Source organism: Mixophyes fleayi, chromosome 1 (assembly GCF_038048845.1).
Source record: "Mixophyes fleayi isolate aMixFle1 chromosome 1, aMixFle1.hap1, whole genome shotgun sequence".
NCBI lineage: Eukaryota > Metazoa > Chordata > Amphibia > Anura > Limnodynastidae > Mixophyes > Mixophyes fleayi.
The window spans coordinates 101,536,011-101,670,125 of record NC_134402.1 but is presented as its reverse complement, the minus strand read 5'-3'; the positions used below and the strand labels follow the sequence as shown (position 1 = coordinate 101,670,125).

Genomic DNA, 134,115 nt, shown 5'->3' with positions numbered 1-134,115 from the left:
TGTAAGACCATAATATGTCAGCCAATAGCTGAGGGGCAGAAAACATAAAAGACAGGTCTGTGCATGTGCAGACCCGAACCCAAAATGGTGGCTGCCACAGCTGTACAGCAGAGTTCAGTGCCGACGATGAGGAGAGCAGTGATGGACAACTAAGTGCGCCGGACCCTAACCGAGTGGTCCGTGTGTCCAGTGCGTAACAAGGTGTGTATATTGGTGGTACTGCGGACCATAATAAAGTGAGAAGGTGGCAAATTAAATTATTATTTGTTTGTGGGGAGGGAGGGGATTTCTTTGGGAATATAATGATGTCTGAAAGGGGACAATGTTGTGACACTGTGTCTGTGGATTTGATGAGGGTGTCCAGGGCCAGAGTACTATATTCATGCTTATGTGTGTTTGGGGAGGAGGGCATAAGTGTGCTCAATCTGAAGGACTATATGTATATAAGTATATTTGTGTCAAAATGTTAACTATGAGGAGGAAAAATGAGAAATAATGTTGGGGGCACATATAAGGTAAATAAAGAGTGGTATAGTGGAAAGGTGTTGAGGAGTGCCATGAGGCATTTTGCTATGGATGGATCAGGGTGTGTGAGAGAGGGTTAAAACAGTATCTTTCTATGGCCCAATGGGGTATTTCTTTGGCTCTGCCTGTCTGGCACTAACATATGGATCTTGTATACACACAGAGTGATCAATATAAAACAAATTTTTATTTACTAACTTGTCAGTCAGTAATAATGACTGTTATATAACACAATACATAACATCACCCATATCTCACTAAGATTATTTACCATCATTACACCTCCTATTTTGCCTGCTTTTCAAACTTTTGCTTATATATGTTCATAAAGTTGATTTGAAATTTTGTAACTGATTTACCATTGGGCTTCATGTTGCAGAACTTGTAAAAACTTTATTTAAAACAAAAAATACATGGTAATAATATTTAATTCTGATTTTTGTAACTTGTGAGATGAAGCTTGATATATTTCCGTTTACAGCATGGAGGTACCAAGAACAGCCATTACCAACACCCGTCTGGTTACAGCACTGCAAAACAAACACACATTATAAACAAAAGTAGTTCACTACATTGCACAAGGCTTAGATTTCACAATGTCTTGCAGTGTTTGGCCACTTTTATAGATGTCACAGAATGTTAAAATATCAGTAAGACCAAGCAAAATATTTCATCCAAAAGACTGATGTCTTTTGATTTGTTCTTATTCTGTGTTTGATTAGTCTGTTTATTTTTACAACATGTGTACCCATAGTAAAAAAACTGTGATTATTAGGGTGTTCTTTTGCATTTAGCTAATCCAAATTCCAGGAGGTGCTAGAATAATCTTTCAGTGACACATCACCACCACAGCAATAAACAATTACTGTGATTGGTGACATTTCCCAGCTGGATCAACAGGATACTCTATAGACACAACAAACACTGTACATGTTATCCCGACTTCTGCAATATAAAGTGATAATAGGGCCTGCTCTAACATTAAGTGACCCTAAGCATTTGCCTTGAGCACCAATGGATAGGGGGGCGCCTAAAACACTAAATGGGTGACATGTCACTCATCTAATTAAAATTCCCCTGTGTCAGATGGGCCACTGGCCACTGACACGAAAGAAAAGTAGCCTTTAACTTACATGTGAAGCGGTTGGTTACTGCTCCTCCATGTGATAGGCTGGGAGTGTGACACTAGGCTATGATGTCACAGCAAAGCGTTACATTATTCCAGGAAGAGAGGATGTTGCTCCCACCTCAGGTAAGGTAAACAGTAGGGGTGGCAGTCTAAAGCGGGGGTGGGGGCTGGCACCTCTCACATGTGGGGTGGTCAGTATCTAGAGCGCCCCACGGCTTGCTGGGTGGTAAGCTGTTATGTTACCAATTAATGCTTCCATACCGATCAATTACTAACATTGCACTTAGTATAAGACTGTCCCCCAGGAAATAAAGGAAACACAAATATAAAAAAGTGAAACATAAGTAGATTTTAATTAAAATAGACTTGTTTGCTTTATTGTATAAAATTAATTTCATTTATAAACACAAAGTTATTGTTTCTCTTTAAAGTAGCTAGAAAAGGTTTTATAAGGGCTTCCTTGTAATAGACAACATCAAGACCTGCCTGAATTCCTAGTGTGTATAACACCAATGCCTATCACTCAGGACAGGAATACTAATCTAAAATGCTAAATCTGACAGCGTGTCAGATTCAAAGAAAAGAATTGTGTTTCCGACTCATTTGCACATTTAATATTGGCAAAAGAGAACATATATCTAGGATTAGAACAACAGGTTTAGATGACAGCTTGATACTCATAGTAATAACTGTCACGGGCACTAGGAGTCTTTACCCAGGGATCACCAGGTGATAGGCTTACCAGAGCAGTATAGGTGGTAATATGGTACTCTGGTAGCAGGGTGATCACGGAACAGGAAATAGCAGATGATGAGATGCTCAGGAAAGTCTATGACTAGCAGCACTGGCAATATGGAGGTAGTAATACACGAGGAACTGTATGGACAAAGGACACGTGAAGGTAGTCAGTGGTCTGCAGTAGCAAGTTGTACCACTGCTATAGTGAGGAGGAATGTCCAACAGAAACGAGGAGGTGATGAGAGTCAGCGGTCTGCGGATAGCAAGTTGTACCGCTGTCTGAGTGAAGGAATGGAATCCAAGTGGAGGTATCCGGGGAGTCAGTGGTCTGCGTTAGCAAGTTGTACCACTGCTATGTGAGAGGATACTGGAGCAGGTGAAACTGGAAACAGGGGTCAGTGGTCTGCCACTAGCAAGTTGTACCACTGAATATATATGTGAGGAGGTGCACGGGGAGAGACTGCAACACAATATATACACGGGCACCTTGACTTTGATCCACAGTAATATGCACAATATAAATGTATAAATGACTGAACAACACTGCCAATATAGAAAGTCTCTTGAAGTAATCCAGCATGAGATAACACAGTCAATGATGGCAATAGACTCAGCGGATAGTACACTCCAGAGGAGAACCAACACAGTCCAGCAAGGTATGCAATACACAGCACAGTCAATGGGAAGTATGCATACCGTGGTTCAGGAGAAGGCAGTCAGACAGAAGTGCAGAGATACCTGAACGGCAGGAGGCCGGCAGGATGCAAAGTCCCTGGATGGGTGAAGCGGTGGTCTAGCAGGTGCAGCGCACAGGTAGGTAGACCAGCAGGGAACCCAGGAAGGCGTGGAGAGCCGATCAGCAGTAGATGGATGCGTAGCGCTGAGAAGTAACAGCAGCGGGTCTCTGCGGGAACACGGAGGTAGCCAATAGCAACCAGCAGGTGCAGTAACGATGGGACACCAGAGCAGAGTTGAACTGGAACAGTTGATCACGGAGAGTAGCGGGTAGCAATAGTGGCAGCAGACTCAAGGAAACACGGGAGAGTTGACAAGGGCTGAAGACTGAAGCGCACAGAGGCGGCGGATAGGAATCAGCTAAACAGTCACGATGAAACACAGACGGGTTGCAGGTTGAAGACTGTAGTGCACGGAGGCAGCGGATAGGAATCAGCTAGCAGTCACGATGATGAAACACAGACGAGTTGCAGGTTGAAGACTGTAGTGCACGGAGGCAGCGGATAGGCATCAGCTAACAGTCCCAATGATACAAGGTAGAGTTGAAGTGGTTAGAAGACTGTAGTGCACGGAGGCAGCGGATAGGAATCAGCTCACAGTCACGATGATACAGTAGATGGTAGAAGTGGTATGGGGACCACAGTAGTAGAAGTGGTTTGGAAACCACAGAGGTAGAAGTGGTTTGGAAACCACAGGAATCAGCTGGGCTGAATAAACGAGGAAACACAGGAACACCTTCAGAGACTCATGGGGAATGAGACTCCAAGATCAGGCAACGTGGTGTTGAACACAGGTGCTTAATATAGGGAGGTTGCCTGATCTGCCAATTAAGTTAAAGGAACATACACTGAAGGTTTAGAAAGGGCTGCGCATGCGCAGTCCCTCAGGATGGAGGACGGCCACGGTTCCTAAATGTCCGGGAAGAAGCACTCACAGTCCGGTGAGTGACAATAACATGATGCAGATGTTTTGCAGGCTGACTCTACGGTTTGTGTTACATTTGGATGAAATATGATTTTAAAGTATTGTTCATAAACTATAGCAAACAGAAACATATATGATCACGTTTTAAACTGATTGTCCATGTCTTTTATAGGGTTGGTCATTATTGTGTTATAAATAAATATTCACAGAACAGATTATATGGGATAAAATGAGGTTATGCAATGGATATACTTGAGGACGTTATGGCCAAGGAACCGTTCTGCATCCTCAGTCCTCACTTTTGCACACCTGACATCAGGAGGACTGGCAAAGTTTAGCCCAGGGGGAAAGACTCGACTCAGCAGCTTATTGAGAACATTTTAAAGGGAAAAAATGCTGGCGGCCCAGTGACCCAGCCCAAGGTAGCCCACTATGGGACCAGCCTGGGGGGCAGATGCCACTCTGCCCCTAGCTTAACCTACCCAAGCCTGACATGTTTAGTGAGCATGCAAGGAAGTAAATAGTGTCATCCAGGCAAGTCTTTCAACACTGAATTATGAGGTCTCCCTACAGTACCCCATGTATGTAGAGTGTTCCCTCTCAACCTACTTAAAATAATTGTGTTTGTCTGGTTTCCCTTTTGCCTCAGCACCAAGGAGTGGATGTGAGCAGTTGCAAGGCGGTGTTCTCATGTCACTGCAATCTCGCACACCAACCCACAGGGACAACCTGCATTGTTGGCACCTGCAGGCTGAGAAGCAGAGGTAGACTTCATATGAAACATTATATGTTATCTCTCATAAAATGTCACCTGAAAGTACAGACTTTTCCTGCTGCAATTTCAGCACGGCTCTGCTCAGCACCATCTCTTTAACCCAAAGACTCAAGTGAAAAATTTGTTGTACTAACAATGTGACATCTCAAATAGAGAAGGCATATAGGGGCATATTCAATTGTCCTGTTTACGCGGTGCGTTAAAACTATTACCGTTATTACGGCTCAGGGAGCTGCAAGTTCAAATCCAGCAAGAAAACTACCGTAATAATGGTTTTTCCACGCACTATTACCGTAATAACGGTAATAATGCACGGACCGCGAGATTTTCTCCGTTTCCGCCGACAATTGAACATGCCACATAGAGTTTTATTGTGAGTCATTCACAGTTACCAGGGGCATTTTGAAGCTAGGCAGCGTATCATACACATTGGGCCTGATTCATTAAGGAAAGGAAAGCAAAAATAAAAATGAGTAACTTTGATCGTTGGCAAAACCATTTTACAATGCAAGAGGTGCAAGTGAATTTTCTATTTTGCACATAAGTTAAATACTGTCTCTTTTTCGTGTAGCACACAAATACTTGACAGCTTATTTTTACACTGACATTTGAAGTTGATCTAGGACATGCCCTACCCAATTATAAATCTGTCCCCACATTTTAAATTTATTTCCCCCTCCAATGCAACATGGTTTTGCCCAGGTGAAAAGTTACTCATTTTTTTTGCTTTAATTTCCTTAACGAATCAGGACCTGAAACAGTAAGCTGTAAATTTACATAGATTATTACACCCTTCAACATAACAATACCATGATCATACAATCATATTGTAATTTAAATATTTCTCTTTTAGATAAATGATAACGTATAGAGCTGAACCTAGGGATGTCATCCTGCAGACAGTTATTGTGATAGGCTGGAAATTCTAGGAACACATTTTTAGGACATTTTTAGGACTATCTTGTGCATCAGCTTCAGGCGACCTTCATCTTCTAACACTTACAAATAATTTTTTTCATAATACTACCTTAGCTAAACACAGAGGTCTGTTCAACACATTAGTCAACTGCTCCTATAGTGAATTGATTTTAGTGAATATAACTATGCTAGAACAGGCTACAGATCTGTTTTGGAGAGATTTAGAGCATTAAATCATCATAAAAACTGTCTACATCTCCCACTGCATATGATGTATAGCTGATCAGACCGTTTTTGTTTGTGATAATACCAGACATATATTCTCTGAATACAAGCTTTTCTGGCTAGTGTTGAAAATCAAGCCTAAACATTGCATGCATTGTAGACAGTGTGTTCTTATTGGCATTTCTCCCTAGTCCACAGACAGCACCACAATGCTAATGGAAGGATGCTATATAGGATGCAATTGACTCTGCGCCAGCCTGTGCTCCAGCAATCTTTATAAAATAATTGCCTAGCAACAGGGGTGCACTCTAGATGGAGGGATTGATTTTGTCCTTAATGAATCCCATGGAGAAGGCAGGAGGTTTGCAAATTGGCTGGAAATACGATGTGGGTGCCAGTCTCTCTTGCTGCTGTTTTTCAGACACATAATAAGGACTTGTCTAATATGATATGTGTGTTCTAAAGTAGTGTAACAATGCTGAGCAAGAAATAATCTGTTCACAAGAATCATTCATTAATAAAAAATGGAAAATGTGGACAGATAATAATAATTCAAAATATTAATTATCATCAATCCTCATCCAATAACAACGGTAATAGAAGAAATCTAAATCTAATTTCTAGGCATAAGTAAGTTTTCATCAAAAGGTACAGGTAACATTGAAACAGTTCTATCAATGAGTTAGAGTATATGTGAAGAACATACAGGACTATGTAAGCTACAACTATAACCATAGCTCCCCATGTTACTGCTATAAGGACCAGCAACATAAGGGCCAAGTAACCAGGGAAGACTTTAAGGGGTAGAGTTATCAAACCTTCTAAACAGGAGAAGTGGAGGTGTTGCCCATAGCAACGACCAGATTTTAGCTATCTATTATATAGAATGTACTAGATAAGTTAAAGCTAGAATCTTAATCTTATATGTAACACCTCCACTTATCCTAAGGGTCAGGCTAGGCAACAATACATTTTTGACAAATAATGAGGATATGCAGTATCGGTGGTAGTTAGTTTAACGATGCTGTAAACACAGACAGTGTTTACAGCGACATAAATAATCCGAATCATAACACACCGACGTGAAAATCATAGACTTACGTATACACAGACACTGGACAATGCCGATGTGAGGAAAGCCAGACACTTTAAAATTACGTCACTTTGAACCGCGACTTGCATATTTAAAGCAGCAATGCAACGGACTCGGTGTAGGATCATGTAACAAAGAAGGGGACACAGAAGGGGTAGCACGGTTCTTGGCAGTCTCTAGTGCAGTTGGGCAGCGTCATAGGTAGAAAAGAAAGAGGAGGGTAATGTCTGTGCCTCTACTGACTGTGGCTTTACAATGATACAAATGGCTAGACAACTGTTCCCAGGATTTGGGTAAAAATAATTCCATACATAAGAGGTGGATTATTTGGTCTTATGCCCAGGCATGACAATGGCCTTCTTCTTATCACTGGCAAGAACTGCTTCCACTGGTGCATGACTTGCCACAGTAGAGTTTATTAACAGCACTGTTTGCTTAGGTGCCTTAAGCCCATTGTTAGCTTGTTTTGTGGGGGTCAAAACAAACCACTTCAGCCACAAAAGTGGCACTGTTTGTCACTGGAGTGCTTCCTTTGTTAAACTGTATATGTCCTTTTCAATATCTTACATAGGACAATTCCATCTTTCACCACTTTTCTTTTCTGCCACTGCTGTGTGGCAATGTTTCCTAGATGTGCTATGAACTGCCGTGTGTTTGTGTCATTGCTCTGTCGCTTAGCATCCAGCCAGGTCGCTGCAGTCTTTGTTTGAAAGTGTATGAAAATAATATTGTGACCTGTGAGGTGGTCAAAATTGACTGCAAATGACTTGAAATTAGTGTTATTGAGGTTAATAATAATGTAGGGGAAAAAAAGATCAAAATTCTGTGATTTTACCAACACAAAATAGGGCTTTTAGAAAAAAATATGGATCCAAAACCAAAACACGCAAGGGCAGTTTTGCCAAAACCAGGGGCAGGCTGGGCAGGGGGGCATGTGCCCCCCGGGCCGGTCTCCCACAGTACATGTTGCTGTAGAACACAGGGAACAAGAGGAGCTGACACAGACGAAATAAGGAACAAGTGACAGAAAGAAGGAAAAAAGAAGCTCAGGTAATTAAATTAAGGGGGGATGGTGAGAGGGGGACTGGATACAAAAGTAGGCTGATGAGAAGGGGGGGGGCCGAAGACATTAGGAGGCTGATGAGAAGGGGGAGCTGGATACAAGAGGAGGCTGATGAGAAGAGGGGGCTGGAGACAAGAGGGGGCTGATGAGAAGGGGGAATGGATACAAGCGGGGGCTGATGAGAAGGGGGAGCTGGATAGAAGAGGGGACTGATGAGAAGGGGGTATGGATACAAGAGGGGGCTGATGAGAAGGGGGAATGGATACAAGAGGGGGCTGATGAGATGTGGGTAATGGATACAAGAGGGGACTGATAAGAAGAGGGGCCTGGAGACAAGAGGAGGCTGATGAGAAGGGATAATGGATACAAGAGGGGACAGATGAGAAGGGGGAGCTGGAGAAAAGAGAGGGCTGATGAGAAGGGGGGGTTGGATACAAGAGGAGGCTGATGAGAAGGATTGCTAGAGACAAGAAGGGGCTGATGAGAAGGAGGGGCTGGATATAAGAGGGAGCTGATGAGAATGGGGGCTGGAGAGAAGGGGGGATTTTTTATAGTATGCACTATAAAAACATAAGTAACAAAAAATGTGAGGAAAGTTGTAACCCATAATTTGATTGTGGGGCTGGTGTGGAAATACACATTTGTATAACATGGGGATGTTAACAATTTAATGTCGGGACTGGTGAGGGGTGAAACTGATCTGTTTGTTAAATGTGGAGGTTATTAAATTAATGTCTGGGCTGAAGGGGGGTATGTTTGTTTATTAAATGGGAATGTTATTAAATGTTATTAATTTATTGTAGGGGATTGGTTGGGAAGAAGGAGGCTTTTAATTTAATATCGGGCTGGTTAGGGGGAAGGAGGCTTAATTATTAAACGTGGGTGCTATTAATTTGATGTCGGGACTATATAGAGGAAAATAGACATTACACTTAAATACTATTAATTCAATTCAGGGGGTAAATGTATCAAAGTCCGTTTTTTTTTATCTCGCGGGAGATCGGCGTCTTTGCAGCTAAAATTTAACGGGGCGATGGCTTGTTAAGGCAAACTTGCCTTTACAAGCCATCGCCCCTTTAAATTTTAGCTGCAAAGACGCCGATCTCCTGCAAGATTAAAAAAACGGACTTTGATACATTTACCCCCTGGAGTTGATTGGGTGGAAGTAGGCCTGTTTATTAAATAGAAAAAGCTACTGATTTAATGTCCGTCTGGTTGTGGGGAGAGAGGCTTAGATTCTTCACTTACTGCTCAACTTTTCAGAAGGTGAATAATAACTATCTCTTTTCCAAACAGGACCCCAACATTCCAGAATTCAGCCAAGCAGCAACGGAGCATAAGACCAGCAGGCAGAAGACACCGGCGATACGTAACCACTGAGAGGCAGCATCTACTCCCACAAACGTAAGTTGTGGAGGGAGGGAACTAGGTGGTCCAGTGGTGAATGCGGTGTAGACAGCATATGCAGTCCGCGCATAGTAGGCAGCATCTCATACTACTTGATACGGCCGTGTCATTCATTGATAGAATATTGGTACTACAGCTTGTACAATATTCTATCAATGGATGATGCTGCCGAAACCAGTAGTATGTGATGGCTGCTTTTGTGCGGACTGCATAGATTGCTTGCACCACGTTTCTCTAATAACAGTGCTGCAGGGCGCCTCCTTTAGACTACGGGAGCCTTGTAGCCAGAGGACTATGTGTAAGTGCGATCACCACAGTATCGATGGGCCATGGTGTCAGATTATAATCAAACAGGTATGCAAAAAAGGGAAGGAACATATAAAATAAAATGCAATATAAAGGCAGGTTTGTTTTTTTGTTACATAGCTTATTTTCATTATTTAAGATTTACATTTATAATAATAAAAGTACTGCCGGATTAAGCAATACTAAAATAACCTCGTATTTATATTGATTATATATTGAGATATATATATATATATATATATATATATATATATATATATATATATATATATATATATATATTTACACATACATATATACATTTATATATATGTATATACATTGTACCGCTAACAACCCCTTAAGGATAGGTTGCTACTTATGGGCCAGTGCTGTGTGCTTGCCCCCTGGGATGAAGTCTAGCAGCCAGCCCCTGGCCAAAACCAAAACCAAAACACGAAGTTAATCCAGATTCAAAACCAAAACCAGAACACGGGGGTCAGTGAACATCTCTAATTTCTAGGCAGCAGCTGCTCCTGAGATGTGAGAACTGAGAAGAGGTCTCCACTCGAATTTAGGGATGCAGGAATGGGCCCCCTTATAGGCAGCACATGCACCTCCACTGACAAGATGACGGGCCTCATGACTGCAGCTGTTTGCTCCAGTTCCAACCCCCCAGGAGCACATCTTCCCGAATGATAGGTGCCCGTTCCTGGACAGAGAGCTGCACAGAGGCAGAGAGGTTCCCTGCAGCATAGGTAACGTCATGTATTTAATAACATCACAACGCTGTCAATGGATAGGAGCCACAAGAAGACAGCAAGATGAAGAAGAGAGGTATAGAAACTACTGCAGATAAAAATCAGGGGACGGGGGGGGGGGGGGGGGGGGTGACTGAAGAAAATGAGGGGGAAGGTAAATATTGGGTAGAGGATAATTTAAAAATGGGGATGGGGTGAGAGAAGCCCTGTCTGTTACGTTTGTACTGTGTCCTGCAATTTCTGGTGGCTGCCCTGCCAATAAACCTAGCTTATTAATTTTGTTATATACACTGCTAACCTACTTCTAACAAGCTAGCAAAATGTGGATTTGGCAACATACAAGGAGAGTATCACAGATTTGATCTCTAGTGACCAAAGGCAATATGAAACAGCAATTATAACAGTAGAAATTGTCACTTACAATTGGTTATATATACATATTTAGTTATATGTTGGTGATGTTTCTGATGAAGAAACTGGGGGTAGTGGGATGAAGTTTTAGTTTACTTCTAGAATTACCATGGTTGTACCCACACAGCTTTTATTTTAAGAACACCTTAATCTCTGGTCAATTTGACAGCAGTTTCCAACTGGTTTGATCACTGAAATCTTTCTTCGGACAGAGCCACCATGTGGTGGTAAGGTGTAACTGTGTCTTACCTTGTGTGAAATGTTTTTCTTCTTCCAGTACAGACAAGCGGCTGCCTGCAAAAAAAGAGGATAGGAACAGCTATGAACTTGTATATGATATATTAAAAATATAAAGTGATGAGAACACCATTGAAATAATTTGCAGAAACAAATCACTCTCACTTTATTTATGCTATTCTTACTGGATTTTAGTATAAAAATGCTTAACCAAAATGATGCTGACAATTATAACTATTGATATTGACAGGATAAACTAGCCGTTTACAAGAGTTAATTCTCAAACTTTAAGTGAGTTCATAAGCTATTTCTGCATTTGACAGAATGAACACATTCTGCTGCGAAATTAGTGGCGCTATATAAATAGCTGCTGCTGATACTTATTTGCTACAATTATATGGTGTAATATGGGGCAATTAATGACATATCCCAACACATGCATAAAATAAAATGCTTGAAGTGATGAGAGAGTTATTTTTTATCTGTATGAATACATAAGACCTGATTCATTATGGAACGCAAAGTGAATGCAATTTGCGTTTTTTTAAACAGACACAAAATGCAAGCAGGTACGTACATATTCAACAAGAAGGGGATCTGAGGAAATGTTTCTAGTTGAATAAAGTCCATTCTGCTTATATGGCACTTGCCATATACAGACAGACACAATAAACTGCTGAATACGCACAATGCATATGTTTTTATAAAGTCAAATCAGAATGCACAGATATAAAAAAAATATTAAAGACATTAACACATGTGAATAATATACTTATCAATAAAAAAAAAATACTTAAAAAAAAAGTTTAGCTTTTCCCCCATGAAATACATTAAAGCAGGGTTGTCCAACCCGTGGCCCAGCTCGCCTATAAATGTGGCCCAGGGAAGCTAAAAGGTTGGACACCCCTGCATTAAAGCCTACTGTACATAAAATGTATTTTTACAGTTGCTCTTGATCTAGCGTGCTAATTTACGCTGTTCAAACACCAGAATCAAAATGTTTTTTTCTCATTAGCAATTCCATTATTGCACTAGATCAGTGCGTAATCTCACAGTGCAGCACCAGTCATGCGGTTAGCATTTTTTTTAAAAAAAGGTACTATGGTATGGTGTGCGGTGATCAGCAATTTGAGATATTGCTCTATATCACTCTTTAGTAAAAGTAGGCATTCAATGGCAAATTTAAGGTTATGAATCATCACATTTTAGCAACATTACTGATAGATTAATACTGGACAAGATCAACAAGCAAAATATGATCCCACAGCAAAGCAAATCAAGTGCGGCATAACATGTTATCCTATTATTTAATAACGCACGGTTATAAGTCCCTGGAGAGATAAGTGATATAAAAGCATGCCGTAAAGAGGCAATTCTAGAAACTATGTATCTATGGGAGTCAGCTTGAGTCGATAACCAGAGCTTTATGGCAGCAAAGAGAAAATAGTTGTAATACATACCTCCATTCTTCATATAGCTCATCCATTTGTCAAGATCATCCATCTCGATTTCCATTACCGATGGAGTATCCTCTTCAAATATAGGACTGAAAAAGAAACAGAAGGAGAAAACGTGCACTCTCAGTAATGCGTAGCATTGAATGGAGGTATAGAAACATGCAGTGAAAATGTCATATCTGTAGAGGCTGTTAATCAAAAACTATATAAGAAGTACTGCAAGCAGGGCCAATCACTGAATAATTCAACTGAAAGGAAGGAACCTTATTTGCTACACAATTATCACCTTGAGAGTAAATGACAGGACAAATAGGGTCAGGTGATTCTCATAGTACAATCCAATGAAACATTACCTGTTTTTAATTTATGGTAAAACAATGAAAAATAAAGAAAATTGAATAAAAACTGCTCCCTACTATAGACACTATTATACACACTATTACTTAATAGCAACTCTAACAAGCAATAAATAAAGCAGTGTATGTATGTTCCTAAAGTGATTACACAGCACAAATTATATTATGCTATTGTCTGCTAATGGAGAAAACCAAAAGGCTGCAGTGAAAGGGATAGTCTCAGGTGTAGTAAATCTACATTACAAATGGCACAACCAGCTGTTCAACTGCAAGCAGTTCCATGTCACATATACAGTATGTACTGATGCCCAGTGTCAGAACTAGTGCCGTTGCAGGGGATGTAGCAGCTACAGGGCCTGAAGGTGAGGGGGAACCTGTAGCTGCCACACATCCTACAACAGTGCCACTAACTATAATCTATTAAAATCACAGAACAAAGAACACGAAAGCTGAAACAAGGATTTACAGCACATGTGCAGGCTTCCGCACATGCTCAGAGGAGCAGGGGCTGCATGAGGATCCACTGCATTGCTGTGCTCCCACCCGAAAAATGTTGTGACTCCTGCTGGAGGCAGTGGCAGAACTACTAATGTTACATTGAAGATGTGATCAGGGGCGGATTGGCCATAGGCCTTACCGGGAATGTTCCACAAGCCCGTCCGTAGGCCTCCTGATGTGTTGTTTTTTTTTTCATTACATTTTGTGTGTGTGTCATTTTTTTTTTAAATTCACTTCAGTGCCGAATCGGGGGGGCACATGCCCCGGGCCCACCTCTTTCAGGAGGCCCCCTGGACCAGGGATGCCAGCTGCGGGGACAGCGTGGTGATGGGTGGGTGGCCCCTTCCACAGGACCAGCCACTTTCCTTCTAGAGGCCGCAAGTCCGTAACCCCCCCCACACCCTTATGTATGGCCTTGTCCTATCATAACAGGAACAGAGGTGCACCACGTAACAGGTGCCATCCCATGTGTGCAGTAAAGGAAGCGTGGCTACAACAAGGTAAGTGTGAGGGCATGGTAGCAATGTAATGTATGTCTGAGGGCAGGAGGGACTAATAGCAGCAATGTGTGTGGGAGAGAAGGGAGGCTTAGGCCAATGTAATGTGTTTGTAAGGTAGGTGATGGCTAATTAATGGGTGCTATTTTAATTGTGGAGTGATAAAGGTACCTATTAATTTAGGATGGGGTGATTTGGGGGCTATTAATTTAATGTGTGAGTGAGTTTGGGGAGAATGAGGTCTATTTGTTAAATGTGAATATTAATTATTTAATGGCAGTGGTGGTTTTGGGAAATAGGTATATTTATTAAACATGACAAAAAGACAGTTGTCAGTGTTTATCCTTTACACTGCATATCTGTGTGTGTCTAGCAAAATGAAAACATGAGGTATTAGTTCATATTTTGATCAAAACATTTAAGCCTGCATCCCAGCATCAAGGGCACCTCATTATATGCAGGTCCTACACTGACATATATGCTTTAAAAACCATTAAAATGCAGTTAAAATCAGATGCACTCACCTCCCAGGTATAGGGGTTTACATCTAGCAAGGGCTGGCTTGTGAGCCACACCCAAATGTGCCTTAAATAGGCTTAATGGACAGCTGCTATGACAAAAAGGCAATATTTTGAAACAAAACCAGAGAAAAAGAGAAAAATTAAACATAAATGCTATTAATTTATTGCCATTGTGGGAGGTGGTCTCTACTGTAATTTGGGTGGGAGGTAGGCTATTAATTTAATGGTGGACTACAGGTTGGAGACAATTATTTAATGGTGCTATTAATTTGTTTGTGGGATAATGGTGGTGCTATTTAATTTAATAGTGGGGCCTATTAATTTAAGGTTAGGTGATGGGACCTTTATTTTGGTGCTGAGTTTGGGGAGGAGAACATTTATTATTATTTATTAAATTTAAATATGAATTATTTAATGTCGGAGATGGTTGTGGGAAATGGTTATATTAATTAAACGTAAATGCTATTAATTATTGCTGGGACTGTTTGGAGGGAGGGAAATAGGTTAATTTATTAAAAGGGAATACAATTAATGTCAAGGCTGGTTGAAGAGAAATATTATTATTATCCTTTATTTATTAGGCACCACAAGAGTTCTGCAGCGCCGTACACAGCACAAACAGTAGACTATACAGGGTGAAACATTACTGAACAATAAACAAAAAATACCAAAACTTCAGAAACTCCAGCCAGGCTAATGCAGTAAGGATGGAGCAGAAGAACAGGTATGGAGACAGGAGGGAAGAGGGTCCTGCTCAAACAAGCTTACATCCTAAGGGAGGGTAAACAAAACTCAAGCACAAAGGGAGCCAGTTGAATTATGTGGGGAGAGAACAGAGGGCCCGGGAGGAGAGAGGGGAGAATGAGCGGAGGAGATGATGGGGTTAGGTGGAAGGTTGGTAGGCTTTGAGGAACAGGTGAGTTTTAAGTGCCCGTTTGAAGGAGCATAGATTTGGAGCAAGACAGATGGAGCGAGGGAGGTCGTTCCAGTGAAGGGGGGCTGCACGGGAGAAGTCTTGTATTCTGGAGTGGGAAGAGGTGATCAGAGTGGAGAAGAGGCGACGGTCATTGACCGAGCGCAGGGAGAGGGCAGGAGTGTGAATGGAGAGGAGGTTAGAGATATAGGGGGCAGACGACTGGGAGAGAGCCTTGTAAGTGAGGGTCAGGAGTTTGAAAAGGATTCTCTAGAAAAAGATATAATTATCAAATGTGAATACTATTATTTTAATGTTGGGGATGGAGGGATGCTTAATTATTAAATGTGGTGCATTTGATTAAATGCCAGAGCTCGAATTTTCTACATTTCATGAACCCATTTTTTTTCCAAATAGGGCCCCCAACATTCCAGGATGCAGACAAGCGGCAACTGAGCAAAAGACACCAGCAGCCACAGGTAGGGAAAGTGACATGAACAAGTAGGAGAGAGCAGTACAGTCAGCCAACTGTATTTTTCTATACTGGCAGTTTCTCTGCACCATCTTATTAATGAGTACAAATATGTATATTGTTACAGATTTGCTACTGCTAAATTTAGTTGTTTACTTTGCCCTACTTTCTATGTATTAATGAAAGTGTACCAATCACTCGTATGCAGAGGAGGCATCCATTATGTGGGTGAACCAATATTCTACCTCCCAACTGTCCCAATTTCAGGGGCTCTGTCCCACCCGGGGCCATGTTTGTCCCATGGGTGGGACTGTTGTGGGAAGGGTGGTATGTATTGGGCAGTCTAGCACTTTACAGTGCTAGGCAGCGCTCTGGGGGCATAGTCAACTTTGTACTAATCCCACCTCCTTTTATGTTGGCCTTGCCCACAGATGATTTGGTGCCACCCACATGAGACCACTTCCAGAATTATTTCCAGGGCCACTTAAAGTTCCCAATCCGCCCCTGATTGTGACTATGAAACCAGGATGTGAGCGGGGTCCGGCCGTGTCACTCTTCCCATTAATGTACACAGAAGGCAAATATTTTAGTTACAGAACTGAAGGCCAAATAGGGTTTCACTGCACAGGCCCATGTGTATACTAGGAAAAGCATCACAGACCCAACCCCAAACTTTGCTATGGGGCCCATTGTTGCAGTGTTAGCCCAATGACTGAGATGTCAGGGACGTAGAAGCCACACATCCCTGACGTGTGCACATGCAGTGAATCTCAAGACAGGCAAGTGAAATAAAGACATTGTGGTCACTCATTTCCCAGAGTCAGTCACCAGAAGCATTGATGCTAATGCTGCCATAACATCTTATATTTTCTGCATTTACAATTCATGTATCATTAATGGCAGATTACCAAATGCGCTCAGGTTTTCCATTAAGTATTACATTGTACTGGAGATGTATGGTAAATGTTCCATCAAGAAGAGCAAAGGAAAGCTGGAGGGAGAGCAAGGAGATTATATTGGATACATATGTGCACTGCAACCTGACACAAAACCTCTGGGCAAAGGAAAAATTCCTCCTCTGTCATGTAGAATACAAAAGGCTGTGGGACATAATGCTGTAGTGCAGAAATCAATATACATAAACATTATACCAAACAAATTACCTTTTTACATCCTCACTTGTTGGCACATCTGAAAATAAAAAATAAACTTTTTATTTATAATCAGAAAAAGGGAATTCTTAAGATTTTGCAATAACCTGTAGCTAGGTGCTCTAAGTCAGAACTATAACCAGACCTAGGGTATAACAATAGCGGGTACAGCGGTTACAGGACCTAGAGGTGAGGGTGCCCAGCAATGCTGGATTCTGCCCCCCTTCGAGGGCCCTACTCTGTTTACAAAAGAGTGGAGACATCTTCAGACCGCACAAGCTCAAAAGAAGCCGGTAGGTGTGAATGGTATCACAAGGACCCTACCCAAATTGCTTCAAGGGGGTAGTCCATCACTGTTAATTATGGAGCAGTGCATCACTGTTAATAAATTAATGATATTTCATCCTCCAAGGTCATGCACCTTTAACCTACAGCTTCTTGGATATGAGTGCAAGAATATAAATATAAAATAAAAGGGAAAAAGTAAATATAAATGAACACTCTGAACAGTGTGTCCTCATACATGTACCTTGATGTTCTGTGCAGTCCTGAATGTCACAGTCTGTAAGAAGTAAAGTGATAACATGAAATATAAAGTAGCATACAATATTATAATTTCATTTTATTTTTTTAAAATGTCTTTTTATTGTGTTAGATCAAAGCAATAATACCGTTGACATAGGATACAAAGAGAAAGAAAAAATAAAGACATAAATATAATAAAATATAACATGGATAATCGCTAACATTAGATTACTCAATGATTTAATGATTTAATCAAAGTGATAATAGTCCCATATCTGATAATGTCACTGCCTCTGCTTTCCACCTACACCAGGGGTAGGCAACCTGTGGCTCTCCAGGTGTTGTGAAACTACAAATCCCAGCATGCCTTGCCACCTATCTGCTAGTTATCTACTGGCAAAGCATTCTGGGACTTGTAGTTTCACAACACCTGGAGAGCCGCAGGTTGCCTACCCCTGACCTACACTATATGGATAAGAGTATCTGGCCACACCTGTTACATATTGAATTGAGGCGTCTCAATCAGACCCGTTGCCAGAGGTGTATAAAATCAAGCACCTAGTCATGCAGTCTCCATTTACGAATATTTGTGATACAAAATGGGTCGTTCTGAAGAGCTCAGTGACTTCAAGCAATAAGATGGTTCGTGAAATTTCATCCCTGCTGAATATTCCACGGTCAACTGTAAGTGATATTATTAGAAAGTGGAAGCATTTAGGAACAACTGCAACTCAGTCACGAAGCAGAAGGCCATGTAAAATCACAGAGCAGGGTCAACGGCTGCCAAGGCGCATGGTTCATAAAAGTCGCCAACGCTCTGCTGATTCCATAGATGAAGAGTTCCGAACTTCCACTGGTATTAATGTAAGCACAAAAACTGTGCAGAGGGAGCTTAATGGAATGGGTTTCCATGGCCGAGCATCTGCATACAAGCCTCACATCACCAAGATCAATGCCAAGCGTCAGATGAAGTCTGAGTGTGGCAGGTGTGACAAAATGCCCGCTGAAACCACATTTTGTTGTTTTATACTTTCATGTGTGTAGTACTTTAAATGCTTTTAGTAAACATGGCAGAGTCAAGGCAATGCCAATATATCTTGCCAGGGTGTTGTCTCAGTGCCTCACTGCGCAGATAATCTCCTAGTCAATGGTAAGTGAAATATAAAAAGCAAAAGTAAAAAGCAGTTGTGTGTCAAATGTACATCCACAACTAACCAAAAATATTTAGAATGTGTGTGTGCCCACAGAGGAGAGCAATAATTATATCCAGTCCATAATTCCTGTGGCCCAATATAGACATATCTCTGTAGATATTGGGAAATATCCCCCATATAGTGACACAATATCGTTTTAATGCATAAACACAGTTCTGGATAAAACTGCGGCTGTGGTGCCAGACCTCAAAAACTTAATCAAATAGAAATATGTAGGGACTAGAAAAAAAAAAAAAGAGAAAGGGAGTGTTATATGATTCAACAAGGACCCTATTAAGAAAATGGGGAACAATAAGTCACCATATCTACTGTTGGAGTACAGAACATATGTGCTAAATCAATCACAAGCTTCATGACCTAGTTCCGTGAGAGTATATAGGATCTGTAATGGGAGGTTTTCGAATGTGTAATTCTCCAATAAAGTATGCTGGGAGATACAGAGAGTGAGTAGCTATTAATTAAAGCTATTATTAGAATTCCTAAATGATTCATCTCCATGAATTGAACATATGCACTGATATTACTATGATGATCCTTCAAATAGCGACTAGAACGGATGATACTATAAATCTCTCTTGCCCAACAATGCTTCTTCATTCTGAGTTTGTCTAAATCCTTGGAGACCATCTCCTCATAGACCTGTATCTGTGGGCAAATGGTATCAACAGGGGAGAACTTAGATTTGAGTTTACAGATAACTCTAGATTGGGCTTCATCTTCACCACTCAATCCTGTTTGTTCAGTAAGGAGTTCCTGCAAGGTCTGCAGGGCCTCTCTATCCTCTGTATATTCCAGAGATGTAGGCCGACTGGAAGAAATATCTCCCACTTCCTTATCAAAGTGAATGGTGAGCCTGAGTTTCCTTGTAAAGGGGATAAAGGTCCCTCTTCCATCCAAAATGATCATAGTTTTTTGGGAGAAAAGGACAATCCTTGCGTAAGTAGTTTAATATGAGTTTCCGTTAAATTTTGACGGAAAGATTGAGGATTTGTAATAAATCTTTCCTATCTACTTTCTTTGCCCCTGATGTTTGTGATACTCCCCTGGTTTGTTTCCAATCCCATAGATCTCTGTTCCATAACGTTCTTGCCTCCCCTTCTGATATGTTTGGAATGTTTTCCCCTCTCGCCCCCGCAGGACTTAGGCAGTCTCCTAAAAAGTTTCCTGATTGCGTCTAAGATTGGTTTTACCTTTGTACAAAGGGTAGGATTTGATGTCTCTTTCATTATCTGTTGAATCTAAATCAGATAATTCAATATCGGTTCCATTGGCTCTAACATTTCCTTGCCTGAACTGTCTGTCTACTTTTCCATCTGAGAATAGTGCCATCATTTTAGTCTCATGTATTTGGTGCGTTTCTTATTCATAATTTCACTTTCGAAAGTCTCTAAATCCTTCTTGTTGTTCTCATACATCCTCACAAAGGCAGAATCATTTTCAAATTGCTTCAATTTGAGACTCAAGATTTCAATCTCTTTAGTGTAAGTATCATATAAAATAGTATCATGTTTGTGTTAGGCTGCTTGCCTGATCACCAACCCAAAGAACTAGATGACGGAGATCTTCGCCTATAGCAGCCGCCTTTCCCTTAGAGCTCACCAGTACTCGGATGCCCCCAGGACTTAGCTCCAAGTGTAGTGTGGGTTGCTAATGCAGGACCACAGCGGCGGGCCAGGAGACTGGTAGGAGGCAGCGGGTAGTCAAAACAATAGCTACGGTCAAGGGTCACAGGCAAGACGGGTAATCGATAAACACGCCAGCGGTTGGGGTCACAGGCACGGTAGCAAAGTCCAAAGTACAGGCAAGAAGTGTTAGGGTCATGGGCAAAACAGGCAGAGTCCCAAAATAATCCAAGCAGGAGTCATACACGGGAGGTCAAACAGAGTATCCACAGGACAGGGCAAGGAAGACAGGAGCAGGTCAGCAGACGAGGATAGACACGCTATAACCGGAAGTGAGGCTCAGACCTCACTGCCTTAAGTACTCCTGGTAGCCAATCAGAGCCTAGCTCTGCAATCGCTCACAGCCCCCCTGCTAATTAGTAAATGATATTAATCAGCCCACAGGCGAACCTATGAGACATGCGTCCGGCTATTCAGCTTGCCGGAGCGCCTGCAGCCTGTTTTCGGCGTCCGGCCGTTGCCCTGGCAATGATCGGCCCGAAATACCGGAAGTGACGTCCCGGTCGTCATAGCGACGGTCGGGACGCCAGGCGGAGCTACAGTGAGTCGCGGCGGTGCCCGCGGCCGCCCGACTGTCTAACAGTTTGAGAACTATTTTAGTAAGTTCTCTTGCACATTTCAGCAACGCATTATCCCAATCCTTCAATTCCTCTGTAGCTAGTTCATAGGAGGGATGAAGACGTGGGCGCAATCCCTGCCGAGTTGCTGATATAACTTTGGGTGGTGGACATATCCCACCATACTTTACACTGTTTGCGAAGTAATGTTCTCAGACTAGATAAATCCTCATCCCAATTTGCACTACTGCCAAGTGTATTTTGTGAAACACCTTAGGAAAGTACTGCATTCATTTGTTCCTGCCATCTATCCTGATGTTTTTGTAGCTCGGCACTGAGGTTAAAAGAAGACATATGTCAGGATTCACTAGGATGAGTAGGATCCTTCTGTTCTGCCTGGGATTGATGGTACTTCACCCAGAGGCGCGGAATCTAACAGAGTGGAAGGTTTTCAGCAGAGGTTCCGGCAAGGGAATTTGGGCTTGGCAGCTTCCACCCTGCAGGTCGCGGCCCTCTAGGAGAGTTCCCAGTGAGTGGTGATAGAGAACCTAGTACAGAGGAGAATGTAGGCACTAGATAGCTACAAATGAGTAGGATTACTGAGTGATGCTCAGTGATAGTCCACAGAGAGATAGTAGGTGATATGCAGCAGCACACTTGGAAACATGGTAGCAATGATCTGCAGTAGTTACCACTAACGAGTGGAGCAGGTAATCGGTGATTGCTGCAGCAGCAGCGTGCATGAGCTGCTTCCAGGCCAGGAGTCTGACGAGAAGAACCAGCACTGAGAGGTGCTGGGAGGAGCCTTATAAATGAGAGGTAACCAATGGATGAGCAGGACAGGTGAACACAGGTGAGATGATTACCTGCGCATGTGCAGAGCTGATTCCTGGCCTGACAGCCGGGGAAGAAGCAGGGAATGAGGAATGAATGATATTCAGATTACCAGGTGGCAGCCGTGGGTGAGCGGCGTGTGACAACATACTTGTTGCTTAACAACCCCAGGTGAATAGTATAGAAAATCAATTTGCTCTTTGGGGGTACAGCGTTAGCTCGGGTTGGTGTCTGTCCACATGGCCTATAACTCTTCTCACACATCCCTGACGCCAGATTACGGGAGCCACTCAAAGGGGGAGAATCAATTGATTGTGAAGTGCTGCATAAGCACTATGAGGCATGATCGCATGAGGCTCCTGCAGCACTTCACGATTAATTGATTCCCACTCAGTTAATGAGTACCAACCCCTACTTAATCAGTTGTATAATAAATTTATGTATTATTTTAAGTTGTGCTAGAAGGGAAACATTGTGTGAAAATATAGCTTTGTTTTGGTAATAAGATAATCTTACATTATGATATTTAATCATAATGTCTTAAACTTTGCTAGTATCTTATGTGGCAATAGGGGCAGTTTGCCACATACTATTAAAGAGGAGACTGGGAATCTGCAGTTCAGGCTACAGAGTTAAGTCTGCACATACTTCCACACACACACAGCACAGGAACATAGATGGAGCACCTGGGTATATTTAATTAAGGGGACAGCTAGTGCAGTGCTTGGGAGGAAGCTTAAATAGCTGGACTTGTGCTGTGTGAGTGGTGCGACTGATGCCAGTGAGTTGGTGTCCAGCTAGGGGACTATCTGTCTAGTTAGTGTTAGGGTCGAATGACTTTGTAAATATTTTTGGTGTTTACTGAAGCTACTACAGCTGTTTATTCCATCCTGACAAGCCTGAATACAAAAGCAAACTGGTTCAGCAGCATTTGTTTGCGTGCTTCTGAAACTTAGGGGTATATTTACTAAACTGCGGGTTTGAAAAAGTGGAGATGTTGCCTATAGCAACCAATCAGATTCTAGCTTTCATTTATTTAGTGCATGCTACAAAATGACCTTAATTAGTATCCGTAATTAGAGAAATGGGCCAATCAATTTGTAGGTCATTCTTTGGTTTTAGTATTATTGTTATTAAAGTTTCTCTCATTGAAGGGGCAAAATATCTCTCTGAAAAGAATTGTTATACATATTTAACAGTCAGATGGGTGGGCAATAGCTCTATTTCCAAAGTAAAGGTTTCACTGCAGACAAACCATCATTGTCCAGTGACTTGTCACAATATAGCTGTAATATCCAATTTTAACTGTTCAAATGGATAATACTGAAGGGCTATAGGTATTTAGTGAAATTGCAATCATCTTACCAGCATTATTGCCAGGTTCAAACACAGGCTGAAATGTGTAAAATACATTTGTGTTGCTAGTTTCAAAAATAATGTATAACTGCTTATTTATCTGTCCGGATGCAGATAGCTGCCTGTGGGAGTAGTGTAACTATGCTCTGCCCATAACTTCACTCTGCCCATGCCCACAAACAAACCTGCAAGTACCTATGCAGACTTACATGCATTCACCCTTGAGCCTATTTGTGCCTGAAAAGGTGTGACAGGTGAGGGAAGGGGCATTATAACTTAGGCTGGGTATAGAAAGGGCGTGTTCATGGAATTGTGAGCTGGTGCAGACGTGAATGTAGACGCAGATACGCTTTTTAAGAGCTCTATTAATATTTGCAACAGCCTAGTGGTTGGTGCAAATACACCCTAATGATGAAATTTTTTTTTACTTTCCTCTGTATGTGAGAAGGAATGTTATATCTGCTGTATTACATGAAGACTGATAACAAATGCATTTTTTCCCTATAAAAACAAAAATATTTACAATGTTTTATTACCTATTTCTGTGTATGTGAGTATAAGTACGCTTGTTGTAGACCTAGCACATATGCTACAGACCAGAATACATCTTGATATTGGCTGAAATACGTTATTTTTAAGCCAGCAAGTAAGGAATTGTTTTCCATGTTTAGTTTAGTATTATTTTTAATAAAAATCAATTCTGCTCACAGAAAGAGATGGCAATGAAAACTAAATTGTCTGAGGTGGTGGTTTGGTAAGGCAAACCTGATTGTAATATGACAATGCTTTGTTTCTTATTTTCACAGATACAGCAACAGGCCTGGCCAGACTTTTGGATACAACTCGCCTGTGGCATTTCCCAGCATTCTCTTTGCTGCAGCATGTCACAAGTGATTTTATTTTAGTATCTATGCAGGCGTACTACATGTCTAATCTGCCATCATAAAGCCATAACAATATGTAAGCAAGTAAGTATAAATCTTACCTTCTTTATCCTTTTTCCGTCTCTTGGATTTTCTAACAAGGAATATAATTAACGGTATTAGCAGGACTAATATGATGGCTGGGGCAGCATATGTCAGTATAGTGGTTACGTCAGATTGAGGAACTTCAGGTGTCGCTGTCACTTCTATATCTGAGTCAGTCCAACCCCCATATGTGGTAGGCAATAGAGTTTGGTCTGCATTAGGTGTAGAGGGTATGGAAGGTATGTGCTGTTCAGTTGTAATGTGAAGGTTGTCTGTGTCATCTGATTGCTCATCTTCTGCATCTGGTGACATTAATGCACCTGTGAAGTATATGGAAACAAGGTAAACATTTCTATTTTATACATTTTACAAAAGCGATTCTCAACATAAATAACCTATAAAGTGGCATTTGCAGCATACACTTTATTTTCTACATTTGTACTTGGGTGCCTCTGTACTCAATAATTGGTTGTTAGGCATTGAAAAGTTAGCATCGATCCCGTAATCTAGGGCCATCAGATGAGTGGATACAAATGGTTAAATCAAAAAAAGTTAAAATACACACTATTAGGGTACCTGCGACAGCAAAATTTTATTGCAAATTGCACCCCACTATTCTAGTCGCTGTGAATGGTATCACTCAATGTAAATTATTACAAAATATCAAATGAATTGGGAAAATCGGACCAGAAGATTTTCATACGGTTGATTTGTTGAATCATATGCAGATGATGGGTAGTCTAATTGTTCTGAGCCATGTTTCCACCATGTAAAAATATTTTCCTTCAAATATCTCTCTTAATTAACTTTCCAAGTGATCCAGGAAAACAAAACCTTTACAATAATTAATAAATTCAGCTCAGTTTCAATTGGAAAATCAATAGCAAAAACAGTAGAATTTTATCACATGGTTGACATTTATCATGTTGGCTTTTCTGATATTGTCTATTTAATAATGCAATATTTTAATACTGCAATGATTTATTGCATGCTGTATTTTAGTCTCCATCTCTTTTGTATAATATCATAATATAAGGATCTGCCTCGCTTCCTCTGAAGCTTCATGTCAGGATGCTGCTTTATCTCGGCAGCTCCTGCCTCTGGGATTGGATTGGACTGTATTATTGTGATTCTCTGAATGTATTATCCGGAGTACCTCTGATCCACCAGAGGTGCTGTTATTGTGCTTTGCTTCTCTGTCTTTTAGGAGTTAACTTTGCTGCACCAGTTATCTCCTGTACCTGGGTGTTCCCTATTTATACCTGCCTCTCTCCCTTTCCTGTGCTGGTCATTGTTGTTGCTGTTCCATGTTGCTCTGCTGTTTCCTGCTGTGCTCCTGGTTCACCTATTCCCATTCCTATTTACCTGCATCAGCCGTGTTCCTGGTATTTGCTTTTTGCATCTCCCTGTAATCCTCATTCTATACCTACACCATCCAGTTTGTACCATCCTGCAATAAACATTGTGTGTTTCAACAATATTCTGGGCTCCTTAGCTGTGATTTTTGCATTAAAGTGTGACATATAATCTGTTTGGTTTTCTGGTTTTGACCCTGTTTCTGGCTTTACGAATACCAATGATCTCTGCCTGCCCTGGCCATTGCCTGGAATATTGATCCTTCTTTGACCTTGACTCTGGATTCTTCAGCCTGATCTGACCAATGCTCTGGGCATAGCAACTCACTCTTTCTCGTGGCTTACATTTTGCAACAGGACCACCTCTGTGATTTACATCTAGGTATCCTTTATTGTGGGAGTCCCTCCATTTGTTCTCCAGCATTATTCCTCATTGTGGTCTTATACCTTTTCTGCTAGAGTTAAAGCATGGAATAAACACCTACTACTGCGTGCTTTGTCCTGGGGACAAATGACTATCGGTGAACATCTTCCACTCTATAGGTAAAGGGCTGCTAAAGGTGAAAATCGTGACTAGCGGGTTCTAGGGGTCATATTCAAGGCATCTCAATGTCTGGACTTACATGGACTGAATAGGCTACAGACTTTGCCAGTCCTGCATCCTGTCCATTTCATTGTTCTGATTTAGGCTGCTGATGAAACACTCCAACAAGATAAAGACTAGGGCCAATAAAGGGCTGTTTGCTGCCTACTACAAATAGGATCCTCCTTTGAAGTAGCCTAATCTCTTTTAGACTGTTACCACACAGAACATAGGGGTAACCCCACAGTAAAAATAAGGTGAAGCAAAGGAAGTGGGGGTTAGTTTGTAAAATGTTCCACAAAGAAAAGGTACAATTAATATTTAAAGCCAATTGAAACCTGGGTCCAAGGATGTTTCTAACGAGAAAGTTAGTCTACATCAGGCATTGGCTTGTTGCTAACATGATGAACAGAAGTAGTTGACCAAGCATTAAAGAGCCACAGATTACCATCTTGTATTTTATTTAGATACCTGCACTTGTGTTCAGGTTCTGCAATTAGGAAGACAAGAAAGGATAAACAGCAGTGTGTTATGATAATGTTAGCCAAATCACCGATCAGTGCTCTGGGATGTGTTGCAACTGAGCTAAACATTATCCCAACTTAAACCAAATCAAAGAAGGAGAAAAAAAACACTATTAACCAGAAGCATTTGAGAACCCTATCCGAGAGAAACATTGTTGAAAAGTTATTGCTCAGAAAGTAATAAAAAATGTAACAATAAAGTGGTCACACTGTAACACTGTCTAAAAATGTAGATCAGCATTTCTCATTCTTCTCCTCTAGTGTCCACTATATGTTTTCAGGATTCTCTCATATGTAGTTGACTTAGGGTGGTGTCACATGAGAGCTTTTCACTAAGCAAAAAATATTTAAAGAAAGACACTGTTCAACATTTCAGGAGAGCATGAGAAACTCTATATAATATCTAAGCAGCTTTCAGCAGCTGTTTAATCAATGGAGTGACAGGTGCAGTAGACATAACATAGACTTCTATAAAACACTTATTTCCTTCAGCTGCTCCCCTGCTGACCTTAATCATCGCTTCAGGCAAATCTTTTTCCTTTCTATAGGACAGCATCTTGAAATTGGGCCTATTATATTCTGCACGCTGGAGCTGTGGCTCAGACCAAATATATATATATACAGCGGGTGAAATAAGTATTAAACACATCAACATTTTTCTCAGTAAATATATATTTAATGTTGTTATTGTGGTGGAATTTACACCAAATGTCAGCAACAACCCTTGCAATCCACACATGCACAGAATCAAACAATAGATGTCCATAAATGAAGCTTTGTGTAATGTGAAATGACACAGGGAAAATGTATACATGAAGAAAGGGAGGTGCAAAAAGGCATGAAAACCCACGACACCAGCTGAAATCTATCAGTAATTAGAAAGCAATCCTGTCAGCTGGTTCAGCCACAACTGATGGCCTATAAAAAAGTGTCTCATTGCGAAGGTGTCACACACGAAACATCTCATGATAGGTAAAGGCAAAGAGCTCTCTCAAGACCTTCGCTACCTTATTGTTGCAAAACATACTGATGGCATTGGTTACAGAAGGATCTCTAAACTACTGAATGCACTAACACTGTTTCTTTTAAGAACAGGTCCAGCTACAGAGTGACAGTGCGGATGATGAGCAATCCCCTATGACAGTGAGACAAGAGGACAAGAATTAATTCAACACTTCCACATCAGAAGGGAGACGGTGTAGGGACCCGGCAACATGGGAAGAGTTTCCTACCAAGGCTTTCACAGGTCAGTGTAGCGCAGTTTCGTTATGCAAAAGCATGTTGCCTTCTATTTTTTTTTAAGATTCATAATGGACCACTCTGCTGCCTTTCTGGTTGTAAAGACGTTCGGGAAAAAGCATGAAAAAAATTAAGAAGTGCTATAAACAATAACAGGGCAATAACAAGGTTTGTATTCACATTATAATTTAGAAACTAATATTTTGTTTGGATTTTTGAACTAGAAGTTTTACAAAACCTTTTCACTTAAAAGAGGATACTCTGGTCTTCCTAGGACACTAGGGAACTAGGATAAAAGCCCTTAGGGCCTCTTCAATCCTTCATTAACATTACCCTGCAAAACCACATCATATATGGTATTAGAGAGAGTCCCTGCAGTGCTTAATCAACATTAGGCTGCTGGTGAAGGAGTTTTTAGCTACTTTAGGAGGGGAGGGGAGGGGGGGGGGCATGGCTTCATAAATTACAGTGGTAGTACATATTGTATTGCTGCGGTAATGTCATGTACCGGACCCTCTGGCTCACTTAGCAGGGTCAGGTGTGTTGACCTGCTCTCCTCTGTCGGGCCTCCTCCTCCCACTGACTACTCCGCCGGTGTCCAATGGCAACCGCTATTTGGATGCACAGACCTGTCTTTTATAATTTGTATAATTTGTATTGTAGAATCACAGCAACAGGAAAGCATAAACACAAAGTAATGCAGGAAACAATACTTGCCACAATGACATGCAGGAGTTAAACAGTCTTTTGTTGCATCATTGAAATAAACAATATCTGAAATACTGGAGCAGTTTTCCAGTCTAAACAAGGCAAGATAATAAGTGTCCCTTGAAGTTAACCTAAAGTAAATTATACAGTCTTTAAGCAAGGCAAAATAATGCAGACTGTCTCTTGAAACAATGTTGATGCAAATTGACACACGTCCAGTAATCAGCAAACCCCCTCCTTTTGTAATACTGAAATAATTGGCAATGCAAGATAATGCAGAATATCTCTTGAAGAAAGACTGGTGCAGATTAACACAGAGCCCAGTAATCACTGCAAAGACCCTCTAGAGAGCAAAGGATTCTGAGTAAAGTTAAGTTGAGCTATATGTGATAAGCTTGTGGATGCAAACCAGTAGACAGAAGCCAGGAGACAAGCAGAAATAAACTTGAATGTTGCCACCAGATATCATTAGTCCATTATGTACACAGCCAGAACAAGCAGATATGTATGATGCACTCCATACATCAGAATACAAATAATACAAAACCAGGAACAGGTGTAAAGTTAAGAACATCTTGGACAAGATAAACTAGACAAGATGCAGGAGTCAAAAAAAATGCGTATCCAAAGCTATCCAACTCTGTCACTGGCAAGGCATGAGAGGTCTTTAAATAGTGCACCTCACCAATCAGCTATTTAGGGAAGGTACACCTGCACTGCAGCTTAGACTTGATTGAAAGCAAGATGCAGGGAACAATCAGATGAACCCTAACACTGCTAGTATTTCTACGCCTGTTCTTGGACTATTATTCTCAATATCTAGAACTACTTTCAATTACTGTTACTGTATTTATCTGATTTCTACAACATAGATTGTTTCCATGTAATACTGCTCTTTCCTCTGGTCATTTGGGTCTCCACCTCATTATTTAAAATGTGTGTGTCAATATGTTGATAAAGATTGTTGCATTTAATCATCTCCTGAACTCATGACACAGCAGAAACACACATAATCATAACAACGCCTTTTGTCTGGGAACTGATCGAAATTCTGTAATTTTAGAGTTCCCCTTTGCCAACTGGCTTGCTGCAATTTTTTCATGTAAGCTGTTTAGTAAAAATTTGCTGCAAAGCACAAGAGATCGGTATCAGATGTTCATTAGGATGGACGATAAATGCGGTCACACAATGATTTTATACAGCCCCGTTATGGTGCCCTCTTATATACAACTATATGGCCCAAGTGGTGAACAGCAGGTCAGATTTGGCAAGACGTGTATATATGTATATAGAGAGAGTATATATGTGTATGTAAGAGAGTTCCCAGAGTGTCAGCAGCCGCGGCGGTGCCCGTGGCCGCCGCGGCTGCTGACACTCTGGGAACTCTCTTCCTCCCTGTTCTGATGTCCCCGGCCGTCGCCATGGCGACCGGGGCGTCACTTCCGGTTTCGCGGCCCCGACCGTTGCCAAGGCAACGTCCGGACACCGAAAACATCTAAACAGCTTGCCCCGGCATTTCTGAGCAGGCGGGCGCATGCACTGCAGCTAATACAGTCTGTGGGCTGATTAATCTAGTTAATTAGGGCATTACCTACCCCTGTGTTCTGTTACAGAGCAAAGCCCTGATTGGTCAATGGCACTATTTAAGGCAGGGAGGGCTTAGCCTCCCTGCCGGTTATAGCGTCTTAGTTTGGTACTTGTGCTGACCTGCTCTGATATACTGCTGGATATCTGTTGTGACCTTTTGCCTGTTTTGTGGACCTTGCCTAATTTCCTGTGACCATGACCTTTTGGCCTGTACCTTGGATTCTGCTGATCTACTCGTGACCCTGACCCTTGGCGTGTTTTCTGACTATTCTACTCTGCAAGTAACCCCTGACCTTGGCTTTCGTCTGACCATCCATTACCATCTGTACTGTCTCCAGGCCTGCGCTGCGGTTAGTATAACAAACCTACACTACATTGGAGTTAAGTCCTGGGGGCATCCGAGTACCTGTAAGCGTGTCTAGCTCTACAGGAAAGGAGGCTGCTATAGGTGAAGACCTCCGCCTATCGGTTCTGCAGGTTCGTTATCTGATCACTAGCAGCCTAACACTGAGTGACCAAATTACTGGGTGTATGGTCAACTTTAGAAGTACCTTAACCACAAGATAACCAAAATAAGCAGTGACAAATTATCCATCTACTTATCATTCAGCTTTCCTTTCAAACTGTAACCAAACTTGGCTGATGTTCTTTCTGTCCTATGATGCTGCATGCCACTTGTGACATTTAGTTGTCTTTTAAAATGGATACAAATCGGCTTCCTTTAAGCTCTGCTTTTTATTGTCCCATTTTTCATCTGGATAGTTAAAAAATCAGCCTTTACTATAGCTTCTATCATCACCCTTCCTCAGTTACTAATTTAATATTTTCCCCAGCCTTCTAACTATCTTCTCTCTGTCTTTCACATGTAGAACATGGGCTGGTAGTTATTTCATTAAATTCACCTTATAATTTCTTGGTTTACACTTTAAGCCTAATTTTCTGAAATTGTATTTGAGAGTTGTACATTTACTTTGTTATTGTTAATACTGGCCCTCCCATAAATCTATCAACCCAATCTACAACATATTGAACCCGTGCACCCATTAGACAGCTTGGGGATGGCTTTACCAATCATGAAACACATATGTATGCTAAAATGACAGCACTGATTATTTACTTACAACTAATTCAAGGGCAATGCCCTCTCTCCTAGTTTGTTATATTAGGTGCTTATAAGTGCTTATAATTGCACAATAACCTGATTCTTTTCTTTTTCTATCTCTGACAGTACCGTTTGTACCCGTTACTGAGGAAATGTAATTTACATCGCTCCTCCACACTCGTGTCCAGTTTTTTATTAAATCACTGGGTGGTGCAGTGATCTTTGCAAATGACACTGCGGCACAGCACGCTGACAGCTGCATGGCCCGCAAAACACAGCAAAATGACTAATGATGCATTTGGCATCAGGCCTTCGTATTACGGATAGCGTCTATTGTTATAAGCTTGTAGAGCAGGAAACAGAGGTCTTCACCTATAGTAACTGCCTTTCCCGTAACGTAGAGCTTGACACACTCATAGGTACTAGGATGCCTCCAGGTCTTAAGCTCTTCCGTAGTGGAAACTTATAATCAATACTTCAGCACGTGGATAGGAGGCGGTGGCCAAGATAGGAGTGGATTTCTGAAACAGGTCGGGGTCAGGGGTCTGTAGTTAGGGACAGGGAAGAGGATTAGGGCTGGCAGCAAGCTGGGATATCCAGTTACAAGCCAGAGATCAGGGCAATCAGAGTTCAAGCAGGGTCCACAAAGCCAAAGGTCACAACGGAGAATCAGGTCAAAGAATAACAGAGTATCCACAGGAATAACTGGAACAGGTCAGCAAGTGCACAACATACACGCTATAACCAGCAGGGAGGCTAAGCCTTCCCTGCCTTAAATACTGATGATAGCCAATCACAAGTGCATACAGGAACTCTACCCATTGCCCTAGGAGACTGATGATTAATTGTGCAGCATGCCTCAATGGCCCATGAGACAGATAAAAAACGAAGTGTTCTGCGCACGCGCCCAGCTCTCCCTACATACCAGGACGCGGCGCTGATTAAGATAGCATCCCCAGGTTACCAGGGCAACGGCCGGAACTGGGAATGCGGATGTGCCGTCCCGGTCATCATGGTGATGGCCCGGGCAAAGCCTGGCATTCAGTACTGAGTCGTGGCGGCTCGGGCACCGCCGTGACTCGTAACACTTCGGAGTAGCGTGATAGAATGCGGGCAGCATGTTTGAATTCTCCCGGGCCCAAAAAGATTATAGTTACAGTAGAAGCTGAGGCACCTTGCCACGGGCCGACCAATATGTCCTTTCTGTCCTCCCCTATGTGAGGTCCTGATTGTTACTACCACAGTGCATTAAACACTTAAGAGAGAGATTAAAACATGTATGGTTTAAAAATACAGTGTGCAAAGAGCCCTTGTAACATTGCCTTTGAGAAATCAGACATGTAATCTTAGTAAATTTCTCCAAAATAACGTGTTTACAAAACATGGGCCTAGTTTCCAAATCAGATACAATTCTGATGAAAAGACATATTAAGGGTACATAGAACCAGGATCATGATCAAAAATAGCTAGATATAAAAATTAGTTATACCTAATGTTTCATTTGCAATTGAAATGCATTTCATATTATCCCCATTGCATATCTCAAGCTTATTTTAGGAGTTTTCCCATGTTACCCATGAACTCTTGTGACATATTCAGCCCATATTCAGGTATCATGACACACGTCTCCTGACACAGGTTAAGAAAATGATTTTACCCCTCCCTAATGCCAGTGCTTCAGTGCCTGGTGTCTTGGCATGGTGGTGTGCTATTGTAAAATGCCACACAAATACAGTTCCACAACAGTTCAGAAAATGTGACTTCTGCCTGGGCACAGGGAATCTTCTAACAATAATTCTACAAGTGAATGCACAGCCTGAAAATCTAATCACATTCTACTTAAACAATCTGCCAATTCCCACAGGTTAAGGTGTACACAATGAGACAAGCACTTACGATCATTGTAAAATCCAACAGAAAATAAGAGGGCAAAGGAAAGGCTGCAAATGTTTGTCTGCATATCACTGTCCTGTCTTGATCTCTGATCCCCTCTACTTCTTTCTTTTATTTCATCTGCAACTCTTTCTCAAAGGAACTTCAACATTTCCTGTTTCCTTTCAATTTATCTGTGAAGTTTTTCACATTTAAGGAGATATATTCAAGTGTGTGTTTAGGAAGTGATGTAACTCAGTCAGGGCTTGTTGAAACAGCTATATGCACAAGAAAAAATAGTTTCGTAGCAGCACCTGGAGCACTCACTGGTTATAAATACTTGTGGATTTGTCTGTATCATTTTTCCTTTTGTCTTATACACATTCTAAAATTCTTAGCATTACCAAGCATACTGCATGCCCGGCTGCTGCTATATACACTGGGCACATTCATCAATATACCTAAACTCTATTGTATTATACTAAATTAAGTATATTCTCTACATTCTTGTGCCATATTATATAATGTATGCAACTGAAAATAAAACTTTGTTTTATTGATAATAAACTTAGTACAAACCAAGAAATTACAAATAGAAATTGTTTTATTATGCAGCATATTTTTGCGTTTCTATTTTAATTTTCAATCCCTTAAAAAACTTGCACTGTTCTTGGATTGATGGAAAGATTTTTCATAACACCAATGGGAAGATTCAAATGACCTTTATAGGTCTGTTTTCCTAGATTGTTCATTAGAATTGGAAGAGCACATTTACTCTTTAATTTTATTAATCCTTAGGTTCGGTGGCACTTATTAATGTGGTTTAGGCTAGACAACATTTATGCTTATATCTGTAGGAGGTATTATAGTTGTAAAATGTAGCTAATTTCCAAAAGTCCCTATTTTCAATATTATAATGAGAATTCTGTTCTCTAAAGTCTGCTGAGACAGTTTTGCATGTGTGATGTGCTTAGATGCACCAATGTTGACAACTATGGGACATATCGTATCTATCGCCGACAGCTTATTCGGAGCATCCCCGCTGCTTCGCAATGGGGACACGAGGTGAACGTTGGTGCGCATGTGCACAGAAGGAAAAGAGGCAGATGGCCACCCTCAGGCAGAGAGAAGACTGCGGGCACGGCGCTTGATAACACTGCTTTTATATCACTGAAAGACTTGTGCTAGTATACTAGTCTATTTTGCAACTATTTATTGCCTTCTGTTCAACAATTTTAGTACTGGATATTATAAACTTTATAACATTCTTTTGAAACATAGCAGAGATATGACAATAACTCCACTAAATCTGGTATGATTTTCTGAACAAATGCATAGGAAACATGATTATGGTATATGGATTACTTGTGGAAGACACATTGAGCCTGATTAATTTTTTTAAGTAAATCCCGATGCATACCGTATCTTGCTTGAAACTGCTTTGCACATGCTCAGAAATAGACTTAATGCCAGTGAATGCAATTGCATGCAATTCAAGTCCAAAAACAATTAACACTTCCGACTGCATACAACTTGTCGGATGAAACGGGGTAGGGAAGGTGCGGACGCACATAGGCAATGTACAGTGAGGGCATACGAAGTCGAGCGCATACACATTTATCCGGTTCAAGCTCTGGGCATCTCTGAGTTACGTGTTTTTTTTAACCATAGCACTTGCACCAGCACAGGGCAGGCATAAATGCAGACTGATAGTGTTGACTGAAGTGTATGCATGCCAGAGCATGTGTTTGCAAGTAAGAGAAACTGTAAAAATGCATTTTATGTACAGTACACCATAAGAACAGGTTGTAGAAGGTTTGGACAGTCTACGCTTGTGGTAGGGTATGTTGTTGATTGTTGTCTACTGAGAAGGTAAGAGTTCCTGGTCCTTTTGATTAGCGACAGCGAAGGGTTCCATGGCGCAGTGGTTTTTTCAGCTTGTTCTGTGGAGAAGAGAAGAAGGGGAGGTGTTCGAATGGTAAAAAGGCTTACCTTTAAGTTGTATTATACCTGAAATACTTACATTTTCTTTGGTGGTTGTGTCAAGTGGGATGGGAACTTCAGTGGTATGTGCAGTTTATGTGAGTGTTGTGAGTGTATCAATTGTCCTTGTAGGTATCTATCAGTCCTCCTTGTAGTCTGTTTTCCTTCAAGTCTTTTCTATTTCGGCTTCTTTTCTCTTCTTGGAAGCTAATCTGTGCCTTCTATCCTGCAGAAGGGTTATAAGAAACAATAAAAAGGGGGGAGAGAGAGAGGGTGTATGGGGGGGGGGGGGGATAGGAAGTGGTAAAGAGTGTTTGGAGCAATAGGGGGACAGTGGGAAAAGGGTGGTAGAGCTGCAGTAGTGATATACAGAGATCAAAAGGATGGGGGAAAAAAGTAATAGGGGTGAGAGTGGAGTGGGTGGGAAAGGAGAGAAAGATGCAGGACAAGTTCAAGGTGGTGTGAAAGAAGGAGGTAGTGGATAAGGTGATGGAGGGATGGATGTGTTAATGTGGTGAAGGGAGTATTAGTGGGGTTGGTGTTCAATGGTTAAAGCTCAGGAAATATTTAATAGCTGTGCTTTAAGTTTTGATTAAAGCTCAGTGTTAGTTTATAGCTTTTGTAATGTGTTTATAGCTGTGGTAAGTAATAAGCTCAGAAATGTAATATAGCAGCGTATTTTAGCTCCTGTGTAGAAAGAGGGGGTAGAGAGGAAAGTGTTTAAGCCCCATGAAGTGGTGTAGGGTGTCCTTGCCAAGTTTGTGCTGACAGAATGGGATTGCCCAGCACTTTTGTTTCAGGTGTGGTGAGAGCAGAATGTTTATTAAGCTTTGTCCTTAGAAGAGCAGTTGGTTTTGTATTCAATGCGTCTGCAGTAGCGCTGAAGGGCAGGGTAAAGAAAACACTAAAGCTCCGGGATCCAAAATGGCTGCTTTGATGCAAATGCAACTTTCATTGATATAAGCGGCGTGCATCCTTCCCAAATCAGCCCCCAACAGTACCGTGGCAGGCAGATTATCTAGTACTCAATGGTCTTGTATTCCTCTGCCAGATCCACAATCTAGGTACACTCTGGCTAGGGGTACTACAGAATGTAGGCCCCCCACTCCTCACACAGCAATAGTTTTCCCGGGAATAATGTTCTCTGGGCTCACTAGAGCTGGATGTACAAGAGTCAGGTCTGCGCCAGAGTCTAACAACCCAAGTGCGACTTGGTGTCCTACCTTAACCACTTGCATATTGTCTCTGGGGCGTTCTTGTGGTCCTCCTGCACACAGGACAGCCGACACTGCCTTCCTGCCGGGCCTCCCACAGGAGAAGTTGTTTTCTTCTTTTGGGGCAATTGACACTGATGTGCCCCACTTCATCACATGTAAATCACCTGTGGCCAGTTGCCAAAACAGGTTTTTCCCCTGCCTGCCCCCCAAAAGGTGCAGCAACAGCTGGTTTGGTTGACGGGGAACTCAGGGGTGATGCTCCAGTTTGCTTCTCTTTTCACGTAGTTTGCACTGGCGTTCCCCAACTCTTCTTCATTACAGGAACCCTGGTAACTGTGTACTTATCGGCCAAGCTAACAGCCGCTTGCGCTGTCTTAGGGTCACGATCCACAACCCATTACCTCACCTCAGCTGGGCACAGTGTGAGGAACAGCTCCTGGAGAATAAGATCATTTAACTTATCATAGTCCAGTACCCTATCCAATCCCTCAATTCATTGAGGCATCATGGATGGTAATTGCGTTAATAGTCCGGCATAAGTATCAAATGGACTGCGCCGTGAGTGTCGAAATTCCTGCCGGTAAGCCTCAGTAGTTATGTTGAAACAAAGTAAGAAAGCTTTCTTATTTGCAACATAATCGTCGTCCAGTTCCAGTACGCTTCCAGAGCTTTCCCTCTCATTCCAGGGATTAAATAGCTGGCCCACTCACTGGTGTCCAGTTCAAACGGTCGGCAACTCCTTTCAAATCCCCTCAGGAATGCATCAAGGTCGCCATCCTTTTCCAACACAGGAAATTGGTTGTGCCTGGGTTTTTTCCTACCAGGACCTCAGGCTGCGGACTGGCTGTTGAACCTAGCTAGTTTCAGTTGGTGTTCGCGTTCTGCTTGACGCTTTGCAGTGGCAGCCTCCCTGTCTGCAGCAGTGCGGCGTTCAGCAGCCTCCCTGTCTGCACGGCATTCAGCAGCCTCTTGGAGTTGCTTGATCAGCTGCAGCGATGTTGCAGGATCAGCATGCTTCAGCTGTTTGAGAGCAGTGTGAAGGTAACTGTCCAGGATAGACTCCTCACTTGATTCAACAGAGGTATTTGTGGTAATGTCCAGTGGTGACTGCTCTCCTGAAGCAGAGAGGTTTTCTTCACTGCCACCTCCAATCCTTAGTTTCTGATCAGCCTCCATAAGCGCTTGAATCAGTTGCTCTTGCTTCCTGCTGGGGATGACAACAATTCCTCTTTCAACACACAAAGCCAAAAGCTCATCCGTTTTCATCTGCTTATAGTGAGGGGCAATCCTGGACCTCACACTAAAAAAGAAAACAAGAAAATGGGGGGAAACATAAATTATATGTGCAGTATGACCTTTAAAATAATGCAAGCCTTGAGCATAATATGTGGTCAAGTAGGATGCTGACTCTCTCTAGAATCACACATGATATGATGAAAAATATTATCGATCCCACCAAGCTGCCAACCAGTTTGTCACGAACGCCCAGCCTGTCCCAGATACAGAAATCTGAACAGCTGCCCATGACTGACGTCACATTAGTCACTTAGCAATGAATACACCTTTTCTGCCACCAAAAAAGGATTAATTATGGCATCCTTATTTACACCAAAACCACTTTTTAAGTGTGAAACATTAATTCACATACACATGTAGCACAAGCTTCCCTGGCCTTCGTAACTTTACAAAAAATCACAGAGAATACGTTAAATAAAATTAATGTAATCTGAAAAATGTTTTCAAGCCTTAGTTACAAAACGTTAACAAAAAAACATACAATATGTTGCACACATAAGTTTTAGAAAATAAAATAGGAAATAAAACCAGTCACTACTTACTTAGTTAAGACTTGGTGTGTGAAGGAACACAATTGAGAAATATTGGACATTTCAGTCTTGATAGACCCCCTCATTTAAATGCACTCTGTAACTTCTAAAACAGAAGATTTTAAACCTTTCTGCACATAGCTCTTACCCCCCCACCTTTGGAGTTTAGCTTTCAATAAGGACAGATTGATCTCCCAAATGTCACAGAGCTTTCAAAGTGAGCTAGGAATGTCCTGAGATCTGGAATGTTCACAGGACCTGAATTCTCACCTTTGCTCGTTCGGCTTGGCTGGTCAGGTCCATATCCTCTGCATACAAAAAAAACTCCTCAGAGATGCTTATCTATATCTGGATAATTTCAAAAGATTATTGACACTTGCATAGGTTCAAACTCATGCCATTAAGAAAAGCACATGCTGAGATTACATTACAAGGTTACATAAAATATTCACATAGTCATACATGAATTCAAACAGTAAATAACGGTCATTAGATATACTACATAATCGTCACAGACAGAGACAGGGTTGGAGTTAGGGATAATACTGTCTACATTTGAATTGTCAATCTAAAAAATACTGTCTACATGGCAATTGATGTCCTAATAATACCGTTGATGTCATTATATTGTCGACTTTATAACTTTTCTACTCTGCTGCCCATCAATCATATTATGTCAATCCAACTCAAGGGAGGGTGGGAGTTATTTTCTGCCACTGCTGTGTGGCATTGTTTCCTAAATGTCCTATAAACTGCCGTGTGTTTGTGCCGTTACTAATCGACAGAGCAACAAGGCAGCTCGCTAAAGTCTTGGAGTTCATTGACAGCTCTGTTAGCTTAGCTGTCTTAAGCCCATTGCTAGCTTGTTTTGTGGGGGCCCAAACAAACCAAGCACTTTGGCCACAAATGTGGCACTCCTTGTCGCTGCAGTGGTTGTTTTGTTAAACTGTACATGTCCTTTTTAATAGCCAGCATAAGGGTGGGTGGGAGGTTCCAAGGACAATTCCATCTTGCACCACTTTTCTGCCACTGCTGTGTGGTAATGTTACCTAGATGTGCTATAAACTGCCATGTGTTTGTGCTGTTGCTTTGTCGCTTAGTATCCAGCCAGCTCGCTGCAGTCTTTGGCTGAAAGTGAATGAAAACAATATTGTGAGCTTTGAGGTGGTCAAAACTGACTGCAAATGACTGGAAATTAGTGTTATTGAGGTTAATAATAATGTAGGAACCAAAAAAATAGCAAAATTATGTGATTTTAGCATATTTTAGCAATTTATCAAAAAAATACAGATCAAAACCCAAAACCAAAACACGTGAGGGTAGTTTTGCCAAAACCAAAACACGAAGTAAATTCGGATCCAAAACACAGGAGTCAGTGAACATCTCTAATATAAATAGGTACAGATAATGTATTTGAGAATACAACAAGGATTACCTGGAGCACAGCAACACTTATTGTTACACTTGTTAACAGCATGTAGCAATGCATCAAATTAGAGATGGCTACTACACTGAGAGTTCTTGCTTAACAATAATTAAAAAATTGTTAGACTCACAGACCCAGAATGGTAATCTGATGTCAGGACACAAAGGAACGGATGACCAATCTGTAATGGAGTACAGGACCAACACTACGATGGTATGAACAGCAAACAACCAGGTAGTAGAAGCAGGTCAGACACTCGCCCCTCATAGAAGACAGCTGGCAACATGTTCTGTTGCTAACAGTAAGTCCGAACACAGAGGAGCAAAGCCAAGTTAGTAATGATTACAGTGCTGGTTCAGTAGTGTATAGTGACAGGTGCTCATGTAATAAAAATGGGTTTAGTGTCTGCTCGTCTGAAACATTAGCAGTAACAAAGTTCCTTTAGCAAATATTCAGCACACTAATAGACAAAGTGTAACAACAGGTGTCTGAATGATAAAAACATTTTGATTGTTTGTTCTGCAGAAATGACGAGCAGCACTAAAAGTCTACGAACAGTTGCCAAGTAAACAATCCAGGAGCAAAGAAGCAAACAGGGGTCAATAAAAATTTCAGGATCAGAATGGCAGGCAGCTTGCAGCGGTGGTCAGTACATTGCGAGATGAATTCACAGAGAAACAAGTTAACAGGATTGTTGGACACTGGTCAAGGAGACTCAATAAACTGGCAAGATATTCTAACACTGGCACTTTCCTAATAATAAATGTCCCTCTAGACCTCTGACCCGCAGGTGCCATCATGGCTGAACTACTTGTACCGCACCAAATTAAATCCCTTTGTCCCTTTGTGTGTACATATAGTCCCAGGGATGAAACAAATAAATTATATAAGTTTATCACCAAGGGGCGTTGCTCCCACATGTGGAATATTAGACTCAACAGCGGAAAAAAAGGAACAGAAATGTGTATATTGGGGCACTCCAGGAACTTGTTATTTCTGTTATGTCAATAAAGAAAATCTGTAATACAGTAATAAAATAAATTAATATATATAAGAAAAACAAATCCCGGAGTGCCCCAATATACACATTTCAGTTTATTTTTTCCGCTGTTGACCCACCATGGCTGAAACAGTTTGTATGGGCATGTAACAAATGGTGCATGCTGTAGAAGGCTCTTTTGAGAGCAAAGCTGGGATTCTGGCTGGCTAGGGTACCATTGCCAGGCATAAACCTAAATCTTGGTACGGCCGACAATGCACTGTTCTGCCTCTGTGTATAAGAATTGTGGAAAATGTAAATATTTATCAAAACAAATGTACAAAATTGGTAAGAGGGCATTTTCAGAAGTTATTCCACTTTTTCCTCTCAACAAAATATTTAACTCATTTATATGCATCTTGAACAAATTCTAAATACAATACATGATGTAGCAATCCTTATATAAACATCACTAGCTACAAATCACACTTCACTGCAAACCGGTCACCGTCTGCGATAGACTTGTGCGAAGTAGTTATTAATATTATACCCAGTACATGTGGTATAAAGCGGGGATTTCGCACACCTGTGATCCTACCCTGTGCTTACCTATATGTAGCCCCTTCCCTTACTCACACAGCTCTTTCTGTAGTGAAGATACAAACATGCCAGAATACTAAAACACCCCAAAACTGATAACCAACTGATAAGTCAGCCAAACAATATATCCTCCAACCAGCAGAGGGCAGGCATCCGTACGGACTAGCCTGACGCGCCGCCATATTGGTAGAGGAAGACACGCTTGAACATTCAACATTATTCCGGATCATAGATGTGCCAGCTGTCGCAAGAGTGAGCAAGAGAGTGGCTCCACTTCCGGGTGCTCTTAGGATTGTCTATACGGGGGTCGGGTCTTTCACCTGGCTGGAGACACACAGCGGGTGGTGAAGAGACCGGTGTATGTGACGTAGGGGAAGGAGCCGTCATTAGCAGGTGAGGGGAGCAGTGGTACATCTGCCCTGTACATTAGAAAGTATATCTGCAAATTGCTGCAACAGGTAGGCGGGTATACAGCTAGTTGTATATGCACCTGTGTGCTGGGGGACGCTTGTACCTGTAGTAATGCTGCAGTGTTTGATGCAACAGGTGAGACTTCCAGCACTCCCTGTGTAGTGTCTTATACTGTCTTTCTTGCACAGAAGTGTCATTACCCCATAGTGTGTCCATGTGAGCCGGGGACAACCTAAATATAACATTTAAACGATATGCCTGCTGAAATGTTATTACTCCACGATGTGTCCCTGTGTGTGAGCACAGTGCTGTATAGACCTGTGTCTAAGAGAAAGTGTAAACCTAGTAAAGTAACTCCATACTATATTGTTACATATGTGATGTGCAATGTCCATGGTATCTAACTGTATTGAGAAGAAAATGATGTACAACCATTAAACAGGTATTGGTTTTATATACTTTTGTGGGAAAATAGAAATATATTTTATAATTAACATGATAGATTACATTCTAATGAATATTTTATTTATGATATATGTTGGTAAAACTGAGGAGCTACTTTGAATGAATCAAAGAGCAGTCACTTTGAATCATGAAACACATTAAATTGGCTCAATTAAAAACTTTCATTTAGTATTGACATCTTCCCTTAACATATCCAGTTTATCACATCCTCTGAAATTTGCATTTAAAACCATAGAGCAGTGTCTTTTTTTCCACACAAGCATTTATGGTACTACGATTATCTCAATCCTTGTTCCTTTAGAACATCACAGTGATTTATGCTATGTGAAGTGTGATTTTGTTTGTCCATCTAAAACAAATAATTGTGACAACGATAGTACTTTCGTTTATATACTGATTTTCTTAGCAGTATGTTCCCATGGATGTATGCTAAGTACATAGCAAAGCATCAAAATATATTGATATGCAAATAGGCTTCCCCATATGGTGAAGTAATTAAACACTTGTTTGCTTTGTTAAATGAGTGTATTTGCTATGGTAGTTAGGTAGAACTAGGAGATTATGCACCAGATAGAAGTTAAGTCTATCTATTAGGAAAATGGGAGGGTTCTTATTATGTGTATTTAAAAGCCTGAATTGTGGTTTGAGGTTTTTAGATGAAAGGAACCAACTATTAAGTTGGTAAGGTTTTCTCAAGGGTTTCTGGTTTGTGTGCAGATCATAGTTCGCTTAGATATGTTTTAGGATTTAATTGTGGTTATACTATAAAGTTCTTTTTTTAATTTTTACATGAAAACAGTGGTTTATGGATGTAGTTTTAATTGATGATTATATCCGTTTTATGACTCCTGTTTTGCAGTACAGATAAGGAAAAAGGAAGTGATGGAAAGAACCAGGATCTACATAGTTTAGACAAACACAGTTGTTCTGCTGCTCTCCACTATGAAATCATTGGCACATCAATCTATAAGCTATTTTGTCTTCTTTAATTAAATGGTACTATTTGTTCAAATATTGTGTAGCTTGTAAAACGTATTCTGTTGATTCACTTTTAAATAGAGCTAGAAAATGTAGAATCTGCGTTATTTTATTAAGAGTTCCATTTTTACCTATTAATTAGAGTATGAAACTGACCATTATATGTCACTAAATTGAGAAAAGAGAATATCAGAATATTTAACATTAAGTAATATTTAGTATGACTTTGCCAGGAAATATGCCTATGTTTATTCATTAGCTGTAAACATCATGGCAGCTGTGTTCTGTAGAATATATTACCAAAGTTAGTCTCCGATGGACCAAATCTTAAGCAACATTTGTCTATTATGACTCCTGCTGCACATACAATTTGTTCTTCTATAGAACTTTGTGTCTATAATCCTTTTTTTTTCCATTTTAAATTACCCCTTTTTGTCTGTAAAGAAATACCATAATTTTGATCTTTTACTTTACAACAAAAGAGGCCAAAGTAATTATTGACGTACTAGATCTTGGGAATCTCTTACCTGAGGTACTGTAAATCAGCAATTTAGATGAATGACAATTGACATTAATGACATGACCTTAATGATATTAATATCATCAATGTATGTGACAGTGAAGTAATTTTGATATTTTTATATATTTATCTTAGTTTACTCTTCTCATTCAAAAAAATTATTTTTTGCAATTTCTGATCATTGTGTTGTGATTTGAAAATATTTACTGTGTGTTGCATAACATATATCTGTAAATGAGATATATTTCTTGCTGGATAATATACTCTAAACGCCAGCGTGGCACCTCTAAACCGCAACAGGGATTGTACACAGCTCCATTTTCCAGATAACACAAAATATCTTACTAAAAAGAGATTTGAGGTTTTGATGCCGTACAATATTATGTGGCAGTTAGTAACCAATCACACTATTCAAGGATGGGGGTATTTCACAATGTTGCCCCAAAAAGTTTGTAGCTGTAAAACTAAATTATGGGCATTGGTATATATGGTGGCCCATGTGTTCCAGTGCAGTGCCAAGTAGAAGATGTATTGAAAAAATTCTCAGATTTTCTTTTTTTCTTTCTTTTTTGTTACCTGTTAATGTGTATTTTTATTAAATTGAATGAGGCTTACACCAGTGGATCCCAAACTCTGTGCCGCAGCTCCCTGGGGTGCCATGGCGATCACACAGGGGTGCCACGGCAAGTGCCGCTGGTAAGCAAGGCGGGGTGACTACTTGGTAATTATTTTGCCTTAGGGGTGCCTTGAAAAAATTATGGAGACCCTTAGAGTGCCTCGAACTGAGAAAGCTTAGGATCCACTGGATGACACAATTTTGCTGGCAATGGGAAAGGAGTTGAGTGTGTTATTGTCCGTTAGACCAAATTGACCACCATTGTAAAGTATGATCTAGTGACCAAATTGTTGTATGTGTGTGGGGTGTCTTTGGAGGACAGTTGACTGGTATTTCATTTAAAGCATAAACAGTATTTGGCTGCTAATAAAGTATATGAGCAGAAATGTCACTCAATTTTCACAAAAACTGTTTTGTTGTAGAATATGGTAATTTGAATGTAAATTTTAAGATCATAGTAGACAAAAACCTCGCAGGGTTTATTAAGTATGTGCGAAATATCTAATAAATTGCTAGCACTAAAAGCTAGTTTCTGACCGAGAAGCATAGTATTGTATAGCTGTGTGGTTAATTAATGATAAACCTACTCGCTCATTGAATTATAGATAAAGTGAAGTTTGGTAAGATCCTAGTTTCTGGCTTCCACTAATTCAGCTTTTATTCTAATGGTAAAGCAATACATGAATACCTATTAACATGTAAGCATATGTGTAAACTTAAAATTAGAGAAAGCAATTTCCTCTTTTATTTTGTTTTATTTTTAAATATTTTTATCATAATTTTATAGGGAATGTCCTTTAATCTTTATACGAGTCTCCCATCTAGTGCTATTTGCAATGAACATAAAAAAATGGCATTGTCTGCATGATGCAGTGCTTGGTTAATATATGCTTTGGCAGCCTGGTCGGGATAGCAGTATCCAATTCTGACAGTCGTGGCAGTGCTTCCGCAGACATGTTGGCAGGGAAACGGATGCAATAGCATCTTGTTTACAAAATGCCTTTTGAACTTTGAGTACCTTCCAAGACATCTCTTTAGGAAGTTTTACATGTCATTTAAATGTAATTCTCCATTTATAGTTCTCTTAAAAAGCTATGCCTTCTGTAAGCTGTCTGAGGCACTATAGTACATCTGGCTACATACACATATATTTTTATATTTTTGTTTACTCCAAACAAACCATTTCTGTACACTTACAGTTTTCAACAGACAAATTTAAAAAATGACTGAAGTTGGTGTAACAGAAGTCCTACAAATGGGTTAAAGCACAGAGGTGGATCAAAACTGTTTTCTGTCAAGCAATTGTTTTTTTTATTAATGTATGTATGATTAGCATGGCATTTTAGATACAGGTCATATACTTTGACAAAGTTTTCTGTATTTAGTTAACAAATATTTTTAACTGGTATAGATATAGATTTGGAGTTTTCAGAATCCTATTATAAATGTATAACTATGCATGTCTCTTTTTGAATACACATATGGTGTGTTGGTATTTGGCCTCTCTTGTGCAGTTTAGTCATTTATAGCATTTCCTTGCACCAGCATGCAGTGTGTATCCGGCATTGCACACTATGAAGGAGTGTGAGGCAGGCAGCTGGCTGAGATGTGGAGCTTACTGACACATCTGCAGCTACATCATCACTGCTGTATACGTGTCCAGCACACCCTTCCCAGGCATAGGAGTGTCTGTGGGAGGAGGATGGGGAAGACGTGTTAGGGGAGGGAGTCTGACTCGAGGCATGCAGGAGACAAGCTACTGAACGAAGCTGAAATAATCAGAATTTACTTTTAGTTGTATTTTGTGTTATGTAGAAATGAATAACAAGTTAAAAAAAATAAAAAAGATCTGTCAAACCTCTAAAGGTAACAGGAAAAAAACAAGGCACTATGTATTTTCTCTTTAGTGCCTTTGCAATTCAACAACAACTGGGAAAAAAAAAAAAAAAAGTCCTGATCAGCATGCTGATTCATGTGTACACACTATACATGTTTTAAAAGATTTACCCTCAGATCTGTGCTCTTCATCTGTCATAACCGTCAGCTGAAAAGATCATGACTGTAAACTCTGTGGGGATCCTGAGCGTGAGTGCATACACACTGCAGGATTGGAAGAATGTTTTTCCATAGCTGAATAAGATTTATAGTTCTGCTGAACAGCCAAGTGAAACAAGGTTTGGTTCTTTGGAACTACTGTTGTTAATCGTGTAAGTATACACACTAATGCAATATTGGGCCGAACGATCGTTTATCGGTTGTTTGGCCCGATATTTGGCTGAAAAACCTGTAGTGTGTACCCAGCCTTAAGCTGGGTACACACTACAGAAATTTCAACCAACTTTTTATGCCAAGCGATTTTACATGCGATCGGTGGTCCGATCGCTCGGTCCATGGACTGCATACACACTAGCCTTGTTTAGGACGATAAAGGGAAGAGCGGACGTCCCTTTAGCGACTTTTTACAGCCATGTTGTCGTGAGCAATGACTGTAATTTCATACTCACTGTTGTGGATCGGTCGGAAGTTTATACACACTACACAACAGAAACGAGATTGGAACGAAAATATTAAACGGTACGACCAACCAAATAAGGCGACAATCGTCCATTTGGGCAGACTTTCGACCATCGTGTCACTACACACACTGACCCAACTTTTGAACGAGCGGTCGTATGTCTGCTAATTTAGCCGATTATTGGACGAAAACAGTGTAGTGTGTACCCGGCTTTACAGTGAATCAGCTTGACACAGTGTGTTATCTAATTATGTTTTAAACTTTATCCTAAGGACAGCTATGTTGAACTTTTTTTGAGCAATAGCTGCCCTTATTTTAATATAGGACACTACATATTTTCAACAGTTGCTGCATTGTTGTCTCAAGTTTGTACCACCACATTGAGTTATGTACTAGCATTGCAAATTTTGGTAGTTCATAGCAACCAATCATTAATTAGTTAGATCTACTAGAAGGCTGATTTGTCAGTTTGTTATACCGTGTTTGTAACATTTGTTTAAAATGACTGCTGATTTGTTATTACAGATGTCTATTTCTTTGTTTAAATATATTTAAGTTATTACTGACATTATGGGTAATCTACAGCCCTTTGAAATTTTAGAGGGATGCCCATGTGGCCCCTGAAGTGTATCAGATTGTCTATCACTGAGGTAGACAGTATAGGTAAATATCAGGTTGGTTGCTTTGGTTTTCTTTGCTTTTGCTCTTTTCCATGCATTCATAATCTCTCACATTGACTACTGTAATTCTGCGTCTTCCCCTAACCAGACCTACATCCTAACTTGAATGCAGTGGCACAACTTGATTTCTTTGCAAAATAGTCTTCTACTGGTGCCCCACTCCATCCTCTCTGCCAAAGATCTGCGCCTCTTATCCACACTCATTGCTGCTCCCATTCCTGATTAATTGCCACTTATCCTCATGTATCAAAACTCCTATTTCCCTATAGATTGTAAGCTGCATGCAGGAACCTCTTGCTGCTTTGACTGTCTGTTAATACCCAGGCCTGTCTTATTACTGTGTTTGTCCCCAATTTTAAATTGCTAAGAAGTGTTAGTAATAATAATTTGTTAATAACACTTAAATTGGTACAACTTTGGGTTTGTATTTAGCTTTTTGTTCTAATGCTGATGTGAGGTGTTGATGGAAGTAACTTGGTTGAGCGTCAGAGTAATGTGTTCAGCCAACCACTACTGACTTCATATTATCTTCTATTGATAGGTGGTTATGTCAGGAGCTTATGGGTGGTAACTGTTAGAGCAACTGGCTAGACAGGAAAACCTGCATCTCTCTTTTTTTTTTTTTTTTTTTTCTTAAGGGACAAGTTCACTGGGATGATGGTTAAATAGTTGGTTATTTTTGGTCAGTGGTCTGAAAATGAATTCGTAGAAAGGCATCATAAGAGAAATGACAACGGAAATGGAATTAATGTAATACCACTCTGAAGCGCCTCCATTAAGCAGCTTAAATGTGTCCATGTATGAAGCTACAGTGGGGATTTTCCCATTTCCAGATTAAATGCGGGCATGCGTTATTCATTAGCTAATGAATAATGCGTTTGTACTTTGCCGTGGTAATATTATTTTTATTCTGTATGATTTAAACCTTGTACATGTGTGGTATATATTGGAACTTCTGATAAGCTGACCCCTTTGTTATTAAACCCATTTTAATGTGTCTCCATAGAAATACCTCTATTTCCTTAAAATGTACATAAATTACAGGGTAAGTCCACTCTCATTAAAATCTATCTGGATAAAATGCTTATACTCAGTTTTCCTGTCTCCTTTACTTGCACTCTCCGTTAGAGTGCATCTAATGGCTATTGGCTGCTTACAGATCCTCTGATTTCCAAGGGAAAACATTCCAGATACAAGGGTATATTGCCCACCATCTTCTGTGCTGGTTGTTTGAAGTACGAGTGACTTTGAGTAAATGATATGGAGATTAAGACTGTCTGTATATTACATTTCTCAGCAGTTCACTGTTGTTTCTCTTCTCTTCTGTTGCATACTAAAAAATAAGAGATGTGAGGAGAGAAGGGGCAGAGATTTGTTACCGTATTTGCTGGCATTTGCGTCTAGTGCTTGTTGCTTATATTACGCTGTTTTCTGGTAGAAGGATTATTGGAGGATGTTGTGTTTTTGTTTTAACATGTACACAAAACATTACATTTGGAACTTAGCAGGCATTTCCTTTTAGGCTTCTAATTCTGAAAAGCAAGATAGATGATTTAATAGCCACTAGTAATTCTGAAAGGAGTGAAACAAAACCTGGAGTAAAGGCTGGCTTCAACATGGACAAAGCAGTTTAATGATCGTTAATGGCATATGTGCACAAGTATGGAACAGCGTGAATTTCTTGCCGTTAGGAATTTGCCAGCCGGGGTGGTTGTTTATTTCAAAACGCCAAACTAGAAGGTTATTTGGTGGTACTTTATTATTATTGCAGCTTGTTATTTTTAGAAGCTGTGCTGTAACAAGCATGAATCCTGCAACAATGACACTTAAGCAGTTTTTTCTTATATGTTTTTTCCTGACATGCCTGAAAATTAACCATTCAGACAAATACAGTGCATCAGAGCAACCAAATTTGCATTAAAGGTTTATTTTAACAAACCGGTCATACTCACGGCACTAGTCGCCTGAACTTTACATGTGCTTCAATTTCACATTGCACTTTGGATACCAATTTTGCTTAACAGCATTGTAGAAGTATTGTGTTGTTAAGTTGATTACTTGCAATAGGGAAGTTTACTGCATGCCTACATTCCAGACTTTAAATACAAAATTACATTATTGCAGGGCACAAGTTTCGAGCCAGAAAGATTGTTGTAGCATAGTGGCAGTATATGAACACTAATAAGCTAATAAAAGTAGCATGCAATCTTGGTAATCGCAATTTCTTCTACTATTGTCAGTATGCCATATAAAGTTTGCTGCTCCATTTATCATTAAAGTAGCACTATCACTTATTAAAAGGTGGTAGTAATAGGGCCTTTATTTTCCAGCTGGAGCCCTGAGGTTCCTCTTATAGCTTTGGAAGAATGAGATTGGTCCTCCCACTCACACTCCATTCCTAATTTGCTGGTTTTGTGTTAAGGATGGGGGGAGCACCTCAGTACCACTATTTCCTCGGTGTGAGTTATGAATCCTAAATAAGTGTTAAACAGGTTTCCTGTTTCTACACAAGAAATATATGTACATTCGAAAAATGCACCTTATAGTTTGCAATGCAACTTTAAATTAAGAGGGTAGTTTAAAATTAATGTTCATTCCTTGTTTATTATGCCTTTATGTTCACTAACAATATACATTATTACTTGGAATTCATCAGGTAATTTCTTAAACTAGGTGTACACTACAGAAATATTCTCCAGATGCCATATCGTTAACAATCTTACCAACGATCATCATGCAGATTCATGCGTACACGTTAGACATTTGATACGATTTACTGTATAATCTCTGATTTTCGTCTCATAACCATCGTCTCAAATGGTTGTGACTCCGTACAGATATCTGCCGTCCCAGCAGCAGTATGCTAAATTAATTTAAATAAAAGGCTGAACCTCAGTACGCAAAAAACCCACAAACATACTTCCAGAAACAAGAAGTGCCATCATTACCATTCATTCCTTTGTTTAGCTTTGTGTATAGTGTACAATCGGCAACTCCATTCACAACTGTACACTGTTTTTTTGTAATATAAAGCCCACTTCAAATAAATGAAAAGATTGTGCTTTGTTGCTTCACTCCTTGGTAAGAACAATGCAAACACTGAACCGGAAAAGTTAAAGTATGTAGTTGTATCATAGTAATTAGTATATCATCCTGTTCTGTAGTGTGAGGAATTCCTATTTCACTCCCACTTACTATAAATCTTTATTATGTTGGAAAATAAAGGATTTTGTAAGCAGCATTCTGGTTTCTTTGGTGAACTGAAATATATATATATATTATAAATGCTTAGTGGCGTGTGTTAGTCTGTCTGTGTGTAGAAAAAAAACACCAAGCTGCAGCGCCACCTGCTGGGCGGAGTTATACACTGACCTATATATTTCTTGAAGGAGAAGTGACAGTTGGGAGTGGTTGGTGGTTGCCGGGGGTGACAGTGGGGAGTTTTTAACAGCTTGAGTAGCTTGATTTGACTAGAATGCATGAGTATCATGAACGGGTTAACTGACCTACTAAATTCTTAGTGTGTGTGGGAAAAAAAAACCTCAAAAAGGGCTGAAATTTGGTATACTGACATTATTGATGAGTTGAGGGGTCAAACTCATTTTCGTGAGGGAATTTTACCTCATGAACACACATGTGTACAGTGGCGGATCCAGGGGGGTGCGATCGGGGCAATGGCCCCCCCCTAGCAGGGGTTTGCTGCCGACGGCTGCACAGTATGTGCAGGTCCGTTTGGCAGTGACAGTGTGCTGCCCGGCTGCTCTGATTGTGTTTTAAACACACTGTCCCTGCCTGTCACTGCCGAGCAGACCTGCACATACTGTGCAGCCCCCAACAGCCTCAGAAGACGGAAAGGGGGCGGGGCCTAAATCGCCCCGCCCTAACATCCCCCGGGGAACAAACATTTTCTAGATCCGCCCCTGCATGTGTAGCGGAGTGTGTGTGTGTGTATATATATATATATATATATATATGTGTATATATATATATATATATATATATATATCTCTATCTATCTCTAGGTACTGAGCAAAAGTTTTGGGCAGGTGTGGAAAAAGTTCTGCAAAGTAAGAATGCTTTCAAATATAGACGTGTTAATAGTTTCTTTTTATCAATTAACAAAAGGCAAAGTGAATAGTAGAGGAATCTAAATCAAATCAATATTTGTTGTGACCACTCTTTGCCTTCAAAACGGCATCAATTCTAGGTACACTTGCAATAAGTAAGGGATTTTGTAGGATTATAGTCAAGTGTATGACTAATAAATCATATCAAATAGGTGATAATGATCATCATGTTCATATGTAGGTTGAAATGCATTCACTAACTGAAACAGAAACAGCTGTGTAGGAGGTTTAAAACTGGGTGAGGAACAGCCAAACTCTGCTGTAAAAAAATTTAAATATATACACAATGAAGGAAATGGACGCGCAACATGAGTATATAAATGAGACTTTATTGAGAATATGTATTGTCACAGGTGACACAATTCATGTTGTATACACTTGCATGCAGCAACACACCCAGAGCAAGTAAAAAGGTTTATTATTGATTCGCTATGAAAAGATTACTATTTCAATGTCATCATGTTTAAACTATGTACCACGTAGAAGATGTAAGAGACAACATCATTATTTTATGCACCCCGAAAAGCGTCACTGTTGGGGGAACTATGACAGAGTTGTCGGACAGATGGTCATGAGTTCATACACTCTGGAGAATTGGCAGAGAGATTATACAGTAAATCGTATCAAACATCTAGTGTGTACGCATGAATCTGCATGATGATTGTTGGTAAAATCGTTACAATATCGCATCTGGAGAATATTTCTGTAGTGTGTATCTAGCTTAAGAAATTATTTGATGAATCATTCCATCATTTATAGAGATTTTTAGTCCGGTTAGAAAGTCCTATGATACAATGTGCTTTAGGGCGATAAAACATGGTATTTGGAATGTGCACACGATTGTGATATTCTACATAACTTTTGTTTATCGCGTGATTGACATGATAATTGGGGGGGAAAACCTGTAGTGTCTACCTAGCTTTTGTAGTAGTATCTTGGCAATTTATTGATAAACACTGTATTCTGCTTTCTCAGGAAACAAAAATGAACCAAATTATATTCTAATTATATAAATATTTAGGACAGGATATTATTATGTGTGACTTTATACAAATAAAGATAATAGCATGAATGGCATATTTAGCTTCTTTTAAAGGTCATCTCTACTTTAAATATATTTTTCACTTAGCCAAAGCCAGAACCTTATTGCTGTAGACTCTGCAATAATGTAGTTAATGCTGGATTGTGGTTATAAGGGAAGCATGACTGGCCACTAATAATGAAACTACATGCTTTCTAAAGGGATAGATCATTGGAAAAAATGACTCTTTCAAGCAATTGCTAAATTCTCTAGTCTGTGCTCCTATACCAGAGCTGTATTGGAGCACAGACTAGGGAGGATTGGGGAAGTCCTTACAATTCCAGCTATAAATTTGTTATGACATTAAGATCTCCAGAGTGACAAGGTTGCACAGATTTTTCGATTTGCTGCTATCCAAAACTTCAAAATCCTCTTTATTCCACTATGATGATACAGATGTTCAACATGAAGTTGTCCAATTGAAAAGTTAGGAGTACTTGTGGGAACGGGCTGTGTACAATTATCACTAGTTGTATTTTACTTTATTTTAGCATAACATTCCACTTTATTCTAATGTGGGAAGTGTTTTATTTATTGTTTAACCCCTTTGCCACAGAGGCAATTCTCACTCCTGTACTGAGCACTTATCAGCTCATTGCATATTTATTTAATGCCTGTTGATCAAAAGTAATCAGCAAGTATTATTCATCATTTGAAAGAGGGGACTTTTTCAAACATGGGTACCCCGTCTTTCTAAGTGCTTAGGCGATAGAGGCTCGCCCTAACCCTGGCATTTCCCATAGACTTTAATGGACTTTGAGTGTGCTGTGGTGCACGCATGTCTCTAATGGAGTTAAGGTTCCTTTCCTTCGGTAGCATCCGAAAACCCACAGAACATTGGGGATCTGATCCATCTATCTTCTTATCCCCTTAAATGCAGAGGACAAGTGGGGCTCTTCCTTAGCAATTTATGGGGTCATGTAGAGGAAAAATCCCACTCGCCGTTGGCACTTAAGGGTCAAACTGCTGGTATTTTATTAAATGTGTTTACCAGCTATATAAATGAACACATTCTGCTTAAATTAGCAGCTGAAGGCTACTTCTGAATTTGTTTTGAAATACATGAGCAGACTTAGTTTGGCAAACTTGTAATAACAGGATGTTGAGAAAAAATTTAAATGTACCTTAAATTATGTTTTAATTTAGAAGCTTGTTTAGTAGTATTTAATGTAATTTGAAGTGATTATTCATAGAAGGGGAAAGAAAGTACTTAATTGCTTCATATACAAATTTCCTGTCCCATTTCTCTGACACTGTTTGTTTATAACTTACCGCATTTTCTGTAAAGTTGTTTCTTACTTTTTTTATTCCAATATTGGTCATTATAAAATATTTTCTTTTTTGTCACTTAGTTATGTACCAAAGCGGTTATATAAAAATTGTTGGCACAGCATATTTTTCCTAACTCTTATAGAAAATGCAGATTGGGTCCTGCCAGGTTTAAATCAAATTCTAACAGTTGACCTCTGCTTAGATGTCATGCTCTGTTATATACCTTGCTGCAACTACTGTTTCTTATACTATAATTGGCCTAATATTCCCCTGCAGGACACTTTAAGCACTGTTTGATTTCCCCTTTGGGTCAATCCACATCAAATCAACACAGGGTTTCAACCTGACAGTTTCAGATTGTAATGACATTTGGTATAATAGATGCTGTCATGGATGTAAAAAAAAAATCCCCAAATCTTAGGCTGATATATGCACAATTTGAGATGTTTTTTCCCAAATGTAAAAATATGGCTTTTTGAGAAAATCAAAATTTGTTTTTTTAAAATGTTTCATTTTTATCGAACCATAATGCTGTTATATATCACATGAAAGCCAATAAAGAGGTTTAAAATGAGACCATGTCCAACTCTCTAGCTCAGTTAGATGAGCTACAAATGCAGTTTTAAAAAAACGTTGAAAGTAAATTTTTCGCAAAAAAAAGTTGCAGCTTTAAAGCCGTATAACTTCTGAACCAATGCACATATCAGCCTAAGATTTGGGGGTTTTTCATTACACTCATTGCAGCATGTATTATACCAAATTAAATTGAAACTAGAATGTTTTCTAATATTGTGTTGATTTGTTGTGGAATGAGCCCTTTTTTTTCCCCCTAGAATGTTTACAGTGTTCAGCAAAGGATTGCAGCTTCTACAGGCTTTAATGTAATTCTAGCATTCAAAGCATTGCAGATATTGCTCATTTGCCCACACTCCTGTGCCTTTACTACCTTTTTGTTTTTGTTTTTCTACAAGTAGCTTTATCTGTGTATATTGGCCAAATGGATGTTTTTGCTGACCCACCCAGTGCAGTAAAATATTTGTATTGCCTTGCTGCATTTATTTTATTTTTATTTTTTTGTATATGAATGCTCATACACATGGGTGCTTATTCTGTGCTTGTGGCACGTTTGTGTCTTCGTGCATGCAATTGGTATTATTTATTATTCATCCCTATGGAGAACTTGCCCAAAGTACACATGAGAGGAATATAGTGGATGCATGTCTTGTGGTCACGGTTCAACCAGCGTTTATTAAGAACCTTCATGTATACAGTGAACATATTCTTCACAAGGATCTGTGATACTAATGCAAAGTGCATTGCAGGAATTTAGCTGTTCAGGATTGCATCCAACTATTTTGTGTCACTCTAACAGTTCACATGTCAGTGCTTTTGTAATGGGCTGCCCAGTGTTATAGGGAACACAAATGCTTCTGTGAACCAGGGATTGGCAATATATCAACATTATTGGCATATCATGGTAACTAAAAAAATAAATAAAGATGGCGATATGGCTATGTTTTTATTTTCTATCCCTGCTGTATTCCTATACAGAGTTAGCGCTTCCCCGGCGTAACATTATTCCTGTTTTAGAGAGGAGGTGTGTAAGGGAGAAAATGGCTTGAGAGAGAAGAAGGTGTGAGGGAAGGATGGTTTAAGTAGAGGTTGATGAGGAGAGAGAATGCTGACAGGAGGAGGTGGGGGAGACTTATGTTTGTATAATAGAGATATTGGGAATGGACTGTCTGTGCTGTGAGATTTAATTGGTTTTGTATTTGTTTGCTGCCTTACTGAGAAGATACGAGTTCCAGCCCAATGTTGTGAGTATGTGGCACAACCTGATGGTAGTGGTAGTGTGATGCTTTAGGTATTGATTATTTATGCAGTACTCGCTTTGTTACTAGTGCTTGTTGTGAGACGTTTTTCTTTTTTGGGTTTCTTCGTCTTGTTCTGTTAGGTGGAATAACAAAAAAAACAATAAAAAAATAACCCTGACTTAAGTGGTCTTTTGGGCCTTTTTTGTACATTGGTACGAAGTTATATAACAGCATGCTGATGCATTCACAGTTGTTTTTCCATGTTTTCCCTGTAAGTGCTGGTATTTTGTTGTGCCTGCCATATTTAATTTTTTATAGAATTATAAGTATTGAGGGACCTCTTCCTTCCTCAATATGTCACTCCACACAGTCTGGAAGTGATACTGGCTTCTATTCAACGTTTATAGGATTTAGATTTTGCTAATGTAATACTAGATCAGTGTTGGCTAACCTGTGTTGCTCCAGGTATTGTAAAACTACAAGTCCCAGCATGCGTTGCCAATATATAGCAGCTTATTGCTGGAAGGGTATGCTGGGACTTGTAGTTTCACAACACCTGGAGTATCACAGGTTAGCCAACACTGTAATAGATATTAGATGCAGTTTAGTAAGAGGTGCTCATCTGGTACAATGCTTCACTTTTTCAAAGCAACCAATTCAATGTCAAATCGTGTTCATGTATTTAATCCCTCAAATGTGGTGTTATGATTGCTGATAACTACAGTATGATGCATGTTTTTCTAACAGTCATTTTCTCAAACATACACGTTTAGTAATTAGTTCAGTTCTCTAGTCCTCAAACTTCACATCCTCTCCAATCTCTCTTCTACACGATTCTGCATGATCAGTTCAGACAATCTGAATGAATGACAGACCTCAATTATCACAGCTATTAAATATCTAATGCTAGAATTTAATCCTTCTCAGTGTTCTCTAATATCTACTTTTGTAACTTACCTGCCTTCTAGACGTTGCTGCAGCTGCTGGGGCAGTATAGTCACTGAAGAAGCAATTATTGATTAAGCCACCATTAGCTGACTTGTCTGGTTTAATATGCTCATAGCCTCTCCAGTATTTTACTCTGACACGTTAGTATTTTGGCAATCTAAAGCACCCATTTCAGTTGTTCTTTATTAACTATTGAGAGAATCGTGATAACAAGGGCAGATTTTGGGACACTTTTACATTAACTACCTCACACCTGTGATCAGCGGGTGTCAAAACATCTGACCAGGGTCCAGTAATTGAGTCCTCCAGTTCTGTAGCCCTTAATTACAAGAAGCACAGTACAGTAAAATGGTTTAAAGCATTTAAAATATTTTCCACTATTGTATGTTACAAGTGGACTGCAAACTTCCCTGGCACTAATTGTTTTTATTTTGAAGAATGATTTAATCTCCTTGGTTTGTTAAAAGTAAAAATCTCTAACAGATCTCTCTCTATACCAGTGGTCTTGATTATATAGGCATAATAAATTGAGATTGTGCACTGTCTGTTGTAGATGGGATTTGCAGGGTGACAGGGTTTTATCTAGATATAGAAAACACCATGTGACTTCATATAGCATCAGTTCAATATGGGTTTATATCGGATGGTGAACACAATGCATGCTGATTCTGTTTATTTTACTTTCAGATATGTCTGACAACACACGTGATACAACACCTGACCCGGAAGAGGTTGTTTCTGACCATGAGGTCTGTTGTTAAGTTAAATATAAGATAGAAATCATTAGAGATTATCTCCTCCTTGTAACATGTTCTCACTGCTGTATCGCTAGCTGGGAATTCTGAAAAATTCATAGTTATAGGGCTATTAAACAAACAATATCCTGGTTAATCCATTATGAACATAACATTTCCAAATATATATGTGAAAAATGTATAGTTAAGACAGAAGTTGGAATGATTGTTAGATAACATAAAATCTGTGCTAAGAAACCCTTCGGATGATGGTGTGTCTATATCATGGCTTCTCAGTTCTTGTCCTCAAGTGTCCCCAACCGGTCTTGTCTTCATTCATATTCCCTCTGTGGGAAAAAGTTGGAAATTTACTGATCCAATGAAAAATATTAATTCACCTGTACATTATTAAGGAGTTCCTAAAAACACAGAGTAAGGAGGGTGGGGGCATCTGGATGGTGGGGCCCCTTGCCCTCTCAGTTGATAAAGTTTTAGGTTGATGAGCAATGGATTTTCCATTTATTTGATATGTTTGTTCATAATTTACATTTTACTTGCATAACTAGTGTATGCTTTTCTTAGATAAGTACTCAATTTAGCAATTTGACTACAAATATTTTTACGATTCTTGTTTTTTTGTCCTCTTTCCTCTCTGGCTGGTAGAAAGTAAAGGGTCATGGAAATTCTACTTAGCAAGGGACTATATTAACTCATACCTGTGACGGGAGCAATGTAATAGAAGTTGTGTGGTGTTAACACTAGCCCACCCCTCCCCCCCTGAAATTTAGGTTCTGTCCTCTAGATGATCGATTTTTTATCGGATTGTGTCATGATTTTATATCCATGTGTTTTTTTGCCCCCCTGCAGAGCCCTCCATTAGCTCCCCATTCTCTCTAGAATAAAATTCAAGTTGTTTACCCACACCCTTTTTAACACCTCTTACATCTCCAACCTTTTTAAGAAATACTCCCCTATGTGCCTACTCCTTTCTGTCAGTGAGCTTTTACTTTCCGTCTCTCATCACCATCTCACACTCCTGCCTTCAAGACTTCGCCCGCAACGATCCCCAGACCAGACTCTCACTCTACCTCCAATCTTTCAAGAGGTCCCTCAAAACGCACTTTTTCGTGCCTGCCTACCCCACCTCATCCTAAGACAATTCTTCACGCTCCACTTGCCCTTTACACTACTTTCCCTTCACCTCTATGGTCAGTTTACTTTCCTGTCCTCTTCAGTGTTATCTTTCACACACTACCTCTTTACCTGTAGTAACTTTCTCTTGTATTGTTATTTTACAGATAATAAAAAAAGCAATTTGTATATTGTTCTGTTAATATTTTGTTGATTGATTAGGTGATTCTGTGTCCTTATAAATGAACTGAATATAATATATTTTATCTGTTGTTGGGGGAGGGGGGAGATTGTTGTCTGAGGAGTGCCTCTGGAACGGTCACAAGGATTTCTCCTCACACAGCATAGAGGGAAGAGGAGAATTTCATCATGTTGGGGTATACATAGTACCCGGAAATGTGTGCAGCAGTAATGTTTGGCTAAACATCGTGGCTAATTGAATTCCCCCTTGGTGTGCAGGTGGCTCCCCCAAAATGACACATTTTTACAGATGGGACATGACTTTGGGCGGTTACTATCAAGATACTTTTATTCATATAGTGTAGGTATTTGGCCATACCTGTTACATATTGAATTGAGGTGTTTCAATTAGACCCGTTGCCAGAGGTGTATAAAATCAAGCACATAGTCATGCAGTCTCCATTTGCAAACATTTGTGATACAAATTGGTTTGTTCTGAAGAGCTCGCTGACTTCAAGCGTGGTACTGTGATAGGATGCTACCTTTGCAATAAGACAGTTCGTGAAATATCATCCCTGCTGTGTATTTCACTGTCAACTGTAAGTGATATTATTAGAAAGTGGGATCGCTTAGGAACAACAGCAACTCGGCCACAAAGTGGACGACCACGTAAAATCCGAGAGAGCGGTTAACGACTGCTAAGCTGCATGGTGCATAAAAGTCACCAACATTTCTTCTGATTCCATAGCTGAAGGGTTCTGAACTTCAACTGGCATTAATGTAAGCGCAAAAGCTATGCGGCTGGAGCTTAGTGAAATTGGTTTCCATGGCCGAGCAGCTGCATGCAAACCTGACATCACCAGGACTAATGCCAAGCGTCAGATGGAGTGGTGTGAAGCACACTGACACTAGACTGTGGAGCTGTGGAAACGCTTCTCTGTTTAGGAGTGGAAGCTGTTATCGCTGCAAAAGAGAACCAACTCCATTTTAAAGTATATGTATTTGAATAAATTGTCATTACAGTCCCTGTTGGTGTAATGGTCAAGTGTCCGAATGCTTTTGTCCATATAGTGTATATGAGTGACCAACCACTTCAAGAAAAGTTTGAAAATACCTGGTTTCTCACTTCATATAGTGGTGGGATATTGTCACTTTGTGCCAAAATGTTTCATGCAGGCTTTTGTACTTTTGGGGACAATAATGAACGATACTTGATCCTCAAGAGGGGTTGATCGCCAATGTGCCCTTTAAAAAAAATAAAATATATATATATATATATATATATATATATATATATATATATATATATATATATATATATATATATATATATATATATATATATGAATTTGTGATGGTGACATTCATTCTGTGTTGTACCCAAATTTGTACTTTTCTGCTGTATATTCCTCTTTTCCAAGGTCTCGTTTGATTGCAGGCATGTGTTAAAGTTGTATATATAATAACATTTATTGTCGGCAACCTGATTTGCAATGTTATATATTATTGTTAAAACCATATTATTATTTTGAGGAATTGCTAATAAAATACTGTGAAGAGGCTAGGAACTATATCTCTTGCAAATATCTCTTCTAAGAAAGTAGATCCGTGAAGTGAATGTTGATTTATTGTGAACCATCCATGTGACCTCTGTGATGACATCATTATGTAAACACACCCACCATTGTAAAAGTTTTTAAGTTGCCTTGCAGCCAACTCGGAGCACTGTCTGCCACAAAATCATGGGTCTGCAGGCTGTATGGGAACTGAACTCTCTCTTTGGTAACTATGTAACTTAAGATCTAAAATGAAGTAAATCTCTTTTTATTGCAAAATCTACAATTGGACTGGACAATATAGATTTATTCTGAAAATGAATTCAGCACGTTACATATTTTAGACAACCAGTGATAGGGGAATGGACCTAGAAGTTCTCTATTATCACCTTACAACTTGTATAAAACCTCAAATATTTTTTAGAGGTTAATGGTGGGGGTATCCTCAGTGGCAATATGGGTGATGCATAAATGTATCATATGGGACACATTGATAAAGTGGCAGCGAGGAAGGCAAGCCTAGACTTTTTTGGACAGAACCCACAGTTTATAATGCTAACACAAATGTACACTGAGTAAAGATCACCTTGTCCAATTGAACAAACTATGATACGATTATGCTACACATACTCACAAGCGTAAGGTGCAACATTCCACGTCAGTTCACCCAGGGGTGTCCACCACCCGTCTCGGATTTGTTCGAATTTTTTTTAGTTAAGAGAGGACGTCAAAACAACTATTTCTGCCAAACATCTCGACTGTCTGACAATTAGTTGATCAAATATTGATTTTTCAATTTATTAAATTTACTAATCGTGGTTTCTTCATCCAGTATATTTGAAGTATTACGGGTGTTTATTAAGCAATCACCACAAAATTTGGACCCCTGAGGTAACTCTTCCTCCTGAATCCAAAAATCTAAACCAAATTACTTTATCTGCTTCACGTTTTGCGTTATGGCAAAAACGCACATTTTTCGAATAGAATTAAACGCGGGAGGTTCAATCAACATTAGGGTTCCCTTTTTTTTGGGGAAGGGGGGTGGGGCGGGGTGTTTAAAAAAGGTATACATTACTACCAAAAAAAAAAAATATCAACAGGGTACTCTGTTTCATAGGGGAGGGAGGGAGGGAGAGAGAGATCAAGGCGAGCTCAGGGAGGACAGAAACCTCCCGTGGAGCAGAAGGGCAAAGAGAGAGAGAGAGAGAGAATCATGGCAGCTCGTGAAAAGTGCACGTTTGGTCTTTTAAATACGGACTGCCATATTACTGTCTACTCAAAAACCATTGGATTACATAGCTGGGACAACTTGAATTGTTTTTATAGGTTACAGAGCAAATCCCTCATGTTGTGTTTAGTACATTGGAGTGTGTGTGAATCTTTCATTTTCTTTCTTGTATTTGTTACCCATGGTGTGTGTGTAAACAGGTTGAAAAGTTAATCTTGTTATTAAGTGGTGATGACTATCTTTTGATGATGATGAAGACCATAATATCAATATCACACAGGTGAACTACTGTCCACCCCCCCTCCCCCAATTGTTTGGACAACATATTTGTGTGTGAACTTCCACTTCATTTTAGTGTATAGTTGTTTATCTGCATTGGTGCAAATCCATGCAGAACATGCACCTCTGCTTTAGCAGTAACTTTTGTTTCTAAAGTTTTTCACCGTTGGGGATCTAAATTTGCTCCTGTGTAAAACAATCTACTCATAAAATGAGTCCTATCTTTGCGTACATACAGAAAAGGCTCTGTGTAGAATGTGTGTTGTGGAAACAGGGTCCATAGTTTCTCTTCTTGTTGTCCGTTGTCCTTTGTAGTCTTTTATGTAGCAGTTCTATAGCTGCTTGTAAATAAACAATGACTCATGAAATCAATGCTTTGAGATGTTCTTGCTCATTATTTTAACATTAAGCGATTAATTTCTATCACTAGTTTAGGAGCTGCAGGCCTAAACGCTGCTACTTGCAAAACGATAATTACAATGTGCATGTTTGCAATTTTTCTAAATGTGATTTAGCATTTGTTTCCTTTTGGTTTACAAACTGCAAGAAATGCCTCTTAAAGTCGATGACCGGATGAGCTGTAAAGTCCAAATAGTGAAGGATAGGACTTTTATTTCATAATCTTCACATATTCGAGAACTGCTGATTATTCTCATATTCTCGTTTCTAATACCTGGGAGACTACTGCAAGTTACGGTAATTATTTAGGGTTTCTGTTGGCAGCCTATTGCCCACCATTTATGAAGGTAGACAGCTGGAGAGAGGTTAAGATCAGGTCAAGGATGCTTATGGCAAATTAGAAATGTACAATACAAATAATAATAAAAATTTAATGGGGTTTTCTACACTTGTATTAATTTTCTGAGAACCCCACTTTCTGTATCTAATTTCTCCTCTAACTTGGGGTGGGTGTTTTTTTTTTTTGCGTATTTTTTGTATTTACATCAACCAACATTTTTAGATAATCTCCTTTTAGTATTGAAACAGCTTGTATGTTGGGTTTAGTGACCAACTTTAGGCTTGAGTACTGAGACTGGTGCTTTTTTTGGAACTTCAGCAGAAAGGATGAAACATTGTGGATCCAGATAAAATAGTAAAATGGATATATTGGACATTTTCTCAATGAGCTAGTTTTAATTTTATTCTTAAAAACACATAAAGCTTTTGACTTAAGCCTGTTGGCATCAGCACTCCCATGATTCTCCAAGGCTAACAGCCAGAAGTCTATATTGTTCATTGTGCGGTGCCATAATGGATGCTGATTGGAGAAAAGTAAGATCATGTTATGTCTAATTGTTTACATTTATTTATTTTAAAGTTTTTATTTTCTTTATAATTTGAAAAATTTCAGTTGTCTATTTTTTCCAGATAAAATATTTTGTTGATGCTATTTTATTGGTTGAGCACCTGCTTTTAAGCTGGCCATTCAGCAGGGCATTTCTACCAGACATGTGGCTGTGTGGGCTAAACACAGTCTAATTTAGATGTGATTTGATCAGGCTGTGTGGGAAAATTGTGTTTCATGAGGATTGCTGTGTGCTATCACCGGACAATATAAGTTATTCATGCTGTTACAGTTGGAGCAAAATTATTGCTTTGTGTGATTAGCTTACAACTGTTGCTTTTCTCCCTCTGTGTACACTATTTTTTTTATTTGTGTTTTTTGTTAACCTCATTTATGCACCATTTCTTGTATCTATTATCACTAAACAGCTGATCATTGTGCCTATATTGTAGCCCCTTGGCTGTAAAGTAGAGTGAATGAAGCAAGACCGATCCTCATAGGAGACCTGCTATGAAAACTCTCACTCTCTACAGTCAGTCTACACATAAAAGTAATGTTCTAATAAGTAAAACAGCCATAAAACATTGAGTGTTTTGTTTTCAACCTTGAATAAATTATAGTTAAATTATAGAACAGAAACATTTTTAAAAGTACTTTTGATTAGTGTCAGAGTACCTTTCTGTTGTCAATTTTATACACATCTATAGATCGTTTTTTGAAGTGAACAGGAAAGAACGATCTATAACCATAATGTTAACAGTAGTATTTTAGGAGACTATTGTGCTGGTTTTGTGTGGAGCAGGTGACTGTAGTGTATAGGTTGCTGTCTTGGCAAAGCCATGTTGTGAGTAGGGAAATTAAGCCAAATGGGAAGCCACAGAAGAAATGTAAGATTCTGGAAGGAGCAGGATCCTCCAACAGCACAGATTTGTGATGGTCCTGTCAAAGTGATGTGGGAACATTGTGATAAGAAATAAAGTTATTATTTTAAGCTTCTTCATTATAGTGTTCTTTAGTAAGTGGTTGGAATGGACTGAATATTCTGGTGATTGTCAGAACTACTAAGCAAATGGAGTGAACTGCCCCTTCAGAAAGTGTTTGTGTCTTTGAATGTTTTGTATCAACTTTGTGTAATTACCAAGCAAACTTTGTGTAATTACCAATGGCAGCCAGCAGATGATGCTGTTTGAATGATAAATTATCAAAGTTAGAACTAGGAACCCAAACTAATGTCTCGTTCGTGCGTTTTCGTAAAGAGTCACCACAAGTTACTAGTAATTGAAAATTAAGTTGATAATTACTTTTTTTTTTTTTTTAAGTGGTCTATACTGTATATGTAGCGAAGTAAAATATTTAATACTAGGCTTGGCAACTATTTTGTAACCTAGAAGCCAGCCTAAAAAAGTAAGCCAGGCATATTTGAAAACCTTTTTATGAGGTATCTGCTAATGACTAGAGTTTACACCCTTTCAATCCTTAACACAACCCTTCTCTAACTGCTTCTGTCTCTGTCACACTACTTATTCACTATACTAATGTCCATTTTCTATGCCCCCTCTCACTCCTCAACCCATTCACCCTCCCCTGCTCAACATTATCATTGCATACTCAATTCCCTTCTTCCCACTGCCCCCCTCATCCTCCTGATCATCGCTATTGTCATCCTGTCCCTCTCACCATTTCAAAATACCTCCCCTCATTTTTCCTTCACATTAGTCATAATAATTAATCCCTATTATCCACATAGTCATCATTAGCCACTCCTTCCTACATGATCATTAGCCATAAACATCCATCATGAACCTGTCCATTAATAATCCCTCTACAATTCATGATCTGTCTTTACTCAGAGGTGAGCTGAGCAGGCATCTGTTTCCCTCTGAGTACTAATGTGCTAATGCGGAGCCCACTTCATGAGTGGGGGGGCCTGATCTGTAATGCTATTTATCATTGTACCTTTACTATAAAGAGGGTGTCTAACAGTGGGCAGTGATGGTATGTTAAGTTACATGTATGATTTTTGTTTGATATGGCTTTCATATTGTTCAGTTTGTATTTTAGGTTTAGTGGCCTTTACAATTAATGCAAGTGTTGTAATTGCAAATTTTTGCCTTGTCCAAAAAACAGTGGCAGTAATATTTTTGCAATCTAATAGAGTGTCTCTTCTCGCCTATTTTGTGTGAACGGTTACTGCTTATATACACAAGGTGCCAGAAATGAGAGTATTGAACAACTGAGGGGAAAATAGGCAAATAACTAACCACAGGGCAGTGTAGTCTTCGTCTTGTATAATTTGTCTTATATTTTTTTCTTTTGTCTTTCTAGGAGCTCACAATGGCTCAAGACTCTCCAAGAAACACAGCCGCCGAAATACCTGTAACCAGCAATGGAGACCTTGATGAAACTGAGCACAATTTTAATTTGGTAATTACCTTGTCCCATGGATGTGCCGTTTTAACCAGCTATTAAATCTTTGCTGTGCTATTGTTCTACCTGATGTAGCGGAGTGATCTCAGACAAATCACCATGCAGTTTCTAGTCCGTTCCTTGAGGAGCTGTGATGTTGGAGAAGGGAAAGAGAGAGAGCGTTGGTCACAACCCTTCCTGTCCACCTTTCCCTAATATTTGGGCGATTCTCGCATATCTTTAACTTATCATCTTAACTTTTATTATATTACATCTGTATGTCGGGATGAGTACACATGGGCAACAGAAATATCGCATAAGCGCAGTCTGTGCTACGTTACTGCATCCGTGGTTCATCATACATTTGAAAATAGACACCAAACAGAGAGACTGCGTTCTTGTCTTGCATATGGTTCTATGAACCTTTTTGTTAACCACATGCCTTGTTATGTGTGTGAGTGACTGCAGCTGACCAAGAAGCATAGGTCAGAAAACATAAGTATGTGCACCCCTGCAAGCGCCAAGGCCACAAATGATTGTACATATATATTTTAGTTTTAAAGCATGAAAGTGTTGCTCTCCTTATCTATACTGGAGCACCTTGTATTTTTCCATATAGGTTCCTGCATATTTACATACCTTAATGCTACATGCAGATACAAGTATGTGCACACACTTGATTATATTATGAAGGCAGGAATTTTTCAATTATCTCATAAAGCTGTTTTTATAGTGGCAGCACAGTACAGTTTATTACATAAATCTATATTCAATCATTTGTGTTTTATTATATGGTCTGTTTATATTGTGTTGGGTTAATTACTTTCCATGGTTGTGAGGATTTAGTGGGAAGGAGATTTACCCTTGAATGACACATGTTCTACCATATAAATGGTTATGGTGAATATGTATACTGTGAGATTTAGGTGCTGTGTAACACCCTTTAATCCTGTGTGTGAGCCCCAACACTGTTCTTCTTTCAGACTTTCTGACTACTTCTTGAATAATTATCCACTCAGTTTTCAGTTCACTGCATAAACTGTCTGCTATCAATCACAGAGGAGGAATATAAAATCCTTCAATACAAGTCAGGTTTTTTTATATAATGAAAATGAGGCAACAGGTTTATTTTTATAGGTTGCAGGGAGAGGCTGCTGCAAAGTAGGTGCAGCAAAGTTGGCATTGATGCAATAGCTGGGACCTGTCATATTACTTAAATGCTTAATCACCCTTCAGGCTAAACCTCATTCCCCTGAATATTGTAAACCTGTATTTTGCTTATTGTAGCATAGTTTTAAAAAAAATTGTGTATGTATATGGTCAAGAGGTTCAGTAGGTAAGATCAAACACCAGAATAGGGATGAAATGTGATCTAAGTGACTCTGACCGTGATTGTTGTTGCCAGACGGGTGGTTTGAGTATCTTATAAACTGCTGATACCCCCTGTACAACAGTCTCTAGAGAATGGTACGCCAGTGAGCGTCAGTTCTGTCTTAATGAGAGAGGTCAGAGGGAAATGGCCAGACTGGATCAACCTTGCGTTATAGCAGCGGTATGCAGAAGAGCATCTCTGAACATGTCAATCACAGCACACCAAACCTTGAAGTGGATCCACACTTTTATAGTACTAGGTTGGACCCCCCTCTACTCACAGAACAGCCTGAATTTGTGCTGGAAACATTCCTTTGAAATTCTGGCCCGTGCTCTGATATGATAGAATGATGCAGTTGCTGCAGATATGTCGGCTTCACGTTCATGCTGCTAATCACTCATTCCACTGCATCCCAAATTTGCCCTATTAAGTTCTGGTGCCTGTGACATGTTTAGGGAACCAGCTTCAGATATAGTGTGCTTTGTGACATGGTGCGTTAAGTTGCTGGAAGTATCCATTAGAAGATGGACAGAATTTGGTCATAAAGGCATGCACATAGTTGGTGACAATACTCTGGTAGGCTGTGGTGTTTAAATGATGCTCAATTGGTTACTGAATGTGTAGCCTTGGCACTAGCACCAGGGATGAAGGTCCCAGCATCCCCCTTGCAGTCTGGGGAACAGGTCCATGGCCTGCTGCAGGGGCGCACGCAGGGGGGGTGTCTGGTTCTCCAGAAACCCCCCTTCCGCGAACGAACGGGCAGTACAGCAGCCGCGGCGCCGTCACAGAAGCGTCCGCGGCGATACAGCACTGCCGCTGAGCTGCTGCTGCACATGCGCAGCAGCAGCTCTCTTTATTTTTTTTTGGGGGGGAAGAAATCCTGCGTTCGCACCTGTGTTGCCAAGAGGGTCTAAGTACATCATGAGAGGGAGAATACGAGAGAGAAAAAAAACAAATTGCTTACGCGAATGTCTGCAAATATATTTTTAATGAATGCGAATGAGGTTTCATTAATGAAACACCGGTGTAGCTTCTTATCGTACAGACCATGAAAAATAACATGTTTTATATGAGGTTTGTATGTTTTATTTTGTAGCATACTATCCCAAAAATGATTCTGTTGATGTCTACAAAAAGTATAGTGGAACTGCACTACTAGTAATTTGCTACACCTTCACTAAGGACACTTCCGCTCAGACATGGCCGCACCGTCTGATTGTTGAATAATTACACAGTGCATATGGGAAATGCTCATCCCCTGTCACATGGAGTGATTGCGTTCAGAAAATGTGTATTACTAAGCTTTGCTGTTAGTGGCTCAATGCACAGATGTTCTCTCATGAGACGCACACTACTAGTTCATCTGTTAAGGGGAGAAATCAGAGCACTAGGCAGGGGGGGGGGGGGGGGGGGGTTAATACACTATTTGGTGTCTGTCCAGCTATTAAATGCAAAATGATTGCCAACTCTGAAGATCTTTAGGGGGGTCTCCAAAAATTAAATGAATGTAATTGGCTACGTTTATATTTACACTTTGTTGGATTGTGTCAGGTAATCATTTTATTGTAAACTGGTGGAGACAGATCCTTTTTAAATGATAGCAATCTGGCATTTAGTTAAGTCTGTTGTTGGCATGATATGTCAGTTAAATAAGATGCTTCACAAATTAAAGCATTCAAGCATAGTGGCGGAAAAAGCTAATTTGTCCTCAGGCTTTATTTTTAAAGATATTAGATTAGCGTATACTAAGTAATCATGTTTTGCATTTTTTATGTAGGTCAGTTAATTTTGTGAACATGTGTCTCTGACTTACGATAAGTGTGTGTGTGTGTGTAATAGGATTTTTTACTCAGTCTGTTTTTTTTCTCGAGTCCAGTGGGGGATACTGTGACCAAGGGGAAGCCATGCAACCTGTAAAATTTAGAAAAGGTCTGGACAGACGACCACCTAGCTTCCCAGCACAACTGTTCGCCCAAAACAATGTGGTGCGCCGCCCACGACACACCCACTGGTCTAGCTACCTCAATATATGCCAAACGGATAGTCACTGTTAACCAACAAGGAATAGATCATCTATTTATATAGTGCGACTAATTTCGCAGCACTGTACAGAGAACGCACTCCCTGCAGGCCAACCTTGCTTGAAAATAAAAGATATGTTTGTTTTGTGAACTGAAGCAGTATGGTCCACATAACATCTGAGGGCATGGACTACATCCAAGACATGCAAAGGTGCATCAGAAGGATAAAGACTTAGGACAAAAATGACAATCCCCTGGTTCATATGAAAACGAGATGCCACTTTAGACACAAAAGCGGGGTTCATGCAACGCACTGCCCTGTCCTGAGAACTTGGAAAAGGTGGGTAACAACTCGACGCTCGTAATTCAAGCAACTGTCACACTGCAGAGATAGCGATTAAAAATACAATCTTCCATGTATTATAACGGATATTTACTGATTCCAATTATTCAATAGGCTCTCTATTAAGAGCGCTGAGCACTAAACTAAGATTCCAGGTTCTACTGGATGTATAAAGGGGGACAATATGTAGGAGTCCCTGAAGGAACATCTGCACATCTCCAATGCCAACTTGCCCTTTATTACATTTATTTCATTTATACACAGGCATGGAATCTTGCATTTTTTCTAATGGACCTTTTCTTCCAGAAAACTGTTGAAATATTTTTGGGGGTATTCATATGTATTTCTTTTGGTTTGCAGTGGAATGAAGTCATTGATTATTCCACACTGAAATCCTTAAATGGACTGGGCAAAATTTAATGGTACCTTTTAGAAATAGTTAGAAATAATTCGATTTCAAGCAAGTGATACATCTTCACTTTGAAACTGAATGTACCTGCAATACAGCTAATTAACTGAGCTTGAATAGAAAAAGGGACTCTTTCTCTTGTTCTGTATCACTGTGTATATTGCAATGATAATGGAGAAAAGATTAAGGGTTCTGGCCGCCCTAGGCTAATACGGCCGCAGCGCCCCCCCCCCCCCCCCCCCCTCCTCCGAATATATAGGTGTATAGGAACACTCCTGAATATGAATGTTCAGGTGTATTCTCCAGCATTCAAATTTAGACAGATTGTGCCATTGTCTCTTACCTGTCCTTGCTCTTCTCTCTTGCAACTTTGTTATCCTCTCGCTGGCTTCTGGAAAGTTGGCGTCCTGTTTTGAAAATGCAAAAATGTATTATAATGCAAACCCTGAATGATTAGGCCCTTTAGTTAAAACAAAACACTCCATTATGGCCAGATAAAAGTACCCCATTGGACAGGCATATATAAGCAATATCTGAATATTTGTTGTCAATCAAATACAAACTTCTACCAGCCCCATCTCACTAATATTTAGTATTCTAGTGATTGCTGAGACCACCCATGTGACCACCACACAATCATGAGATTCTGCCCCCCAAAGCTGCTGTATTTTTTAAATACCCCCTGCAGCCATTTTCCTTAACCACAACCCCCCCACAGCCATTTTCCTTAACCCCTGCTGCAGCCATTTTCTTTACCTCCCACCCTGCATCCATCCCCCTTGCAGCTATTTTCCTTACCTCCACTCTGCTAGCTAGCTATCCCCCCCCCGTCACATCAAAACTCCCCCAGTCACATATATCAGCCCTCCTCCTCTGCCCTCCTTCATACATATCAACCTCTCTCCCTCCCTATAGATTTTCATGGCAGCCCCCCCCCCTCCCACCCTATAGATTTGTATGACAGTCCCCCTCTCCCTCCCTATACATATGCATGACAGTCCCCCCTCTCCCTCCCTATAGATATGCAGGGTAGTTCCCCCCCCCCCTATAGATATGCAGGGTAGTTCCCCCCACCTTCCTATAGATATGCAGGGCAGTTACCCCTCCCTATAGATATGCAGGGCAGTTCCCCCCCTCCTTATAGATATGCAGGGCAGTTCCCCCCCTCCTTATAGATATGCAGGGCAGTTCCCCCCCTCCTTATAGATATGCAGGGCAGTTCCCCCCCTCCTTATAGATATGCAGCGCAGTTCCCCCCCTCCCTATAGATATGCAGGGCAGTTCCCCCCCCTCCCTATAGATATGCAGGGCAGTTCCCCCCCCCCTCCCTATAGATATGCAGGGCAGTTCCCCCCCCCCCTCCCTATAGATATGCAGGGCAGTTCCCCCCCCCCCCCTCCCTATAGATATGCAGGGCAGTTCCCCCCCCCCCCCTCCCTATAGATATGCAGGGCAGTTCCCCCCCCCTCCCTATAGATATGCAGGGCAGTTCCCCCCCCCTCCCTATAGATATGCAGGGCAGTTCCCCCCCCCTATAGATATGCAGGGCAGTTCCCCCCCCTCCCTATAGATATGCAGGGTAGTTCCCCCCCCTCTCTATAGATATGCAGGGTAGTTCCCCCCCCCTCCCTATAGATATGCAGGGTAGTTCCCCCCCCTCCCTATAGATATGCAGGGTAGTTCCCCCCCTTCCTATAGATATGCAGGGCAGTTACCCCTCCCTATAGATATGCAGGGCAGTTCCCCACCCCTCCCTATAGATATGCAGGGCAGTTCCCCCCCCCCTCTCTATAGATATGCAGGGCAGTTCCCCCCCCCTCCCTATAGATATGCAGGGCAGTTCCCCCCCCTCCCTATAGATATGCAGGGCAGTTCCCCCCCCCCTCCCTATAGATATGCAGGGCAGTTCCCCCCCCCCTCCCTATAGATATGCAGGGCAGTTCCCCCCCCCCCTCCCTATAGATATGCAGGGCAGTTCCCCCCCCCCCTCCCTATAGATATGCAGGGCAGTTCCCCCCCCCTCCCTATAGATATGCAGGGCAGTTCCCCCCCCCCCTCCCTATAGATATGCAGGGCAGTTCCCCCCTTCAATTACCTGTAGTTGTGCCAGCGTCGCTCCTCTCCTCAAATCAGCAGATAGGAAGTGAAGACGTCCTGCTTCCTGTCTGCTGCACAGCAACAGGCAGCCTGGAGATTGGCTGTGTGTTGCTAACCACTGACCACCATTGCTTTTGATTGTCGAGCCCTCCACTCCCCCCCGCGGCGACCCCCCCTCCCCCACCCCGAAAAAAAAAATGAATGAAGAAAAAAAAAAAAAAAAAAATAATTTTTTTTTTTTTTTTAAAAAAAATACCCACAGGGCAGCGCCCCTCGGGACCCAGCGCCCCAGGCTGCAGCCTGGTCAGCCTAGTGGTTGATCAGGCCCTGCTTATTGGTAAATCACAGCATCCCAATGTTTACAGAAAGCAAACTAATCTTTCTAAGCAAAAGACCACACCTTCCCTACAGTCAAACATGGAGGAGGTTCAGTGATTGTTTGAGGTTGTTGTGCTGTCTCTAGTACTTGGGTGTCTTGAACATGATGTCATGAAATCTGGAACTTCCAGGTCATATTGGAGCATTATGTTGAACCCTGTGTCAAAAACTTGAGTCTTTGTGAAAGGTCATGTGACTTCCAGCAGGATACAAACACTTTTGAAAAAAGCACCCAGGAATGAGACGAGATTCTGGACTGTTCTGAAGTGGCCAGCAATAACTCCATATCTAAATACCATAGAACACTGTGGAGAGAGTAGTTGGGAGAAGTCACAATTCTGGGAGTTTGCACAAGATGAGTGGACCAAGCTGCCAGTAGGGGTACAGGAAGCTTATGGATAAAGGAAGTGGTTGATTATTATTGTGACCAAGTAATGTTACCCTTTGCTGTTTTAAACATGTTTAGTGGGCGAATATGTGTATATATATTTTTGATGGAAATAGAGTTGAAACAGTGTTATTGAGCATAATTAATCTCAAATGTTAATTCATCTTGGTGGGGTAGAAGTTGTAGATTTTTTTTTTATTATATATTATGAAAGAGGATAGTGTAGGATCATGGTTATGTCTCTTACGGAAGTTTTTCCAAAATTCTGTGTTTTTTGATCTGGTTGTTTCTGAGGTTGTTCTACCATAGTTGTTTTCCCACATGCAGCTGTTTTAGTAAACAGTGGTAGTATGGCTTTTCAGAAACTGTACTTTGAATAGCCTGTACTAACAAGCAACTGGTGTGCTCCTGGTCTCGGATACTGTTGTTGGCAGCATGCAAGTTAAACATGCTGTCTCCAATTCAATTACATAGTGATGCAAGATTGATCAGGATTGTAAAAAGTAAAGAACTACTGAAAATTAGAAGTTTCACGTATGAATCATGGAGTTCAAATACATTGTTCTGTTTTAAGCTGACTTTTCACTGCATCTATTTTAAAAAACAAATATATATATATTACCTCACCACTCCAATAAAGCTCCTCCCACAGATTTAGGTCTGTGTAGTGATGGGATCTCATACAAGTCAAAAAGCTGAGAATGCAGTCATCTGAGTTACTCTGATATCACTGAACCTGTCATTGTGAATATATCCACAGTCTGTTAAGCTGTCACTTAAACTCTTCCTGCTTAGCAGCCGCCCAATCCCCTTTACATGGCTTCTTGCTGCAAAGGAGTGAAAATAGCATGGTGGACATATTTTATTAAGCATGTACTCTCCAGTTTTAGTGTTTTTATTTAGCTTGGTAATACATACTTTGTTATGATAGTGATTTTACATGCTCTTTAACTCCCACACGCACTTGAGTCTGGCACACGATAAGCATTCTAAAAGGCATAGAGCTAATCGTGAGTGCTTTAGCAAAATACAATAACTAGTTTGCATTCTGATAAATAGACCCCTATGAATTCCTGACTGATTGTCAAAGGGAAAGTCGATAGCAACTATACATGTGGAAATGTAACTTACATTATTAAAAAAAAAAATGTGCTCAAGGTAGCATCCAGTGGGAACAGTATTACAGCATTTACATGGGAAGATTCAAGTTGTGTTAAACAGTGCAAAAGTTGAAGATTTAAAATGTATTTCTATTTATAAGTGTTTTCAAGGAGAACCATTAAATAATAAAATAAACTTCCATGCCAAGAAGAATAGCACTGTATAGTAGTAGTTACTCATAGCTATTATGATTAGAAATGTACGTCTTTAATAAACATTTGACTCTTTATTTAGAATATTGACCTTTATTTCATTATTTCTAATCTGTTGAGTGTTTTGCTCTTTCTGCCATTTGATATTTGCAATACATCTAGTTTGACTGCTGCAGTACAAAGTAGATTATTCTCAGTGTGTGCATATTAAACCAACAAACCTTAAATTGAATCTATTCTTTAGTGAAATACATTTATATTTATACATGTTTTTTGTTTGTTTGTTTTTTTGTTTTTATCATTATTTGGTTAATGTTGACCATGATAGCGACAAACTAGTGAAACAGGGATGAACAGTCTAATGTAAAAGTCAGGAATTTGGAAGTCTGGTACCACCACAAAATCTAGTACCAGCAGTATTATCAAAGACATTTTTATTTTTGTCAGTGAGTGCAAAGAAACTGCCATTTATTGGATAACATTTCTGCACACTGTTGTATAGGTAACTGTGTACACAAAATGATGTTGCATTCAGTCAGACATTTGCTATAATTTTCTAAACTGCAAGAAAAACAAATCTGATTAGACTACACAACAGTTTTTATAAGCTTCCCAAATTGTGTTTAGCCCTTTTGTCACCCATCTGCATCACCAAATCTGCTTTAAAGAAGCCCTTGTTGGTTCTTTAGCTAAAGGGTCTACTGTATACGGCTTCTGTATAATACACAAATGATGTGACTTTCTGCTATAGTGACACTTCCAGGCCTGTGCTTTTGGTGTGCAGTGTGTATGCACAGATGTTGTTACATTTATGTAATTCTCTTGTACCCCAGCTTAGTGACCTCTCTTTTGTTCTCCTGGCAAGCGAGAGAGAGAGGGCTGCAAAATGACTAATTGGCATTGCTGTGTCTGCGTATTTGTAGAAGGAAATCCATTAGACTGCTTTGTATTTTATTCTGTTAATTGCAGGTCTTAAAGTTCCCTGCATCTAAACCTTCACATCTAGTGTGGGAAAAAAACATTGCATAACCGTTTAATGCCCCTTCTCTCTCTTCCTTTCCTTGCAGTCATCCAACTAGTTCAGTGTAGTTTTTAAAAACTTTTGCACAGACGTAGACTTGATGTCATAAAATGTTCGATTCATGCAGTGCAGGTCAGATGTGGATTGATATATTGTCTGAACTGATTTATTGTCTGCTAAACTGATCACCAAGGCTGGAAATGAAATGCAAACACAATTTTTTTATTCTGCAAAAGTATATATTTTTTATTTTTATAATTAGTAGTAGTAAACTTTAATCGACCAGCCTAAGTGCAAAACATTACAATGACCCCATTGTATTCTGCATGTATATGGCTAAGATTTTGCAGTGTGTGAATGAAAAAAAAAAATAAACTAACAGCTTTACTTAAACAATATTTTTTTACTCTTGTAACTATCCCAATATCTCAAAAGGAAAGAAAATAATCTGCATTTGGTGTAAATTCCTATATTCACTGCATAACTGGCTTTACATTCTGACCAGAAATCCGACAGCAGAAAACGGTCTGGTCAGAATTGTAAATTTAGTTTATATTGTGTGTGTGTGTGTGTGTGTGTGTGTGTGTGTGTGTGTATTGGACTTTACAACCAAATGAATAATATCGTTCATATTGAGAGAATAAATAATCGCCAGTAAAAATGAATAGAATCCTGTAATTTTTCAGTTTGTGACTATAGTCCTTTCTAATGCCTGGTTCATTGAGCAGAGTGTAGTGGATCCAGGGGAGTTATATATTTTCAGCCAGAGCTCCTACATTGTATACAAGAGACAGTCTCTGAGTTTTGGAGTAATCGAACTGGATGGGACCTACAAAAAAATTAAAATCTATTCATGTTTATAAGTTGTCTGCCATGTGATTGCACCCCAATGAACACTGTATGTTATGCATATACTAACTCTACTGCAACCCTATTGGAGTTGCTGAAAAATATAAGTAATTATTATACAAGGTTAAATACTTTTATTTTATTAATATTTCCTCTCATGACCTAATATCTGTTCATTATCTTCTCCCATTCAGTATGATTTTAATTTTGTGTATATTTATGCTGCTATTTATTATGTATTGTCTAACACCACACCTATTCCTAGTGAGGAGTTGCAAAAATAAAAACAAAACCGGATGAAAAAGTGCTGATTATACCTAAACTAATTCGCTCCGATTTAAAACTGCTATAATTGATGAGTGATCGTTTAAAGCAGTTGTTAAATTACTGGTTCGATTCAAATATTTGGCATCATGTCTGTGGGTGTTGAACAAGAGAACATGATTGATTGGACATAGGTGGCTTGAGATTTGCTAGGCTTCTTAAAGCTGCACCACCACCTAGAAAAAAGTGGTCATGCACCCCCATCGCAGAAGTGGAGATCTGGGGGCTGCTACATGCTGCCTGCTGGTTCTGTAATACAAAACGGGAAAAATAAATTTTTATAAACAACCTAAAATAGCGGCAGAGGTTTATGGGGGAGGGGGGCCGTAACCGAGAGGACCAAATGAAAGCCTTCTGTTTTCGGTTGGGGATTTAAAAATAGCAGAGGAGCCCAGGGAGAAAAACGGTATCATGTACTTCTGGAGTAGGGGTGTGGTGGGTGCCCTACTAGGTGGTAGTGCAGTTTAAAACAGAATAGGACTGTTGTCAAAGACCTTAGTGATATGCATGCAGGAAAGGGTAAAATGGTCCTCATAATGTGTGGACTTGGGCTTTATGCTTTTATTGTGCTTGACAACTGCTGTGAAATGAGTTTTCCTATAGTAGGGAAGTGGTTTACCCATTGTTGGACAGTGTTATGTAATGAAAGTAACAGTTAACATAGTTTCTGTTATTAAAATGTTGTGAAGCCACTGAATTACTAAAAATACTTCAGGATGACCAACCTACATAAGAAAACCGTTTTATATAGGAAAGGTCACTGTCTCTCCATTTAGCCCCCCACCCCCTTCCCCTCCTCATGGTGTACCTGAACCAAAATATCAGATTTACTGATATACCATGCATGATTTAGTTAATAATTCTGCAACACATATATTCATTTTAAGTTCTATTCTGTTATAGTGTACATGATATAATAAAGAATGCCTGAAGTGCATTTTCATCATTTGCAGGGACAGTAAGCTGTAATAAAATTCGCAAACCCATTCGGTCAGATAAAGATGTTTACATTTATATATGAATGTCCTAGAAGCCTATTGACTTATTTCTGCCCTGCTTGTATAAGACTTTAATTTTGTCATTAGTTTTGTTGTTGATCATAAGTATAAAGCTTTTTCAGAGCTTATAATATATGCTGGTACTTAAAAACATTGAGTAGAAATTCACTAGAAGGTCATTTACTTGACATTATTTATTCTGACATAACCATAGGTTACAATGACATTACATATACGCTGTTCTAAACAAGTACAGGTTACCTCTAGCATAATGTCTAGGAGTGATATAAACTGGCTAAGCGGCTTAAACTTTGTTTTCCTCTTGTTATGAAGGACCTGAAGCGATCTGTGCCAGCAGGACTTGGACTTTCAGAAACTCACATCACTTCCCATGGTTTTGATGGCAGTAATGAAGGAATTGTAGAAGCAGGACCATTTCAGGGTAAGAAATCATAGTGTAAGCATTGAATCAACCATAGAGGCTATTGTATTGTATTATCAAACTCCCAAGTGAGATTTGCTGTCTGTATAAACTGCACTGATGGTCAATAAACAGGGAACGTAGCCCAAAACATGCTCATTAGGGACTTTTGATCACTATACACACAAGTGGTCAAAGAAGCTTGGTCAGAAGAAAATATTGCAATCTGCCTATGGCATATTTTATGTGTAACCTATGAACACCTAGATATATAGTCTGCCTGTTCTTCATAGGGTCGCCTGAGCCCTAATTTAGCTCAAATTGTACTCTTCTAACCTTTAACTTTAATCCTAATATAATTGGCTTTAGTCTTTGGTGTAGGAGTTGAATTGATTAACCAGCACTTGACAGACTTTATTTTAGTGGGTGCTGATGCTTGCAATAGCAGGTCTTTGAGAACAAATGCAACATGAAATATGTTATTACTAGAATCGTACCTAACGATACAAACTTTTATGTGTATATAATTATCCTACACTTCCAGGGTGTTTAAATGTGAATATGATGATAATTTTTAGTTATGAATCCTTTTTAATGTCTGAGCAGCTGACTTTTCCTTCCAGTAGCATGGCAAGAAGTCTTCATCTGAGAAACCTGACCTCGTTCATGCTGTAATTGATTTTTTTTTTTTTTTTTTTTTTATTTGGTTATGTTTTTAGAACAATTTGGTTTACTTTGTTAGGCCACTTTAAATGCTTATTTCCTTTAAGTTACAGAACAAAATTGTTAAAAGTGACCCCTCAACTGTTTCTCTACCTCACCTGTACTGTCGGATGGCTAGCAAGTCGATATTCTAATCCCTCCTTGTGCCCCTGCATCACATTGCTCAGGGCAGCTGGAGTTTATAGTTTATTGCTGCCAGGCTGACATAAGGATCAGCTGTGGTGTGGTCTACTGTACATTGGAAAGATGCCAAATTTCTTAACCACCATGACAGTGCAGAGCAGAGGAGATCCTAGAGGAGGAAATTACATAGTTCAAGTGAACAGGGGCTAGAGAGAGAGGTTACATTTCGCAGCTCAATGTGGAATTATTCTTTGAAAATATTAAATTTAAAGTACAAAAACACAGGTCACCGACCGATGTACCGATTCAATTCAAAGCTTTTTATTAGTGGTGTTGATGTTACCTTTTGTTTCTTCCTACATTTGTTAAAATTATCAAAACCATTACTAATTTTTTGCTTTTGATTAAATGCTTTGCTGTAGCTCAGAATAGAGGTGTTCTGAAAGGCCATATTTAGAGAACCAACATTATCTGTGCATTTAGCAGTAATGCTCTGCCAATTCTATTACATTTCTGCCATTACTACTACAATCAACAAGCGGAATAGCATTGTTAGTTGTGCAAAATCTAAAACCTGTATGTAAGGGTAAGACTACATATCACACACATTAAAATCTATTTCTTGTCTAATGAAATTAAACTCTGTATCCAGGAAGTTCTCAATGAACTTTTGTTATTAGTTTAGCAATTTTGTAATGTTCCTCCCATGTTTCCATCCTCGTAAAAAATCTTTACTTGATTGTTATTTTCTAAGACATTGCAGACATGAAGATAATTGTAGCTGACATGTATTTCTGATTTCCTCCACAAGGGTGCTTTTCATTTGTACCTTTCCTGAAACCGTTTGTGTGTGTGTATTTGAGGCTCATCCTAGGAACAGTCACATGAAGCATAGCATGTGAGGAAGGATTTATCAGCCCAGCTTTTACAGTGCAGCATGCATGTAAAACACAAGATTTATTTGAGCAGGAAAAGAGCTGTATAGGAATGGAATGATTTTCTGTTACATAATATTACAGTATGCAAATAACATTCTTTTTTATAGATAACTGTTTGTTAATGTCGTGTTGATCACAGTGTAAGAAGACGTAGTTTCCTGGTGAACATGCTAGATCAATAATCATAGAACGTTTAAAATCCACATCACTTAATGTTGTACAGATAGGCACACCCCATTTTCAGATATATATATATATATATATATATATATCAGTCTTTGTGAACATCTAATACCCCATTCATACTGCGCCAAAAACCCTGGTTTTTGCCGGGGCAAGCCCAGAAGACCTTGGTCGAGGTGCAGAATGAATGGTCCCAGATCTAATTCCCGGGAATTAGACCCGGGGCTTTTGGTGGGGTAATTCCCGGGTCTGCCCTGGGAAGCCTTCACTATGAATGGTGCGACCCAGGTTTTTCAACCCGGTCTCACCAGACACAATGTTAAAATAAAATAAAAAAAAAATAAATAAAAGACATCACGAGGAGCCAATCAGAGCTCCTCTTGTGATGTTGCCATGGAGACCCCGGGCAGACCCGTGTTCAGTATGAACGTGGCCTACCCGGGAATTTGACTCTGGGGAGCCTCTGCCCCTCTCTCTGTCCCCTGGTAATATGCTGGGTTCATATACCCGGGATATTGCCTGGGTGGCGGTATGAAAGTAGTATTAGTAAACACTCCCCCAATATAGAACAAATGATTATCTACCAAGTACTGTTGTAAAACATGCGGTTTATTATGAAGACTGCGCTGGTGGGATCTATAGTATTATGTCCCTATGCTGTTATCACCAAATAATTAAAACAACATGAATTGTCACCACTCCTTTATAGGAAAAACAACAATTTTATTATATAAATGATTTTCTTATATTCTAAAAACATTTATCATGCACACAACATAAAATTCAGTTTAAAATGCAGTTAGTATATGTAATATATATATATATATATATATATATATATATATATATATATATATATATATATATATATATATATATCTCAATGACTGCACTCTGTTAAATTAGAGAGATTAATGCATACAATTGTCCCAATCTGCATAAGAGGTTGTTCATTCAAACTGGTATTTTCAGCTGAATGGTATGTTATATGCATGCTGACTGTTATTACAGTATAGGAAAATCATTTATATAATAAAATTGTTTTTTCTATAAAGGAGTGGTGACAATTCCTGTTACTCTAATTAATTGGTGATATCATCATATCCTATTTTAGGGTCATAATATAGATCCCACCAGCATAGTCTTCATAATAAAGCACATCTTTCCACTTATGTGAGGCTATGCACTAACCTCTGAGGACAGTTGCTCATGGACATATAAGTGATATAATAATAATGATTTTTTTATTAAGCACCTAGGCGGGTTTAAGTCTACCTTTAATGCAAAGTGGATAATTCTATATTGTCCCTTAGAATTTTAGGCTGATTTATATACTGTTGTAAAACAAATGAATTACATAATTGAGTATTCACTAATCAGACAGTGATTAGATATCACTTTTAACCTCTTACAGTTTTTTACCATAATGATTGCAAATGTTTTTAAAATTTATAAATATATGTATTATTATTATTATTTATTATTATTATTATTATTATTATTATTATTATTATCTTTGACTTATAAGGCGCCACAAAGGGTCCGCAGCGCCGTACATTACATATACAGAAAACAGAACCAAGACACAACATGATACACAAATATACAAACACAGGTGCATGGGTAAAGCAAATCAGATTATATCTGACAGATAGTGAAAGGGATGGTAGAAATCAGCAGGAAGAAGGCCGAAGCTTAATAAAACAGGGCTAGGGAAGCAGGCCAAGAGGTACAGAGGGTGATGGAAGAGTAGAAGGAGCACACAAGGAAAGAGGGCTCTGCTCATGAGAGCTTACATCCTAAAGGGAAGGGGGAGACACAAACAGGGTGGTACTAACTAGGGGAGAGAGCCAGGACAAGAGAGTTAGGAGGACTGATAGACTTGAATAAAGAAATGAGTCTTAAGGACACACTTGAAGCCTTTGAGAGTAGATGCTAACCTGATGGAACGTGGAAGATCGTTCCACAGCTGGGGAGCAGCCCGGGCAAAGTCCTGAAGACGAGAGTGAGAGGAGGTGATCAGTGAAGTAGTGAGGCGGCGGTCACAGGCAGAGCGGAGGGGGCGAGTAGGAGGATATGTATGATGTGTTCTAATTTTTATTTGTGCATTACATACATTTAACATTGATCTGGCAAAGTCAGAAATACGCATCACTTTTTCTGCCACATTGTGGTCCTCTTGTGTGAAGAAGGTTGTGTGATATTTCCCCCTAATCCCCCTTCATACTCCAGAACAAACTGTGCATGGAGACAGCACTTGAAGAGTCCTGCTAAGCCTGTATTATGAGACCTATTTGTTGTGATCTGCTGGAAATGCTTTGTTACTACATGGAAGCTTTGAGCGACACTCTAAACATAAAAGAAAATATTCTATTTGTTATTCACAGCTGTCTCCTGTTAATGTAAAAGGTGGTTTAAATGATGAAATGTTGAGCTGTACACATTCGGTCCTAAAACACACGCCCAGATTAAGTCATTCTAGTATAATTACAATGGCAGGGTTAGTATGGATAAAGTTAGGGCTCATCCTGTTTGTGTGTAGAATGTTGCTTGTGATTTTCTTCTTAATAAAAACCATTAAGACTTTGTGTAGGTATTACATTAATTAAAGTTTAGAGTTCGTACATACTGTTCTCATTCACTCTAAAATATGGTGCCAGAAGATTGTTTGGGCACAGAAATCTTTTTTCATCGGATACATAATTTTTTACAAAAATATGCTGCTGATTCCCTATTTGAATTTATAAAACCCTGCCAGGGGGAAATACTATATGAGGCTTTTAGAATATCAATAAGCTTTTTTTTACAGTTTGGTATTTAAATATCTAATATAAAGTAATTTCCAATTTGTTTCTTTGTAATGTCATTTGGGGGGGGGTTACTGTTCCTCTAAATCCTATGAATGATATTTGTTTAAGTAGTCTTGTTGGCATCTATTGCCTGGTGGGATTGCAGCCTCTCTTGTTGCCTGAGGCCTCAGTGATGCTTTCTGTCCCATCTCCCCCTTTTTACTTTTTATCTACTAAAATCCTCAGACTTCCCCAGCCATTTATGAAATTAAATACTTTACCGGGCCGCCAGTCTGAGCCAAACCATTAATAAAATTGCCACCTATATTAAATCATCATGTTGTTTTTATTTTATTTTAAATGCACTTCGTCAAAATTTGTGACAGAGTGGCACCGGGCTGTTTTATTTAGATAATGCAAAGGTGAGACAAACTGTGTGAGGGCTCTTTACATCAGGAGAATGGAGCAGTAGAAATAGCTGTTGCACCACCTTCTCTATTCCCTGTTTGCCACCCTGCCTGGCAACGTGTGCTGTGCTTCTTGGCATGGGCGTTGTCATGTAAGAACATGATGTGTCTGTACTGGGACTTCTCACTGTGTATGATCTGCTCATCCAGTGCAGCACAGGAGCTGCAGATGTCGTGGTCAGACAATGCAGTCTACAGCAATAGTAGTATTAAAACTAACCACTCCACCACCACTATTATTTAATACGTTTATCAGATTGTTAATTTCCATTCTCAATCTGCCATCCTTCATCTTCTTAGAACACAACACCTGTATACCATTGAATCATAAACAAAGCTTTACCCTGATGTTTCACTGAACATTCAGGAAAATGTTTTTGAAATGATTTGATCAGTTTTGTTTGTTGCCTGGCGAGTGCTTTTGGCAGCTCGTGTCATGTAGCTATACCTGCTTGCAGAATTGCTCCCTCTCGTTGTGCAAGTACTGAATCTCTGTAGATTTAGTAACTAATCAGAAATGTGTACAGTTTTTATGAAGAGATTTAATTTCTGATGGTTGTCTATCTTTTAAGGAGATCATCATTCTACATAAAATTCTTATTGCACTTTTTTTTACATGTGAATTAAACTGTGGGTCTGCCATCTAATATCATAACTTTCTCTGAGATTATCAGACATTTTAATTTTCATCTACACAATAATCTTAAATTGTTCATATTGTTAATAGATAAATTTTAATCTTGTGCATACATGTCTTAGTTTCACCATGGCTTTTTATAGTGTCATTGTATTTTTGGGAAAAAACCCTTAATGGATTGCCAGCTGTCATGCGATGTAATAACTTTTGGGGATTTCCACACTGTACTGGCTCTCTGTCAAAAGGCTTTCAAGCTTTTTTTTTTTTCATATTCAAGTCACAGTTATTAAAGTGAAAAAGACCATTCCTGTTAATATTACACAATTAAAAGTACATAGTACATACAGAGTGTATATATACATATATATCATGCCTAGCTACGAACAAGTATAAAGAGATTAAACAGCATTTCACAAAGTGTCATTCATAGTGTAATTCTGTATCTTTGTTGGTCTCTCATACTGAGACTGTCCACAATCTTGTTCACGTATAATTTTACAGTTCCTACTTGGTTACATAAAACATTCATGAGGGGGATTCAATTCGACCTCGTTCAATGTGGCATTAATTATATATTACCGTTTATACGATCATTTTAACCCTGATTTTTGGAGCAGCGAGCAGAAGCCAGCGTTTAAAGATTACCATATTAATGGTAATTACGCACACTATTACTGAGGTAATGGTAATTACGCACACTATTACCATAGTAATGGTAATGGTACACAGGCCACGTTACATAGTTTAGAATTTCTACAGCTATCCAGTTATTAATATTTGAAACATTTAAGGCCATCCAGCTGCAGTAATCCCTAGCCTTACCTAAATACAGTAGAAACCCCTTTAATTGGAGAAACTCAGGGAATCTAGTATTACATAGGGGAGTGTCCAGATCCAACTCCACCATTCTATAGTGCAGGCCTGGCCAACCTGTGACTCTGCAGGTGTTGTGAAACTACAAGTCCCAACAACTGACTACTCTCTACTGGCAAAGCATTCTGGGGATTGTAGTTTCACCACATCTGGAGAGCCATGCGTTAGCCAGGTCTATTACATCTCAAATCCAACATTGAAATAACAGTGAAGCATAGTAGCAAAGCTTCAACTTTGGGAGCACCTTAGGGGGCTTAAGATGACTAAGCTATAACCTAGCCCTTTGCTTGAACAGAGCAGATAAGACAAATAGTGGTCCATTTTCCTAAAATCCTGATCAAGGATGTATACTGGGGCATGTTGAAGTACATATATAAATTTAGGGTCAACGCTCTTTTAATTAGATTAACTATGCCAGAAACAGTAAGAGGTAGATTATACCAAGCATGGGCCCTTGTTTTAAAAGCCTGAAGCACTGGCAATAAAGTTTCACAGTCTCTCATGCTAGGTGGAGCTGCTCAGGCATTTATGATGGTTGCACACCGCACACAAGGAATATATTAGACTTGTTTCAATTGAAGTTCCAAAAACCTCCCACAGCTCAGCAAAGTCTTGAGAGAGTTGCAGCTGTTTTCCAGAAATAGCGCATCAACCACATATAATATAATAATATCTACCCTGTGTTCCACTTCCAAACCCTTTACTCTAACTGCACAGCTAAATGCCTGTTGAGAACATAAATAACTCTGTGTGTATGGGACATCCCTGACTGCAATCAGACAACCACCCATTTACAGTTACTCTTGCTGTTGGAGTAGCATATAGCCGTTTAAAAAATAATAATAAGCACTTTAATAAAGCTATTTCCAAGTCCAAATTTGGGCATGACCCATTCTTGGTTACTGGACTTTTTACGGGCTGCACCCACTTTGTGGAATACCCTCCCTCGCACAGTAAGACTTTCCTCGAGTCTTCAAACCTTCAAGTGTTCCCTGAAAATTCACCTCTTCAGACAAGGTTATGATATTCCTCAACCACCATCTTAATCTCCCTAGGTTACCCTATTACTGCCCTCTACACAGCACACACAAGACAACCCTCTAAACATAGTTGTGTGACTGAGCATGCAGCCCACTAAATACTTTGCTAAATCATACTATATATTTGTCCAGCTAGAATGCAAAGGGTACACTTACCTTTGTGTATCAAACCATTGTCCCATAGATTGTAAGCTTGTGATCAGGGCTCTCTTACCTCTCTATATGTATTACCCAGTATTGTTGGTTGTATTACTGTTTGTTCCCAATTGTAAAGCACTACAGAATCTGCTGATATGTACTGTAGTTCATGTATGTCTGTAATGCCAAATGTGTTGTTATCCTGCCATACACTGATGCAAATGGTTGTCCTCTTGGCTACAATACTGGCAATGCCAGTTACCTCTACTGACACAGGGGAAGAGGAGCAATTGCTAAAGAGGTCAACTTTGACCATAAGTGGGCAACCCCTTTAATAAATGTATATAATAAATGTATTCACAAAATGGCTTAATTGGACTACAAACATTTTTATTTTGTGCATTTGACAGTGTCCTTTTTGCAAATAACCTGCTTGGGCTAACACATAACATTTGTGTTTTTACAAATGTGTTTATTCATTTGTTAATTTCCATGCAATGTGTACTCTTAGGTTCCCTCTCCACACCCAGGTCTCCAGTAATTTCCCCAAGCAGCACAGCAGCTAGCAGATTGGCTGGACAAGGAGATGATGTATTTGTTCCATCAGGTATTGCTGATGCTGGATAACTCTCTAGGAGCTGCTGCTGCTGCTGCACTAACCTCTCCATTTTTCTTTACTACATCCTAATTACTGCTGAATCATAATTGTGCTTTATTCTGCCCTGCTGAAAATTAATCATGTGCCAATTGATACATAAAATTGTTATTTTCACTGTAAGTGTATAAGCAACATCATCTTATCTTTAAATTGTATATGCAGTCTTTTGAGTGATATTTTTAATGTAGAATGGGGTCATGATTTGGGTATTGATTATCCCAGTGCGAGTCGTTAGCTCAAAATCCATTTTTCTGATGCTTCACCCATTCACAATGGCAGAATGCGGTGACTATAAATTTGATTAGCTTACTGCAACCATGGTAGAAATCACACTTGGGATAATAGGAAGACCACTTTAATCCCTGTTTTAAATTTTTGTTCACTTTGACTAAATTATAAACCGAGAAGTAATATGAGTAAATTATTTTTAGATTATACATTAACTTGGAAAGTCATCAATTATTGCTAATTTTTTGTCACTAATGATACTAATAATAATTTCCATGGGCTCCATTGCACTCCGCCTACTGTTTGAGGACAGGTCAGTGCCAGACATGAATGGGTGGCTGGGAATTGTGGGTGTGAAGTGATGGTAGAAGATGATGCCCTGTGAATCGGACTGCTCCGTGTTTTAATGGCTTTAAAAGTCACTGATGTAAACTGTACTATACTCATGTACAGTAATCACCTGTATAGTGGTAAAATAAATTAATTTCCTGATTGTCCACTAGTCAATATGCTACTCATTATAATTGAATATTTATTTTGTCTAACTTTAAATTATATCAGAAACATACTGGACACACAACAGTCAACATTACTTCCGAATTATATTGTTTTGTAATATTGCTGCTTAGGTTTAATGTTTACCGTGTGATACATGTAAGATTTGAGGTTGTGGATTCTTCTGTGAAAGCCAGAATTGGTGCTGATAAATTTGTTGTGTTGTAAGATGCTAATGTTTATCCAGGTTACTGTTTTTTTTACACACAAGGTAGTATTCTGCAGCCCTTTTCTATATAGGATGATGTTGTTTTACATGATACAGCTAAGATTCTATTCTGAAATAAGAGCGCTTTAATTATGTTGTTTCTTTGTGTTTGTTTTTATTGACTACTATTTTCCAAATAGATCTCTTTATTTGCTGTACCAGTCTCCTAAGGAAACACAGTGAAATTAAATGAGTTGGTCTTGAATATTATTTTAATGTCAGGGTAAATTACATCGGGGTTTATACAATATATTATATATTTTATATAATGATGCACATTTTTGACAATCTAGTGCTCTCCTTCCAGACATGTCTTTTGATTACCTGCGTGTCCAGCTTTTATATTGAAGTGCAGCTAACATGATTGAGCAGGCTGACTGTAATTATGGAGTTTTGTGAATAACTTTGTCTTTTTCTCTTTTGGTTATGTAGCAGAAAGTCAGAGAAGTGGCCCAGTTGTCCTTTCTGAAGAACCAAGAAGTACAGCTATTGAGAAACTTGAACTAGTTAGAAGATGGAGTTTAAACCAATATAAGGTGTGTATAGTTTATTTCCTTGGCCCAATAGTTTACTGTTGTAATGTGTAGACCAGTCAGAAAATCTGACAGGACATCTATTACTTTAGAATTTTAATAGATTAGCTTCAGGCTAAAAGTTGTAGAGGAACTTGTTCATTGTTCTGCTGCAGAGTCCTAATTTTAGTTACAGACCATTCTGTCTCTCAGACTTTGAGTAATTTGCAGTGTCTTGATAAAATCTTTGAACAACACCAGGTGCAGCCATATGATTCCAAAGATGTTTATATTATAGTCTGTGATGTGGATGATAAGACATAAGAGAGAGTTAAATAACATTTTTATATTGTGTTATAATAAAAATAATTTTAGTAGTAATGCACAGTATGGCAAAGCAAGGATAGTGTTTTTTGTTTTTCTTTAAATATAATGTATTGAAATGTACCAATCAAGGCACCATAAACATAGCATTTGCCATATTTACATAACTGTAAAGGAATGACTTGCATATAGCACAGTCACATTTTGAAGCTGTAAGAATGCAAACTACCCATTGAAGAACTTGGGTGGAAAGATTATAAAATGGTAATTCCTATATCCTCATTTTATTTTGTTTGTTTGTTTGTTAAATGTAGTGTTTCTAAGATCTGCACTCACTAAGGATTTTGCAGGCAGATTACATTTAGGACTGTAGATACCCGGCTAAGTGTGTTGCTATATAACAGGACCAATACAACCTGTAAGATAAGAGCCTGTATTACATCGGGTAATATCTTATTGGGTTAATGGATGTGAGACAGCAGAGAGAAGTCAGAGGATGGCTCCCCCACTGTGGCTGTAACAAGCTGTTCTCTGTCCTGTACTCTGAGGAACTGACTACCCATCCACCGCATCTAATTACCAACAAAAGCATCCTGGCAGAGGCTTGATGAAATTGCCACCAACTGGGTGATCCAACCTGTAGAATTAGCAACAGTGGAAGACATTAGAGAATGGCTCAGTTAGTGTTTGTTTGATTCACCTCAGAGCTTGGACAAATAATGGCTAGAAGTAGTACTCCACGTGACAACACAATGGACAAGTTTTGAAGCCCGTTTTGTGTGGTTCTGTAATGACAGTACTAGTTTGTGGTACAGAGATGTGATCCACCTAAGCCTGGGGTTCTTAATCATTTTCAGACAGAACCCACATTATGTATTTACATTAGTTTTGTGACCAGTGGTTTCAGTTTTTAATTAATAGTAAACTTCATTTTAACTACTGGAGAATTGCTGAGTTGTACAAAATATTATAATATGATTAACCTATTGTAAGTTTAGACCGAAACAACCTGTGGCTCCAGCTGTGGTAGAACTACAAGTCCCACTATTCATGTTGTAACTTGAAGAGCTTCAGGTTGCTATACCTGAAGAGCTATAAAACATTTCTGAGATAGGCCTCTAATTCAATGTGACATATTTATTGTAGCTTGGTTTTTTTTTCTCTTCTGTAACATGAGATTTCCACACATACAGTTGGCTTGCGTCGTCTTTTCCTTGCAGCCCATTTCTTAGGTTCATGGCACCCTTGGTGAACACAGTGACTTCTGGGTTTATCTTATTTTTTTTTAATACCCAGAAAAAAAATAACTGCTTAAGTATCAACAATGATGTTTGTTCACCCATTCTATGTTTCTGGCATACATTCAACTTTGTCTATCCTGATCTGTGACAGCGCTTTGGGTGAATAAACGCTTGCAATAAAATGTTAATAGGGTGTATCGTTCAGTGAATGAACGACTAAGGGATTTCGTTTGTTTAAGCTGATGGTGTATGTAGAAGGATACTACATAAATACAATTTTGACATATTGCCATCATCATTACTATACCTACTTTTTAAAAATTTTAAGTTTAAAGATCAAAGTAATTGTTAGAATTGTACAACCAAATAAACAGGAGAGGTGCAGAAATGACCAGTGATTGTACATACAAAGCCAACAAACAAACACACTAGTCCAGTGAATAAACTATGTGAATTACTCTAATCGAAAACAAGGGCAACAGATCAACTTGCATAAACTGTATATTCAATCGAATTTTAATGCATTGAAATTGAAAATGTTCATTCATTGGTCGATTCACCCTACTTCTGTTGCTTTTTTTACATATGACTTAGGAACATAGAGGGCACTCTATAAAAATGTGTTTGTTCTACACTGGAGACTAAAGAGTACATAAACCACCTATTAACACATTCAAAAAATAGGTGGCATTCTCAGTGGCTGATGTCCTGGGTTTATTTTTAACTATTTAGAGTAATTTGGTATATTTCATGGCTGAAAGCTCAGTGGCTCTTGCACAGGACATGTTCTTCAGAAGAGACCCAAGGAAGGAGAGTTTAGGGACAGTTTTTGCAGGGTATAGGAAGATCTTTTTGTGTGATGTGGGATGTTATTTTGCATCCATTCACAATATTAACATTCTTTGGAGCGAAGAATGGGATTGATGTGGCTTTCTGTGAGTGGGAACACCTGCTGCAGTTAATATGCACTTTTATTAATGCAGCTATAATCACAGAGATAGTGTAGTGAGCAGCTGTGTTCTTAAACTTGCCTCTAGGGACCTGAATGTGATATTTATAGCAACCACCTAACATTAATCTATCTGTACACCGTGGCATAAAGCCAACTATTGTAAAATATTTCCGGTTATAAAAAATATCATCCCAATATTTAATATACAATATACAATGTAAACTGTTAAATGTGCAAGATTGGTGATTATGTACTTTGTAAATGTGAAAAGGGACCGCAATTTTATTACACTAAAGTACCAATGTTTTATTTCTGTCCCCCATGCAGTGTACCCGACAAATCATCTCCGAGAGGCTAGGGCGCGGCTCAAGAACTGTAGACCTGGAATTGGAAGCACAGATAGAAATCCTACGAGACAACAAAAAGAAGTATGAATATATACTGAAATTGGCCCAGACGCTCTCCTCACAGCTCTATCAGATGGTGCAGACACAGAGGCAGCTGGGAGATGCTTTTGCAGACCTCAGTTTAAAATCTTTAGAGCTACATGTAAGTAAAGCATTAGCATAATACCTACAAACTGCTGCTTCTAACGCTGATCAATATATTCATATATGTGTTGCCAATTTAATGCCTCTTCTAGGGTATGTGACATCAAAGCCACAAATTATGATTGTATGTATCCGAGAGCTGACTCGGCAATTTTAAATGCATACTCTATCTAAAGTGCCGTCTTCTTATAAAACCTCTCTATCACACTCACTTATCACCAGGAATAGTCTATTCACAGAAGTACATTAAAATGTATTACATTAAACGTTACTTTTCATTGTCCACTTTAGCCTTTGTGTTAAGCCTGGGTATAATGTCTTATTTACAGTAATCCAGCAGCAGCATTGAGAATAGACTTGCATTGAGCAAGGTGAGAGTCAGGTAGGCCAGAGAGAAGAAAGTTGCAGTAATCAAGGCAAGAGATTACAAGTGAATGAATAAGAGTTTTGGTGGCCTCCGTAATAAGAGAGGGCCATGTCTTGGATATATTCCGGAGTAGCAGGATTTGTATACGAATCTCCTAAAAATGCATATAAAAGTGAATTTATTTATTTTTAAAGAAAGTGCCAAAAGCAGAAAAAAATGCACAATAATTAATTTTATTCCTAGCACATTGTAATAAACTTCATTATGAATGAGCCGTAAAGTGGGTGTATGTGTCTACGTATGTCTCTTGTTGCTGCAGATTCTGATTTTGAAATAGGATTGACATTACCATGTTAGGTAAAAACAAGTGAAACATTTCTACAACTCGGTAAAAATGAAAAACAGAAATTAAATATGAGAAATGTTAATTCCCTTTGTAATTGCCAGATTAAATTTGTCCTGCTGCAGTACTATACCTCCAAAGTCAAAGACTCCCACCTATGGAAGTAATAAATCGCCTGTTTTTTTTTAAGTACGTTTTATTAATAGTGACATCGTATCTTTAACAAAATTACAAAATTCTCAAAAGGTACATTAACAAGTACTTGTACATATATAGATAGACACAATGTACAGTTTTTTCTCACCATGCTTTTACAGTGTAAATTTGACTGCGTGTTGATCTTGTACCGTGAAGATGTTGTTTTTTTTTTTTTTTTTTAAAAACAAGACAGAAAGAAGAAATAATAAAAAGAAGAAGAGAAGGGGGTGTGAGTAAGGATGATGGGCAAGAAAGGGGGGGGGGAAAGAATTAAAGGGGTTAGGGGTAAGGAATTCACGCCTTTAACAAGAAGAAGTCAAATCCATTAATTTCAATAAGGGATTGGTCTTACTAGAATTGAAGCAGGGGCTGATTATGGTGTGAGGCCCATGGAGACCAGACTTTATGGAAAGACACGGAGGAGCCCCTCAGCACACTAGTGATGTGCTCCATTTGGTAAATATGCCAAACCCGACCACAGACCATTTGGAGAGTAGGGGGTGTGGGACTTTTCCAAGAAGCAGCTATCTGGCAAGTAGCCGCGCTGATTATGTGCCGGAGGAGCTTATGTGTAGGGATGTCCGGGAGAGGCAAGGGTAATAGTACATGCTTAGGGTCGAAGGGTATGGGAGTGTCGAGGACCGCTGTAGCTAGTGTGAGAACCGCTGTCCAGTACGAGCGTATTCTGGGACAGTCCCACCAAATATGCATAAAGGTGCCAACATGGCCACAATTTCTCCAACATGTGGGGTTCATTTGTGGATATAGAACATGGAGCCTAGCAGGTACATAGTACCATCTATGGAGCAGTTTATGGGCATTTTCTTTGATACTGACATTTATGGAACAACGCGCTGTCCACTCATAAACGTCCGACCACTCTTCTGGATCTAAGGACGTTCCCAGGTCCGCTTCCCACTGTGCTTGGAATCGGTCCTTGATCTCTGTGGAGGTGGGGAGTAATGCATTGTATAGCGTTGAAATGAGACCTTTTGAGGATGCTCCAGAAAGGCACAGATTCTCAAACGTCGTGGGAGGCCTAGAAGATAACTGAGCCTTGACCTTTTGGTGATAGTGTCTAATCTGTAAGTATTGGTGGAACTGTCCCATCACAAGCCCGCACCGGCCCGCTAAGTCTGAGAACTGAGGGAATGTTTGCGTCCTAGTGATGTGATTTAGTAGCAATATTCCACCTTCCCCTGCCCATTTTGTGTGCATAGGGCGTGCGAGACCAGGTGTAAAGGCTGGGTTTGTCCAGAGGGGTATCATTATCGAGGGTGTTGGAGACAGTCGCCATTCTATTACACCGGATCCAGATTGAGAGGGCTATTACTGGGTGAGTTCGGGCGGGGGCTGGGCGCTGAGCGGTTGGAAGCCAAAGTGCAGAGCAAATCGATGAGCCTCCCAGAGGATCCGATTCTATATCAACCCAGACCCTAGTTCCGGGCGGAGAGTGCCATTGTACACATTGAGCTAGTCTAGCCGCATAATAATAATTCCGAAAGTTAGGGATGCCGAGGCCACCTGCCATGGGAGGGCGCTGCAGAATACGAGCAGAGATCCTGGGTCTTCTGTTTGACCAGATGAATCGTCTTACAGAGGCTTGCAGTAGTTTTAGGACAGAGGGGGGGAACTTTAATAGGGAGGGTGTGAAAGAGGTAAAGCAGTCTGGGGAGCAAGTTCATCTTCACTGATGTGATCCGCCCCACCCAAGATATCATGAGTTTGTCCCAGGAGACCATATCTTTTTTGAGAGAAGCTATAAGTTGGGGATAGTTTGCCCGGTAGAGATTTTCTACCTTTCTGGTAAGTCTAATACCCAGGTATTTAATACATTCGGAACTCCAGTGAAAGGGGAAGTTTAGCTCCAGGAGCTGCTTTAGCTTAGGGGTGATATTGAGATCCAGGATATCTGTCTTAGCTGTATTGATCTTAAAATTCGATACTATGGAAAAATTGTCAAGTTCTTGGAATAAGTTGGGTAACGATGTTAGGGGATTGGTGATGGTAAGGAGGATATCATCCGCATAAAGTGCAATCTTATAAGTGCTAGATGATAGCTGTATGCCGGAGATGTTAGGGTTCTTACGTATTTTCACGGCTAGAGGTTCTATAATTAATGCAAATAAGAGGGGGAAGAGGGGGCATCCCTGTCGGGTCCCATTGCGAATCTGAAAGGCCGATGAGGAACACCCGTTCACCTGGACAGAGGCAGTCGGATTGGCATACAAGGCAGAGACTCCTTCGAGAAAACGATCTTCGAAACCATAAGCAGCGAGGGCTTTCATCATAAAGGGCCAGCCAACGCGGTCAAATGCCTTTTCGGCATCTAGGGACATGAGGAGGGAGGGCAACTTACATTCGTTAATATGTTGAATGAGGTCTATGGTCCGCCTGGTGTTGTCAGCTGCCTGCCGGCTTGGGACAAATCCTACCTGATCGGGGTGTACTAATTTCGGGAGCACAGCGTTCATCCTATTCGCAAGGACTTTGGCATATATTTTTAGGTCCACATTAAGTAATGAGATGGGGCGGAAGCTACTACAGAGGGAAGGATCTTTGCCCTCTTTCGGAAATTGCCTGTTTTTAATGCTTTTTGTAACCTACGACTTGTTAGAGACTTTCATCTTCATTTTGAAGCTTTATATTTTATTTTTTTGTAAAGAGCATTCCAAACAAATCAAAAAATACGATTATAGAGGGGCACAAATCCGCAGAAGTTTACATGACCGTTTCAAAGGCATTGTTTGTCCCTGAGCTCAATGCCATCCATTACAGAAGAGGTATGAAACTGCAGCCAGACTGTCCCTGGTTCAGGCTGGACAAGAATGCCACTTATTTGTGTGGTGAATTGTGACATTGAATGAGCAACGGAATGGAGTGGCTGCAATGATGACCTACATGGCAATTCACAAAAAGTGCTTTAACCCAGTCTACGACACCTACAATCCACACTGTACATGTCTGCAAAGCTGTCACTCAGACATGTACTGTGTGGATTGGAGAAGTGGTAGACTGGGTTAGAGCCTGTGATACCACATTAACTCAAATGCATATTTGCCCACTGTCCTGAAATGTCCGGGAGACTCCCTAATTTCGGTTAGGCCTCCTGGACCCCTGTGAGATTGTGGCATTCTCCCGCATCTGCCTTCTTCCTAGTGAAGTGTGCAGAATTTGGAGCCTCCATGACGCGATTCTAAGGCAGTCGCTGTAAAATGATGCGCTTGCATCATTGTGTCAAATGGGGCGGGGCTAAAATGATGCAATTCACCAAGATCCACCCCCACATGCCCACCTCCCCCAGATGCCCTGGAGGCCAACTTTCTAAATTTGGCAAGTATGCTCAAATGTCTTCATTCTCTACATTGTGACCTTTAGCCGATCCCATTAGCACACTCTCTTGTGTGAGGAGCTTTGGCTTTTGTAGTGGAGCAGGGAGGTAATATATAAGTTTTAACAGACCTGCAGTAGAAGGTCAGCTTAGCCCTGAACCAATGTGTTTACTGCCTTGGTTCATATCTGACATTTTAATTTTGGGGCTTAGTGGTCCTTTAATATGGAAAATATAATATAGCTGTGCATCTAACATTTTTGCACACATTGCACTTATGCTGTGTATCTTATGTTGGCTCCACTAACAGTTTTCGTTATGTAATACTACTTAATTGGCTCGAACAGTTTTTGTTACTGCTTTTTGAGATCTTTTTGTACTGTGCATTGAAACAAACTCTTGCAAACATTAATTATATAGTGAATCAGACACCATCTCTTCAAGTTTTTGTTTTTTTATTTCTGAAAGCATTTAATTTATACGTTTTTATAGCATGTCTGTTTTTTTTTCTTCACGAGAAATTTTATTATTTAACTGTTTTTGTTTAATTTTTTAACAAAAATGTATTTGCATAAGGCAACTCGGTAAGAAATGACTTGATAGGTGTGGCCTGCCCTGATTTTAAAGAGCAGCTGAAGACCCATTAGGGCATATGTATCAAGCTTTATGTATTACTTGCAATGTCTGTGTCTTATTTCTCCAAAAAGAGCGTAAGACAATCTTTTTCTAACTTACATCACTTCTGGACATTGCTTGTGTGACTAGATTCTGTGTGTCCTAGGTAACAGTAATGCTAATGACTTATGCTTATAACGGCTCTATAATTGACTGTCCTCACCTATGTTTCCACTTGTCCTGCTGTGTATGTCCTGTTTTTAATCATGCATTTCCATAGTTATGTGCATTCTATTCTTTGGTTTTATGCATTATTATTCCTGTTGTACCTGGAGCTCTTCTTATCGCTTGTTTTGCTGACCCTTCATGAGATAATTTATTTGGCATTTGAGCTCTACTTTGATCATGTAGAATGGCCTGCCATCCCACCCCTTGTTATTGTTCCCATACTATGTGTCACAGTACTGATGACATCAGTGTCTCTGATCTTGCTTTTATGCAGCAAATGGCTCTGCAAGTGCTTGATATGACTGTTATGTTCTATTTTCAGTACAAATGTTGATGGATTCAATAAATAGCAACTCTCCTTTTTGTCTTTTTATTTCCATGACAGAAATGTGTCTGTTCCTGGTAATAAGCTGTTTCTGTAAACGTTATGTTATTTTCCCTCATCTATTGAAATTTTCTAATGTTCTAGACTCAAGGCATTTATATATAATTTTTCGCCCAACTTCATCACGCAAGTTTATATGCTCTAAATTCTGGAAACAAAATATATCAAAACAAAATATATCAAAACAATATGCTTAAACTTTAAAATGAATGCGGGTTCTGAAAGTATTACAACATGGTTGTATGAAAACCTATGCAAACTAAATCACTTGTCGAACCCTTTAAAGAGCTGAACTTATCAATATACACAATAGAGGAAATCGTATTAGTCTTGCAACACCTAAAGTTGTGAATTTAATAACTTAAAAAATAAATGTAAAAAAACACCCAGGAATCTGCAAATTGTGGACTATTAATAGGACTGTACTGGTTATGCAATATGTTACACACAGCATAGAAGTCGGCAAAATAACAATTATTTATTTACAGGCCACCACAGATTATTTAGTACTGGACAGTCGTACAAATACAGATAAAACATAATACAGTAAGCAACTTCACAAATACATAAAATCAGTTGCATCTAAGTAGCATAAATGGGTGTGAGTAAAAAAACAGTGGAGCTCTCAGAGAATGTAGCTAAAGACATAATATATGATGGAGGCTGACAGTATACAGACATGAGACTGTGTGTAGAGAGGGCGATGTCCATGTGAGCTTACATTCAAGAGGGAGGGGTAGTGAGGGAAAGTAGGGGCAACTGTAATAACATGGAGACGGTGGGAAAGGAAGAGGAGGTGGAGGACAACGTAGTCAAGAGTTCGATAGGCAATCATGAAGAGATGAGTTTTGAGGAACAATTTAAACGTGAACTGAGGTTCTGTCACTAAATGTAAATTCCCAGTTACAGTATTTAAATGTAAGGTACAATATAACAAATAATAGTCAACTGTGTCACTCAAAATCTCTCTCTATATGTAGAAGTTTGTTTGTTTGTTGGCAAATATCTTCCACAGCGCTCAAGGTAAAGCTGCCAAATCTTACATAGGTATTTACTAGCGAAAAAGTAATCTATTGGATCACAAAGAAACCAATGTTGAAAAAATAATTTTTGGGTTGTAAACATGACTGCCGGAAGGAAACCTTGTGGCATAACGACAATGCAACAAATCAACAGATCATATTTTCTAAATAGCATCTTTAGTCTATTTTCCAAATAATTGGCTAATAAATAAATACTGCTACACATTACAAATCGGAACGCGCAGCGCTGGGTGACCCTGCTAGTGAACACTATTTCCCCAGTGTGACCAGCAGAGTATGAAATGCTATTGCTATATGTAGATAAACTACTGTCGATATGCATAAATAGGCCTGGAACAATAAAATACAAATTGATAAATGCTGATCTTAAGGTACATGTAATACCAGGGGACTTCCTGCAGACAGTTCAGTTAGAAACAAAATTCACATTGACACGTCACATGATAATGCAGCGCTGAATTCACGTGATGTTTTTTTATATCACACTCTGAAGTTTGCGCGCAATACAGTGCACATATCGAGCATTAACTTATGTCCTATACCAGGTACATGGGTGGGGTAAATTTGAGATCTGAAAAAAATCCTACCCATAAGTCTTTAACATCTTAATACTCTGTGCCCCATCTTCCCACTCTGTCTCTCCTGTCCGTCGCCACCTCACCTTTAGATTGTATGCTCTCTCCTCATGTCCTTCTCCTCTTGTTCCTTGTTCCTTTGCCCTCAGCCCTCCGCCTCTTCACTCCATTTTGTCACTTGACTCCTGCCCCCACCTTTATTCCTCTCCCGTGCCTCCTCTTCTCCACCTCTGCCCTGATCCTGTAAATGTTACCCACTCTACTGGGGACAGGGCACAGGCACATCCCTTTATTCACTCCTCCACCTCTCTCCTTCCTTTCCTATCTGTACACCGGGAAACACTTTTACCTCTTTGCCCTGTGCACTTCTCTCTGATAAATTGGTACTTGTTTATACATTTTGCACTTGTTTATACATCTGTCTGTGATCTGTGTTGTAGTGCATGACTTTTCTTGACACCACATAGATTTGTTTTCATATTTTCATTATTTTTGCAATTAAAATGTGTGCTATTGATATTATCATTGTATATCTAAAAGTTGCCACACATCTGCAGTATTTGAAGTTCAGCAGATCACAAAAAGGAACAGCAGGCAAAGTAGTGCATAAAGTGTGTGTGTGTGTGTGTGTGTGTGTGTGTGTGTGTGTGTCTGTGTGTATATACATGTGTTTACACTTATATAGTATATACACAATTATACTGTGCCTGGTATAACATAAAAGCATGAAGATAAGCTTGCAATCAAATGTGAAGGAGTAGAAAAATGTTTGAGAGAGGAGTTTGCGTGGAGTGGAGAAGTAATTTGGTTGTTAAATAAAGTTGTAGGATGCTGTGTGGTTGAGTAGTGATGGATATTGGAGGAGTGAATTTAAAGGAGTTTGTACTGACACAAAAGTCAAGTAAAAGGATTACATTTCATACATTTGCAGGCTCGTTAAAACTCCTTGCTATATGCAAGAAATAAATAAATTTGTCTACTGCTGAGCATGCCCACACAATCAGTAAATCCGTTATCCCGTGGCAGATATTTATCACCACCTTTGGAGGTGTGAGCAAAAATTGGCAAATTAATTATATTTTCACCCACAAAAATTATCACTGGATTTGGCATTGAAGAATTTTTTTCATGCTGACATTGTTTTTCTACAGAAAAATATTGCACTGGGTGGCAACTCATTGACCTACCCTTTCTGAATTGGTGGTAGGATTGCTATGCTAAGGAAAATAGATACTTGGGAGGGTATATTTACCAAACTGGATTTGAAAAAGTGGAGATGTTGCCTATAGCAACCAATCGGATACCAGTTATTTATTTAGTACATTCTACAAAATGGCTAGAATCTGGTTGCTATAGGCAACATCTCCACTTTTTTAAACTTGCAGTCTAATAAATATACCCCATGGTTTTTTATTGTAGATATTTATTTGTATGGTGTTCCTAATTCGAGGTATAGTACAACATAGCAGTAGTAAGCTCCAGCCACATTTTTAAAATGTATTAAATTATTATACTGCAATTTATTCATTGCATTGAGGTTTTCTTTTCATTCATTTGTATTAAATTTAGCTTTATATCTCGTATTCTAGGAGGAGTTTGGATACAATGCAGATACTCAGAAACTTCTTGCCAAGAACGGAGAAACACTTCTTGGGGCTATCAACTTTTTCATCTCTAGTGTAAATACACTTGTGAACAAGACTATTGAAGATACGCTGGTTACTGTGAAACAGTATGAAACAGCCAGGTAATAATATAGAGGGTTTTTTTTTTTTTTTGTTTTATGATAATTGGGTGGTTCCTTTCTTAAATATTGATATTCCTTGAAGTTGGATAGTAGAAGGTATGTAGATTGGGAGGTGACACTGGTATAGATAGTATAGTACTACTTATAGATCCGAGGGCTCAACTTTCAGCATAATATACTTTGTGTCCATATCTGATGCACTGAAAGATATGTAAAACTGTTTGTGACACACCACCATTCTCTTAAATGTGTCCCTTAACTGCAGTGCAAGAGAAATATGATCAATATAGTCAACCAAAAACCAGGGACAAAACAAACTGCACGCAACTAATGGTCTGCCGGTGCACAATGTTCTGAATTGTGACTAGTTACGAGACTGGAATCATTCGTATAGCCTTATCTTTACTTCAGTCCACACGTGTAACTGCACCATCAGTAGAGCTCCGTATGTGAACATGACCTTAGAAGTAGGAAGGCTGGAATTTTCCCAAAATCGGTGGTTAAAAAAGTTTTCTTTTTCACCATTTTCAGTTATTTCCTCATGTTGGAGATGTATTAATGGATGTAACTTCTATCTATAGAGACTATTATGATCTGCTGGCTTGTTTAAAACCACAATTTATTTTGCTATGCTTTTATTGTGCTTTTATTCCTAGTAATGTTGTGTACGTTTAATTGGTAAATGATATACATTATTATTGGTGGCATTGGTCCTGGTGCATATTGTGAAACTTTAGCTAGGATGAGATAATTGTTGTTGATATATTCTGCAGACGTTTCAGGATTGCACATGTCTGTTCTTGAATAATTTGGTGCATCTGATGCTTCTATTAATCCTGAGATCGTGTTTAGCAGGATGTGGAAATCTGACAGTGACATAGTCTGGCTTTACATTAATTTTGCATGGTTTAATGTATTACATTTTCAGTTAAGGAAGTAGACATAATACCAATTAAAATAGACCAATGACCTCTGCTATCCCAATTTATAGAGCTTTCCAATTAACATGACCAGAATTGTCGTTTTGGGGAAAAGCTTGTGTTTTTGTTCCATTTGCGTAATGTTCACACTTTTTTTGCACTTATCTTACACTGGAAAGTATGTGCATCAGAGCCTAGTCAGAGCTCCATCGTTCACCAGCCTGGATGAGAGACAAGTGGACAGAGTTACTTGTGGGTTAATAATGTCTGCCTAACCATTAACTTTTATTCCATACTGTTGGACAAATTAGAAATAACTTTCTCTTTAGTAGCAGTGTTTTTAGGATTCTGGTGTATTCCACAGAAGCACATTCTTATAATTGAATTATTGGCTACTGGGATGGGCATATACTCCCATGAATATTTCATACCTGTGCAAAAGTTATATTACATAATTTTTTTTTTCTTTTTCTCAAATTGTAAAAATAAAAATGTTTGCTTTTCCGCTGTATTAGGCACATCTAGGTAATGGCGAGTAATTGCCAAGTTGTTTCTACCTGAATTTGTAAGAGCAAGGTCCTTGCAAGATATCAGACATGCAGTGCGAGGATTTTGGCCAATATCGATGCAGTTATGTCCTGAAGCTGTTGCAGATGAGATGGTTGTGGATCTTTTTTCCAAACTGCTCATTCCATCTGATCCCTAGATTAGATTATTATTGTCATTGATTTGTAAGGTGCCACAGTGCTTTGCAGCGCCACCTGTGGGGAAAACAGGACATACAGGGGAGACAAAATAAATGCAGACATGAAAACAAAACTTAGGGAGGGTCCAGCTCGTGAGAGACCTGTGAACAGTGTAGTGGGAAAAGCCACAACTGAAAGGGGCAGGTAGTGCTTTTGTTTTTTTTTTGCTTTCTTCGTATTTTATTCAGTATATTGTCTAGTCCATTTATTTATATCCTGTTTCTGGTATGCATTTTAAAATACATTGTTTAGTCGTCTTGGAATTAAGTCCATTCAATTACCTCTCTGGTTGGAACCTACAGACAGGATAGTTGAGTGTGTTCTGCACAGCTCCAGTTTTAAAAACAGCCGTAGCTGGATTTAAATCAAATTGCTTAATTTCATCCTACTGTATGAATGTCAGCCATTTAGTAATTATGAGTTGTGCACTGGGTGTGAATTTTTAATAGGAGTGTTAAGACTGGGCATGTCCTCTGAATGAAAAATATTTTGCTTTTATTGGATTGTGTTCAAACTTCAGAGTAAACAGGAAGTAACCTGAGCTTGCACTCATTTGTTCCCCCTCCTCCTAACAGAAATAGATTGCGAAGGGACGACTGACGACATTGGACAGCTAGCACATCTCTCCATTTAGGTTAGAATGCTAAATAGCAGAGGTACACACCCACACTGTCTTGTCACTGAACAGCTGTTTGTGGCCAGCTTAGCATGTAAGGGAGTTGGTGTTGCGTAAATATCCTTTAAAAAAGTGCTCACACAATGTTTATAGGGATAATCTCATCAACTGGTGCTTAATGAATAAGCATTTAATAATTGTTAAATAGTGGTGATCTCCTGACCATCTGCTCCTCAGCAGTGGAGCAGTACACACTTTGAACTTAAGCAGTGGCACTTTGAGTATGCACTGATATTGCTCAGTGTTGAAGTATTCCGTATCCCTACAGCCAGAGCTTATAGATGTCATATCATACATGACTTCTCCTCCTGGAGATCTGGGGGAGAAGTCATGTCGAAATTCACGGCTTTGAATTGAAGGGGGCGGAGCTTAATGGCACGATTAAGCCCCACCCCCTCCATTCACTGACGTGAATTTCGGCAAATGCGATAGCTTTGCCTACTCTTCCTGTAGTCCGTGAGAACTTCCTGAAATTCGGGGGCCTCCCGGGAATTCCGGGAGAGTAGGCAAGTATGTGTCATATAGAAAGGTAATATCGTCATCATCATTTATATAGCGCCAACATATTCCGTAGCGCTTTACAATTGGGGACAAACACAGTAAGGTGAGGTGAGAAGAGGCCCTGCTCACAAGCTTACAATCTATTGGATAATTCCTGCCTTTCAGTTTACACCTACGTTTCCCAAAACATTTCTCTAGAAATGAGGGCAATGAATAAAAGGAGACTATACCTTCGTTAGCAAGTGCTATGTGTACAATAGAGCACTTTGCTGATAAAAATCTAGGATGTCACACATGGCAAATGGAACCTCAATACTTTTTAGTTACCCGATATCCCTACTAGTTGCATAGTAGGGTTAAACAAGTTGCTAGTACATTTACTAAACAGATATGTTGCCAGCATCAGAAATATTGTGAATTATTGTAAATGTATTTAAAGACTATTACATTCAAATAAATAATGCAAATACATTCCGTACTCTCTTCTCGGCTTGTTTTTCTATGTGCTACATGCAAATGTTTGTTTTTTTTGCTTTTGAGCTTTTACTTCCCAGCAGTACTGAAACAGTCATAAAGAGAACGTGTAAGTGTGGTTTTATCATGAAAAAGTTAAGATTGCTTTATCTAGTTGTAAGCGAATCCTTTGTAGATAAAGGGCTTTCTAATCTTCAGAGACAAATGAAAGTCCAGCGCTTACACGATAAAAATGTGTCTTTACTACAATATTTATGATCTTGGCTATAGTCAACTCTTGTTTATTGCGGCTCATACAGCACTTTCTTAACAAAATAAAAACTAATTTGAAATAATTCAGTAGTTAGTGGTTTACACTGATCCCGCTATTAGAGATTTCCTAAAAATGTGGTGAGCAATCCATATTAACTACATATTAATATAAAAATTATATTTTTCATTGTAGTATATTATATACAGTAGCTGGTGTTTAAGCTTACAACTTGATTTTACCTCATGACTAGGCATATTTTTTTAAAGTTTAATAATATTTAATAATCTAATCTGGCCATTGCTTTTATTGCCACATTATGCAGTGACATGATATACCTGTTTTGTTGCATTGGGTTACTGCAAGTTTTTCTTTTTTTTTTTTTATCATGTTAACAAACAATATTGTGATTATATATGTACAGAATTAGGATGATTGATTGTAGCGTATAAATGAATAGTTTTATAACGGATTCAACAAAATGTTCATACTAATTAACGTTGGGGTTTTGTGACAGGGTAGAGTATGATGCATACCGCACTGATTTGGAGGAGCTTAACCTAGGACCACGTGATGCCACGACCATGCCGAAGATTGAGCAATCGCAGCAGCTCTTCCAGACTCACAAGGAGAAGTATGACAAGATGAGAAATGATGTCTCGATCAAACTGAAGTTCCTGGAGGAGAACAAGGTAATAGCTCATCACAATAATATGTGGGCAATGCATTTATGTTTAACTCGCCACCAACATGGCTTTCAGGCCCCCCATGATTGGGTTGCACTGACAATGTATGTTTCCCACACAGCATTTTCTGAGCTCTCTGGTAATTATGTTTCTTGTTGGTGAGATACAGGTAAAACTCACATTGCCCATATAACATGAGTTGGCCACATGTTACCATCTGGCTGCTTAGGTTGACAGCCTGTGCTACTTGATCTCATGCAAGGTCAATTTGCATGAGATCTGACTGTTTGGCAGTCAGGCCGATCTACCAGACCCTGTAGGGCTCCATTCGTGCTGACACAATAGCAGTTAGCAGTCAACTGCATTTTTAGCCAAATGGATTTTAGTAGTTCTGTCGTCTTTGGTGGTTGGTGGAGCTCCACACACAGGAGTTTTTGTCTAAATTGGCCAAACCAACAAGCCAGTTCTGTAAAATGTTCATTGATAAAAATCTGCGATAACAGTAGAGATAAAAAGTAAAATGTAGGGAAGCACCTGAATGTTATTACAGATAAATATCATTCTGGTGCTTCCCTACAGACAAGTGTCAGCATGCAATGACTCTCATGGGCTGTCATTGTGTGCAGGCACTTGTAGTGCCACAAGAGCTTGTACTATATTTTGACGTTTTAATGCTTGTACCCATGGCCAGAGGTACCAGGAGGAGCCAAGCACTAATCAGCAATTTGGTCAGTACTCTCTAGGTGTTGAATCCTAATCATTTCTTTGCCCAAATCTCCTGAGAACCGAGCCCGATGCTGAGTCAGCTGAGCTGTTACAGAATGTAAGGTATACAACCAGATGCTTTACTTCCGGGATTACCATGCTGTTTGGCGTAAACCGCAAGTGGTTTAGGGGCCGGCAAACCTCCATAAATCAGGTGACTTATTGTGCAGTTTGGAGCTGAAAGCCACATCGGATGTGTGGCGGTTTGAAACCGCACTTTAGTTAATTTCCACCATAATATTTCCCTTTGATTTTTTTTTGCAAATTAAATTATTGGCTTGTGATTGACAGTTATGATCTGACTAGGGGAGGGCTGTGCAGATTTGTACGTGAAAGTATTTTTCCCAACCTAAATGGGAAATACACAGAAGTTGGCTGTAATAGTCGTAGAAAAGTTGTAAAAGACGCTACATAAATAAATGGAAGGTGTTGTTTAACTGTGCACCATGCAGTAGAATTCTATTTCTGTTTCCAGAACATATTAATTTTTCGTTATGAGACAGTGCTGCTAACCACTGTGTTACCATGCAAGACATATTGTTAGGCAGGTTACAGATTTCAGGCCCAACTATTTTGTAATCTGTTATCTTAGATTAGCCAGGCAAGCTCCGGTTAGGTATGAAACACCTAAGAAAGTTTGTGTTTGGGCTGTCCCTTCTCCCACGTTTTCTTTACCTGGTGACTATAATAAAGTACTTTATCTGTACAGTACCTCAGAGTGCTGACCAATCCTTCCTTATGCGGCAGTGTTTGCTCTGACATTTGGTAGAATTATCTTTACTCCAAATGAGCAAAGAATGAAGTATGTTTGCCCACCTTCATCATCATCATTTATTTATATAGCGCCACTCATTCTGCAGCGCTGTACAGAGAACCCATTCACATCAGTCCCTGCCCCACTGGAGCTTACAGTCTAAATTCCCTAACATACACACACTCACACACAGACAGACAGAGAGGAAGAAACTAGTGTAAATTTTTGATAGCAGCCAATTAACCTACCTGTATGTTTGTTTTTGGAGTGTGGGAGGAAACCCACGCAAACACAGGGAGAACATACAAACTCCACACAGATAAGGCAAGAGATTGTGCACCTTACATAGAGAAATCACTGTTGTATGTCAGCTGTATCTTATTAATATAGACCTTTATGTGAGTGCTAGGATCCTTCCTTAATATTTGATGGAGAAGTCTTCCAGTATTAAGTATGTAATGTCATCAATGTAAAGGTGGAATATATTCCAATATTCGCTCAAAGATGCTTAGGTGAAGAGCTATTTCTGGATTATGCTGCTTATGTCAACAGGCCTAAATTTACATCTACCTAATCCCTCCCTAGTGCAACTTCTTGTGCCTCCCCATATCCTTGCCACTAACTGTCTCCTATAGCTTCAGCTCTCTATAATTTAATACCCACTCCACCCCATCTATCCCATACATCTGGTATGTAAATAACTTGTAACAAAAAAAGTGATCACCCTTAGCCCAACCTGTCACCTTTCACCAAATCTAGACCTCTGTGACAGTACGGCCACTGGGGGGCGGTGTTTCTTTGAAGTTTATGGATTAGTATCTACCTCTTTGAACAATTAAAATGGTGTCTCCCACTCATGATGACAAATGATTATTCAGAAGAATAATATTCTGTGTGTCACCATAAATTTCAATGGGAAAAAATAATCTAAGCAAACCAACAATAGATTAAAGTTGTAATGCAATCTTGCTGTCTGTGTTCTATATTCCTGACATGCAAATAATCAAAGTTAACGTCTGGTTAAAGGTGTAAGTCTGCTGTGGGGGAAGATATTTACATTGTATGTTTTTGAGTTAAACCATGCAAAGCAGATGTTTCTCTGAAAATCTTAGATCTTCAAAGACAAAGATTCAGTGCCTTTGACACACCAGTGGTGAAGGATCCACAGTCATGTTTAGCTGTACTGCACAAAATAACACCTGGGTAAAAATATCTGTATGAGAGATGAATTAGACACTGGATAACTTAGACACGTGTCATAGATTTATAGAGATCATGGTAAGGTTGTAACTGGCTTTGTAAGAGCTAGTATTGTATTTGATTTTATGACAACCTGAGGTTGCTACACTGGAAATGTCTTGCTGTACAAAATTCATGCTTCCCGGCTCCAAGATAGCTTTGATTATTGCCAAACGATCTGAGCCTTGCCCTGCAACTATGCTGCTTAGTTTTCACTATCTTTTAATTGTGCATGCTTTGGGGGAGGCGGGGGGGTTCCATAGTGGGCTACCTTGGGTTGGGTCACTGGGGTATCTGCATATTTATTTTTTATTTTTAAAATGTGCCTAATGGGCTGCTGAGCTGAGTCTCACCCCTCTGGGCTAAAATTTGCCAGCCAACCCGTGATGCTTATGGAGTAGTCTCTTATTTGCTACCATCTTGACAGACATCTCATCACTTTTTTTTTTTTTTTTTTTAATACTTTAATTTAATGCAATGTCAGCATGTCCACAATATCATAAGGCAATGTGCCTTATGATATGACGTATAAAGTCACAATACGTCATAACGTGCACTTTACATTTAATGATCAGAGTAAAGAGGATCCCTGTGGATGCTGTCAGGTTTTTACATTAAAGATGACAAGGAAGGGGAGGAGTGGTTTGGGGGATGTTCAGAGGTAATTTCTGCGTCCTAGGGAGGAAAAGGTTTGATCCCAGAGGATTCCACTACGCTATTAAAGACAAGTGGTTATAGTGAGTATGTATCTATTAAAGCGTGAACAGCAACCTCACAATAAATTAAAGTTATGGTTCCAAAACCTTGCAAAAAATTGGGAGAGATTGACAATACAGGTCATATGCTCCGTCCATTATATATGCCAAAATCTTGGAGCACTGCTTGCCTAGAAGGGGCTGTAGATATCTTCCATTAGGTTGACAGGTGGCAGTAATGTGCTGCATTCATTTCTTATGAGGTAGCAGCGATCAGAAGATAGAAGAATTTTGGCAAAAGATGGTATCAACATGGATTATTGTGACTATTAAATCCTTAATGTTTATCCAACATCTGTATGAGACACCAACATCAGTCTTCTGCCGTTTCGCTGGAATTAAGTGTCACTTAAACAGCATCTTACATGTGTTTTCTTTAATTGTGTTATATATATATATATATATATATATATATATATATATATTGCTAGCTTTTTTTCTCTATCCTCTCCTCGTCATCCAAGATCTCATTACCTCAGCTTGTGTGGATCGCTCATTGCATTGGGACCGTGAGTTTGCAGTATACTGTAGAACTGTATGATGTCTAAAAGACGAATGATTTTTAAGGGAATTATGGAAGTGCAGGTCAGCGGAGAGGAGGAAGATTTGGGTACAAGTCAGATTGTTCAGCAACCCGACAGCACCTGCCAGCCTGAGTCCACAAGACAGGCCACACTGTCCAGGCCTAAATTTGGGGTTATTAAAACTTTGTATCATGGGAGAGGGGGAATGTGACCAGGTGATAAACATATTGGCATGGCTCCATACTAAAAGGGATATAGATACAACTGGGTGAACCTTCACTGACCTGGGATGGTGATGCTGCAAGAGTCAGAGGATGAAGGAGAGTGATGCCAGATTGATACATTCTGCTTCAGTATTCATGACATTGGGATACCTTGTAGTCATACTCTTCTTCGCTTCTTTTGCCCAGATGATGACGACCAGCATTAATCTGGGTAAATAGCTTGGGGAGGGGTTTTCATAAAGGGCCATGTGAAGGAAAAGTTCAATTTCTTTTATGTTTGGGAGTTAGAACACCTAAGGACAAGTAATTAATAAAAGGACGTTGTCTGCATACAAACTTATTTTGTGCTCAAAGTGTCCATCTTTGATCTTTGAAATGCATGAGTTTGAATCTATTTTGACTAGGCTCGTACCCCAGGGCAAAAATCAATGGTGAGTGGTGGCACCCTTGCCTCATGTCGATTGTGATTCCAAGTAGAGTAGATGTTACACCATTTGTGGACATTACTGCAGAGGAGGTTTATAGGCTCAAAATCCTGGTTAAGAATAGCCTGAAACCAATGGAGGACAGAACCAAAACAGGTTATACAGTTGAGCCACTTGTCAGCGAGGTGCCTTTGAAATAGAGAGGGGCATTTGTGTTCATGTATGCTATGATTTAACTGTCTGGTGTTGTCCAGGGCCTAGCAAACTGGGACAAAACTGAGGTGGTCAGGGTGGATCAAGGAGGGCAGGATAAAATGTAACTGATTCAGTAAAGCTTTTGTATAGCTTTTCAAGTCTGTATAGTTAATTTGGAGATAGGCTTATAATTATGCACAGTGAGTTAAAGCTTGCGCTAGTTTGAGCTCACTACAGTGTTAGCCAATGTAATTGCAATCTTTAGAATGTCACTGAAATATTATCACCAAAGCTGAACAGCTTTTTTTTTTTTTTTTTTTTTTTTGGGGGAGTATTTTTGTAGTATTGTGGTGTTAAATACTTTGGGCCGAGAGATAAAGAAGACCTTAAGGACTCAATAGTCTGCTACTGTAATATTGGAATATAGCATTATTATATTCTCATGGGTGCATTTTGGTAGGAAGTCTGGGTTTTCCAAGCATATACAGCCACTTTTAACTTCCATTTTCCTACTCTAGCATTTTAAGTGAACTTGGCTGGTAGTGAGCTGCTACTTTGGGCTCATCCATGCTGTACTCCATATGGAACACAAGTGAAAAAAAACACCAGCAGAATAATGTGGCATAATGTTTCCATATAACTTATGGGGCTTGGAACTCTATACCATGCTATCGCTATGTAACATTTTTTTAAATTGTAAACTTTCTGTTTGGTACACCACAGCTCAAGAAACCACTCATGTGGATAAGCCCTTACAACAGTTTATTACACTTTAGAGTCAACATTTAGTGCTGCTTTAAAACTGATGTTTCCACCATAAGACAATAGATAACTTAGTAACTGTCACTTGCACATAAGTTTGGTAACTTTCTTTTCTTTTTTCTTTCTTTTTTAAATGCAGCTTTACATTTCACAGGTGAACACTGGCAACTTTTTCTGATTTGGAATCTGCTTGTTTATGATTGTTTGTTTATGATTTAATGCTATCTATAGTATAATAACTACCAAAAATCTGCAAGACATGGAAGCATATGTGGCAGATTTAGCATTGGCATGTATTTCCGAAAGGAAGACAGTTGATGGTTGTGTGAAGTATCCAGTGGAATGGAATGCAAAGCAAATTATTCACCTACATTATGTGTGGTTGTCTGGAGATCTGTACATTCTGTGCCTGCCCTTAGGCAATGAGAGCATTTCTGTACTTTTATGTCCAAGCATAAAAGAAACTGGTTTCTCCTATGTGCCTACCTGAAAAGAGGTTACAGTTACTTTATAAATGGTGTTTTTGGGGACCACTATTCATTAGAGTATATAAACATTATGCTGTTACTGGGCAAGCATAATGGTCTCCTCTCTATGCCAGGATTACTGGACTAGCAACAGACATCAGACACTGCTGTATAAAGTATGAACACCGTATAGGACAGACAAGTGTTTGTGGCTTCACTATAACTTGGTAGGGATATACAGAAGCTGGTGTTCGGTTTGTGGTCATTAATTACTTATAAGTTTTCAGGTTTGCCAAGTCCTTAGGATCCATCCATCTAAATCCTGATTTCCTTGCAATAAATTGGTATAAATTAAAGGCTTTATGTGTATTGTATATATTATTTTGACAATACTATATTTTACTCAACAATAAAAGGGTGTATCCATAAGTATTTATAAGTGCTGGAAAGCCAGGCATGCTGCTATTTTTATTTTATTTTTTTTTGCTTTCAACAACATTTTAGTAAAGGGTATTCTACTATTTAACACATTTTGCATCCAATAGGATTATATTTTTAAATAATTTCTGCAAACAAAGAGTGAAAGTAAACGCTATATATGATGTACTGTGTACTTTCTATTTATATGCTATGGAAAATGATTTGGACACGGTGTACTAATTAAGTGGTCATTAACACTGTAAACCCACAGGTCACAGAGGGCCCATGTCTGCAACAGTCAGGACTCACTATAGGATTGGTATAATTTACAATTACATTTAACATGATCTCTGTAGGCGGAATCCTAACATTTTCTGTAGTGTTGGGATTACACAGACTAGAGTAGACTAAAGTAAACTGAATGATGTTAACAGCTTGTTACATTAGTCCCATCCTGTAGTTCTGCAATCACTGGTGTTGGAGGATGATTTGTGTAATTAACACATTTTAATGAGGTATATGCCATGTGAATAAAGGATTACATGGTTGCTACTGTGACTTACATGTAATTGGCAAATGAAGGAATTAATCCTATTTAACCATGTTATGCTTGAAAAATATTTTTTTTGTAAATACTGCAACTATGGGTAGCATTACAGCCATCGGGGGAGGTACACTAAACCATGTGTGCCTGCTCGTTCGGACAGATCTTTTATTACATCCCTTAGGATGTAAGCTCGTATGAGCAGGGCCCCTCTTCCCGCCTGTCTCCATACCTGTTCTTCCGCTCCGTCTCTACTGTATTTGCCTGCCCGGAGTTTCTGAATTATTGGTACTTTGTGTTTTATTGTTCTCAGTGGCGCACGCAGGGGGGGGGGGTTTCTGGGTCTCCAGAAACCCCCCACCGCTAAGAAGTGCCCTACATATCGGCACTGTAGTATACAGCAGCCGCGGCGCTGTCTAAGAAACTTCCGCAGCTGTGCTGTATTGTATACAGCACCGCGGCTGCTGTATACTACAGTGCAGCCAAAACGGAATTATTTTTTTTTCGGGGGCGGAGGAAACCCCCCGCCCCCCTGGAAAATCCTCCGTGCGCCCCTGGTTCTGTACTGTTTTACCCTGTATAGTCTACTGTTTGTACCATGTACGGCGCTGCGGAAACCTTGTGGCGCCTTACAAATAAACAATAATAATAATATTAAAACGCTCAGTTGACCATGTACATGTTTTTTTCTGCACCAGCTAAAACCAGACATCATATTTAAACCTTAAATGGTATTGCTTCTAGAAAAGAAATATAATATTAATCATACATGGATAGACAATGTCCAAAGATTTCAAAAATGCTTGTAACACCTCTGCTTTAAAGGGAAGGAACACCCTTTTCCAGTATTAGTAATCCAATCCAGTATTTATATGCCTTATGACATTGAAGTATAGTTGCCATACTTTGAGTTGTTTATGTATATGTAGCTACCAGCTGAAAGTCATTCGTTCGCCTTTTCTATGTCTTTCTTCTGAAAACATTTTTCCCAAAACAAGTTCTTTTATGTCATGCCGGCCTCTACGTTTTTATGGCTTCTAAATTATTCATTACTTTAGCTACCGTTCCTCATATCAATTAACAGCCAGGAAGGCTGTATTATATATTGTATGTTCTTATGTTTGGTGGGTTTGGTTTTATGTTTTTAAAACCTTGTTGTCGTCATGTTGATGTAATATTTTTTTTATCATTTATGAAATACAATATTTGAATACTGCGTCATACTAGAATAATAAAAAATAAACATATGTACATTGATATATTTTTTACAGGCTAGCAAATAAACAGACATTTAGATGGTAGTGAGTAGGTGACATCATGCTTCTCTGGTTACACAAAGGAGCAGGCACACATTGGGACAGAACAGAGAATTCTGCTGCCTGAAAAGCATTAGCGCAGAGGAACTCTCTTGTTTGAGGCCTCACTAAACTTTCTCAGCAGTTTATCAGTTAAACATGGTCGCCTCATACAGTCTAAGTTTTGTAAAAGTATTGTGTGTCTTATGCATTTAAAATTATTAAAAATTGTTATTTAAACCTCAGAGAAAAATCCCTAATGGGAGAGACAGCACTTCAGTTTATTCTGCTTGGAAGAACAGTTTTTTTTGTTTTTTTTAACTCAAAATTTTATTATATGCAAGCATAAGTGACACATACAGAAAGAGAAACAAAACTTGGCTAAAACATTCAAAATACAAGTCTCCACCAGTGTCACTTTCTATAATAGAAATATGTATTATAGTGAAACAAGGTAATAATAAACAGGGAAGAGGAGGGTAAGGTTATGGACATGGGAGGGGTGTAGGGCAGGGGGAAGGAAATGGTCGTCGTGTGAGATGAGCTAGAAGGAGTATCATCATCTCCTATAGGAGGGGACGCTGCCAGGTCTGTAAAATCACATTTAGGGAGTCAATAGGCCCAATGTTATATTAGATTATGTAAGGGGGAGATTATTTGGAGGGAGAAAAAGTGTGTGACCCCAAGAATAGAGCCAGGGGGCCCAAACCTGATGGAATTTGTCTTCTTTGTCTCGTAGTAGTGAAGTGACTTTTTCCATATTGGCGATGAACCAGACATAAGATCGTAGAGAAGAGACGTGGGGGGGCTTCGCACGCTTCCATAATTTAGCTATCGGGCATCTGGCGGCCGCCAGAACATGTGAGGCTAGTTTTGCAGAGTGAGTATCAAGGTCCTGTACAGGATAGCAGAGCAGGAAGGACCACGGATTCTTCCTAATGGGGCATTGGAGAAGGGAGGAAAGGAGACCCACAACCCTGTCCCAGAAGGAGGAAATGACCGGGCACGACCACCAGATATGCACAAGAGTGCCTCGGTGGCCACAAATTCTCCAGCAATCAGGAGAAGCCGACTGATACATCTTTGCGAGCCTATCGGGTGTAGGATACCACCTATAGTAGACTTTGTAGACGTTTTCCTTAATTAGTGTGGATATGAAACTAGAGGCTACGTTCAGTCTGATGGTCTCCCAGCAGTCCTCCTCTGGGGGTGGGCCCAGATCCCTCTCCCATTCCCTCTCATGTGTATTCCCAGAGGGCAACATCTTCTCCAGTAGGAGGTTATACAAGGAGAAAATCATACCTCGTCGCAAGGGGGAAGAAAGGCATAGAGATTCAAATGAGGAGGGAAGGTGGGATGAGCTATCCGACGAGAGACAGGAGGAAATGACGAACCTGTAGATATTGGTAAAAAGGTGGATGAAGTTAGGAACTCTGGAGCAGAGGATGTTGGAAGAACAGTTTTTATCACAGAAAAAGGTATTGAGAAGGTGCTTTTTCTTCAATCTTAAAAATCACCCTCAAAAATTATACCTGCCCATGGTATTCCCCTCCTCATTAAATTGTTTAGCTAGCAACTGTAGAAAGAAACATTTGGTGTTGACGTCTATGCATAGGACAAAAAAGCAAAAAAGCCCAGCATTGATTTGCTAGATAACTGGTTTACAGATAAGATCCCATCCATGGTGTGTATATATTATATAATATATACACTCAGGAGCTTTCAAGCATGGTCCTAATTACACTGCATGTAAAATGAAATATTTTAAATAATTCCTGAATGGTTCCAAACACCCAGGATTTAAAATGTTGTGCAAAGTTAAATGTACCTGAACTTTTGTAGTGTATTTAATTAGAAAATAAATCTTTATTATTTGTATATCCATGTCTAGTGCATCATACACTTGTAATCTGCTTTTGTCACAAGACATTTAGACAGTGGCTAGGGCTGTGGTGACTTTTGAACACTATTTGTAGCATTGATAGTACCTTTGTTTTAATCATTTAAAATATCCCTAAGAGCGTATGTATGTATGTATGTATGATTGTCCTATGTATTGAAGGTTTGAAAGGACATATGTCAAGTTCTTGTCATGACATCATAACCCACTGTGGCCATTGAACTGTTTTTCTACACACGTTCTAGAATCAGATGTGACCTGTCATATTTGTATTGAATGCGCTAGGGTTACACTTTTCAGCAAAGCACATCCGTGATAAAAGCGGCAGGGCCAAAAATCCGGTGCAGATTAATAAACACATTTTACAATTTTGGGCAAGCTGTGCCTGTTGCATCAATTTATAGGAATTGGTACTTGCCATTGTATTAGTCAAGTCAGGCAAATGTTAGCTCACAAGTGGTTCTATTAGAAGTGAGGACAACACTTATATGGTTGTAATAATATTTGTTCATTCTCTATTGATTTGTACATGTTTTTTTTCCCCTTCATTCTCAGGTAAAAGTTCTTCATAATCAGCTTGTCCTGTTCCACAATGCAATTGCTGCCTACTTTGCCGGGAACCAGAAGCAGCTTGAACAAACGTTGAAACAATTCCACGTCAAATTGAAAACCCCAGGAGTGGATGCTCCGTCCTGGCTGGAGGAACAGTAACATTACCACAAACCAAGAAGGCAATCTCTGATCAGGACCGATGCATTTAATTTGATGATACGGGCTGGGATTAAACAGTTATCTTAATGATTTATACACAGACCACTTTCATTTTCCTGTTTTTTTTTAATACTCTAACAATGAAGTGAATGAAACAAGACATTATATATGTAATCATAAATTCTGTAACTTTATTAGTGAACACTCCTATTGTCTGTATGGAGACAAGTCTGTTTCTGTAGTATGAAAAAGAAATGTACATTTGCACTGAAAAGAAAAAATAAATGATTGGCATAATTCCTGGTCTAATTAGAGACCAAGTGAGGCAATTCCAAAGGGTGTTGTTCATGATTTGTACTAGTAACAAATGATTTTATATGTAAATCTATTACACATCTTCAAAATAGTCACTTTAATGGAAAAGTTGTGTTTTAAATATAAATGCTGTTATTTACCATGTAAATATAAAGTCTTTATAGAATATCATAGTTCAGGCTGCTTAGACTGTTCATTAACTCTTCTTTTCAACATGGCCATTTCCATTGTTAATTATTGGAGGGTGAGACATTGTCACAGATAAGGACTGCTTGCTTTGTAAACTTGATCTCCATTATTATTCTTTTTATCCCATCAGTATCTGTGAGAATTATTGTAATGAGAATGAAGTTTAGCTGATTAACTTTTACTAATCCCTCAGTTAAAGGTAATAGTGATTTATTTAATGTTACAAAATTCACTCTATAGAATTAGTTGCACTGAACTAAATCGCTTCTCTTTCATAGTTTAGGGTTTCTTTTTCTTTCTCTTTATCTCCATTTCCTCTCCGTTATATATCTTTATATGTATGCTTTATAACATATTTAATTTAGGGTTGTCCATCGGTATATTACAGCGCCCATAATGCATTGTTATGGTGTGATGTACATGTGTGGAAATTGTAGTTTTACAAACAGCTAAGGTTGTCTAAGTCTTTTATATCTTAGAAAAAAGACCAACCCGTTGAAGTGGCTTATAGCTTTCTCTGATTTATCTTTTGCCTTTTTTTCTAGTCTTTTTTGTGGACTAATACCTGAAATATTCATTGCTTTAGGTACAAGCAATAGGTTTTCTAATGTGCAAGTGAAGTTCTACAAATTTCAATGCAATGAAAACTATTTACCCTTGTACAGTATAATCACACTATTTCAATATGGATACTCTGATTGTGCCTATTTTATTACAATGTATGTGAAATTATTTGATTTAACTACAGTTTGCTAAAGCACACAGTTAACATGGGAAAATATTAAAAAATGTCATCACTCCAGATCACGCTCATTGTTTATAGTTAGACTGTTGTAGTAAAGTATATAAGGATCACTGTGCCTTATGGCTCCAAACTGCACTCCTGTATCGCTCTACAGATTGGCACTGATACAACACTAGTTTCTTCTCTGCATCTGCTGCAGTCTCTGAAGATGTCTGGATAATGGGGATAGTTTTTCAGATATAACCATACTGGCCTTAAATCACAATGATGTGCCTTTTATAATTGACCAGGTTGATTTTAACTGGACTTTTTAGATGACTGACTTTTTTTCTTGTAAATTTTCTTTTTCAGTATAGACCAGTATAAAGAACACTTACTGTATGTTTCCAACTTTATTTGCTGAAATACCATAAGAAGCCAAACGATCACATTGTACCAGCCGATGCAGTTATTCAGTTATGTCATTGATTAGATTAATCTGTACTTGTCGGGTAACATGGGGTTGTTTTAAATGGACTGTTGTTTTTTTGTTTTGTCCTTTTTCTATTAACGTTTCTAAAGTTCCCATTGGATAAGCTGCATTCCTTTATTTTAATAGCCAGTTTCTCTGAAAAATATTGACTTTATTTACAGTATTTACTCAATATTTGATTCCTGTATTATATGTTTAGTAATGTTACAATGCATTAGTTTATCTGGTTCTTACATCATGTACGTGATATGTTCTGCCTGTGTCTGATTACATTCTGTTTTCTATACTTGGGTATCATTTCTTCTAATAATAGATTACTAGCATCCTTTAAATTATGGCTCCTGTGTGAACTTTGTATACTTATCTGATATATTTTGCCTATTAAAGGTGTTTGCTGCAGTGCATTTTAATTCATTTTTGTGGGTGCTTTCCACTGCAGGCTCTTTAAGGCTATCAAAAACTTTTTGGTTTACTCAGTTAGGAAGGGGGGAATAGATATAGACCAATGGTGTACATTAGTACTCTAACACTGCTTTGTTATGTGGTTTTGAATTGTAATTGTGCTAGCTTCACCTAGCAGTACATATAAATCTTGCCATTGCTAGTATAGATTTCTTCACATCAAAGTGAATCCTTCAGCATGGCACCCCCACACCAGCTACAAATCTACAAATGAAGGACCACTGGCAGCACTATTGCAGTGAAAGTAATACTTTATCAGAGCAACTCTATTGTAGCAACTCCCTTAGGACTGGTGTATCTCGTACATTCTGGCAAACCTGCTAACTACCAAATGCACACACTCAAATGACCAGTAACCAACCCCAGAATATGGGTACTAATTCACTTGTGATTATATCCCAATGAAAGTGGTACAGTACACAGAATATGAATCATTTCTGATTTTGCAAAGTTATTTAAGGATGAATGTCTAAAGATTGCTGTAAGTTTGAGAAATCTTGCCCAAAAGTATAAGGGCTTGTTCACATGACTATGGATGTGAAAACTGACTGACATTTACTACATCACTAATATAGGGATTGTGGATCCCTATAAAAACTGAGGATCTTATCACAAGAAGCGATTGCACAGCAAATATGCAAAATAATGCATGCGCCATACACTGTAACAAGCATCAAGAGAGTCAAAGTATTTGTACTTTGCCCTTCATTTTATTTACAGTGTAGACAGTAGAATGTTGTGGTCAAGAAGAGAAGGTATTAATTGCTAATGAATCTACTGCAAACAAAGATGTAACCTGTAATGTGGTGATAATTGCAAGGTGTGAAAGACCTGCATTAAAAGAAGTCCTGATGTTTTGCTGCCAATTCTTGTTTAGTTTGTTTGTATTTGGACAGTTGTCTAAAGAAATTTGTTTTATTCTTTGAGAGATGCAAATTGCCTTATGTGGAATAAACTGGCACCGCCCAGATGAAATGGTAGTTTCACCTAAAACAATTGCTTTATTTACCTGTTTGGGTGCAACAAAGTAGGCATCAATGTATACTACAACATTAATTTAAAGACCATGCAACATACAGTATTCTGCCAAATTGAAACAAGAGCTGCTGCTGCACATTGCAAAGAAAAACAATTTTAGGGTGTTTGTATATGTATAGAATATATTTTTGTAATATAGTTGCTTATGAACAATTCAATATTTTAAAATTCTGTGTTTTTGTTAGTATTTCGAAAAAGGACATTAATTCTGAAACACTGAAATACTTTTTTCTAAGATTAGTGACTGTTTCTATTGATTACTTGTGACCACAAGACAGTCGCTAGCTATTCGTCTCCTGTTTCTGTAACTGCCAGCACCCTGGAATCAGCGAATTAATGACGCTCTGCCTGACCTCAGTCAGACAGACATGATAAAGCATCTCTGCAATACTTTAAATGTTCTGGACAGTATATATTCTGTTTAGAATTGTGATTGGTTTAATTGCTTAGCTTTGCCTTCAATGAGAAATGTTTAATGAACTTAAAGCAAAATAGGCACAAAATATTTTAATATCAGATGATGTTTATATTTGGCACTACGTCCAAGAAAAATTATATTGCAGACATGACTTCATAAAGGCTGCAGGAGTCTGTCATAAAAAGGAACTTGTGAAATGAACTTTATCTACAGGCTCTGGATTCATAGGACTCCATTTTGCATGGTTTTCTCTCAGAAATGGAAATGTATGAGGTAAATGCACGGTAACGCTCTTATCAGGCAATAAAAAGAAAATGTAGGTGGCCGCTATTGCCGTGCATTGACGTCCAAATATCACTGGACCATTATTGCCTTAGACCAGCGGTTCCCAAAGAGTGCGCCGCGGCTCCCAGGCGTGCCGCGGGCCAGCCATAGAAAAAACAAACACAAAAACTTACCAATCCGCGCGGCGCCGGGACACAGCATCCTCCTCTCTCCTGCAGCTGTCACTGAATATCGACATGCTATGGCTGGCCCGCAGAGGGGAGGGGGACGGCATGAGAGGGCAGAGTGTGTGGGGGCAGAGTGTGTGGGGGAAGAGGGGGCATTTTTGCATACAACTAAATAAGTATTTCTGTCCTGACCTAAATACTTATTACAATTTTTTGACCCAACTACTTCTAAAACAGGACTGCTCAGTAATTATTTTGGAGGGGTTCTTTGAAAAAATTTGGAGACTCTAAGGGTGCCGCAAACTGCAAAAGTTTGGGAACCACTGCCTTAAGCCGGGTACACACTACACTGTTTTCGTCCAATAATCGGCTCAAACAGCCAACATACGACCGCTCGTTCAAAAGTCTGGTCAGTGTGTGTAGTCGAAAGTCTGCCCAAATGGACGATCGTCGCCTCATTTGGTTGGTCGTACTGTTTAATATTTTCGTTCCAATCTCGTTTCCGCTGTGTAGTGTGTATGAACTTCCGACCGATCCACAACAGTGAGTACGAAATTACAGTCATTGCTCACGACAACCTGGCTGTAAAAAGTCGCTAAAGGGACATCCGCTCTTCCCTTTATCGTCCTAAACAAGGCTAGTGTGTATGCAGTCCATGGACCGAGCGATCGGAACATCGATCGCATGTAAAATCGCTCTGCATAAAAAGTTGGTTGAAATTTCTGTAATGTGTACCCAGCTTAAGACAATTTGCTCTGTATTATGTGCTACTGGCAGCAAATCTGTTTGTAGTGAAATCAATGTGCCACTCAACTACAAAGTACACTTTATCACAATTTGTAGTGTAAGGTAATTAATGGTGAGGAACTGAACGGTTAAAGGATTGCTACAAATGGCTCTTGTCTGCCCTTTATACAAGGACACACTTCTAATTGGCATTGTATGAACTACATTTTATCTATAGGTATGCTGTATGATTTCTCCAGCATTGCTTGCTTGCACTGCTATAGGTAAATGGACCCCGTCTCTGTTTGCTCAGTAACACAGCATGCTTCGCATGGCGTCTTGCTATCATAAGACGTTGTTTACTTTTCTGGAAATGTTGATTGATCCGGTTAAAAAAAAATAAAAAAAATTGTGTGCTATTCATATAGGGTAAAAGGTATACAGACAAAGTAATTAGTGTCTTTTTAAAGGAACAAAAATGTCCCTTTATCACAATCCAGTTTATATAGCTTGAGTTAAATGAAAGTTGTTTAATGAATTTTGAAGCACCCTGCTTGACATTGTTTACCCAAACTGGGTGCAGTGCTTTAATCCCAACATTACATCAACACATTGGTGAACTAATTGTGCTTATGTACACAGCCTCTGTAGGTTTTGATAGGATATGTGACCTGAATTACATATAAGTATATAGCTTTGCATTGTGTCGTCTCGAATAAAGGAGTGTTTGACCAGTGTTCACAGTCATCTGGATAGTTGGTAAAGGCTTATGTGATAAGGAAAAGTATGAGAACACCATGGCCGACATACATGTCCTATGGAATAGGAAAAGCCATTGACACCATTATCCACTGCATTACACCCACTGATGTAGGCAGGCAGCCTGGTCCTACTATCAATCTTCTCTGCTAAACTACTATACGGCTTCTATATCATAGATCAGTGCTCCAACATATTGTCTCATTAAGGTGAAATGACAATTGGAGCGTTAATGTAAATTACATTGTATGGAGGGAAGTTTGGCTTAAAGCCTTTATAGAGGTCTGCATGGTCTTACCAAGCTACAGCCATATGTATTGGTCAACTCTGAATCTTGACCAAAAGCCACTTTAGTCAAGTAAGCAAATTTGCAGGCTCTCATCAGATCTCCATATTACTGGCATATTCCCCCACCAGTAGTGTCTCATGGTGTGATTATGCAGAGCACTGTGTCCAAAACAAATAACACTGCTGCAGCTTGGTACATGTCTTGGACATGCAGAGTTGTTGCAATTGGTCCCTGTAGACGGATGAAACTTGGGGAATGGAGGACTGCCGGAGGAGGCTGGCATGTGTCCCACAGTAGTTTATAAATGTCATATTCACTGGTGTTATGGTAATATGTCAATTTTCTCTGCACTGCTAGCAAGCCACACTGATAACTTGCTGGTATGCCACCTGTCTGCCCCCTAATCAGACCCATCTATGAATAATCTCAATGAAATAGTGAGTGGGGGGAATCTGGACCTTCTTTCAACCCTAGAAGACAGGAGTTATACTTGTGGCAATTACCAATGTACACCTGTTGCCTTGGTGGAGCACTGCCCTTTACATGTTGGACTTCAAAACGTGTTCATCGGCCCAGATCAATACTTGCCGCTAGTAACTTTTACACCCAGCATTGCAATCCTTCCTGATGACCCCTCTGTGTGACCAATAATTTCCCCTTTTTCCATACATTAACTCGGGTTACATTAGCCTCCATCTGGGTCAGAGATTCTTTTACACAGTCTATGGCTCTAAATGTCTTGGTTAAGCCACTAGAGTAATCTGTAAGCTTAATTGGGTCATAGATGAACCTATCCAGCCACTCAATGCCCAACCAACAGAATTAATGGTGAATTTTGATGGCTAATTTACACTAGCCAATTGCAGCAAACCATTTTTTCAGTTTACCTTATATTTTATATATTATGGAATAAAAGTTCTATTAAGTATATAATGCACATTGAGTGTGTACCCTGCATTAGGCTGGGTACACACTACAGGCTTTTCAGCCCATTATCGGGCAAATCCCATCATAAACGACTCTTTGGCCCGAAATTGCATTAGTGTGTACACTGAAACGATGAATGATAGTCGTTTTGAAGCACATCGTATCGGTTGATTTCTTTAAACTGGACTAAAAATCATTCAATGATGGAGTGCTTGCAAGAAATATTTCCTGTCATATTGCTTTGCTAGTCCTCCTGTTACCCCCTCACTATCGACCTTGGTCATACTATTGACCCCTGATACTATTATTGGACAGAGATAAAATTAAGTGAACCTGTGTGGGATATGCAACCTAGTTAAGATACACATCCCTGGATACATGTGCATATGTAGCTATGCTAATTTTTTTCATAATTAATATTACACTGTTTCATTTAACACCTGTACCAATCTCATATATGCTCTGCCATTATACTCCCTGACTCGTATAGTTGGCTGACAATGTATAATATATAGTTCACACCTATATATGAAGTGTAAAAGTGGTATTTTACTTTTTTTAAAGGCACCTTAAGAACATGAGTTTTACTGTATATGTATATTTTTTGTAGTCCACAATTCTTAAATACCATAATTACTACAATCTGACAATTCAGTTGTTCAATTTGGTCTGCCATTTAATGAGTTGACTATTGAGGATAGAGTGAGAGACTGAAATCAGCTATTGTCCTCTCTCCATCTGTGCAAGGTCTTGGCGAACACAACAGAGCTCAGTCAGTAAGATGTTTGCAGAGCAAACACTGAGATCCACAGTATAATTACTTATTACACTAATTCCCAGGAAATCCTGTGTAGTGACATAATACCAGTGACATTTGGGATGGACAAGACTCTTTATCACTTTTACAGAGGTGAAATAACCTGAATTGAAAATGGAAATGTACCCCAGAGGGAGCCTGTGCTACTAACAGTGGTTATTCAACAGAGAAAGCTACCCGCTCAACTTAAATAGTGATATAAAATGATTTCCCCCACCTTCCACCATACTACTGGTATTATTACTCTGGCCTTAGACCTGGACACAGATATGCTGAGGAAAGAACACACCGGCATATCATCAGCTACTTCTAGTTTGTTACTAACAGGAGTAGTAACAAATATTTCAAAATATGCAAAATTGCATACCTGCAGCGTGAATTATGTTGTGTTGTCATGTACCATCATAAACAAATGTGCTGATTATGTACGACACACATGATGTTTCCATATGAAAATAACAGTGTCTGCAGGAGTGCAGCACTTAGCATGTTCTGATGCAAAGAGCAATGTGGATCAGGCCATTAGAAACTAAATGTGGGCTGGGCGCTCCCATACCTCATTACACCCACATGCAAAAAATATTTTGTTTTTCCGGATAAGATATAAAAATTACATTTCATAGGTGGAGAGGGTGCATTTATAGTGGTATTGCCTAGTTTGCAGGTGAAAGGAGAGGGAAGTGGTTGCTTGGCACGCCTTCTCCATAGCTTAGTGACATATTCTGTGCACATACTGACCCACTCAGTTGGATTATCCCCTTGGGCTATACTTTGTAGCCAGCCCCTAAGAGGTGGTGTGTTTAGCGCTGCCAAAGGAGTATCTCTAGTATCCCATCATCATTTGCATATTGTCAATACAATCGCCCATATCAATATAATCACTGTTAGTGACCAAAATTAAAATTTAGAAGTGGCAGTATGGAAACTATAAGTGAATGGAATGTGATAGTTTTACAATGAAGTCAGCAGAAGTGGCGGTATGGCATACCACCATATACCAGACCACTTGCACCACTGATCAGGGCTCCATCAATCCCATATATAATCATGACCTCCGTCAATGGTTTCCCTTTTCCCACTTACCTAACCGGGCCAACTGGCCACTGCCTTTTGTTGCTCTGTGCTGCTCTACACTCTGCTCAGAGAGGAAGGGAACAAAAGAAGATTTCGGGGGCTTCAAACTCTGTGTTCATGCAGCAGGTAACTCATTAAGCTCTCTGCATACACTGCACTATTCCCAGTGGTGAAATAAGATGATCTGGGCCCTCTGCTGTACGTACACAATGGGTTCCTACAACACATACGATTCTCATCTACATGTCAATCGTACGCTATGCATTGTGCCATGCACATGGCTTGTCTAGTCGTACCTAGTCGTACCACCCACCTCTCTCCTGATCCTGAATTGCACATTATAACCCCACATCCTCTTGACACAAATTATGTCCCCAACTTTCCCTCCCATTGTCACACATGCTCCACCTCTCTCGTCACATGTAGCACCTATCCTATAAGTCCTTGTTGCATATGACCCCTCTCCTTGTCACATATGCCCCCACCCTCTCTCCGATTGCCACATATGCCTCAAACTATTCTTCCCATGTTACATATGACCTCATTCTCCCTACCATTGTCACTTATATATTACAGTTGGAGAGAGAGTGGGGATCATATGTGATAAAGGGAGAATGGTGGGACAACGAATGAGGGTAAGGCATATGTGGCATGTAGTCTTCACACTTTACCATTGTTACATATGCTCACCCCTTCATTTTTCCCTTGTCATGTAGGCCTCAAACCCTCTCTTCCCACCATCACAGATTCCTACCTGTTGTGGTGATGGTGACTAGAAAGGTAAGCTCCCACCGCTGCTGTACCATGTGGGAAGAACACTATGCAGAGTTCCAGTGCCTCCTACTGATGATGATACAGGCACACTGTACAGACCTCCCACATCATGGAGCAACAAAAGGAGTGTAGTGTTTGGACCTGACTCTCTCACCAAACATAATACTTCAGTCCTATGCAAGCCAGCTTCCTGGAAAAAGATAAAGTAACACTGGTGTCCGCAGCCACTAAGGACAGATGGGGCCAAAGCTGTGGATCTCTCATTTATTCTAGGCCCAGGGGCCCTATCAGCCCCTATTATAATCCACCACTGAAAATCGCAAAGGTGGACAGGGCCCAGAACAGCACGGCTGGCAGCTACACTGGGCCCAGCAGCTGCTAACCCTGTAGTTGCACTTACGATCCAAGTTTACATTTTGGTGAAGCAGAACTATTATGTACCATACTTTGACTATAACACAAAACACATAAGAAACCACATGCTAAATAATTCACATAAAAAGTATAGTGCAACACAGGTGTGATGTATGGACTGAATGTGGTGTCAGATAATATGTCTGATTGCTGAATTATTGTTCATGCTGAATTATATCCTGTATTTGTTTTTATCTTCTTCCTACTAGCTTATTAGTGACCTTCTCATCACCATTCCCATGACACTTTGTGTCTGGAGAATTGGGAAGTAAGGCTACTAATGAAGCATTGGTACTTTTGGGAGAATTAGTCATAGAAGGAGCGCAGCGAGTGTTTGGAAAATAAAGAATACTACCTGCTTAATTAAAGACATGACTGAAAAGTACAGAAGGAAGCCAAGGTGGAAACACCCTACTGCTATCAAACACTGATATATGATAGAGGTCCCTGAGGACTGGAGTTGGGAAACACTGCTCTAACAGTGCAGGTTTTCCAGGTCACAAGTGAAATAATTAGTACCACTTGCGGATCTTTCAAAATGTGTCAGTTAATAATGATTACAGCTGTGCTCCACACAGTGGCCTAGTGGTTAGCACTTCTGCCTCACAGCACTGGGGTCATGAGTTCAATGCACAGATAAGGCATCTGTGTGGAGTTTGTATGTTCTCCCTGTGTTTGCGAGGGTTTCCTCCGGGTGCTCCGGTTTTCTCCCACACTCTAAAAACATACTGGTAGGTTAATTGGCTGCTAACAAAATTGACCCTAGTCTCTCTGTCTCTGTCTGTCTGTCTCCCTGTCTGTCTGTGTGTGAGTGTGTGTCTATATTAGGGAATTTAGACTGTAAGCTCCAGTGGGGCAGGGACTGATGTGAATGAGTTCTCTGTACAGCGCTGCGGAATTAGTGGCGCTATATAAATAAATGATGATGATGCTCCAGCAAAGCGATATGGAAAACATGCACTGTTAGGGGTCCCTGAGGACTGGAGTTGGGAACCAGTGTGATAGAGAATGCAAGATGTCCATCACAATCAGGACAAAGGGAGATACTATGTAACAGGTGAAGAAAGCACTTTCTCCTTTACATTGTTACGAGCCGCGGCGCTGCCCAGCCGCCGCGACTCTCCTACCTCCGTCCCGGCCGTCGCTATGACGACCGGGACGTCACTTCCGGGGGCTCGCCGGCCGCTGCCATAGCAACGGCCAGACGCTCTTCTATCCAGCGCCGCGTCCCGGCATTACAGGGCAGCCGGGCGCGTGCGCAACAGCGGGGCAAGTCTGCAGGCTGATTAATTCCATAAAGGAACAACCTGTGGGCAATTAGAGTACTGGGCTCTCATTGGTCTGTTTCAGTATTTAAGGCAGGGAGGGCTTAGCCTCCCTGCCGGTTATAGCTTCCAGTTCCTGTGTTGCTGCCTGCTGTTGTACTCCTGTACCTTTGGTGATAAGCCTTTTGGATTGATTTCTGCCGTGTATGACCTCTGCCTGTTTCGTGGATTTGCCTGTGCCCTTGACCTACTGGCCAGTACCACCGTTTCTGCTGATTTGCCCGTGACCTCGACCCTTGGCTTGTTTCTTTACTATTCTTCCTAGCAAGTGACCCCTGACCTCGTCCTGACCTTTGGAACTGTTGCCTGCCATTAACCTCTGCTCCTGGGTTCCCCGCAGCTGATACATGCCACACGACCCTCTGTAGTCTGCAGCCAAGTCTGTCCCCACCACTAGGGGCCCCAGCGAACACCTGACTATCAGAGTAGACTCCGGGTGGTGTTGTATTGGTTGGAGGGGTTCCTGACATACATGTTTACTTTTAATGAGAGCATGCAATGGATTACAGATGTAGGAAAAGTGGTGCAGATGGTCTTAGAAGCAGGTAAAGGAAGGCATTATGTAAAAAGAAAAGCCACAGATGGTCACAGTCTGGTATTTGGTCATGTACCTGAGAATACTGCCAAACCTTTATGCACCGCTTTCTTAGTACTCCCAAGCTGCTGTATTGCATGTGTGTTTATGAATAATAATCATTTCTATTTTATCATCACTTGCTATTACCGATAATTTTCTCTGTCTGTTTCTGGTCTTGGTATAGCACTTAGTCCATAATAGTTTTAATATACAAAGTACAGAGCCCTTGAACTTTCTTGGTGGGGTTTTTTCTTCTAAGTGCTATAATAGCTGAGGGTGTTATAATTACAGTTGTCAATTGTACAGTTTTGGAGCTATTGAAATAGATTATGTCCATGTATAAGAATGCTTTCCCAAAATAGAATGGATTGCTATGTTTATACCTGGTAATATTGCTGTGACACAGGGTAATCTCCCTTTGTGACCTTAAAATTAAAATATGTAGTTAGCATGAGTAAAGGCTGAAAAACATGTCATGGATAATTTAAGGTATGTGGATGGCGTCGTCATTATCCAAGTAATGCCAGATTGACCAGTTTACAAAAATGGTTCTAAATTTGTGTTTAAATTTTCAATTGAGAAAATACTATTCTGTAGCCACTTCTGCAGATGATTTTTGTATTTGGGTAACAGCAAAATGAGGTGTGTTTGTTTTTTAAATAAATGTCTGTGGCAGGCTATAAGAAGAATATTGCAATTGATTATTTTCGTTGCTTTTAATGATTTATAATGTTGCACATGTCATGGACTACCATGGCAACCACAGTCACATAGCACCGGATGCAGTGAGCAAACAGACTTTTGAACTGTAAAATCCTCCCATTCCTCCTCCACTCACTGCCTTCACATGACATGCTGAGAGCTGTGAGCCTATGTTTTGTATAACCAGCAGCAATATGTTTTGCAAGCTCCAGAGGGATTTTGAAAAGGAGATAATGATTTGTAGAAGGACAGCTATGAAAAATTATTCAAATACATGCATAAGAGCTACTTTAACCTACATGAAACCTACTATGAAAAAAATGTACTATAAGTGTAAAGCTAATTGAAAAACATAATTTGGATCCCAGCCAAAAGATTAAAAAACCTATCCTAGATTGAATAACAGAAATTTCATGGTGACACAATCATTACCGTCCATCATATTTTAGATTTGGGTTTAATTTGGACGAAGATACTAACTGCATAGAATTTGATTGTTCTCCCTGTGTCTGTATAGATTTCCTCTGGTCAAAAGACATATTAGTGAATTTTATTCTGATTAAATTGACACTGACTTGTGTTTGTGGGCCTGTGGTATGAAAACTAGACTGTAAGCTCCACTGGATTAGGGACTGATAAGCCTATATAAAGTGTTCTTATTATATAGAGTTGCAGAATATGTTAGTGTTATATAAAAGATAATACAAATTAATTTAGACTATGGCAATAATACATTTTCATTTTATAAATTGATTCCCTACGTTCTCCTGGCATCACTCCTAACACTCTATTCTGTTACCAGTGCTACCAACCCTAAATCATAAAAAAGGACTAGAAAGGTTTAGTGACAATAGTTTATCTCATCATCATTGATTTATTGCAATACCATCCTTATTGATCTTCCCCAAACCAGACTTTCATCCCTACAATCTATGTTGCACTTGTCTTCCCCGGTTTTGCACGCAGCAGCTAGATTGATTTTCCATGCAAATTGTTCTTCCACTGCTGCACTGTCAGTCTTTACATTGACTGTCTGATTGTACCATCCCTTTACATAGATCCCACAAGACAACAACCTTCTGACCACCTGACCAACATTGCTGTGTGACTGGATCGTATAGCGCACTAAGCAGGGCCGTCTTTCCCATTGGGCACAATGGGCAGGTGCCTGGGGGCCCTGCAGCCCAGGGGGGCCTGTCGGAGGCAGGAAAAAAAGAAAAAAAACCTGAAAAAAAAGAAGAAAATACTTACCTTGCGGTCAGCTGGCGATCCGACTCCCTCCATGGTCTCCTCCTCCGTCGCGCTCGCAGTGCATGTCGGGCGTGACGTCATCACGCCCGCCCGACATCCATTGCGGAGCGCGACGGAGGAGGAGACCAGAGAGGGAGCCGGATCGCCAGCTGACAGCACGGTAAGTATTTTCTTATTTTTTTTCAGGGTTTTCTTTTTCCTGCCTCCGACGGGCCCCCCTGGGCTGCAGGGCCCATATATATAATATTTGTTATTTTTTTTTGTATATATAGGGGCCCCCGTGCACTGCTGTGCCTGGGGGCCCAAGATGTTCTTAAGAGGGCCCTGGCACTAAGCACTCTTTACCTTTGCAATCTGGCTGAAGTAATATATAATAAGTAGCACTTAACCTCATGTATCTAACTCCTATTATCCTACAGACTGTGAGCTTGTGAGCAGGGCCCTATTACCTCTCTGACTATCTGTAATACCCAGTCTTGTTTTATTACTGTATTTGTTTCCAATTGCAAAGTGCTACGGAATATACTGGTGCAATATGAATAAATGTTAATAATAATAATTATTATTATTTATTTGTTATTATCGTAGATTTGTAAGGTGCCACAGTGCTCCGCAGCGCTGTACAGTAGGGAAACCGGACATACATAAAACAAGGCAGACTAAATAAATGCAGACGTGAAAACAAAGTGTATGGAGGACCCTGCTCATTAGAGAGCTTACAATCTAAGTGACATTTATTAACAGACTCATAAGCACCCAGGGCCAGATCACCCACTAGGCAATCTAGGTTCTCACCTAAAGCCTTGTGGCCGCTGGCGGCCCATCTGCCACCCATATTACGTTAACTTTTTTAACTTTAATTAATAAATTACACTGAAGTCCATTCTCAGTCTGAGCAGAGGTCTGTTTTCTGAGGTGTAGGAAGAAGGGGTATTGGGGGACCCGAGGCCGTGGTATGGACAGCCTGGTATTATCTGGATTAGGCACCGTGATTGCTGTGTTTCCTGGTGCCTGGCCTCTCCCTAGGTACCAGCCATCCATGTGCTGTGCTGCGGATCAGTGATTTGCTCCTTCTCTTTCCTCCTTTCCCTTATTCTATATTGTCCTTTCTTCCCCTCTCCACTTACTTCCCTTTCTTTCTTCTGGCTGGTGCAGAGATCAAACTGGAGGCAGACAGAGGAGTCACCGACCACAGCATTCCAATATTGGTAAGTGTGGTTGGGAGAATTAATATATTGTTGCAGTATTAATGTTATGTAGGAGCTGGCGTGGAGTGGTATTAATGTTATGTGGGAGATGGTGTAAGAGGTATAGTTGTTATGTGGGCACTGGTGTGGGTATTGATATTATGTCAGGATGGGGGTATTAAGGTTATGTGGTGGATATTATTAATGTTACATGGTAGAAGCTATTATTGATATGGGGAGGCCCTTTATTAAATGTGCTGGCTGCTTACTGGTGCTATTAATGTATTGTAGAGGCAAATAAAAAATGTGGAATCTATTAAATGTGGGACTGTTAATTTAATGTTGGGGGCTTATTAGGGGAAATAGGCCTGTTTAATAAAGCTATTAATTTGATATTAGGGCTGGTTTAGGGAAAATTAGCCACATAGTAAATTAAAATGCTTTAATTTAATGACAGGGCTTGTTGGGCATCAAAATGCCTATTTATTAAACATAAATATTATTAATTTAATGTTAGGGCTCATTGGGAGCAAAAATGCATAATTATTACATGGTAACATTGTGATTACTTTTGCGTTACTGTCAGAGCTGGTAAACCCCAACTCCCCCGGGACCTGGGAGGATACCTGCTCTTTCGGGAGGCTGGGAAGACCCCCCGAAATTCAGGAGCCTCCCGAACATTCATGGAGAGTGGGCAAGTATATGTGACACTGTGTCTGTGGATTGGATGAAGGTGACATGGGACAGAAATCCATGTGCATGCCTTATGGGGTGTGGCATGAGTGTACTCAGTGCTAGCTGTCTGGAGGATTATGTGTATAGGGGCAGCATGGTGGCTAAGTGGTTAGCACTTCTGCCTCACAGCACTGGGGTCATGAGTTCAATTCCCGACCATGGTCTTATCTGTGAGGAATTTGTATGTTCTCCCTGTGTTTGCGTGGGTTTCCTCCGGGTGCTCTGGTTTCCTCCAACACTCAAAAAACTTATTGGTAGGTTAATTGGCTGCTAACAAATTGACCCGTGTGTGTGTGTATATTAAGGAATTTAGACTAAGCCCCAATGGGGCAGGGACAGAGTTCTCTGTGCAGCGCTGCAGAATTAGTGGCGCTATATAAATGATGATGATGATATAGGTATATTTGTGTCATAATGCTGCGTACTAGGAGGAGAAAAGAGTAATAATGTTTTGGGCATGCATAAGCCAAGTACTTTAAATTAATCGGTATGGTGGACATGTGTCCATACCATTACCTTGCCTAGGGTCCCATGGGGTATTAATCTGGCTTGGTTTACACTGGGGCTTAATGTATAATTTCTACACTGCCTGGGCAAGTTTGTAAATAAGCTCTTCCTGAGATAATATCGTGGCTACTGATCTTGCGGCTACTGCTTGTCATTATTCTAAAGTGGATGAATGATGGAAAGACTGAATAAAAAGAATATTTTTACACTACTCTGTTGCTGGGCATGTCTGCATTTTGGAAAGTCTTGTTGAGATTTCAACAATCACAGTTACTATAGTTCACTTGTCCACTTTTATGTTTAGATTAGTGTGCTCTATGTGCTCTATGTCAGTTGAATGCATAGAGGATATGAAAGATTGGGTGAAATGTAAATGTGAAAGCCCTTTGGTGAAAATCCTGTGCTTCCTGATTCCAAGGTCAGATTATTTTTAACTGAGTGTACTGAAAATGTGACATTTTGTATAGCCAATGAGTACATTTACTGAAGGATGACAACAAATACAGCTGCACTACAGCTTTACTGCTGCTACTGCAACTGCCAATCTGGGGGTGGCCAGGGTAATCTTTACTATATAGGCAAACTAGGCTTTACAAACCATCTATTTTCTCTTTAAGAAATATGGAGAATAACATGCTAGATAGACATGAGCATTTGGAATGCATATATTGATTTACAGTTGCCTGGGGCATCATCATTTAAGTATGGCCCTGGTGACAAGGGCATTTGGGATAGGCAAACAGCAATTGACCAAGGCTCCAAAGCGCCTGTTGACCCCCAGACTCTGTTACAATATTGCCCAATTTTTTTTTTACGATGGTTCATTTGTAGTCCTTCTTCATGCTAGAATGAGTCACAGTGTTAGGGGGGAGCCACTTGCAGTGACACCAGCTGTAACCCATTAGAAGCTGCCGCCATGTCATGTCTGATGGTCACATCATGTGTGATGGTGGATAGAGCTGCATACAGATGCCAGGAATTGTAAGAAAACCGAGAAGGAAGATGGTGGTGGTAGTGAGTAGGCAGCATATTAATGCTGGGTTAATGGTTGACTTATTGGGAATTAGTGACACTTGTGGGCATCTTAATAGATAAAACAGCTGCTGTGCCTATATGTGGCTGGCCATTAGTGCTATTGGGCATCTTAGTGGGCATTGCTTATATTGATATGAATGTTATTGGACATCACTACAACTGCTATGTATATATCTGTCCATTACTTGTACTGGCCATTGTTCTGGGCATTCTATTGGGCATCACTACTGATCGGCAGGTTATTGGGCATCACTACTGATCGGCATGCTATTGGGCATCACTACTGATAGGCATGTTATTGGGCATCACTACTGATCGGCAGGTTATTGGGCATCTCTACTGATCGGCAGGTTATTGGGCATCACTACTGATAGGCAGGTTATTGAGCATTACTACTGATCGGCAGGTTATTGGGCATCACTACTGATCGGCAGGTTATTGAGCATTACTACTGATCGGCAGGTTATTGGGCATCACTACTGATCGGCAGGTTATTGGGCATCACTACTGATCGGCAGGTTATTGGGCATCACTACTGATCAGCAGGTTATTGGGCATCACTACTGATTGGCAGGTTATTGAGCATCACTACTGATAGGCAGGTTATTGAGCATTACTACTGATCGGCAGGTTATTGAGCATCACTACTGATCGGCAGGTTATTGAGCATCACTACTGATAGGCAGGTTATTGGGCATCACTACTGATAGGCAGATTGTTGGGCATCACTACTGATCGGCAGGTTATTGAGCATCACTACTGATAGGCAGATTGTTGGGCATCACTACTGATAGGCAGGTTATTGGGCATCACTACTGATCGGCAGGTTATTGGACATCACTACTGATCGGCAGGTTATTGGGCATCACTACTGATCGGCAGGTTATTGGGCATCACTACTGATCGGCAGGTTATTGGGCATCACTACTGATCGGCAGGTTATTGGGCATCACTACTGATCGGCAGGTTATTGGGCATCACTACTGATCGGCAGGTTATTGGGCATCACTACTGATCGGCAGGTTATTGAGCATCACTACTGATAGGCAGGTTATTGAGCATCACTACTGATCGGCAGGTTATTGGGCATCACTACTGATCGGCAGGTTATTGAGCATCACTACTGATCGGCAGGTTATTGGGCATCACTACTGATAGGCAGGTTATTGAGCATCACTACTGATAGGCATGTTATTGGGCATCACTACTGATTGGCAGGTTATTGGGCATCACTACTAATAGGCAGATTATTGGGCATCACTACTGGTAGGCAGGTTTCTGGGCATCACCACTGATCAGCAGATTATTGGGCATCACTACTGATAGGCAGATTATTGGGCATCACTACTGGTAGGCAGGTTTCTGGGTATCACCACTGATAGGCAGGTTATGGGACACCACTACTGATAGGCAGGTTATTGGGCATCAGTTCTTCTGCTGTGCATATACTGTAAACTATTACTATGCTAATACTGATATTACTGAACATTTTAGTGGACATTATCACTTGCATATTAGGTCTCACTGTATTTTGTCATATTACAAGTCTTATAATATCATTGGCCTATTAGATTTTGGGGCATTATATTTGGCATACTGTATGTTATGGGGCACGGTCACTGGTATAATAAATCTTACAGTGGCCTTGTCTTTGGCATCTTATATCTGGTGGCATTACCAATGGATGATATTGCTCTTCGTTATCATTGGCATAGAAGTTCAACACAAGTGTTATCTCTGGCATAGTAAATCTTGCTGGGCATTTTCATTAGTTATTATATCCTATTTAACATTATTACTGGGAAATGACATTTTGTTGGGTGGATGTTATCACTATGATGATTTTCCCAATAATCCTGTTACATGCAAATAAACACTTCAAACCTTAAAGTGTCAAGATTTTTATAGGAAATATATACTTGTCTATATCCTAAAACAATAACAGCTTTTAGTTATAGATTTTCAGTGGCTGCTTTCACACATGGGCATGAGAGCTATACCAACAGTCCAGCACTTACTGTGTAGTGGGATCTATCATCATCATCATCTATTTATATAGCGCCACAGATTCTGCAGTGCTGTACAGAGAACTCATTCACATCAGTCCCTGCCCCATTGGAGCTTACAGTCTAAATTCCCTAACATACACACACAGACAGAGAGAGAGAGAGAGCCTAGGGTCAATTTTGATAGCAGCCAATTAACCTACTAGTATGGTTTTATTGGAGTGTGGGAGGAAACCGGAGCACCCGGAGGAAACCCACGCAAACACGGGAAGAACATACAAACTCCACACAGGTAAGGCCATGGTTGGGAATTGAACTCAAGACCC

General features: G+C 39.7%; 2 protein-coding genes and 1 long non-coding RNA gene across 6 annotated transcripts; 1 reads left to right on the top strand and 2 right to left on the bottom strand.

Annotated features, from left to right (window-relative positions):
- Nucleotides 1-898: 898 nt before the first annotated feature.
- TMEM154 (transmembrane protein 154) lies at nt 899-33,423 on the bottom strand. Of its 2 annotated transcripts, XM_075198704.1 has the most exons (7): nt 33,222-33,421; nt 24,245-24,547; nt 17,621-17,653; nt 17,104-17,131; nt 12,687-12,772; nt 11,239-11,283; nt 899-1,055 (listed from the first exon to the last, which is right to left on the bottom strand). In XM_075198704.1, the coding sequence occupies exons 1-7, from the start codon at nt 33,283-33,285 to the stop codon at nt 1,048-1,050; spliced, it is 567 nt and encodes a 188-aa protein (XP_075054805.1). In that variant the 5' UTR covers nt 33,286-33,421; the 3' UTR covers nt 899-1,047. The 2 variants fall into 2 exon arrangements, with proteins under 2 accessions (XP_075054805.1, XP_075054814.1); XM_075198713.1 differs by lacking the exon at nt 17,621-17,653 and having other exon boundaries at nt 33,222-33,423.
- A 637-nt stretch (nt 33,424-34,060) lies between these two features.
- LOC142105339 (uncharacterized) lies at nt 34,061-36,576 on the bottom strand. Its single transcript, XR_012679697.1, has 3 exons — nt 36,404-36,576; nt 35,221-35,406; nt 34,061-35,140 (listed from the first exon to the last, which is right to left on the bottom strand). It is a non-coding gene; the product is annotated as an uncharacterized LOC142105339 (long non-coding RNA).
- A 4,867-nt stretch (nt 36,577-41,443) lies between these two features.
- ARFIP1 (ARF interacting protein 1) lies at nt 41,444-116,718 on the top strand. 3 transcript variants are annotated; one of them, XM_075198672.1, is made up of 10 exons: nt 41,444-41,621; nt 57,343-57,404; nt 65,374-65,472; nt 77,301-77,409; nt 85,811-85,906; nt 87,381-87,484; nt 90,305-90,526; nt 99,203-99,360; nt 103,445-103,619; nt 114,438-116,718. In XM_075198672.1, the coding sequence occupies exons 2-10, from the start codon at nt 57,345-57,347 to the stop codon at nt 114,591-114,593; spliced, it is 1,179 nt and encodes a 392-aa protein (XP_075054773.1). In that variant the 5' UTR covers nt 41,444-41,621; nt 57,343-57,344; the 3' UTR covers nt 114,594-116,718. The 3 variants fall into 3 exon arrangements, with proteins under 3 accessions (XP_075054773.1, XP_075054784.1, XP_075054793.1); XM_075198683.1 differs by lacking the exon at nt 57,343-57,404; XM_075198692.1 differs by lacking the exon at nt 85,811-85,906.
- Nucleotides 116,719-134,115: the final 17,397 nt, after the last annotated feature.

Excerpts from the sequence above, each read along its gene's own strand:
- TMEM154 (XM_075198704.1), bottom strand. The coding sequence starts at position 33,285 with ATGCAGACAAACATTTGCAGCCTTTCCTTTGCCCTCTTATTTTCTGTT. Across the intron at positions 17,654-24,244 it reads ACGGAAAAAGGATAAAGAAG|ACTGTGACATTCAGGACTGC; the intron begins GTAAGATTTATA and ends TACTTCTTACAG. Across the intron at positions 11,284-12,686 it reads GAGCTATATGAAGAATGGAG|GCAGCCGCTTGTCTGTACTG; the intron begins GTATGTATTACA and ends CTTTTTTTGCAG.
- ARFIP1 (XM_075198672.1), top strand. The coding sequence starts at position 57,345 with ATGTCTGACAACACACGTGATACAACACCTGACCCGGAAGAGGTTGTT. Across the intron at positions 87,485-90,304 it reads GGAGTTTAAACCAATATAAG|TGTACCCGACAAATCATCTC; the intron begins GTGTGTATAGTT and ends TCCCCCATGCAG. Across the intron at positions 99,361-103,444 it reads AAACAGTATGAAACAGCCAG|GGTAGAGTATGATGCATACC; the intron begins GTAATAATATAG and ends GTTTTGTGACAG.